Source organism: Perissodus microlepis, chromosome 9 (genome assembly GCF_051167445.1).
Source record: "Perissodus microlepis isolate ML-2025 ecotype Zambia chromosome 9, ASM5116744v1, whole genome shotgun sequence".
NCBI classification, from domain to species: domain Eukaryota; kingdom Metazoa; phylum Chordata; class Actinopteri; order Cichliformes; family Cichlidae; genus Perissodus; species Perissodus microlepis.
In genome coordinates this window covers 26,661,732-26,766,786 of record NC_140469.1, presented here as the reverse complement: position 1 = coordinate 26,766,786, position 105,055 = coordinate 26,661,732, and the positions used below count along the sequence as shown (strand labels likewise).

General features: G+C 39.9%; 1 protein-coding gene across 2 annotated transcripts; it reads left to right on the top strand.

Annotated features, from left to right (window-relative positions):
* The first annotated feature begins 35,721 nt into the window (after positions 1-35,721).
* On the top strand, positions 35,722-96,291 carry rnf152 (ring finger protein 152). Of its 2 annotated transcripts, XM_084939805.1 has the most exons (4): positions 35,722-36,221; positions 59,916-59,946; positions 73,237-73,314; positions 90,054-96,291. In XM_084939805.1, the coding sequence occupies exon 4, from the start codon at positions 90,196-90,198 to the stop codon at positions 90,826-90,828; it is 633 nt and encodes a 210-aa protein (XP_084795931.1). In that variant the 5' UTR covers positions 35,722-36,221; positions 59,916-59,946; positions 73,237-73,314; positions 90,054-90,195; the 3' UTR covers positions 90,829-96,291. The 2 variants fall into 2 exon arrangements, with proteins under 2 accessions (XP_084795931.1, XP_084795932.1); XM_084939806.1 differs by lacking the exon at positions 73,237-73,314.
* The last annotated feature ends 8,764 nt before the right edge of the window (positions 96,292-105,055 follow it).

Sequence of the window (105,055 nt, the reverse complement as noted above, 5' to 3'; positions counted from 1 at the left end):
ACCTGATTTAAGGTAAAATGACAAGAAAACAACCCTCCAAAGAGCAAGATGTAATATTTGTAATATTTCTTAACCTCAGAGGCAGGGATAATGGCACCAGTGAAGACAATGTGCCTGGTTTAAATTTTTTTCCATGTTTGGCATGGTCGAACATTTTAGTGGCGGATATTAGACAACAGGCCACTGCACACAGACTTGTAAAAAGCCCCCCATCGCTCCTACATGAGCTTGTTTTTCCCTGCAGGAAGCGGCAGGCAGGAAATGAAGGACCTGAAGGACTTTGCTTTTAGTGCCATTTACAGAGGGGAAAAAAGATTTCTGAGAAACTGTTAGGCAGAGCTTAACACTGATTGGTTCACCATTAAGCACCATTGATCAACAATGTAAGATTAACACAGCGAACAGCAATGTAAAAGCCATCAAGTTTCCCTCCATAGAAAGGTGGAGGAATGATAGCTTTTTCAGTTATCTTTTAATGAATTCAGAGAAATGTCTAAACATCACCCAAAGACATTTTCACATTTTGTCCTACAAAATAAAACATGTAAATGTCTCACTGGTGAATTTTGAAGCCCGATTGTTAAGAAGTAGCTGAGGTGTCACCTATGTGTGTAACTGCAAACCCCTTTGTAACCCTACGGTGATACAAAGGTCATAACATGATGTCCACGTCCCATGAAATGTACATATACGTCATGTTTATGCAGCCTGCAACTGTTGTGATTGGCCTGCTCAGTACTATTCAGTCCTCCTGTTTATGTCTAGCTACTTTTTGCAGTTTTTGCAAGAATAAGTGAGAGAAAAATAATCACAGGGTCAAAAAGGACCCCTCAGATGTCAGCAAATTCCTGCAGGGACATTGCCCAAAGTGGAGAATATACACAGTGGCAGAACTTGAAGGGCAGATATGGTTTGCCTCCAAGAATAAAGAATGGAGATCCAGGAGGGGAAAATATTCCAGGATTTTACATATTTCTGTTGTGCATGGAACCGCTGTGACAAGGTAAGACTGCATGCTTTACGTACAAGCTCGAATGCTGGCAGCGTCGTAGGCTTTACAAAGATTTACTGCAGAAATCTAAACCAACAGTCAGTCACACAAGACTAGAGAATGGTTGGTAATCCTATTCCAACCTCCAGCTGCTAGGGGAAAATGTGTATGTACCATTTAGCAAGTGGTTACTGAAGATTTCTTGCTGTTCAAGGGTAAATTAGTCACAAAGAGGGTGCCGCACCTGAAACTTGCTTGCCAGCTACTTGCAGAATGGTAGTGACACGACTAAGTTTCATTGCAAAAACTGTATGGAAAATCCAATTTTTGTCAAGGAATCAGGGTAATGCTTGAAACTGAAGTGCTCCCAAAAACATTACATCAGTTTGTGAGGCAGAGGGGCTCAGAGGCCTGACTAGGGGGATGTTCAAGTTTCTGCCAACTCAGTGTTGTAGTGGAAAGGAGCGAGCAGAAGCAAGACATCAAACACACAACAAACACATCAGTGTTTCCAGCATCTCTACAGTTATTTTTCTGTTTGTGTTGGTTTGGTATCAGGTTCTGGTTCATGCTTGGTGGATTTTTTTCCCCCATTCTCTCCTTCCGCTTAAAATTAGAGGCAGCTTTGCATCTCATTCCAATCACACTCTCGCACTTCAAACCATTGTTCATCTGTAGGATGTTGGGACCAACTGTGGCTGCAAATCTCCACCAGATTGTTACTTTCACTATGTTGGCAAATAGTCTCTTTCCTTTTCTCTTGTGCTCACAGTGTCACAGGCTCCTTGCTATAACTCTGTTCCTGGAAAATTGTAACTCACCTAAAAGACTTTCCTGCCTTGCCTCTTGGACAACCCTTCAAACCACCAAAGCCTCGAACGCCTCCACAAAGTCCTGCTCTCTCAGGAAATGCACCTGCGTGCTGACTCTCCACTGCTTCATTTCAGCCAACTCTGGAACGCAGCATGTCCTCTGACATACTCCATTGCCACCATGACCTTCTCGACAGAAGAACTCGGGTGGAGTTAACTCTCTTTCCCAACTCCCCACTGCCTACCAGTATTAACTGTGTCTCTCCCTTTCTACAGACCCTTCCTGACCATCAGAGTAACTGGTAGTTTCTTCCTGCTCAGTTCCTCAATTCTTTCTTCTAATATCCGGTAACAGTGAAATCGTGACACAGAAAGACAGAGCCGATTAGGAACTGAGAATTATCAGCAGACTTTGCTATTTCAATAAGATGCAATATCACAAGCTGTTAAGTGTATCTAGTAGAGTCCAAATATAAAAATAAGAACTTGGAAATGAACTGAATAGATCCCTTTTAATAAATGTCCTGTAATTTAATATCGTCATCCCTAAACAAACATATGGCAGTAACTGTAAAGATAAGCTGCTGCGTGAACCAAACCTGTCACTCGCTTTTCTCCAACACTTCAGCTCAGACTCACAAAACAGTGGGAGCCTTACACACTAAGATCTGCAGCCTTTATACTGTCAGACACCATAATGTCCTCTTTCAGCTGAGCTCTCTTTGTGCGTCTCCTGCGATAAGCGCCACTACATTTTCACCAAAGATGATGAGACTGAAGCACAGATGGCGCGAAAGCCTCCACCATGCTGTCTGCTAAGAGAAAAGAAACTTCTACTGTACTCTCCATTGCCGTTTTTGAACGATTCACGCTGTGCCGGTGCTTCCGCAATAACGCACACTCACTTTTCACAACCTAATTAAATCTGTGATGCTCAAACCCTGACTCATTTATCTCACAGATGCTTCTCTCAGCTGATGTTCTGATGTGAAGCTAAAATGAATGGTATCGTCACTAAATTTAACACTTTCCCTGTAAAATTAGCTTATCTTGCAAGTGTGATGAATGAACCTCGAGAGCGAGCAAAAATTTGATCCCCTGCCTGCTTGTTGGAGCCTGTTAACACAAGATATGGAGTTTTTTCCCCCCTTTCTTCTCCTGCTTTCCTGAGGCAGGCTGATATAATCCCTCGTGGATAGGAAACAGCTGACCCGGTCACTGATTTCTGGAGACCCTGCTGCGTGTCTATCATGGATTAGTGGAGTTGAATTTGAATCAGAGGTGGGGAGGAGATGCAGCCGATGGGCAGAGGCGCCGTCCAGGTGTGAAAGTGCACACATTTACCGTCATGGTTTGGTTCATCTCAAAATGCATGAAATTTCCTCCCTGGAGATCGTTCCATAACGAGGTCATTAGACCCCTGGACACAGCGGGAGGGAAAAACTCTGCAGTGGTGGATGCGGTTTGCTGGGCTGTTTCTATACACAGTGCATAATGTATTCACCCATTTCTGCCGGTATTAAAGCTGAAGGTCAGTTTTGTGAAATAAGAAGCAGTCGTCCTCAAAACTCAATTTCTGATTCATTTCAAGGCTGCGACAGGGGTGTTAATACAGCCTCCCAGATATTCAGAGGCCAGTTCATTTAGTACACTGCACAAGTACGCCTCTAACATTTAGCATCTCCTGGTAGGGATTTTCAGTCTCCTTGCAGCTCTGTTGAATAGTTATTTGTCACCCTGTAACTATTTAGAATCTTTATGAATATTTTGGACCTTGCTTTGCACGTCTTTGTAGTCATTCTGCATCTGTTTGTGCACATTGTTTTGCATCTGTTTGTAATGATCATTTGTAGTGACTGTGTGTCATTTTGCAGTTCTTATACTGTGTTTTTGCCTTTCTATCAATTTTTTTTATGTCTTGTTAGTTATTCTGTATGTTTTTGAGTCTCTGAGATTGTTTTGCATCTCTATTTAGCGATTTCATTTTTTAATAGCTGTTTTTTATTGTTATTCTACAATTGCAATGAATTTCAAACCCCTAAACCCGTATTTCATTCATAAAACAGGACGTAGAAACTGCACAATTTTAAGAAAAAAACATTGTCTGGTTTTTTAATTTGATGACTACAATTTCCAAAAAGCTGGGATAAGGCCATGTTGACCGTGTGGCCTCCTCTCTACTTTTTTAAAGTTATTTTTTAATTTTTAAAAATACTGTATTTGAATTCATTTTTTAAAATGTATTTAGTCTCTCTTCTTTTAACAACAGTCTACAAACATCAGGGAGATGAAGACACCAGTTGCTGGACTTCTGGGAGAGGAATGTTGACCCATTCTTGGCTGAGATAGGAGTTGCTCAACAGCCCTGGGTCTTCTTTGTTGTATTTTTTTGTTTCATGGTGCTCCAAATGTTTACAGCTGGTGAAAGGTCTGAGCTGCAGGCAGGCGAGTTCTACGAAGCCATGCTGTTATAATAGATGCGTCCTCCTCCTCTGTGCAGCATGAATGTCATTTTTTGTGTTTTTACTGTTATTTTGCATGTCTTCAAAATGTGATTTTGCATATCATTGCAGTCTTTTTTGTGTTTGTGTAAAGTTATTGTGATAGTTTTGGTAGTTTTTCTTGTTTTCCTAGTGTCTCTCTTATTGTGTTGAATCATTTTGTGTCCTTTTTTAGTCATTTTGCATCTTGGTGGTTACTTTGCGTATTTGTTTTTCTTGTGTCTTTGTAATAATATTGCTCTAATATAGCATCTCTTTCTAGTTATATAAAAAATTACAGTATAATAAGTTTAAAGCTAATAATACATTTTCACTTGCCATCAATTAACATTAAAACTGAAGCTCCTCTATCTTGTATCTGTTGTTGTAGTATTTCTTTGTGCCTTTTATCAGTTTTACACCTTTTTGTTTGTTTTCTGTCTCATTGGTCTGGTTTAAAATCCTTTTCTGTGTCTTATAATGAGGTCCCTTGACATATAAAAACCTCTGCACGATATGAGCTGTTTGGTGGGCTGGTTCTCTGTACACAGTGTATAATATATTCATCCATCTCCACTTAGCATTAGAACTGAAGGTCAGTTTTCTGAAATAAGAAGCAGTGGGCCTCAAAATTCAATTTCTGCTTCATTTCCAGGCTGAGATGTTAATACAGCCTCCGATATATTCAGAGGCCAGTTCACTTTATACTTTGCACACGGCCGCCTGCTGACATGTACTGTACCCACCAGCAGCTCTGCCAGATAGCGCTCGACTTGTACTGTATGTGCTGCCAAGTAAATTAGTGAGAGGTCATTGATCACCCACAGCCTGAGATATATGAGAGAATTAATTAGACACAGAGATCTGAAAGTGAGACAGACAGGCAGGAGGACAGGAAAGAGGAAATTTGGGTGAGAAAGTAGAGCGACACCGTGAGATTAACAGTGTCTGCAGAGTGAGATGCAGCGAAAAACACAAACCGAGTGGATTTACAGCTTTTTTTTCCTTTGAAGACATCCACAGCCAGACTCTTGGTGTTGTCCATCAAGCTGAGACAGTCATCCCCTCGAGTCTCTCCATGTAGCTCCTCAGGCACTCTATTATCTGAAGATTGTCCCACTCAGGGACAATCAGGACATCCTGTCTTACAAAGCTCAATCTGCATGACATGGAAAGGACAGCATGCTGCAGATACTGTCAGCATTGTGTCTTAATCCTGATCTGTGTGGGATTTATTCCTCTGAGACAGGTGGGGTGGTTTTTAGATTACATGCCCTTGTCATTGTCCTTCTTTTCTTCCTCTCCCTCCATCCTTAACTCTTGTTTCTGGTGTAAATGTGTGAGTTTTGTTGGGACCAGAGATCTTCCACAGACCTATCTTCCAATACGTATGTCTGATACACTCATCATCGTCCTCCACATGAAAGGATAGGCTTTTCCGTGAATCGTTAGGGCTCTGTTGTGGTTCAGCAGTCACCGTCCCAGCAGGCCTGAGTTTGTTTTCCTTCCTTTCTCCCTCTCGCTCTTTATCACCTCTCAGGCGTAGCAGTGGGCTGGTTCTGCAGATTTTTCTCCAGCTTTTCGTACCGCCAGCCGTCCCACCTGGTTGTTATTAGCTCATCAAGCCTGCAGTATTTAAAGACCATCTCAAGCCTCCACATTCTGCTAGATTGTTGCCTCCTCAGTTGTGACCTTGCTTTTTCTTTTTTCCCTGGTGACTTTCCTGGTGCTCTTATCTTCTGTGTTAAGCACATTAAGTTTACCTTTAATGAAATGCGTTGTACTGAATAAATAAAACTGCCATTGCCATAAACAGCTGGAAACTCCTCTATGAATTTTGTTCCTCAGTGAAGGGTTTTGGATAACTTCTGCAAACTTGACTCACCTGCTCTCACAAGCTGGTCTAATTCTGCTGGGGGAAGAAATACCTACCCATTACTCACCTGTTTGCCCACTCCCCCCTCACCTTTGGACTCCTCTGGCCTGCCTCCTTCCATCCCCACAATCTGCTAAAAAAATCTGACCTGATCTCTCACCTGTTTAGAAGTCCCAGGTCCTGTCCTTTTGAATCGAGACTGTAAATAAACAGTTTTTCTAGTTTGTAGAGTTGTGCTTTTGGATCCATATTTACAGGCATCATGACATCAGTATTTCTGCCTGTCTGGAAACCATTTTTGGAATCATATTCGCAGAAGGAAAAAGGAAACAACTTTGCCCAAAACCTCACCTCAGTAAAATGAATTGCTCCAGTATCGTCCTCCCTCATTTAAGTCATCCTGTTAAATATGACAGCCCTGGTCAGTGAATTAAGTATGTATAGCTTTCACCTCCTCACTGATAATAACTCTGATAAAATGAGTAGCCTGTACTTAGTCCCAGAATATAATGTCCAAGCTGCTGGTGTATGACCAAGATGCCATTTTCTAGCTGTATGTGATGCATACCAGCATCATTTTAACACTCTTTTTTAAAACCTGATCATGATCGTTATGACTTTTAGTGCCTAAACATAACCTAATACCAAGAGAACAGATATATTCCACCTTAATCTTTGCTACTTTCAGCTCAGTTTCAGTACTGGGAAATGCTGAGAGGGCCAGATGTGGTCAGGAGCTGGGCTGGAGATGGGTTGAGACCACTGATTTTGGCCAGATGTGGCCTAAATCCCACAACACATCTGACATCTGGCTCATATAAAGTGGACCAGTGTGCAAGCTGAGACAACCAAACTCAGCCCAGAGTCAAAATTTTTAGTTAAAGGCACATGCGGCCCAAAGAAAATGACTAATGATTACTAATGAGGTTTTTAGTCCCTAAATCTACAGCAAGCAAATGTACAATCAGTATCTGGCTGATACTTTCTATTAATATGCACCTTCAAGTTCCATAAAACCAAGGCGGATGGCTCTCATGGGTATTGTTATTGCTACAACTGGTGCGTCACAGATGCCAAAGGACACATAGTGTGTAATGCTGAGATGGTGAGATGCAGGCAATGATAAAATAACATTACGTGACACGCTGGGATGAGAACATGCTCAAATAACATCCTGTTTTTCAATCAACTCCTCCAATAACTCGAGTCTTTCTGGGGGAAGATGTTCTTTTTCTGCTTGCTTTTTTCTTTTCTGAAATTTAGTTTTTGTGCGAATAGGCAGGAAGTCAAAAATGTTTCTGCCAGTCTTATGGACGCCAACAGATACTTGGAAACCAATGCTTGTGCTGGCCAGTGAATGAACAAACAAGCAGTTTCTACTTGTTTTTGTTGGTGGCTCAAACTGAGTTTACTCTGGCATAAACAGCCCTCAGGAAGTTGGCATATTCTCACACTCACAAACTTTTACCTTACATCTGTTTTTACATACTTCCTGTCAGGTTTGGAAGCCTTTCCATTATCTCTTCATTGCAAAGAACCAAAACACTTAATGTTCACAATGATCCATCCTAAACCCAACAGTGCAGCAGAGAGCTTTATTCCAATAATTGTATTATTGTGGAGTCTTTACAATAAAATGTGCCTCGAGGTGACTGTTGTTATGAGTTGGTGCTATATAAAAAAACTGAATTCAATTCAATTCAGTCTTCAGAAGTGGATGTCCATACGCTCTTGATAAGCTTTTATTTTGGCTATGTCTCTTAAATGAAATCCTGACACTGCTCGTGGATTGCTGAACTCACACCCACAGTTCGAAGAACTCTTTTGACAACATGTGATAAATGGAGGGAATTTATATAATGTTCTAGTCTAACTAAGCACTCAAAGCACTTTTTAAAACAAGGTTCATTTAGCCAATCACAAACGCATTCATAGGGCTGGATTGGTAATCTGCCAGACCATACATTTACTCACTGGACTACCAATTCAAATCTCTTAATGCACCCAGCCCCTCTTTTACCTTTGCTGTGCAGTCGTGCATCTTGTAGAACAAAGTTTAGTGTGGACATAACTAAGAAGGAGGGATTAAGAAACGGGCAATTCAAGGATTCAAGCAAATTGAATAGCTACTTCGACCATGAGCCGCTGCTAATATCTATCTTTTAATTGTCACATGCTGCACTGCAACTAAGAAGTCCCAACGCAGCAACAACTGTGCCAGCCAGATTAAATAGGAAGACTGTTTCAACAATAATCTATAATCAAACAAATTGAAACAGAGCAGGCAAAATAAGTATCGAACACATGACTAGTTTTTTAAGTAAATGTGTTTCTGAAGGTGCTATTAACATAAAATTATCACCACATGTTTGTATCAACTCAGTCAATTCATACATACAAGGAAATCAAACCATAGTTGGAGATTATGTATCGGAATTTCAGGAGCGAGACCACGCCTCCAAACACGCTCCTTCCGGTTGTCATCTATATAGGCTCCCCCCAGTTCTGCAAGCTGTTCATTCTTGTTTACGTGCCCCACCCTCCTTCCGTCCTTGTTCTCAAGTCTTTAACTTCTTCACTCCTATTTAGCACATGGGGATCTGCCAGGCCCGGGAGCCGTCGCCAGTCCCCTTCGAGTTATAAACTACTCAAGGTTCCAGCGAGCAAAAAATTAATTAAAAAATTAATTTCACCATAAAACGGCCATGACCAGGTGTTCCCTGTAAGATTCCAGACAAAGGAGTAAAAAGAATTATCAGAAGAGTTGTCCAAGAGCCACAGAGCACTTGTGGAGAGCTCCAGCAAGACCCGAAATCAGCAGGTACAATTGTTTCAAAGAAAACAATAAGTAACGCACTCAGCATGGCCTGTATGCACACTCACCACACAAGACTCCATTGCTGAAGAAAGAAGCATGCTGAAGTGTGTTTAAAGAACATTTAGACAATATAAACCATGTTTGGAAGTCAAAAGGCACTGCATAAGTACCATAACGACAATGATGTTTGGCGGTAGGAACATCATAGTGTGGGGCTGTTTTTCAGTATACAGCCCTGGCACACTTCATATAATTGAAGGAAGGATGAATGGAAAAATGTACAGAGACATTCTTCATACAAATCTTCTGCCATTTACCAGGATGATGAAGATGAAACAAGGGCAAATGTTTCAGCAAGACTGTAATCCCAAAAATACAGCAAAGGAAACTTGCAATTGGATTCAGAGAAAGAAAATAAAGCCGCTATATTGGCCGAGCAGATCACCTGACCAGAATCCAATTTAAAATCCTTGGCAAGAACTAAAGCTCAGAGTTCATAGAAGAGGCCCACAGAACCTTCAGGATTTAAAGACTGTGTATGGAAGAATGGGTCAAAATCACACCTGAGCAGTGCATGGACTCGTTTCTCCATACAGGCCGTGTCCTGAATCTGACATGTATTAAGTACATGTCAGTAAGCCTGGTCAATACTTTTTCTCTGTTCTCATTATTACACAGAACTTAATTTATGGACATCTATGCTTTGATTTTTTTGCATGTGTGGATTGGATGGATTATTCTCAAAATCCTGTGAGAATTTCATGTCCATAGCACCTTTAGAAATCTTCAGGTATGTATATAATATATATATAAATCAGGGGGTTCAGTATCTTCGAGTTCATATGAAGCTGCATTTTAATGTCATTATATTTGGTTATAATGACATTAAAACTTGGGAAATCGATCCAGTAGTTAATTTTGATGTAAATGAGCTAGCTCCTAAAGTGGACATCTTGCAACAGCCTGAATTTTAACTCACCTATATATATTTTTTTTATTTTATTTATTTATTTTTTGGATGGCACCAACCACTCCTATAAGCACCAACAGCACCTGTTAGATGCCATGAGATGAAAATTGCATTGTTTTTCCTTAATTCTAACAAACAAACAGGATAAACTGCCAAACCTTTAACATCTTAAATGTCAGGAAAGAATTCCGACATGCCACGCTATTGGTAAATGAACCAAAAACACACCGTCAAACTGTCACAATCTTGGAAGAAGATCTTGGAAGATCTTCTGCTGAACCACAAACATGTTGGTTTGGGAAGAACTGGAGCACAGAGAGGGAGAAAACCAACCTATCAAGTCCTGAGCGTTTGCGTAAACTCCTTCAGGTGATGACTTCAAGAAGCTGTTTGAGAAAAATGAAGAGTTTGCAAAGCTGTTATCAAAGCAGGAGTCTGCTTTGAAGAATCTAAGACTGAAATATATTTTGCTTTGCTATACTTTTTTCTTGCTTCCCACACAAACCAAAATGTGTTGTTTCATCAATTTTGGTGGATTCCAGTAAACTTCTGTGTGAGGGTTGACACTGCACTCCGAAGCATCAAACTTGAAGAAAAAAAAAAAAAACTACAAACAAACTGATAATGAGTTAAATCTCTTTTATTCACCTTTTATCTTAATGTGGAAGAAGCTACATTTTCCAGCTTTTCCAGTGCTAATTTGCACCTCAGATTTACTTGGGCGGTGTTTGATCAGACCTTTACTGCAATAATCCCTGAAATTCATCTCAGCTTGGCTTCAAAGGCAAAAATGCTACAGGCTATTCTGCTGATTTAAACTGCATCAGAGAGCATGTATCTGAGAGGCAACACCAGCGTGGAATCTACAAGGACACAATTAAAGGGTTCATTTTAAATGCTTAAGAATAACGAGGCAAAGACTGGTTACTTTCATCTGTAATTCCCCTTAATCGAAGAGATTGGAAGCACAAGCTGATTCTCATTCCCCACATCATACTCAGGTACAGTAATTTATCTTTGTTTGTTAACAAAGAGGCAACAGGGTGTTCTGATGAGAAAGTAAACAAAATAGAAACATCTAGAATACAACATAAAATATGAAGTTATTTATGACTTAGAAGAATTGAGAAAATAATTGAAAACATGTAATATTTGCAGTTTAAAGGTCTATAATGCTCTGTGATTTGGTTCAGGCTCAGGCAGGGACAGCCATGTGTGTCACTCTTATGTTACAGTAAAATGTGAGTGTCCACTCTGAGTCAAAGCATGACAGAGACTGTGATGTAGAAGTTCACCCAACAAGGAAAAGACAGTCCTCTGTGATTTTAAATTGGTGTAAATTAGTGTTTTATTAGCAGCACTGTTGTGCTGTTACACGTGTCTTTCTGTGAACTATGTGAATTAAAAAAAACAAAAACAAAATCATTGTTACATAAGATAATTACCAAAAAGTCTTAGTTACAGTGCCTTAAAGTAAGAATCTGTTTGCTGTCCAACAGTCCAAGCAGCTCTATCATTACATAAAGAAATTAAACAAACTGTCACATCTGAGCACGTGGGAAAAAGTGATAATGTCCATTTAAGCTTATAAATGTGAATGATGACAAAATCATGCAGCTCCGGATACAAAATTCATTTGGGTTCTAATCTAATCAGACAAAAATAAAAATATTTTGAAATACAAATTTGCGCAAATATATAAACTAAAAATAATCCACATTGTTAAAAAACCATCCAACTTAGCCTGGCTCTGTCATAAAGTCATTCAGTGAACCTTAGTGATAGCCATTATCGACAAATAGAGAAAACTTGGAACAGTGGTGAACCTCCCCAAGAGTGCCCGGCCAACCAACATTACTCCATGAGCATATCAGCAAACATGTCAGGGGGGCAGAAAAGAACACAGACCAATATCTTAAGCACTGCAGGCCTCACTTGCCTCAGTTAAGGTCAGGATTTCTGATTCAACAATGGCAAAAACACCATCTATGGGAGAGATTCAAGGCGAAAACCAATGCCGACCAAAAAGAACACAAACACTCGCCTCGCGTTTGCCAACAAACATCCTGATGATCCACAACACATTTGCAAAAATATTCTGTGGACTGACAAGACAAAAGTTGAACTTTTTGGAAGGTTTAATAGCTTCCCCCCTCTAATAAATTAAATAATCATTTATAAGCTTATAAATAATTTGATCAATTTGAAACATTTAAGTGTGACAAATTTGTAAAAAAACAAACAAACAAACTAGGAAATTAGCAAGGGGGCAAACAGGACTATATACCACATGATTTCAACACTTCTGAATTTTTACCAGGTGATCTTTTTAGTGTAAAGCACACAGTTTGACAGAAAATTCATCTCAACAAAGATAACAAGGATGTATTACCTTGAATCATCACCTAATGTCAATGTGGCGCCAAAATACGAAAGTTAAGGCTTAAAAATGGGGAGATGTGACATCACAGCGGCTATCTCCAAGCCTATCTGTCCATGCTGTGAACCAGTATCAGTAAGGTCAGGGATGATCAAAGTCAGCAGGGTTTGTATGGTCCTCATAATAATTCATTGTAATCCATCCAGTTACTGATAGGGTATCAGTGACCGGATGAAGACTTACACTCTAAAAAATATTTTTGTTGCCTCAACTTAAAAAATTAAGGCAACAATTTCCACTCAGCTTTTTAAGTTACAAATTTTGCATATTATTAAGTAAATTCAGCAATTTTTACATTTGGCTAACTCAACTTGTTTAACAAACCAACATGATTTACCTTGATGTCCAAAAGCATAATTAAGTTTATGCAACCTAATATTAATTTAAAATTTCTGGTAAAATTAAATTGAGAAATTACATTAGTTGAGCTACACCAACTAACTTTTTTACATACATCCTACTCACAATTATCCATGCCAATTAGTTTAGGTTTCCATAGTAACTTTTCTAAAATCACACAAAGCCATTTTCACTTATTCCAATTGATTATTTTATTACAAAACATTTTCAAAGTAATACACTTCTGTGTCAATACAACATAAATGAAACATTACAGCAGCCCTTTAATTATAAATGACTAAGCAAAAAAAAAAAAAAGGTACTTCATGTACAAAGCTAAGATTATGTATTACAAACTTTTCTCAAAACTACACTCATCTAGGACTGCATACAAAAACATAAGAGGCACATCAGAATACTACACTCCAATTCACATTCGTTTCATGACAGAAGTTTGCACTTAAGAGACATTACCCGTGGACTGGCTTTAAGCCCATCAAGTTCCAGAAATACCTTCTGGAATACCTCTAGAGTGTTCTTTGCTTGTTTTGGGTAGCTCAGATTGAGAGCGTATATAAGCCCCATCATTAAGGCACATGCTCTGGGCACATCAAGGTCTTCCAGGACTGCTGTTCCTTCAATCACAATTTTAGCGACAGCTGGGAGAGACACTGCTGCACGTCTCGTGACTACAATCTTTACCACTTCTTCTGGGAACTGTTGTTCACCATCCTGGCAAGTAGGTAGTTTAAATGGAAACATGTCAGCATTTTATGTGCCATTTAAAAATGAAACACAAAAGAATGCGAGATTCACCTACCAGCTGTTCTCTGAAGAGATCCTCTTCCTTCTCTTTCAGATACACCTTCAGGCAACGGATTGCGACCGCTCTCTTCATTTCCACCGAACTCTGGAGAATAAAAAAAAGAAAAACAAAACTTAAACTTACAGTTTATTAGGTGAAAAGTCAAAACTGTTACATTTATGTGACTTGCGTTGTGCCAAATATTGATTTTAAATATGTTTTTAAAAGAATTAAAGATTTAATCTTTGTAACTTCAATTTAAACTGTTACACACTGGCCTGCTTTAAATGCCCACTTTGCTAGCAGTAGGATGAGGTGAGTAAATGTAACCTAAATTTCATCAACAGCACAATTGTGCTTTTGATGAATAGGACCTGAAGCAGAGGAAGAAATGAATTGTAACTGTAACAACTAATTCATCAATACACCAGCGAGGTACATTATATATACTTTCCAGTTTTAGTAGTAGGTGGGCGGAGATGTACCCTCTGTCTCTCATACTGGGCCTCCCCAGCCGGCGATTAATATCCAAGAATAATAGGAGATTGTACTGTGTTCTCACCTATGCGGCAAGGAAGAATATACTACTCCAATGGATTTATGAAAAAGCACCAACTATTAAAGGTTGGCAAAGAGTAGTGTTGGATCTAGTGCCATTGGAATATCTTACATGTGTACTGCACTCAAAAACAGATCAATTCTTTAAGGTGTGGGAACCATACTTGAACTATGTGGAACCTGATGTTTCTAATATTATGTTACAAGGATTCTCTTGAGTGTTCAAACTGCAACGTAATACTGGGACCACAGGCATTGTACTGTATTGTATTCTCTCTTTATTTATTTATTTATTTATTTTTTAGATGGAACTGAGCTGGTGTTCTGTGCTTAGTTATCAGTCTGTTTGTTTTTGTTTTGTTTATTTGTTTTTGTTTGTTTTTTATTTATTTATTTATTTTTGGTTCTGAATTGTACACTTTATTATGTTATGTAATTATGTACTATTTGTGAAAACAGAAAAACCAATAAAAAAAAAAAGAAAAAAAAAGTAATAGGTGGGCTAAATGTTTCTCAATTAAATTAGGCAATTCACCAATTTCTTCATCCTCTGCATTTGCTACATCTTCACACAATGGATTTTCCATTATGTTCCTCAAGAGGATCATCTCCTGCATTCAAACGACTGACACACCTCTGTATCAGCTCAGGCTTGAAGTCATCCAATGAGTGAGGAGTGTGTTTTCGGTTCCTATGAGAAGCATATGTTCAACATGTTCCATGAACATTTAAATGAGCAGTAACAATCCCAGTACAGGCAAGGCATAAACAGTCCACCATGGCTATGTCTAAGCCTGTAATGCTTTCAGAGCTCATTCCTTCTTGATGTTTCAAATTTGCAAATTTTGCAAGTCCAATGCATTTTGAAATTTACTGCAACCTTTTGTAATGCAAAGAATTATTGAAGCTTTTGAGTTAACAAGCTATTTTAAGTATAAAACCTTCTCTAAATCACTACAATGCAACACTGAAAAGATGAATCACAAAGACTGAACATAATCGAATTTTAAAATTTACATCTACAGACTGCAGTTTAAACTTGTAATAAGGTGTCAAATCCAAACGTGTAAGAGAAATTTCTTTTAAACTATTTAAATACCACTGTGGAAGGATGTTGAAACTCATTTTTACATGTTACACAAACTTAATATTTTCTGTTGTTGATTGATGACAAAGGTATTTTATTCAATATACTCAAACATTTAAGTTAAGGAGCTGTTTTTTAATTTTTGTGTTGCACTGACTTTTAACATTGTTTAGTCAACTCACTGAAACGTGCACATGTAGACAACTTACTTTGTTTTTAGCAGAAAAATGCTTTTTTGTTAAGTTTTACCGACAAACACAACGGATATTTTTGAGAGTGTACCAATGGCCAAATGCTTTGCAGCAAACTAAAGTTGACCTCTGGTGCATTTTTTCCTCTCAGCAAGCATAAACTGATTGTTGTTTCAGAGGCTCAAGGAGCAGCGGCCCCATCTCATCCTCTGTAAAGTGATTACTCTCATTCACAAACATCCATCCCTGCGCAAACACTCTGGGAAAGCAGGTCAGTGGGGACCTTTTTTACCTGGGATAAACTCAATCTCATGTCAGAGTATCCAATTATACAGCCTTGCCAGCCTCTTTCAGAACGAGGTCACCTTAACTCCTATCTCTTCCTCATTGAGTTGAGATTGAAAGGGGGGATTTGATTGGATGATAGCAGCCAAAGCAGAAGGTGTTGGCGGTGGGGTATATTGGTAAATTATCATCAACATACCCCGTCTATCTTTTTTAGAAGGAAATGCTTAGGGGAAGGTAAGGCCAAGGGAGTAAAGCCAGCTGGAGTGTGAAGCAAAATGGAGCAGTCAGGTGGTCAGTCGAGGGGTGAGTCAGCAGATGTCTTATCGCTTTTCAGCCTGTTTTGTGCAGTTGAGGGTTTGCTTGCTGGAAGGTTTGTGTGAATAAAGATAATACGGAAAGGCTTCAAATGTGTTGTGCCAGTAGTTAAAAAAAAAAAGGTTTATTTTATTATTTTCATTCTATTTTTTATAATAAACAAATTTTAATTCGAAGCACTAAATGCATAAAAAGTGTAACACTTGCAGTCAGAAGATGATCTGTGGCAGTGTCTCATAAAGGATCAAAGTGTTGCGTTTTTAAAGTTACGATTTAGTATGACGATGCTCTTTATCCTCATAACCATTTCTCATCTTCAGCTTAAGGTGAATGATGCAGTGGACAGTATAGTTGGGATGTTTGAAGTTTACATGGATGTCATGGGGATTTGGGGCTTTTAATGATTTCTTTGAATTGTTCTTTTTGCAGGCTGGAACGATTTCACAGCATACATATTAAATGACTTTAAAAAACAAGAACTGGGGGCATGAGTTTGAATTTATCTTGGATTTTCTCTATTTATACATTTAACTGTACACAGAGGGTTAAATGTATAAACACAGGGTTAGTCACACTTCCATCAGATAATTCTGGTAGCCATCAACAAGCTTCATCCATCTGTCCATCCATCCAGCCATCCAGTCAGCAGCCTAAGCAGAGAAGCCCAGACCTCCCACTCCCTGACCACCTCCTTGAACAATCATGGCGTTCCCATTCCAAAACCAGTTCTGATATGTGTTTTGGACCATTGTCCTGTTGGAATACCCGACTGTGTTCAAGTTTCAACCATCCAGCCCCACTGAGTGGAAAACAGCCTCAGAGCATAATGCTACCACCACTCCCCGTGACAGCTGGTTAAACGCTCTCATCAACACAGACCATTTTCAGTCCCAGCAGCTTCTCTGGGCAGGTCAGCGGCTACATGAAGACTCTCATCAGTAACATCAAACTATGTGATAAGAATCTTATTTTTGACCAGCACTGTATTATTTTATTATCATTATATTTAACTGAGCTGCTTTTGTGTAACAACATTTGGGATACATGTATATATATTTTATATTTTAAATTTAATTCTTCGGTTTTGAATTTTGAATTTCTCAAAGGTCATTCAATGTTGTTTCTTTCATCTTAAGCAATGTTTAAAAGTCAGCTTTTGAAACATTGCAAACTTTCATTTTCAGCCAGTAACTTGAACTGTTAGCACACACTTTTTTATACTGTATTGATCATTATAACTCACTTTTCACATCAGTGTCTCAGTCCTCACTGGCTCCAGCTAGTTCAGAACACAGTTGTCATGCATAGACCCAAAGATTACACTCATACATACAACTGATAGCTGTTTGAAAAGGTTTATTTGTAAAGGTGGAATGAGTAATCAGAGAGCCAGTATTTGACTCTAGAGGGAGCATTCACAGCTGGAGCAGGGCTGGAGTTTCTGCTGAACTGGAGAGTAGATGTTAACAGTGGGCAACTGGTATCATCTTGCAAAGTTTAATATGATTCTGATGCCTTAATTGCTGTTTTCTTGAATAGGTGATTCAGAGGGGCAGCAGGCAGGCAGACAGGGGGAATTCCAGTGAGGAAATAAGAGATTCAGTAGAGAGCAGGCAGGCAGGTGAGCTGCAGGTAAGTCCTTGGTTTTGTAGTTGCAGTGGCTGTTTGGCTCAAACTGGCTGTGCTCATTAAACTTCTTGAAGTTATGCAGGTCAGTGAACTTGGAAGCATAACACAGGCCTTGGGCAGACAACTGGAGAACAAATGAGAGCAGAGAATTACTGGATGAAACATATGAGAGCTGGAAAGTTAAAAAAAAGGAGGCCTATTTACCACTGTGATGGTGGAGTGTAGCAGCACCAGCCGGTTTTTAAATATCATGAGCTGATTAGTCAATGAACTACAGATGTGGGAGGAAAAAACACAGGAAAAGACAATTCCACCTGCAGGCTGACCTGCGAGGAAGCAGTGGCCCACATCTTCACCTGAGAGCAGCAAGTAACAAGATGGAAGAAAGCATGAGAGAGAAGACAGGGAAGAAAAAAAAAAGCCTGCCCGCCTCTAAGCTGGTGCTTGCATGTCTCTGCTGTTCTGAATGATTATTTTAAAGTCTTTGAGCCTTAAAACAGCTGCTTTTGTGATTCGGTGCTTCATAAATTGAACTGAATTAAGTTCTACAATTTTATTAATCTGTTTTATTAATTTTATTATCATCTGATCGGTGTATTCTGACTGTTCCATGCTCTTCTTTTAAATCCAGAGATGATTTTTAATTTGTAGCTCCTCAGCTTTAGAGCAGACTTCCTCGGCTCGTCAGTTTGACTGAATCTATGGTTTAAAACAAACCACAGCTGGTTTTCCAGTGTTTTTGGCTTCACTGCATCTGGATCTGTACGCCTCTTTGTAACTGTGTGCTGCACAGGTTAAGCTTTTATTATACAGTTATTATTAACTCACCCATCTAATGGGGGTGTGCATTAGTCAGAGCTCAGCCACACATGTCAGTAAGTGCTCCGTTTTCAAGGCTGTTTAGCTCCTTTGTGAAAGTTGTCTGATGATGTTATGAGAAAACTACGGCTCCGCCGCTGATAACAACATGAATGTGCACACACTGCCACAGCTTAGATCATAAAACAAGGAGCACCAGTGATTCACACAAGGTCAGCCTCGGCCCGCGGGCCCTGCTAACTGTAAATCACTCTTGATACCAGCAGCAGCCAAATGCTTAATATGTAAATGTCCTCATGACGGTGGCTGAACCTGGTGCCAAGCTCGCGGGGTGCTATCAGCCGAGGAAGCCCTGCGGTGGTTGGCAGGGAGCAGATGGGGGACGGAGTAGATCCCTCTGATGAGAGAAGTTCACTGATTACACTAATTTAACAGTATGAGCTTCAATTCAGTCTGCTGGATTTGTGGATGTCATACAAGCCCTCTATTCTTTTCTTTCTTTTCTTTTCTTTTTTCTCTGGCTTTGCCTCTGTCGTGCTGCTGACTTTCATGCTCTTTGATGTTACCAGCAGAACTTGAAATATGAGAGTCTCTGAGTGTATGGACACAGGTGCAGGATATCTATTTCTGCCCTCATGGGTACTATCTGCAAAAATGTACACCTCAGGACTAATTATTTTTTATCTTTGAGGGCCAAAAACCTACACGTGTATCCGATCAGGGTCAAAGTGGAGCCAATTTTCAGCCCAGAAGTCCACTTTTAATATAAACGAAGCCACAAATATAGTATGTAATCTACATTAAACAGTGTGGTAATATGCTGCATCTACTTTTAAATGAGCCCATTAGACCCATTAGACCTTGCTACATGTCCCATATTCCATCATTTAATATTTATGAACAAACACATAATGGGGAAAGGGTGAGAAAAAGTGTAATGAGGAATGAAATCATGAAAAATAATTGATGTACAATATAAATACCATTTTTGGAAATAGCTAGTGTATTTATCCAGAGAGAAAAGCTGAAAAATGGAAAATATGTTTTTAAATAATGGCTGGATTTTTATTGGTCTGTCACCTGAGCAGGTATAAAACTAAGATATTAAGTTAAAACAATTACCACAATAAAAGCTTCCAAAATATGTAAACAACGATAAAAAAATGAGCACCAAAACTGCACACTGAATAAAACAAGCATAAATATTAAAAAAACCCAACAACATTAATAATAATTTAAGATGTTTTCATCTGTGAGATCATTTTGGGAGGGTAATGGCTTGAAGTTCTTAATTGAAAAGGATAATTTAAGTGGAGCACCCTACTGCAAATAACTGCACAGACTCATTACAGTCAAATGCATTGAAGGTCATTAATGTTAATGTGCACTGATGAGACGATACAGTTGTGTCAATAATCTGCTGGGAAAATACATCATTTTTGTAGTTTAAATCAAATGATCAAGGTGTGATTGAAACACATATTTCCAGCTTAAACTTAAGAGGTTTTACCTCATTTTATAAATGAGGTAAAATCAAAATTAAACTTTGAGAGAGAAAGCAAAAAACAGAAGTCGGCAAATCAAAAAATCTGGTAAATTCTAGAAGAAGGAAGGAATGCACTGATCTGCTCAGCAACACCAAAAGACCTGATAGACCAAAGAAGACAACACAAGTGCATGATGATAGAATTATTTCCATGGTTAAGAAAACCTCCTCCACAGCATCTAACAAAGTCAAGAACAGCTTCAAGGATGTAGGTGTTCCACTGTGAAAGTCTACATGAAGAGATGCCTTAATTAGTTTCATTAATAGAAACACACTCAACAACAGAAAGGTCAGATTAGACTTCATCAGAACACAGCGAGAAGAGCTGGCACATAAATAAACAACATTTGAACAGATGAAACTATGATGAACTTGAACCAGAACAATGGGAAGAGAAAAGCATGGACAAGATGAGAAACAGCTCATGATATGATGAATTCTGCATCATCTGTCGGACATGACGTTATAGCACGTGCATGTATGGCTGCCAGTGGGTCATTAGTGATAAACAGGTTGCTAGGGTTTATTAAAAACTGCTGATGGAAGTAGAAGAAAGAACTGTGAAGTGTATAGCGGTATACTCTCTGCTCACATTCACAGAAAAGCTGCAATACTGATCCTACAGTGCTTCACGTCACCAAAGGATAATGACCGAAAAACAAACTGCAGAAAAGTCTTTTAAATTAAACAAATGAGATATTTTTCAATGGTCAAGTCAGTCAACTGATCTCAGCCTAATGAAGAAGGTTTTCAGTTACTGAAGACAAAAGTGAAGCCAAACAGACCCACAAACAACCAGCAGCTGCAGTAAAGGCCTAGAAGACAATCTGAAGGGAGGAAAGTCAGTATTTTGTTTTGTTCACGGGCTTCAGATTCCAGGCAGTCATTGACTGGCAAATCATTTTCATCCAAGCATTAAAAACAATCGCTATATTTAAAATTATGCCAGCTTTTCAAATTACATTTGAGCCTCTGAAAATGAGAGACTGTGTGCAGAAGTGGCTGAAATTCCTAAACACTTTATTTGGGATTAAAGCTGAAAGTCTGCACTTCAGTCACATGTTGATTGTTTGATTTAAAATCCAACAGTGATGTACCGAAGCAATACTACAAAATCTGTCAACAAAGATTTTTTTTTACAAAGTCTTAGAATCAGAGTTACAAGTGGATGCCAAGGCAAGTGGCAATGTGCTGCACTAAATATCTCAGTCATGTTTTCTATCACTTCTACGTTTTTGGAATTGAGTTAATTGAGTTAATTGGGTTATTTGACTAATAGTACGACTTGCTGTGTGGTGCAGATGATCCAAGATATCTGATGAGCCAAGAAAACAACATTATAGTGGCTTGAAAATGCAGCTACATCCACCTTTTATAGAGTCTGCCATTAAATCCAGATGTTCTTTCCAGCAGAAAGCCAATTTCCCAAATATAGAAATGTTACTTTACTTTTAAAGTAACATTTCTATATGTGTAATGTGAAGTATTATACTCAGGTTGCTGTGGAAATCATTTCTAGGCTGCTAAACTATCAGAGTGGAAATGATTGTACATTGGCATTCAAAAAGGCTGCTTCTGTCTCCTCGTCCTTCGTTCCCAGACTTTCCATCTGAACGCCTCGCAGCTTGTGACTCTGAACAAACTTCTTTGGACGGGCAAAGAGAGCAGCTGACAAACTGGTTGTCCTGGGAACGCCGCGTGCATGCTCACTTCCCACTCGACATACATTACACTTCCACTTGACATGTACTTTACATTACAAGAAACACACGGCGGGGAGGGGGGATGTGTGTGGGAGACAAGGACCAGGAGTTACTTTTCTGAGGATGTGGCTTGTCACAGCACATCACAGAGACAGCCGAGCTGCGAGCACAATAGGCAATTAGAAGCTCCCATGGAAGCAGAGGAGACATGATGTAGCTAATAAGGGAAAATAGAGGAAGGACTGGGTGTAGAAGAGGAGGGGGTGGTTGTTGTTGTTTGGATGTTGCATCCTTTGAAGAGTTTGATCCCGCCAGGAGGAGATTCACCTTAATTTACTTGTAGGAAACATCGGGAGCTTGAAGGGTTTGTGTTTGGGAAGTACACAGCAGCCACGCGCTCTGCTGTGATATCGCAAATTTCTCACAAACACGGCATCAGCCTGCATGCTTCCCTAAATTACTCCATTTATAGCCTGAAGTGGCAGCAGGTGTTTGATTCTTTGTGGTGTAAAAGTCGACAGGAGCGGTGAAAATCTCCGCCGAAGCTTTCCGCCTTTCATCTCAGCCGCCGTCCCGTTTAGAGATGGCAGCAGCTGACCTAATTTTCCAGGAATGTGGATGCTCTGTTTTTAAGCCCATCGATACCCTTTCAATTGGCTGGATGCACGCTGACATATCTGTGTTGTCACATTTGTACCTTGCTGTGGGAAACGCCTTATCCATCATGCAACAGCACTGGGGAGAGGTCTGACCCGCTTCCAAATTCATTTTGCAGGCGTACAAACATAAAGAGCTGCAACAGTCAGTTCAACAAGCACAGGTCCTCTGGAAGAACTGAAAGTAATTTATTTTATTGAAGAAAGCCTGACCAGAGAGCCAGATTGACGTAGATAAAATAAGTGACGTACCATATATTGAACAGCCAAACAGAAACATGACGCACAAAGTTTTGAAATGTGTTAAAATCCATAAACTCTTGTGGACATGATAAATTAGATTAATAGGAGATGGCATTAATGCACTGGGGCTGGAAACAGAAGAAGTTAAAGTTTTCTTCTTCAAACTTTTCCTGCATCTCCCTCTGTGGAGTCTGGGGATCTCTGAGCTGCTACACTGATGTGTGTCACAGCGCGGAACAGCAGGCCAAACATGCACAAAAACAGCCAATCAAGAACAACCAGACTGGCTGGTATTTCTACTGTTTGTTATCTTAATGCTGAACTGTTTGCATTTCTCAAAGCTTAGTCAGTTTGTCAGTTGTCATCGCATAAACTGCGAATGCACTGTGCAACTTTGTGCTCCAAATTCTCAGCAATGCTCTGGGCTTTTAGTGATGCTGGTGACTTCACCAATGCACACTCCGTCTTTCACCACAATCCAGATGGAGTAGTGCAGATTGTGATCGATCTGCAGTTTCTTCAAAACCTAGTGGAGCTTTTACTCCGAAGTTAGAAGTATTTATCTATTTGAATTGTTACCAAACCACAATTAGTCAAAGACACAGTTTGACATCTTTACGGTAACAAAGACAGTTAAGGCCTTTTCACACTGAGTGCTTTTGTGACAAAATTAGACAAAATTCAGATGCAAGCTTGTCGTGTATCATCCACAAACACACCAAAAATGTGCTGTTTTTTCAAAAACTTTGTCGTTAAAAAACTGAATTTCAAAATTTGTAATTGATAACTGTTAGAGTCAAATTGTTAAATGTTGCCATTACTGTACTTCAATAAGTCTTAGTTCAAACTATGTAATCAAAGACATTCCTTTGTTTCTGACCCCCTCCCCAGCCTGTTGAATGGTGAGGCGAGCTATAGTGTAACTGTAGGCACATCTTATGTGAGGGTTCTGCTTTCTTATTTATTTAGATGCGCTCACCTGTGCTTGTGTATGGTGAGACCGTTAGAGGGGTTAAGCCATATACAGGGTGGGGGAGATGACCCTTTTGTGATCAGCAGGAAGTCACATGAATGCACCCCCATTCTCACACACACACGCACGCACGTGCACATGCATACACATACACACACACTCACGTGCACATGCATACATATACACTCAATGCCTTAGGGTTTATGATGCACCATAGGAGTTTTTTTTTTACAATGGGTGTTGGTGTAAACTGTGTGTCACGGAAATAAAAGGCTGCTGTGGGGTGATGGTTCTTCAAAGTGGTCTGACACCGAGGGCAGAAGGGCTGCTCTGAGATCCTTCCCTTGCCAGCATGTGAAAACCAGTTGAGCTGTTCTGTCTTGCTTTGTTAACGGGAATAAGTCTGAACTAGCGGGCCTGTGGAAGCGCAGACCCAACAATAACAAACAATGATGAGCTGGTCACCGTGTTTCTAAACAGTAACTGAGAGTCTGGGTTCATCCAGTTCTCACGAGACGCCAGCAGCAGGGAGAATTTCACGGTTTCATCCAGGAGTTGAAGCTGTATCATGATCGCTTTCATGCATATTTCAGGATGTCAGAGGGGCAGCTTGAGCTCTTTTCTGCAGAGTTGGGACCACATCTGAGGACGCAGAGAAACTGATTGATCCGAAGCAGCGTCCAGCTGTGTGTCTGAAATAAAATAGTATTATTTCACTATTTCCATATCATTGTACATTCAGTACTGATGTGTGTTTTGATCTACGAGCATGCTTGTTGCCAGATCCAATGGTCTGATTGGTCCGATTGCATGCAAAAAATAGGAAAAACGCAAAACAAATCAAGCTAGGTTTGAAAGATCAAAATGCCACAAATTTGTCCTGCAAAATTATGCGATCGGTGAGAACAGTGAATACTTTTAATGCATAATATATTTGCACATTTTACACATCCGGTGTTTAAAGCTCTTTAGTCTGGAAATGTTTTGGAAACACAGTAAAAAAGTTTTTTTTACATGCCAGCTGTTGTGCATCACTTTTGGCTTCATGCTGCTGTTTGACAAAGATGAGCATAAATTCTGTGTAATAAACATTCAAGACTGTTACTCTGTCATAAGTGGTCTCCATCCCTCCAGTTGCTAAGTTTAAGTTATTTATGTTGGACCCCTCCTGGGGTAAAAGAGAGAAAATATAGAACAACAGCACAGGAAGTAAACACACTCACACACAAATAAATAAATCTATAAACAAACTCTCCACATCCAAATATAAATATAAGTTCATTTGCAAATGTTACGACTGTGTGCTGTATTGTAATATCTTTAGAACATATACAGGCAGATATTTTTGTCTTTGCTACTTAAAATCGTCCTAAAGCTTTCTCAATCTACAGAGTGCACAATACCTGCCACGTCCAATACCACGAAACCATCGAAACCTCATAAATTAACACCAAAAAGAAACATCTAGACTTCACAGGAACACCTGGTTAAATATTCTATAATTTATACAGAAGCTGTTGTTAAAAATCACAGATTTCTAACTTTGCCTCGGGATATCACATCTCCTCATCTCAGCCGCAGCTTTTCTGTACCTGCCATTCACTGCACATAAATAAGTCAATCATGCATAATCAAGTATTTGTTTTAGCTTCGCCATCAATTCAAAAACACTCGTCTCCTGGTTATTCTTTAAGCATCTAGACTTAAGGAAGGGGCATCATTGTGATTTTGAATCCACCGGTTGGCTGGGTGCCGTTTGTGTGGAGTTTGCATGTTCTTCCGGTGTGTTAAGAGTGGGCGAGAACAACCCACAGAATTAAAAATATAACCTTGAAGCACAGGAGGGGAAAAAACATGGGGATGATAAACAGACACTCTGAGACAGGAAAAAGGGAAAGCGTGGCTTTATATATCCAGACACAATGAGGAGAAACAGCTGAAACTAATAAGGGGTAACAAGAGCAGGAAAGCAAGACTAAATATAGGACAAAAGAAACAAAGACTATCAAAATAAAACAGGAAGTAACTAAACAGGGAAGCATCTAACAGAGACAGGAGACAAAACCCGAGGCAACAATAACTACAACTAAGAATCTAACATTATAAGACCAATAGTTAAACTAAGGATCAGACAGAGAATATTCAGTAATATTTAAAATTTCAAAGTTTAAAAAAGAAAAAGAGAACAAACAAAAACAAACAGTCTGCGTCTCAGAAGGAGGAAGATGACACTGTTCTCTTCACGTACTTTGGCTTCCTCCCACAGCTTTTTACGTTAATTGATTATTCTAAAGTGGCTGTAGAGCAGGAAAAAATGCATGGAAGAAAATATGAAAGGATCATGTATTCCTGTTGCCATTCAATAATGTGCACTAGAAGAAAATCATCTTTGTCTTGCCTCAAAGTTGCAATTACTTTAACCAGGTCAAAGAGTTATTTTGACTATTGATGCTGTGAATACTGTGGTGCTGTAGAGTGGATGTATGTGAAGAACGCTGAGGGAAGTTAAAAAAGAAAAAGCAAACCTTTCATAGCTCTTATAACAGAAATATATATTATATAACAATACAAATAAGTTGTTTGGCTTTTCTCTTTTATTGAGTTCTCAGTCTGGTAATTAAGATGTTACCGTTGTCCATTATTATTGTTATGTGTGTGTATCTATAACTATGGCCTGTATAAAGTTTCGTTTGTAATTTAGTTTTTTTGATACCAACCTCGCTGATGTATCTTGGTTTTCCACTTTTATCTTTTCATTTATTTGTTGGAAATAAACTAATCCATCTGAATGGCAGTCTAAAAGAAGCAGGAAAAGCTCGAAGAACGAGAGGTACACAAACAGAAATTAGAGACAGCAGCAGCAATGAACACAACACAGACAATAACAAAAGAGGGAACAGAACAAAAGCAGCCGATAAAACCACGAGAAACGAGAGACAGAAGCAATACAGAGGTGGTCGCTGACATTTATCAGCTATAATTGGTTTTAAGACTTAAAGGCAAAAAAGCAGATCTAACACAGTTGATGATGTTGATGTGAGTCAGACAGCGATAAAACCAACCAACATAGCATAATGTGGAATACTTATGCACAATAATCTGACTACTATAGCACCTAAGCAAATACTAACAATAGGTGTGTTTCCCCTGAACAAATAGAGTCTGAGCAGAAGAGCAGAATAGCTCTGGTTGCTTTCTCCTCCTACACTGATGGTACACCTTTTGTCAGCAACAACGCAACAGCTTCCCCATCAACAATGAACACTGACAGTCTGCCCAGGCACTCTGCAAAATGTATAGACTTAGACTGTAAAGACTGTAAAGAATTATTTGACCCGTCCTTAAGTTTTTGGTATTCATGGATGATGGCTAAGAAACACTGGGAGACACAAAATGCACATTTGAATGGAGGAAACAGGAAGAAGCTGAGAATTCAAGCTTTTGAAGCCCGATAAATAAGACAGTTACAATCCTGCTGACACAGATGACCATGTATGTACGATGGAATAGATCTGCTGATAATTTGTGTAGCATTATGAGTCCTCAGGAGAGGCTCTTGATGAGGCTGCAGCACTTCAGCACTGGAAAGGATATTCAGAGAAGGCCTGATGGTTGGAGAAATGTTCACAATAGATAATAATTCTTAAGATAAATACCGAATTGATCCTGCCCTGCTCTAGCCAACCTTAATTACCACACCAGATTGCTAGTTCTGGACAATTTAGCAGCAGCTTCGATAACACACAATTGCAATATTATTGCTCTTTCCATCAATATTGGAAGGGTTCAGCAGGAATCCCAGCCATCTGATTTTTTCTGCACATCCAAGAAGGAAATGTCAGATATTTCGAGCTATGCAAAGTGCAGCTGTTCTTATCTTAACGTGGTGAGGTCCCCAAAACAGAGCTGTGTAGGGTGACCAGATATAGGACTGCACAATATTTTTAGCCCTTGTCCTCCTGGCCCACATATTAAGACAATGCCCCACATTTTGATTGTCTCTGCTTTTCTAAAGTCAATACTGTAGGACAAGACAGTTTTCTAAGATCTGGCTTAGGTCTGGCTTAAAAAGAAATCCAGCTGCAAAAAAGAGGAAATTTCCAATGTGTGTGTGAAACAGGTTGAAGGTGATTCTCTGAGTAATTATTTCCTGCTCAAAATGACAAGTGCAAGAACAATAAATATCAGCTGAAATACCAATAAACAGCAGTTTGGGCTCTACTGATTCGGACTGAACTACAGTCAGGGTATAGTGTGGTATGACCTAAAGTCCCAAATCCAAAATGATTCAATTTCAGATGATGCAGAGAAAAGTGGCAGAATCCAGACAATGTTTAACACTGATGTAATGCTTTCAGAGAGAGGAGGAGCCATACCAGAGGCAGGGAGAGTAAAATCCAAATATTTATTCCAGGCTTAAGAGCAGATAAAAGATACAGAATGACTGGAAACCAGAGGATTGTGCTATAAAGCAGAATTTTGGGTTAACTTTTAGGATGAACTCTCGGCTTTCACTGTTACAATGATGGTTCACTTACTGGCGTAAGTTATGCGACAGATCTGGTTCAGAGCAGGTTGTTTTTGAGATAAGAAATGTGCAAGGACAAACCTACTGCCTACTGGCCTATTAATACTCTGGAAAATAGCATCATGAGTCCTGGAAGATGCTCAGATATCAGTGTGTTGACAATAAGAGGGTCTGAAGTCTTTGTCTTTCTCTAATGAGCATCAGTAACAAATATGATTCTTAGATGAATCTGTTTTCTTGTCTCATATCAAAGTTGCATGTAGTCCCACATGGTCAGGCTCCTGCCTTTAGCAAACATGCTGAGGGCCTCTTAACTGCTCCTATTTTAAAACCAAAGGTGATCCCAGTCTTTTAGGTTGTGGCTGCTAAACTTTGGAAGCGTCAGTCCGTCAGGTAGGCTAACCAGCCTGACGGATCGAGGAAGCCTGACGTAGTCTAATCGGTCTACCTGATAGACTGCGGGCTGATTCAATGGTTTGTTTTAAAACAGCTGAAAACTCAGTTTTAGAGGTTAATTTTCTCTTGATTTCCCCCCATTATTTTGGCTCTTGTGTGTATGGAAGTGTGTATGCAGGAATGAATGTTGAACCTGTAAACTTAATGTGAAGTTTTTAATCAAACTGTGAAGCACTTTGTGACTGTATGTTTTAAAACGTGCTCTACAAATAAAAGTATTATTATTGCAGGATTACGTCTATGTTTGAATTCTGTTTCTAGATTAATTCTTGCTTTCAGGCCATTAAACACCACTGCTGAAAGAGTATGAGCTAAACCGGTCCTGTGTCCATCTAAATATTACATTATAGAAATAATAATTACAGTATGACATTTATTCAGTGCACTCTCACATACACTCGAACACACACATGTGCTGCTTTCAGCCTATATTATGGCTTCAACCGTATTTTTCTAATATCATATTTTTATGTTTCTTATGTGAATCAGCTGCTCTGCTGCTGTCCATGGACATGCTAATATTTCTGATTGGATAAGGAAATGATAATTTGGGTGAGGTGAATTGCTTCATAGTGCAGGAATGCATGAGAAAATAAACTAATAATAAACAGAAAAAAATGGAAACTGAAAGCTGGAACGGTCAACTTGACAAAGTGCAAAGATAATCTGGCAAGTGGGAGGTGGACAACTGGTGTATGCACAAAGAAGGTGGTGCAGACACTGAACAAAGAGCAGTAAAACTGTCTGAAACTGAAGTAAAAGTGGCAGAAATGAAAAACTATTGCAAAATATTGCCAAAAATAACTTGAACAAAGACAATAAGAGACTAAACTTAAAAAAAAAAATGCCTTACAGGAGTGATATAAATGGTTTAAATTACGTTTTATGCAAACATAATTAAGAAATGTTGTTAATGTTTTCCAGATATGGTCAATCAATATGTTCAGGGAAGACACGAGCATCCAAGCTTGTATTGCAATATCCACTACACTACACTTTTGGTTGTTTGCTTTTACGGGTCCACAGTACATCATTTGTCTACATCTCACCCTATTCCTACCATCCTCATTTAGCACACCAACCCCCTACCCTGCATCTTGCTTCACTTCACTACATCCATGAATGTTCTGTGGTCTTCCTCTTATTTTCTTGCCTGGCAGCTCCATATTTACCACTCAGTCCAATATATGCACTCTTCCTTCTCTGCATGTCCAAGCACTAGCACTTTTTGGTTCTGGTAGAACCGAGTTAGAAAAAGGCAATTAGCTGCTTTTATTAAAGAAAAATCAGTGTTTGAAAATAGACCTCTTTTCCTTGACCAAAATGTTCTTTTTGTTTGTTTTTTTAAGCCACATACTAGAGTTTGTGGTGTGAGAGTCGAGTGCTTTGTACGCCCACTATCCACCCCCATCTCCTCCCTCTGACACTGATGTAGTTTGTAAATGCTTCTCCTCATTTATTTTAAATCAAAGCTGCTTCTGGATGTGATCCAGAAGGAATTATATGTCAGCTAAACTGGGAAAATAATTTATCTGCAATGAAATATTAGAGCCAGGACAAGTTAAGAAAAGGAAGAAAAACTGATCCATGTGTTGACCATAACCAGATATGATCAAGGGCAACAACAATCATTGCTAAATCTAGGACGTCAAGAATAGTTCGTCAGAATTTTGTGATGAAAACTTCTTAAAGTGCTCTTTCCCCACCTAGGATAGTAAAGGGCAAGACGTTGTTTGACATTTTTTCCGTTGTACATTTACAAACTTGTTTTTGATCACTGTTGATACCTAATAATCAAGTCTTGAAAGACTGAGCCTTGTATGATGGATATTATAAGCCTCAGCCACACGGGCCTAGAACCCCCTGCAACCTCCTGTTATAGGGAAAAAAATTTATATTTCCTGACCAGTTGGCGAGTGGTTGCTAGCAGTCACGAGGTGGATGTAGCTCCAGAGGTAGAGCAGGCCATCTACTAATTGGAAGGTTGGTGGTTTGATCCCTTGCTGATCCAGTCTGCATGCACATAGTCTTGGGCAAGATACTTACCCCAAGTTGCTTTCTAATCCATTTAGTGTGAATGTTAGAGAGCACATACACAGAAAAACCGCTTTTACGAATGAAGCAAGTTGTATAAAGCACTTTGAATGCTCAGAGGAGAAAAGTGCTATGTAAGAAGCAGTCCATTTACCAGATCACATGTAGTTGGCACCAAAGACGCTGATGTTTCTGCAAAAGTTGAGAAAAGAGCACAGCAGAAATGGAAAAGGTTCTCTTTCAAAGTAAAAACTGTACCTCACAACTGCAACCAACATTTTTCAAAATGCACAGTTTTACTGTGAAGCCAAATGCTCTATTTCCTGTTTATGTTGCACTTTGATAGGTAGAGTAGAATAGTTGGCGAGTGTTCGCTAACAACTTGATGTCTTGCATGCAAATGTGTGCAAATGACCAAAACAATGAAAGGAGGCTCTTGGTCCTGCACTGTATGCCTCATTGTGACCTAGCGACACCAACAACCTCCATCAACCATTAATACTTTGTGTTGATCATAGACCAGCCTCTAGATCTTTGTGGCTGGGATCTGATGTGTCATCTGTTAGTCAAGTCACGTCAGTCTTATCTTATCAGTCAAACTGGGCAGTTTAACCTCACGGACAGTCCAGGAACCTTAAGAGCTTTTTCTCTTTGCTTGTTAAGTGAAGATGTGTTGAATGTGTTTCTGTCCATGTGTCTCCTGCACTGGCTGAGGCTCTCAACTTTTAAACCTGATCCAGTGATTTGATTTCTTTTCCTGAATAGACAAGAACTCCCAAAACTTTTCAGTTGGCCTCTCCAGCTTTATTAGCACTATTCATGTGCAGTTTTTCTCTAAGCCAAGTTTACAGGTTAAGGAATCCTCCCGCAGCGGTTGCTCGCGTGTCCGGTGAGCTGCTGCAGGGCTATCGATCAAGAGAGATGAAGACTGAAGGTTGCATCCTGCCTGTCTGTGTGTTTATTTAGCCTACAGTAAGGAGGGGAGCGTGTCTACCGAATGCCAATTAAGCCAGTGATGGTCAGATCATTGTCACGCTGCGCTGATGACTGGCAGGTCTGACAAGCTGGCTGAGCCGTGCATGAGGTTCCTTTAATTAACTGCATGTGGGCGGACAGAGCGAATGTGCATGTCAATGGAGAGCAAGCTTCGTATATTTTTTGTAGAACAAAGGATAAGAAATTGGGGCAGCGTAAAGCTTCACTGCTCTCTGACAGAGTAAAGTGAACGCTTTTCTATAAGTTGGTCTCCTGAGGACAATTTTTTGGTTTCTGCCAAGCATTTTGTTTGTAAGTGCAAAGCAGAATGGACAGCATTTAAGTGAGGGTAAGCTAATGCTTAGCTTTGCTCTCCTGTGACAAGTGCACGTCTCTATCACAGGCTCACTCATGTATTTGAACCAGTGAGTCCCATGGGCTGCAGCCAGATTTAGGCACCAAAAAGTCAGCATTAGCATTTCAGATGTCCTATCTGTTTTCATTAACTCAATCTTGCATGAGAGTTCCCAAACTTCCCTGGAGCCCGAAGCTCTGTCAGACATTTGTGGGCTCCAGGGGGAGGTTGCCATTTCAGAGTCTTGATGCATCACAGATTCAAACTCCTTATCCTCCATAATTAAAGCAAATGTGTTAAAGGCTGCAGCAATACAGTAATCGAACTCTAGAGGGACCGAGGCTTAGGTCTGCATCACAGGTGGCTTCAAAGAAACTTAAGCACACACATTCACACATACAGTATATCTAAGATCTTTTTCAATGCATCCCAAGGCCCCCTTTTAATAATTTAACTGAGAGACTTCCCTGCATCTACCTCAGCTGTCTGCTTATGAGCTGCATTTGCCATTACTTTTAATTACTCATCACATTTAATCCTAATGTTCAATCTGATGCTGGTGAAATCACGTTTGAAGCAAATCAGAGCTCCTTCACTGGCAGAAAGTGGTTATAATACCCCCATAATACTCTCAGAGGATCAGACTTTAACAATTATGGTAGTTTTTGAATTTCCTGTGAGGGAATATGGCAATATTCTCATCTTCTGCAATCTATTATATTAAATAGAAACCTCTTTTACTCTCTTAGAGTGCCTTGTGTTGTGATTAGAAAAAGTTTTTACTGCATATTTGCTTTTATTTGACTGAGTAACAATTGGTTCAAATAAGGCAACTTTAGTGAGCAGAACCGCCTGCAAAATTATATATCTACAACAAACAGCATATATATATATATATATATATATATATATATAAACAACACCAGCAACAGTTAGGCTGTTTAGGTTAGCCTGAGGGTCGTTTAGCAACAATAGAGGTGTTTGGTGACCAGTGGGCCCCCACCTACTGCTTAATCTATCAGGCTCCTGCTAAGAAGCCAGTTGTTTTCATTTCCATTTGTATGGCTACTAAAATGTACTCCTTTTCCTATTTATAGGTCATTTGCATTCTCATCAGTATTAAATGGGGATAACAAAGGATTTTATAGGAAATGTCGTGTAGATGGGGGTGTAATTACAGGTACAGTAAAATCATCATTGGAGAAAGAAAGCAATGAAATTTGAGCTTATCCAAACCATAATCATAACCATAGTTTTACTGCATAGAATTAAGCAAACAGTGACAGAAAATAAAAGTGGGAAGGCAAAACTAAAACTTAAGTATAAACCTGGACTGAGACTCAAACATTCTGGGTAAAAAGTCTGACTTGAGCCTGCTTATACTCTGAGTGGATTACAAACAAGTAGAACAGGCCATCGTATCACTAACAGTCCATGTCCACAACAAAGTCCGCTGCCTGGAATGCATGTGTAGCTGGTGCACTGTAATGTTATTGGACAAATCTGCACAGTCACACAAACTTAGCAGGCATATGGATATCCCCACGAGCCTCGTGCTCACCGTCTAATGGCGAAATTGACATAACTTGAAAGTAAACTCAAAGCCAAATTCCACTTCCTTCCCTCCAATTATTTAAAAGAGACTTTTGTTATTCTTTTAAACTGCAACACACTGATCAGCCACAATATTAAAAGCACCCACCCAAAGCTATGATTATTACAGATCTATTGGTTATTGCTTGTGCATAACCATAACCATTCAATGCTCGCACTTTAGGCATGCTTGACTCGCTGCAGCCTTGTGTGGAGGTGTCACAACAGGAAACAAAGCAATTCTGAATGTTTCTTCATGGCTTTCTGCAGAATGTTTCATCTTTCCCAATTAGAAAAGAAAACGATCTCCCTCAGCATGATCTGGGAATCCTTATGCTCCCGAAGAGACCAACTTTCTTACAGGCTCTTGCCTCCAGCTTGCTTGCTCCAGTAGACATGGCATCAGAAGGACAGGCAGTGAACATATCCTGCCTATAATATGACAGAGCAGCCAATCCTTTGGGTCCTTGAGTTGTTGGGCTTCCAGGCTGGCACATCCCATGATGTGGTGGTGTAGAGTGTAGAGGACCCAATCTACAGAATGCGATAAAGTTGAACCATCTACCTACTCCAAAAAGGAAACACAAAGAGCAATCCTAGATTAAAACCACAAAGAAGAAGAAGAAGAAGTGGCAAAAAACAGACAAACAAGGAGCACAGGCTGGTAAAATAACAGACAATGCACTAAAGATGGAGGCAGGACTGTATTAATACATCTATATTGTTAGATTGGAAGCAGTAACTGAATGAAAACACAAGTAAAAGTGATGAAGATATTCAGACAGAGAGAAGTTAAATCTCAAAGCAAGGAGACACTAAAACAAAATGTAATTAAAAACAAATACGATGATTTGCAAATCTCATAAACACATTTGATAAATTTTTCTGAAAATACATTTTCAGAAAATTGTACATATCAATCGTACAGTTTTCTGAAAAACAGAAGGTCATTTTGAACAGCTGCTAGACGTAAATGGGCTTTGGCGCAGAGAACACAGCAGTGTTTGTTAGCATCCAATATTGATTTTCCACCTTGTCCCTTACACACAGAGATTTCTTCATATTCTCTCTGGATGACATTCAAAGTCTTGATTCAACAATTTGTAGATGGAGTTTTGCTGATTTTGTAAACCTCTGCCCATCTTTACTTCTGAGAAACTCTGCCTCTCAAAGATGCTCCTTTTAGACTCCGTCTGTAACTGACCACTTCCCATTTAACATAATTAGTTGCAAAATATTCCTCCAGCTGTTTATTTTAGTACCACTTACATTTCCAACCCTTTGCTTCCCCTGCTACAACATTTATGAGTTCTGATACCGCCATGAAATTCAAAATGAGCTAATATTTTAATGTATCAGTTTAAACATTTCATATGTTCTCTATGTTGTATTTTGTGAATAAAATAGGGGTTTATGATATTTGCAAACTGTTCCTTTTTTGGAACTGGTGTTTTTTGAACTAAAGCAGGACATGGAAAGAAACTAAACGTTCAAAGTGAAGCAGGAAGAAAGTAAAAGAGAAATACTGATCACACAGACAAGATGATTCAGGCGGGGAAACACTGAGGGAACTAAAAATACCACTTTGACCAAAACCTACAGTGCATGAAGAGAATTATCATGAAAAGGAATCAAGAATAAAAAAAAAATCATAATGACAAAAAAGAATCTGAACCACAAAACCCTAGGATCATGGATGCTCAGTCAAAACAGCCCTAGTGTTTAGGTGGGTGGTAGATCCATAGTTTGTAGTTTAATGTCAGCCACTACAGCTGGCAGTGTTTTTACAGTTGAGGTTCACTGGCTTATGACATTTCACAGCCGCCCTTATATGGCGTGACAACGTCCCGAGCTTCCTTGTTGTTGGAGGAGGCCGCCTGCTGGAGCTATACATGGAAATGGCACGCAAGTGAGCACAGCCTTTAGGAAGAAATGGATATAGGAGGAGATTTAGCTTGAAATTAATGACTGCGTGAATGGGCGATACTGGGCAGGCACTTAAAATGTAAAATGGAGGCCACTTAAAAAGTAGGACAACCAAGTTAAAGGAACTTGGGTAACCACGGGGGTTGTTAGGGCTTAAAAGGGGGCACAAATAAGTCTATGTGACTGGACTGGACTGGATGGGAGACCAGAGGTGAAACTGGGTCAAACATCGTGGGCTTTTGTGTATCTAGGGTTCGGATTAATTAATATAATAAGGCATGAAAGGAGCTGGGGGTGGTTGCGTGGGGTGTAGACATGCCCCAGCTTTTCTGAATGGCACTTGTCAAAAAGGACAGACTGTACCCCTCCTCCTCCTCCGGGCATCTGTTTCCACTTTAAAACCGCACATGCCTTTTGCAGAGCAGTTAGAGCCCCAGAGGAGCTCGGGAGTGCAGCAGGACCCGCATCACATCGCAGCGCAGCCTGTTTTACTCCGATACCTGCAGCCTGTGATGTATTTATTTATACACATTATTTTGTCTTCCCCTGACAGTGAGAGGGCGTATCCGCTTTGAGAAGGAGGCTGAGCGAGTACAGCGTGAGTGCAAGGAGTGGGAGGGCTGGTTGGAAACACGGGATGAAAACAGTGGAGAGCCACGCCGCCCACTAAACAAGCCGAAGCGCGTACCAACAATTTCGCAACCACCTCTTCTGCTGCTGCTGCTGCTGCTGGTGCCCTGCTTAAATCAACAGAGGAGCGGTGGAGAGCAGACATCCGCCGTCATACATCAGGCAGACAGAGGAACTAACAAAAGGTAAGCGCTGTGTCTCTCTTCCTCTTATCTCTTAAAATGGTGATTTGGTCAGTGAAGCCTGGTCTAAGGGGTTCGAAACACGGAAGAAACAAGTTATCATGAGGGAGAGGATTGCTTTGTTTTGTCGTGCAAAGGTAGGAGCAGCATCCCCGTTGTTTGGCTTTGTCTGCTCACTTTTGCGTGCGCATTGTGCTCGGTGATTCGCGCAACACGGAATACATGATAGTTACTTTATTTAGGTACTTATTTTAGGAAAATGAATATTTTAGCAGTGTGCACTTTTGCAAAAGCACAAGAAGTTCCTGTACGAGCGGATTTACCTTCCTCTTTGTTTCTTTATCGCACTTCCTTTGTGTTGTTATCAGGATCCCTGCGCCTTCATCAAACTGCCCTTACCAGTATGCACTTCGGTAATTGGGTCTGCTCAGCTTTATCTGCCCGCTGTGTTTACTGAGACTGCGAGCATTCATGTTTAAACGCTGATGTCCTCAAACACTGCCTGAATTTTATTCTGTAAATGGTTTTTAACAACCTACAATAAGTGAAGCGCCCCAGCTGTGCCACAGGCCATCCATGTTGTGCTTTACGCAGCGCTTGTTGTGCCTTTTCAGCAAGGATCATTTCATGAAACTGTGCACTCTGATTACCACTAATCTAAATGTAAACTTTGATCTAACCCAGTCTTAATCTTCCCTATGACATTGTCATTTATTTATTTATTTTTTCAGCTGCCAGACTTCATGCAGCGTTTAGGATGTTTGCGCTCCTACCTAATTTTGGGCTTTAGCTTAATTATCTGGAACTATTATCACAGTTTTATTTCCCTGTTGCGCAAATAATTAAACGTTTACTGCTTTATAACCTGTCCTCCCCCCCCCCTTTTTTTTTAACAACAACAACAACAAAAAAAATACACGCAGTTCAGTGTAATCAGTGTGTCAGGCACTTTCAGCAGGCGACAGTCTGTCAGCTTATCCAAAATGTGAGAATTTGGCTGCTAAATTTAATTATTTGAAAAATACCAAGAAGTTTGAACACCATTGTAAGGCAGTGAAGGATCCATTTCAAAGGGCCACAGGGTTGACAGTGAACTGTAGCCTTTTATATAAAGTTAAATTTAAAAAAGATGTGAAAAGAATCTGCATTGTCTAATAACCAGCAGGGTGTGACTCCTCTGGTTTCTAATCCATTGTTGAAATCTATGGGAAAACAGCCCCAGGCCTCTTGAGCCTGACTAACCACTTTCCTTTATGGGATTTACGTATTATTTAATATGATATGATGATTATTTATAAATTCTTGGTCACAAATTAGAGTAAAAAAGCAGAAGAACAGAAGGCATGCTTAAGAAGAGGGTTACTTTGTCATTAACAGGTCAGTGAGCGTACCGTTTCTTGTCATGCACTCGTCAATCTGGTTTCAAATTGCTAGGATGAATGCAAAAAAGCTTTGAAAACATGACTCCACAAACCAGTGCTCCAGGTCTGTTTGCAGTGTTGCTTACTATTCTTATCACTTATCATGTCAGTTGGTTGAGTTAGCACACTTTTAAATAAGTCTTATGTTTGCAGGCTAGCATTAGATTTATCAGATTGTTGAGTTGGCTCACTCCAAACAAGTTACATATTAGTTACTATAATAGCAAGTTGCTAACCTAAGTTAGCCACTTGAACTAGCATTATCTTAAAAGATCAGATATTAGCACTTAAATGTTAGCTTTGTCAGTGGTTTGCTATACAGGGTATATATATTAGTTTTATTAGCTACTCTAAATAGGCCACGTGTTAGTTTAGGTTGTTGAGTTAATGCTAATGCTAATTTGATTAAATATTAATGAAATAACAGTAGTTTTGGTAGATTGTTGGGTTGGTTCACGTTTATTAGATAACAGCTAGCATTAACTGATTCAGTTAAGCACATTTTTACCTGGTAGTTTCTACGTAAATAGTTGGAGTGGTTTAATTTTGTGTGCAAAAGTTCTCTTAATTCAGGCTTATTAAACAGTTGGTGCAGCTAGGTCCAGGGCCTTTTGCCTGGTTATACCTGCCAAACTGGCAGGATTTAATGTTAATGACATTAATTGAAATGAATTAACAGTGTTTATCAAATGCTGTTTAAATGAACAGGGTTTGCCGTTGGTGACTCATCAGGAGATGTTGCAGAGCAAGCAAGTAGGCATGGTACAGAAAAAACAGAATATCAGACTGAGTGCAGCAGGAGAAATGTTTAACTTTAAGAGTTCATTCAGTGCAGTCATCCTGCCTTACACTTATATTATTAAAAGACAAAATATCTCCCCAAGTTACAGTTTTCATCTATTGGCTCAAACTAGCTTTACATTGCTGCAGTTTTGTTTCTTCTTTGTCAACACCATCTAATTAGAAGTTGTTCCTCCAAACAAAAGCCACATGTATTCATAAGTTGCTTTTTTACTGGGAAGAGTTGTGGTAACCCGTCAACCTGCCTGAAAAGAAAGTTTGGCAGTGAGAGTCAAAACAAATCTGATTGTACTCTGTACTTGAAATGTGATGGATTTGACAAGCTTGGTCAAACAAACCAAACAAAAACAAACCAAAAAATGTACATGTTCTCCTCTCACAGATTTGGGCTTGCAGTAATTTAAAAGCTGCTGAGGTATTTCACAGAGACATTGCGGTCTTTGTTTTAGGCAAAAAGAAAAGTCTGGAGCTGCAGTTTAGGTGTATCACTTAATTCAAGGAACCAGACGTGCCAAATTTCATAGTGCTTTGTATGTGAGAAATAAACACACAGAGTGAAAATCTCATAAATCTTAGGAAGTAATGCAAATGGAATGTTTTGGTTTTTTTTTTTCTCCTCCGGTTATGTGGTCATACTAGATGGTCAAAAGTATATGGACAGGTTTTACGTATACTAGTTTGGACTAAAGGGAAGCCTTAAAGATGACTTGCTTTGCTCATTTACAGCTGTGCATTTTCATCCTTGTTTGTCACAGAGTGGCTTTTCACGCACACAGTTGAAATTAATCTATATTTGTCTTCCTCTGGTCCTTGTCGCAGCCCCCTTATAAGCCAACTTTCTTTTTAGTAACAAATCACAGCGATTTTAACAGACTTTCAAGGGAACAATGTAACATCTCTGCCCTACATTTCCATGCAGTCCTTGTTAGAAGTCCAGGTTATGCAGAGTCGCACACTTCAGAACCAGTGCGACTAAATCTCTGGGGTAATATGTCGCCTTATATCACCAACACTTACCAATATTTACTTGGCTTCATCCAGCAGCTGCCTGCCTTCTGCGAGCAGTCAGAGGGAATGAAGGTAAACACTGCCTTTAAGTTTGCTGAGGCAAGGATCCTTAGAAACATGCACAGCTTTCAGACTGTCCTCTGGAGAGCCTAACTCGTCCTGGCATCTTATTCCAGCTGCTTGTCTCTTTCTCTGCTCTTGGGTAGACGTTTGATATTTAACATCATAAAATGTTGCACGTTCATTCAGTGTCAGTTGAAACGGGGAGATTATTTTCAACCCTGCAGGTTAAGGTTTTTGTAACAGCTTGCTGGTACTGGGTTTTTGACTTCAGAATTATTTACGGCATAGATTTACCAATGCTCACTGAAAGATTCCTCACAGGTTTTTTATTCATATTTGCTAGAATAGCGCCACACAGTTTCTACACATCCGTGATGTGATATTCCCATTCCACCACATCCCAAAGATGCTCCTTTGGATTGAGGTCATGAGTGACCGTGGAGGTCACTGGAGGTCAAGTGAGGGTCGTCATACAGTGAACTCATTATCATGTCATGATGCTCAGCTTGTGCGGAGTCCAGAGCGTGCCTAGAGAATATCCTCCATGATCAGACTGAACCACTCATACAAGGAAGGATGGATCCATGTTTTCATGTCGTTTATATGAAATTCTGAACCTACCATCTGAATGTCGGAGCAGAAATCAAGACTCATCACACCAGGCAATGTTTATTTCAATTTTCTATTCTCCAACTTTGGTGAACTTGTGTGAACAGCAGCCTCAGATTCTTCTTAGCTGACAGGAGTGGTCTTCTGCTGCTGTAGCCCATCTGCTTCAAGGTTTGAGGTGCGCTCAGAGATGCTCTTCTGCAGGCTGTGGTCATAATGAGGTGTTATTTGAGTTACCATTGCTTTCTGTTATGTTCAGAGCTCTAGCATGAGTAAGATATTTTCATCCAATGAACTGTCACTCACTGGATATTTTCTCTTTTTCAAATCGGTCTCTGTAAACTCTAGAGATGGTTTTGTGTGAACGTCCCTGTACATCAGCAGACTCTGAAAAAACTCAGACCAAGAACCATGCAACATTCAAAGTCACATATATCAGTTTTCTTCCCCATTCTGCTGCTCAATTTGCTCTTCGACAGGTTATTTTGACCATGCATTGAATTGCTGCCACATGATTGGTTGATTAGACATTTGCATTAACAAACAGTTGAAGAGGTATGCATTCACAAAAATTCAACAAATTGCCTACGCATCAAACCATGAGCAAAGGCATGAGCATAACAACTGATCTTTGATCCTGTATAGCTCACAGGTGCCATGCAGCCCTGCCTTCTCGTGTAAATTTTAACATGCATAAATCACAAACTTGCTTTGCATTTTTTTTTTCTGCACCTACACTGATTGGTGAGCCACAGTTGGAGTTTGCAAAGATTCTTTAGTCTGACACATTTGAGTTGGTTAAATATGACAGGTAGTTCAAATTTGAGGCATTTGATATATCAACCTGATGCTAATGCAATATTAATAAACATCTTCCTTAACCAGATATTTTTCCCCCCTTGTTTCTGTTAGCTCTCTGGGGATCTTCAGTCCAGCGCTCTGTGCTCCCTCCATACATCATTTCTCTCTTTTTTTTTTTCTCTTTCCATTTTCCAAAAGTGCACTTCCGCTGTCTCCTCCATTAATTTCTCCTCTCCCAGGACGTTGGCAGGTCTGCTTCCACCTTTCCCTCTGCTTCATTTGCATCTTGGCTCCACACGGCTGCCCAAGTGTTTTCCGGGAGTCAGGTGGCTAATTGGTTCCCATCTGTTGGGAGAAGGCGGCCTTTACGGGATGGTGGGTAATTTGTGTCAGGAGTTTTACCATATTGATTGAGTTCTTTCCTTTTGTTTCCTTTATGCTGCCTGAGCTCTGTGTTGAGTTGCCTGTTTTCTGCTGCTCTGCCTTTCATAGAAGTGAAGACTGTTCTCCTGCAAGCTTTATTTTCACTTGTTTCTGAGGAGAAGTACATCAAGGCTTGTGCTTCAATTTTTGGCTGCTTCTGTGTGTTAATAGTTTCACAATCCTTATCTGCAGCATGAGTTTCTCTCTGTGTAAAGATAACTCTGAGAGGAGGAAGTGGTTGGATCTAGCATGGGCCCAGCAAACCAAAACAGGAAGTGGCAGGAAACACTGAAACGCTTGTTGAGACACACGCGAGAGCCATGAAAAGGACATTTTGTTTACTTCGGAGCTACCTGAAGTCGGGGACATAATTTCACACAGCAGCCCAGGAGACTGCTGGCTCTCTTCCATACAGCACTTTACTGCAGCAGTTTAACATTCAGTATTAACAGAGATGACTGTGTTTAGCCTCAGGGGGCTGCAAAGAACCAGCATGGTGAGGGGTGAGGGCGGGGGGAGGGGTGGCGGTGTCTGGGCTGAGTTGTGATTTGCCAGTGATGAGCCAGTGTGGGCGAGCGACAGACTGACTGCAGTGTTAAGTTGGAGCGTTGCAGATTCTGTGATAACTTACCAAATGATGGGGTGCCTGGCAAGGACGAGATGCTCTCTGGTTGTGCCCCAAAGCTGTTGATTTGGTGGATGCATGACTATTGGCATATTCTCCCTTAGTGGTGCAACGGATCAAAAATCTCACGGTTCGGATCGGATCACGTTTTTAAGTCACGGATCGGATCAATTTTCGGATCAGCAAAAAAAGAAAAAAGAAAAAAATGTAACATTTACTTATTGAAGTAGTTTTCTGCCTGTTAAAAACATTCAACTCAAGACTCATTCCACGCAATTATTAAAAAAAATTATGGTACAATATAAGGCAGTATAGGGCTTTGTATCTATCACTCAATTCAATTCAATTTTATTTATAAAGCGCCGAATCACAACAACAGTCGCCTCAAGGCGCTTTATATTGTAAGGTAGTCCCTACAATAATACATGCCGCTCATTATATCGCACTCTGCTGTGATATAATGAGCTGTCATGGTCACGTAGCTTTCCGTTGCCCTGGAGGTCCACCCATTTGTAGTAGTTAGAGCAATAGAAGATGCCTGGGACAGTTCAGCCATAACTTTAAACTTTTCCTGCTCATACATGCTTGGAACGATCTTGCCACTAAAGTGGACGCGCAATGGGATATCATAGCGTGGCTCAAGCACGTTCATCATGGTTTAAACCCCTTGTTTTGCACAACGGAATACGACCTCCCGTCTGCAGCTAAACACCCCAATAGCTTTTGTAATAGCTTTAGCCCGGTCAGACTGGGCAGCAAAGGGCTACTTAAATACCACAAACTCCTCTGCTCCTCCACTTGGACCGCTAGCGCTGGCCATAACTATCGCTTGACAGACCCACCACGCGCACCATACACATACTTTTTTTTCTTCTTTTTCAAATCTTCGGATCACGTGCGTGCCAAACTGTGGAGTGGGATCGGTTCGGATTACGGATCAACCGTGATCCGTTGCACCACTATTCTCCCTCACTATCATCGCCTCTCGGCTGTATTAACTTTGCTAACTTTGCATTTGATATGTATTTTTAGTTTTCATTCAAAGGTTTTATTGCAGACAAGTTGCAACATCTGGGCCACTTGATGCTGTGTTTGTAAGAATATCAAGCATGTTTGTCATATTCTATCTTTTGAAGTGTTTTTATTGCAATTATGTAACCAGTAATATAGTTTTGCTGTGTGGTGCAGTTAGTCTGCAAACTCCAAGCCCCCCCCAAAAAGCAGTCATTATGTAAGTGCAAAAAACTGTAGTTCCTTTAGTGGCCACTGGAGTCAATCCCAGTAGACTCCCATTTATACGAAAGTGGTTAAAGCTTAAAAATTAATGTGATTGATGCTTTGATTTAGGGCATGGGCAGCTGTAGCCAACCAGTGTGTTTGGCTGATGGAGTGTTTTTAAGAGTTGTAATATAATTTTCTGTGAGGTAGAGAACATCCAGTAAGTTTCAGTTTTAGCGAGTAAATTTCTAGTATTTTATTTATATCCTACTAATCCGCGTCTCTGTGTGTTACAACTATAAGTTTATAAATGCAGGTTGGCTGTGTTTGCTGATAACTTGGCGCTCCTCTTGTCCAAATATGGGCACATCTAGCTCCCAAAAACCCACATAGAAGCAGCCATGATGCAAACATTTAAGTACAACAAACAAAGTTTGCTGAGTAACTGGTTTCCTGTTCAGTATTCTGGAGTCATATGACTGCTAACCACATGATGTTGACTAACTTTAAGTTCCCAAACTATAATAAATACGACGTGTCTGGGAAGTATTGACAGGTGTCTCAATCTGGTAGATAAAAAAAAGAGACCGCAAACTGAAAAATGCCACCAGCTACAGGTTGAGATGGCAGTCGGTTTGTATTCTTCTGATACATCAGTCGCCTTCCTTCCCCACTTGTGAACATGTGTGCATCACATCCTGTCTCTGTAAACCTGCTAGAGTGAAGTTTTATGACATTTTATTAAAATTACAAAGGCACAATGATGAAATCCATGTTTTACCCCCTGAATGTGAGTTTTCATTGGAAAGTATGAGTTGCTATTGTTGTATAAAGACCTTTTTCACACTGCACATTCTGCGTCTTCATGTTATTAATGTAATGACTGAAAAAGCATTTGTGTGTTTGTGTTATTATTAAAAAAACTGAACAAGATTAAGTGTTTTCAGGAGACATTTGCATAACAAGAAGAGGGAAATAAACCCCTGCCACAAATTAGCTTCATTTAATGTGGATCTGAGTACCAAACAAGCGTTTAGGGAGAACTTTAAGGTTATAGAAAGATTTTAAGAGCCCACTCATTAAATATTCCTTGCTTAAATACCTTTAACTGTCTGTTTTTAATGGACCTAATTTGCAACTAAACAAACATTTGTGTCAGGTAATTTTCTTTTAGTCTCTTAGCTGATTGCTTTGAACGTATTTGGCACCTTTTTTATGATTTTGTTTTTATTCTCTGACAGAAAAATTAAAACATTTCCTCCTTTATTACTTATTTTGAAGTGTCCCTTTTGAGATTTCAGCAGTACTTTATGATCTACATTACCTTCATATAATGCTTAAGTATTAGATTACTGTATGTTTTCATCTCCTGCCGTTACCTCTGACTGTTCAGGACGAGCTCTCAATCACTCTGCATCTGTGTGTTTCTACTCATAAAGTTCATCACACCATCCTATCTGAGAGAGCCGCCGGTGATGAATCAATTTCAAGCTCTTTTTGAGAGCTTCCCGACACTCGGTGGGGTGCCAGTGTTGACCTTGTGTAATGAGGGAAGGTTTCCATATCTGCAAGTTATACAAGTTATAAAAAAAAAAAAAGTGAATAGCATGAGGAGATGGTGAATGGTGCACTGCTTGGGTAAATTTAATTTGCCATAAAAGAAAAAGGAAAGAGGAGAGAAATGATGAGCTGGCGTGTGGCAGTAGAGGGAAGATGAGAGAAGTAAGTGACATTGTTAGAGCACCACAAATTGAGACGCTTTCAGAGAATTGCACACATCAGTATGTTTTAATGCCGTTATCGTTTTTACTTTCCTGATATCAAGGATTTGATTGCTTGCACCAGGCTTGTGAGCTGATACCGCCGTGTTTCTCCTTCCCGCGGCCTGACAGTCGATTTGTTTAGCTGCTGTAATCTAAAATGACTTGCATGCATGCATAGACTCGTACATCCATCCTTAATGACACCATTTAATGCTTTTTTTTTTTTTTTTTCCCCTTTGGAGGAGTGCTGTGTACCTGTGGCCACGGATTCCTGAAAAGGATCCAATTTGATTCAATCACACTCTGTCCTGGTGTTCCTGTTGTTTGGTGGGTGTCTCTGCCAATGATGGATTCAGTTATTTCCATTCGCGGGATGCATTGTAAACGGTGACGAATGGTGCAGGCTAATGCATCATGTGTTGTCAAGGAGAATCATTTACCTTGCCTTCACAATCCATTAAGCCGATGAGAAGAAGAAAAGTTGGATGTGCAGCTGTGGTTTCTCTCTGACACTGACAGAAGATGGACTGAACGGGATCTGTGGATTCTGCAGTTTATATGTAATGCGCGTGCCATTGTGAACATTAAGTTCAGTGTATGAAATGCAGTTTGATGGCTGACGGTTCTTTACATTTAGTCTTTGCTGAAAATTGGCTCCAAAACAAATGTTGTGCTGACTCTACTTCAGCATCTGATCAGCTCGAATGTTGTGTAGACTTCCGTCTTGGACTCTAGCAAGGAAAAATATGTGTACAAAGTATCTGATATCCAAATCTCGCTTGTTGAGATTTGAGCCTGCAAAAACCTGAGCTGGAGACCATAACTTATGCTGTTGTTCCTGTTGGTAAGGTGAAGAGTGTGACAGGTACAGTACTGTGCAAAAATCTTAACCTGGACCTTGTCTGCTTTTTCACATATTGTAAGTCCAGGCCTTGTACTTGATCTTTTTCTGATGATGTTTCTTTTTAAACCGACATTGAAGGGTTTGCTAGATATCATACTGCTGTATTATCCATCCATCTAGAACATAGGTGTCAAACTCTGGCCCGCGGGCCAAATTTGGCCTGCAGCCTAATTACATTTGGCCCGCGAAGCCATACCAAATTACTATTAGAGCTGGCCTACTGGTATTATACAGCTAATATATATATTGTTTAGTATTAAGCTTTGCTTGTTCCATATTCAGTTTTCCAGCAAAACTTATTTGAGTCCATAAGAAAATATTCATTCTTATATCTGGAGGAAGATTTTTTTTTCAATAAATATTAATGTTAGCCCACGACTTTGTTCCAGTTTTGAATTTTGGCCCACTGTGTATTTGAGTTTGACACCCCTGATCTAGAAGCTTAAAAAAAAAAATCAATACATTTTTTTATACAACAGAAAAGAAATGAACATTGTGCTTATTCTTTTGTAATGGAAATGAAAGTGAAAGAAGAGCCCATTCTCACTCCCGGGGCGTAGCATAGCGACGTTTTGTCACGTCCCGTGGCGTTCCCGAGGAATGCAAAAGGTGACCTTCCGCGTTGTTATGGTCCGCGCCGGGTTATGGCTGAATTCCAGTGGAATGATGGTCCCGCGGTAATAGACGTTCCAGCCGTAACCTTATCCCTAACCGTAACCGTAACCTTATTCCTAACATTAACGAGACGTTAAATGATGTAAAATAGTGTTTTCCAAAGCGATTTGAAGAAAATGAACGAACATGTGTAGATTGAGTCCAAACGGTTCTCATGTGTTCTCCTTTTTCCAATGTCGTCATTTAGGAACGTGTTGGGTACCCGAAAACGTAATATGTTGACGATTTGTCACCTAGCGTAAAATGTTATGCTTTGGGAAAGAAAGATGGTGAGAGGTAAAGCATTCAAATGCAGCTTACTGTCACTAAGAATGAATTGTGGAGTTGTTGACTCAAGTGTTAAATGGATAACAATATATTCATTGAGACAAGTGCAGGGTGCCCATAATTAAACAAGTCATCATCAGCTTTCTCTATTGTGTTAGCCAAGGAGAGCCACTTTGTTTACATAATTATTAGAGAAGAGATAATTTGGCACTTGTGTTTGTTTAATGGTGGTCCGTTGACCCATACGGCTTGATCAGGCAAGCGCTGGACGACTAAACTGTGTCGACGGAGTTAACGATTGGGCTGACTTTTTCTACGGAGCTGCCATATTGTGACCACAGAAAGTGATTTTTATAGTGCTTGTTCACTATTTGAATACCCCCCTTGTAGTTCCTGGGGCAGGTCCACCTACTCAGCCATGCTTTTTTAATAAGTTGGTCTCCCACAGTGATTTAGCCACAGTGTCAGGCAGTAACTGAGTAAAATATTCATATCTGCTGCCCTTTCTCTGTGTACCCAGGTAGCGACCTAGTGAGCATTTGAGATGCTTATTTGAGGAATTATGCAGCGAATGCTTCATTTATATATAATGTGGGTGGCGGTGCATGTCACAAACTTTGGTAGTCGGGGTTGCTAATCAGCTGAGAAACAGTCAAGCTGGGCTTCTTCTCACTGATTTGACAAAGGGCTCAGGCCCAAATGACCTATTACCTACTGATTATTTGGTTATAATGCAATCAACTGCTGGCATTCATGTTGCAGATTAGCAGAGATATCTCACCCATGCCTTAATAGGCCTGAACTGTAGTAAAACCCAAACCATGTCAAAATCTTTAGGTTTAAATGTTTTAGGTGATTATTGTAAATGCATTTTAATTAGACACTATTAGGGATACTTCCAAAAAGGATTCTTTGCATAATAATCAGACATCCAAGGGCTGATTCAAAATATGGTCTGTAATTCTTCAGTTATTTTTAGGTCAATAGTGTCACTTTAGTGAAAACCATATAAAAGCAACTTCATATTCCAAAAAGACATCTATAGTAATATGACTCCTCAGTCTTGTAGTTTGATCAACTCAGCAAATATTTACTAGTTTTCCTCAGTTTCTCGGTCAAATGATAGCGATGGAGGCAGTTTCAGGCTTCACAGCGAAACTTTGCCTGCTAACGGTGACATCACCATGTGTGATGTCACTACATCCATCTTTTATGTACAGCTGGGGCCTCAAACTCTAGTCCTCCCCCTTAAATTTACTTGAGTACAGTTAGGGGTTGCCACTTAAGCATGCAGTCAGGTTCTATAGTCTTACTAATGACCTATTAATTTTATTCAGGTGTGTTGCAACAAAGACACATGGAAATGTTTAGGGCACAGCCCTCGAGGACTGGAGTTTGAGACCTCTGATGTACAGAATGTGGTCTCACACAAGATTTAAAGCCAGCACACATAATATTAGATCACACAGTATTTTTCTGCACTTCTTTTTATATTATTGAGGTACATATCAGCCCATGAGTTTTGTGTACCACTGTTGAATTTTATTCAAACTAGATGTCATCCATTTCAAAGTAACAGCAGCAAAAAATACAGAACTTCTTTTTTTTTGGTAGATGTTTTCTCCTTTTTTGCTCTTTTGCATTTAAATGCGAAGTATCCACATGTTCTTTGCAGAGCAGTCATTGTAGTGCTAAAAAAAGAGCGAAGGGCTAAAAGCAAGATACCATCGCAAGGGTTGAACTGATGTCAGTAAGGTGTTAATAAATGCATAATTAAGTTTTTAAGTGTGCAAAGCTCACTTTGCGGTGCTAATTGTTAATGGACTGAATTGAGGAGCTTTAATAAAACAAGGGTGTGTTGTGCGATTTGTGAAATGATCCAGATATGATTGATGAGCTGGACTGTAAATGGTCGATTTACGGTGAAAGACGTATGTCCTGAATGCTGGGATTTGCATGATGAGATGGCATCGGCTGGCGTCGGGGTTGGGATTTCAATGTCTGAGGCAGACGTTGGAGGATTGATGGATGTTTTGTATTGGAGACGTATGAGGCTGTGAAGCATTGTTGAGCTGTGAAAAATCTGGAGCGCACAACTCTCCACTGTGCAGCGAGTGATGTATCGAGAGCTGGCAAGACGCCCCTGGGAGTCGTTCATTGGGCAGTTCAGGCGACGTGACTCTACGCCTCACTTTTTGACCTTTTAATGAACTGCAACCAAAGGACTCGCGAGTTTATGCCCTGCTCGGCTCAGGTGTAACCACTGCTTGTCATGTGACCTGTTTTTCCATTTTTATTTAAAGCTTGACAGATTTCAACCATCCGTTCTCCGGTTGGGCTGAAGCCTCGGCTTGCTCGTCACGCAGCCGTGTGCTCAGCATCAGCTAGACACCTGACCCACTTTTCTTTTATTCCAACATCTGGGGCCGTCTGCCTCGATTTGACGCCTCACACATGCCTTCATTATTCATTACGTGTGACAGCTGCTCTTCATGAAGGCATCATGAGAGAAGAAGTATAAACAGCAGCAACATATGGTGCCTTAAATGATGTTACAGATGCTCTAAAAAGATAAATAATAAACAAACAGAGGGTTTATTTTTTCTCTTTATCTTTATCTCTTTGCACACACATCTTATTTGACCGGGGGACTGAATTAGAAAGCCATAACAGAAGCTAAAAATTAGGCTTCTGCAGTTGTTCTGTGTATTTTGTTTTTTCATATTCTGTGCCAGGTTCTGGCAAACTGAGGCCCGGGAGGTGAGTTGTTAATGTTGTTGTTGTCCCGGGAAATGTGCTTTATTTTTTTCAGGGTGACCTCTCCTTTTGAACCTTTTGGAGCTTTTTGGGGGACGTTCTGTGGAAATGGCTGCATGCTGTTTTGTGTCTGTAGGGTAGAGGAGTCACAACGCACTCCTGCTGTGATTGAGTTTTTATTTTTTTTTCCTCCTCTTTCTTTTTTGTACGTAGGACAAAACCCCAAAAGGCATGCAGCTTGATGGTGCAAAGGTAGGAGGAAGAGAAGATCAGTGATAACAGAAAGTTTAGAAGAAGGGCACATAAAAGGTAGATGAGCAGCAGGGGCGTGCATTTGATTTTTAATTATGCTTGAGACATAGCTCCAAGTCCATCAGCCCAACTCTTTGGTCCTGGGTTGCATAGCTTTGAACCATTCCTTGTTACTAGGATACCTGGTACCATATTTTGGAAGTTACTTCAAAGTTAATACTATGGTGACGAGCCTGCAGAGTAATAACCTGCTGTGTCTGTGAAGCTGAGAAAATATTCATACTAAACCTACAAAATATTTGACTTTAATAACCAGGTTTGAATTTAGTAAAATAAAAGTGTCTCGAGAGCTGTCATGATCAGTAGGATGGTCCGTAACAAAGGATAAGACTGATGCTGATAAACTGTAACTTCATGTGACAGCTCACCTGTCTAGCGTGAAGGAAAGTAACCTTCACAGTCTTGTTTAATGTTAGCTCCTGAGTGATTTTGCCCTCGATGTCCGCGTTCATCAGAATGTCAAGCCTGTATGCTAAATGTTTCACTCTCTTTGCAGCAAGCTTACCAATGTAAGGCTTAAGAAATGTTAATATATAAAATGCTATAGATTAACTTAAAAATATAGAGGTGGTTGGCACAGTTTAAAAGTGATTTTTGGCATTAATTCAGATGATTTCATAGGGTAAAATTGGGCATAATGAATACAAAGGCAACTGATGTAAGACAAAGTAGGAGACACTGTCCCTATTCCTGGAGACCTTGTGCATCGAAATCTTGCATATGCACTTTTTTTGTTTTGCAAAATTACCATTGGATTTATTAAATGTGCACACTGGCCTAGGGGTGGGCAATATATTGTATCTACTAGATGTGTTTGGGACTGCATGTAATTTATTCAGGGTTTTGTTTTTTTTTTTTTGTTTTTTTTTAATCCCACATGTTGCGAAGGCATCACTAACTCCCCCCGCCTAATCGGAAAATGTTCTGCCTGCCACACTGAGCTGAGCATACGTGTTTACCAGATAGGGAAAAAAAAATGGCAACAACAGCACTTTCAGATGAGCGAGGGAATGAGACTAACTGAAGAGGAGTCAGATGAGTTCAATGATCTGGCAGTGGTTTGGATTTCACAAGAAGAATGTTGAACAAAATGTAATAATTTTCAAGAAATGCCATAAAACAATTTTTGTTAAAGGTAAGAGTACCATGAATTTATTCTACCACCTGAAAAGTCATCCACTGCAAAATGAAGAATGCTTTAAACTCCGCATATCATCATCTCCCCCACACACCAAAGAAAATGTCAAACGTTTTTATTTTGAATTATTCTATTTTGTCTCTTAAAGTCTTACTTGGTGTACTTTTTGTTGCTTTAAACATTTTTTTTGTTAAATGTCTAGTGTTGACCACACAAAGAGACGCACTGTGACAATATTGTAATTTGAGAAAAACCTCTGTGTGCAGCTGATGGTTACAAAATGGTTAAAATAAAACCTTTAAACTCATTTTGATTTCTTTTTTATTCAAAGTAGGAAAAAATATTGAATTTTGGATTTGAATGAGCATGCCAGTGCAGTTTTGGGCATTATATGGTTGAGAATAACATTTGTTTTTGGAGGTTATTTGAACATATCATGATATATATCGTGTATTGTGGAGAAAAAAAATACACTGGCCTATTTTGCTCTTTAACCAACAGATTTCTATAATCTGCATACACTTTTCATACCATTTATACACAGACTCAACCCCATTTCCAAGCAGAGAAAGTGGTGACAGTGTTGTAAGAAAGTAGTTTGGACATCAAAGTTGATTTAAAAAAAAAAAAAGACTAATAGACAACAGCAGGTATTTTACTGCCCATGAAAACAGGAGAAAAAAATCGACAAGTCAACTCATCTACAAGAAATGGCTAAAATTGAGCTCAGCTACTGGATGAAAGATTGACTGTACAAATATTGTGTATTTTTCTGAGCCTTTTGAAACCATCAGTCACATTCTTTAATAATCAGATCATGTTGCTAAAATGTGTTGCACTTTCTGCTGTTGTAAGCACACTGTCCTAGATCAGTTTGCAGAGTGTGGCTAACGTTAGCAGTGCTAGGATCAGCTTTCTTTCCCTGTGCAGAATTGCTCCACATAGACATTGTTCCAACTGAGTGTTTAAATATCAGTAAAAATCTGATTCCATCATTTTAGTACTGCAGATCCGTGCTGGTTCATGCTTCTGCTATGTTTATTTTCCAACTCGCTGTCAATTTCCTCTCACAGAAAGATGGAGGGGAGCTTGTTTCTGTTGGATATCCCTTTGTTAGTCGCCAGTGGCATTATAAAAACTTAGAAGCAACAGTTTACTGGTGTAAAACATCCATTAAATATGAATATCTGGCTGACTAGTATTTAGCAATATTTAATCGTCTAGTTGACTAGCGAGCTTTAAAACAAACAGCAGCCATGTTTACATGGAAACAAGTAACCAGATCAAAAGCCTGACCAAAAAAAAGCTTAATGTAAACACACTAGTTGGAAGATTCTGACCTGATCACAATCGTTTGGAACGAAATTTCTGTCTGATTAAGGCAGGTGGTTTATACAAATCATTAATTAGATTGGGTTGCATGTAAAGATGCCTTTGTATGTTTGATGTGAAATTATTGTGGTTTTTCTGGGAAGTTAGACATTTGTATTGTACAATCACACATGTAATTTTATTGTATTGTAACTATTTGATGTATCTTCTGGGTCTAAAAGGTTAGGGCAATCCCGAAAAGCCATAAATCTGCTTGCTTTCTAATGACTAGCAGGTACAGCCACTGCAAAAGGTTATTTTGGTTTACAGAAATCTTGGGAAAAATGGTCCTTGGGCTCCACTGATCCCTGGCCTCAGTAAATGCCAAAGCAACGTGGTGTTCACTTTTTTAAAGCGGGATATGCTTTGCCATGTTACAGACAAGCTGCCAGCCTATGAGTGTCTAGTGTCCTTGGTTTCTCAGTCAGATCTATCAAACATGTTCAGATTGACGCTTTACAGCTGGATTTGCCAAGTGATGTGTGATATTGGGATAAAATAAGATTTCATGTTAAAATTTGTTTTCATTGGAGTTTTTTTTAAAAATCCACCATGTATGAGTGACTGAGCTTTGTGCCAGATGATGCCAGTCAGTCTTCCCTTCCATCCTTCATCATTAGTCCACTGCTCCACATTTTGAGTCAGGTCTTTCTGTGCTGCAGCTATTTAACGGTAATAAAGATGTACTGTCTTTGGATTCCCCAGTGCTCACTCTGTTCAGCTCTGCCAGCGAACCTGTCCTCGTAGCCAGATTTATATGCTTGGCAGCCATTCCTCGGATCATTGTTGGACATAAAACAAGCCATGGGTGGAGGGGTTGGAGGTGGAGAGGATGTTCAAATGAATAACTTTCATTTCTTTTCTTTCATTTTCACCCAGAAAGGAGTCATTCCTGAGATTAGATGTCACACATGTGATTGGTTTTGGTATTAATAGTCTAGTCTGTCATATATGCTGATATTATGTACTGCTTTTTATGCAGTCCACAACAGGAAGGGAACATTTATGAGAATTTCACACATGCTCTCCAGAAGACGACTAGCAAAGCAGTGAAAACCAGGGAGTCTGCAGCAGCATTCCCACACCGTCTTTTACTCTATCTCGCAAAAATCATCTACCTGGCCTCTAATGTGTCTTTACTGCTGCCAGGAAGCACTACAGTGACTTTAATCCCTCTTTTCCTTTTTTTTTTACCTGTTTTTAAGCCTGAGTCAGCGCTCAAACAGAATGACAAACTGGGCCCAGCCGCCTTCCCTTCTGCTACATTAGACGTCTCAGTGGCTGTGGATCACCATGGTGGGTGGCGAGGCTTTGCCCAGCACCTTGCCGATGGGGAGGTTGATGGTTGCATGTGGAGCAGCATGAAATGACCCTTTTGATGCACACACTTTAAACACACATACACATAGAGATTAGTGTGGCTGTGGGTCAAGATGTTATAGTTTTCTTGTTTTAAACATTTAAATATGCAGGTTTTAGTTGATTAAAAGCAAAATCCTGAAGCGTTGTTTTGATTCAAAGATTTTTGCAGATGTGTACAGAATATGTTCATTTTTATGAACATGTTAAGATCGCAATCAATTTATCTGAGTTAAATAGACAAGTATGCATTTTTGCAAGTCTTTAACGTTGACTCCTTAAGGTGGTAGAAAAGGTCCTTTTAAGGGTTTTGGTGGCTATTGTAGGGCTGTGCGATATGACAAAAATCCCATATACCAATATAAGACATATACATAGCCCCTCCTTTAGGAATAAGGTCCTCGATTTGTTTTGACTGGTCTTTCTGTCTCAACAGGGTCTCAACAGGATCTTCAGCTTTATTGTGAAAGGTTTATGTGGAAAATAAATAAGCGGACGGCGGAGCCACACGCTGGGTGTACCATCGTTGTTGCTAACGACAAAGCGTAAAAACAGACATTTGTCCGTCCGTAGTGTGGTTATTTTAAATATAAGAGAAAGGGGGAACTTTAAGAAATTAACATAGCTACTACAGTGACCGTCAAAGTGATGAAAAATTATAGCTGCAAACAGTTTATTTTGCGACACCATGAAACAAACAATAGCGTAATATGAAACGGTCAACGTCTTTATATCGTCATCCGATATATATCGTTATATCGAACAGCTCTGGGCTATTGGTAAAAAAAATAATGTAAGTTGCATGTTGTTGTTGTTTTTTTTAACATATGAATGCTATGCTTGTAGGTTTTGCATGTTCTTTTTTTTTTTTTTTTTTTTTTTTTTTTTTTCAAAGATGATTTTCTGTTTTGTAAATCTATATACACTCACCAACCACCTCATTAGGTGCATCTTGCTAGTACCTTGTTGGACTTCCCTTTTGCCTTGAGTGCTGCCTTAAATCTTCACAGGATAGATTGAACAAGTTGCTGGAAATGTTCCTTGGAGGTTTTGATACATGATAGCGTCACACAGTCACGCATGATGAAGATCTCCCATTGCACCACATTCCAAAGGTGCTCTATTGGATTGAGATCTGGTAACTGTGGAGGCCATTTGAGAATAGTGAACTCATTGTCATGTTCAAGAAACCAGTTTAAGATGATCTGCTCACAAATCACTGATTAAGTTATCTATGTTGGTGTTATTTTCAGCTTAATAAGGACACATCAGCTGGAAGTGGTATATTATTTATTTAGGTTCCCATCAAGGAAAAACTCGTGCCAGCGTGAAACGACTTAATCAAAGGTTCGTTAATGAATTTCCCTGAATCTTTCTAAAGGTCATGCTGGTGATCTGCAGCTGTGTGTGGCTCAACAGTAGGTTTGAAAGACAGGATGACAAGTCATTTAAAGAGCAGGAAAGAGTGGCTAAACATGATCGACCAGCTGCTTTGAAGGCAGTGGATCTATATTGTAGTCTTTTTTTTTTTTGTACAGCTTTTAAACATTCAGACAGTGTTGCTCTTGCTGCTGTGAGAGATGTGTATCATTTGTGCTTTCTGGGAAACATCGTGGTTTATTTGCTGCAAGTCTTTGATGAGCTGTAATAAATTATTATTTTTTTAACAGACAAATTGAACACTGTGTTTGAAGCGCACTTCAAATCCAGATCAAATCCAACTGGAGCCCATCAGTGGCTTTTAGGTAAAAAGGAAAAAAGTACTCCTATGCATATATTATTTTAAAAGCCTGTTGTATTGGAAGTAAACCAAATAATGAAAGCAGGCATGTCAAACGCATCAGGTGTCTCTTCTCTTTCGGCTCCAAACCCTCATTTGTCTTTGCCTTAATGGGACAGCCGATTGTTTTCCTCCTTGTGAGCATGTTTCCACACAATTTGAATTAATTGGATTGTAAATTGATCCTACTTTGGAGCCAAAACCCTGGAAGCCGTAGCTTTGGCTGCGTACAACGGTTTAATCTGAATACTAAATGTTATTAAAAGCCTCCCCTGCTTCGCCTGTGTAGGACAGTGTGTACCTGGTAATGAGAAAAAAGCCCAGAGGGCTTATTGCATTCATTGTGCAACAGCATGGTATAATTCAGTAATTAATTGCCTTAGTGCCTGCATGTTGCCGTAATGTTTTCAAGATAAACACTATGACGTAGTTCCCATTAAATGGCTCTTTTGGCTCATGCTAACTTTGCATTTACCACCTCTGCTTGGAAGTATCCCCAGACGGTGACCTCTTATGCAGGCAGCAAAATGGCCATCCCAGGCAGCTAATATATGTATTTACTTTGGATCTGTCAGAATGGCAAATATACACAAGGAATCATGTAAAAACCAGCTTTCTAGAAAGATAGTTTTTGGAACCTTTTTGTGACAACCAATTCAGAGGCATGTGGTACCTTTTACAGAAAGGCAATGAGAGCTCAGAAACACAGATAACTTTATTTAAAAAGAAAAAAAAACAACCATGTTAAGTTAAACTTTGTACATTTTGGCCAACCAAATGGTTTCACAGCTGCTAATCAAACAATTATATCAAGTTATTAAGTTGGTTATGTCATACAAGTTGGCTGAGGTGGTCAGTGAGAGAATGCTCATTTGTTACAACGATAAATGAAAGCAGTTGTTTACTTGCCAATGCTAGCTTTGTTTCACACAAAGCACAGAAGGTGACTGATCTGAGGGCAGGGAAAGCAGAGCCAGCAGTGGCTTAGCTAGCATGCTAATCTCCGACAGTCTCCCGTCACAGACCAGAGGTTTATCCACACTTCACATGTGCAATCAAGCTTTATTAATAGGAGATGGAGACAGACAAGTCTATGAGATTTTAGTAGTTCTGTAATCAAGTTTTCTTCCAGAAACAATATCCAACTGCAATCACAAGATGGCAGAGATCTAAAGGATAGATGCAATGAGAGGATGAGGGATGAGAGAAGCTTTATGACAGAATACTGTTTGAGATGAAAGAAGATTTCTTTCACTTAATTTAGGCCTATTTATTTAGAGTCCACTGCACAAGCACTTCCTGCCTTGCTTGCTCTGATAGAATGTCAACATTCAAATCTTTATAACACAGGTGGAGTTTGCAAAGTTAGCATAATCAGTGAAGTTATAATCGCACAGTATTGAAAAATCTAGGTTGAAATAAAGTTGCTATATACTTAAAACAGAGAATTTGGTGCTTTACTTTGTCTTTTTTATTGGTTGAATCAGCATTGTGTAAAACAGACTGTGTAATATATGGATGTCCACACCTCTACACCACACATCAGTTAAACATGTTTTGCAGTTTCACTGCTGCCATGTACATATCTCCTAGTTAGCTAAGCAACAGATGCATAAAATACTAGAATTCCAGCCAAAAACGGCCTCCAGTGGAATCACAGGTAGTATAAAAAGAGGGATGTTACCACTTTTTGATGAGAGGTGATTAGATAAGGAGTATATCCTGGTGACTGACACCATGGACTTTACTGACCTAGGGGTTGAGGACCATTTTCTCACAAACATCTATAGGGCCGAAGTCCTTTTGCAACCACAGTTATTGGCCCCTGGTAGCTTCACTTTAAAGACCTTTATACTATCTGTGGTCGGGAGACTAGTCATTGAAAGCAGCCAAGCAACAACTCCAGTATTGAAATGGATAAGCTATTAAAAACAAACCAAAAAACAACAACTCTATAGAGTTGTCCTAAAAAGAGAAGATAAAATAAGAGAGATTTATAGTGTTTTTCACTGTATCAATCTTTGTATTTATGACGATGTTTGTGCAAGTTTTCCCACGAATTAAGGAGGACATAAGGTACAGACACACAAATATTCATACATACATATACTACAATGATGATATGATACGATTATATGGAAGTAGAATAACTCGTCTACTAATCGGAAGGTTATTTGTTCGAACTCCCTCCAGTCTCCATGCCAATAATTCTTGGGCAAGAAATCAACCCCAAGCTGAATGTTTGTAAATGTTAGATAAAAAGAGCTTAAACATAGAAAAAAGTGCTTGGATGAATGGATGAATGTGGCATGTTGTACAAAGTTCTTTGAGTGCTCAGGTAGAGTCGAAAAGCGCTACATAACAACCTGTCCACTTAACCATTATAGTAGGATGTACTGTTTTTAAAGTTGGGCAGTCACCTGAGACTATTATGAAGGTGCCACATGTTTTATTATCTTAACATCCCTTAAAGACATTATTATCCTTGGTGAGCAGGTTGTTCCTGTGTACACTGTACATGTACTTATTAATATTCTGCTCCCAGTAGTAAGAGCTCAGTGTGATGTTTGCATTATACGAGGAGCTCATTGACCTTAATTTGCATGCATCCTTTGATTGATGGTATTTACCTGCCTTTTTATGAATGGCCTTTTTATAGCTGGTGCTCTCCATGAGAGCATGGATGAAGTGTGGCCTGAAAGATTTTTTCCCCCTTCTTTCTGTCTTGCACTTTTCTTAAGATCACATTTAGCTGTATAAAAAAGAACAATGAGAAAAAGGACTTAAATGTGTCTGGTCTGCTTTAGCTCATTTTCTATTCTTCTAAATTTTCTCTAAACCTTGTGTTTGTTCACTTTTGAAAGCTCTCTTTCCAAGAGAGTGAAGTTCTTCTATCAAAAACACATTTCATTTCATTTTAAACCCCTCCCCTCACAGACACACACGCAGCATCTTATTTTGCTCCACCGGTGGCAGAATTTTAATTCTCTCCTTGCAAAACCTCTTCGCCTATTGTGCTTCACTATTCAGAGTACAGCGCTGCTTCTTCTCATCTCGCCAGCTCTGCTTACACAGCCAAAGCTCGAAGGAGCGAAAGACGCTCCCCACAATGTAGATGACAGGATAAAGGGAGAAGGAGACGGAGAATGAATGAGGAAGGGGAGCGAAAAGAATGGAGAGAGTGATAGAACGAGAAGCGAAAAGGCCAGGGAGGGAGGAGAAGCCATGTCTCCTTTGTCTTGACATTTCTCTGCGTCACTCCTCTGGGAATGAACATCTCGATATAAATGTTCCACACATAAGATTGAGTGGGATAGGAGGAAGAGGAGGAGGGCTTGTTTGATGTGCATTAGTTATTACAGAGTCTGCGTATAATTTGGTTTGGGGTTGATGTAATTAAAGGGTTCGGGCCTCAGCAGTTTTCCTCAGACTAATTTGTTTAGGAAGTGCTGATTCCCCCACCGGCCGCCGGTGACGATAGAGCGACTCTGCTGCAGCTGTTGCTGGTGGTCATGGCAACAGGAGGGCCCACAGGTGTCCATATTGATATCTCTGTCGAGCTAGCTGCCTCCTCAGCGGGACTGCATTCACATTCAGCACTTTACAGCTGGTGCTGTTAATCCACAGAGTGGCTGGAAAGGACATCCACCAGCTAAATTCTCTAAGAGATGAGGTGGTATTTAGAGGGCGGTACTCATTTACACCTGGGAAAAGGTTATATCCCACTAATAAAATTATATTAACTGCTTATAAAACCTGAAAGGAAATCATGCTAATTAGTGAGCCTTAAGCCAGCACACTTGTCTGAATTGCTTTCCAGACGGTTAGCCGTGTAGCTCCTGAACAAGCAGCAGCAATTAGACCTGAACCTACCAGAAACTGCAGTTCCTCTAGTGGCCACTTGAGGCTGGCCCCAAAAGTGAGTCAATCCCCAGAGACTCCCAGGTTAAAATTTGGACATTTGGACAAAGCATGTTACAAAAAAAACAGTTTTTCGATAGTTTCCCTCTTCATGATCACTCTGATCTTGATGCTGGAGGTAGGGACGTGGTGTATTTGACTGACTGGTATCTGCCAGCTCACTAATCTGTGGACCTCTTTTAATGGATTATCTGACTGATTTTGTGGTTGGTTTGTGTGATACACACCATCCTAAATGTTTGTGCTTCAGTTTTGATGTGTGAAATTCTCATATTTTATTGGTCTGTTACTTAGCACTACTTTGCAGGTGTCCCTGTCTGTTCTTTGTACCTGTGCAATTCATAGTAGTTTACCTTCTCACACAAAGGGTGACAGCCTGGTGGCTATGTTGTCTTTTATATACAGTCTATGCTCCTGAAGCAGATTATATAAAAAAATGACACTATGATGATTTTTTTTTTTTTGTTTCTTTGTTTTTCAGAAAGAATAAACACAGGAGTCCAACGACGCTGGTGAGTGAAGTTTATTTAAGTAGAATTAGATTCGTGCCCTTGTGTTTTTAACTTTTAGTCATTGTTAATGAACATTTTGCATTTCAGATGTGAACTTATGATGTGTGAAATGGAGTGTGCTAAAAAAACATTTGAGAAACAGGGATGATTTCTGCTTATTTCATAGTAACCTTTAGGTTCTATTAATTTCACTGGACTACTTTTTATATTAAAAAGTATTTTATTTTATTCCCAATTCTTTCATTGACTTTCAGTGATGGTTCCCATTAGTTTTACAAGTGTACCTTTGGTTTTCATTATTATCTTTTTCTTGATGCACGCTCAATCATCCAGGTAAGTAAATCCTAAAACGTTGATTCTGTTCATCTGGACGTTTTCAGTGGAAGAAACGTTTTGTCGCTCATCCAAGCGACTTCTTCAGTTTCAGCTGACTGCAGGTTTCCCCAACCTTATAAACAGTACATTTGCAGAATGACTGAAACCAGCCCAATTAAAGAACAAAGGGCTGTGAGGTCAGTTTTTTTTATCATTAATATGGAAATTGTCCACTCAATTAATCACTGGCCATGAGGACCATTCACAGAGAGTTGGGGAATTTGTGATGGCAGTACTCAAAATAAACAAATAATAAATAAAATAAAAACATTTATTCACTGTGAAAAAGAATAAAAAAAAATCTCTCAATTTGGGTTTCATTATTACACTTTTAAACAGGCAAGTTGCAGTGAGATGATGCAACGCTTGCACAGCACATGGACATTGCATAGACTTGTCTGAATAACAAGTTTTAAAGGTTTTTCTACTTACATCAGTCTGTGCTGAATTTTGTAATATAATCTGCCATGCTACAAGCATGACACACCCACAGAGTAAAGGCAGGAGGGCCACCCCAAAGTAGATTTCCAAAGAGTCTGAGGGAGGGAGATTTGAAGAAACAGGAGACAGGAAAACAGCTCGTTTCTGACAGAAGATGAGATGATGAGCTGCACAAAGAGCTAAAAGTTCACTTTCAAAAAGAGTTCTCATCCAATATTGTGTCATGTACAAACTGCATGCTGGTACCTGATATGATTGCAAAAATGACTGATTGCACAAAAAGCTAATTTGTCTTTTTATGTTGTTTTTCTGTGGAAAAATCTAACGAGCTAATCAGCCTTAATCACAAAATGAGGCTGATGAGATGTGTCATTCATTTTTTGTTAACTACAACAACATGGGTTCCCTCCAAATAAAAATCTGGCATGTGTTACAGTACAAACACATCCTTGCTCGCAGGAAAGGATGAGTTGGATTTGAGAAGTTGTGAGTGCTGGCAGGGTTTTGGGTTTGTGCGAGTGTGATGCTTGTGGTTTTCTTTGATTTAAAGCCTCACAGTCTGGCGGGGACAGCTAAAGTAAGCGTGCTGTGTTCACGTGCACTTGATGTCACCTTGCAGGATTTCTCTGGGCATTAAAGTTGACTCATACTGGAGTCTGGAGCTGCGGGCATGTGAAGTTCAGCTACAGAGATGATGATGAGTCTCAATTCAGCCTGAAATGAAAATGCAACTTTTTGAGACGTGAACTCAGTTTTTCTGTGAAAGCATCTTCATACTCATACAACTACATGATTCTTACTAGACACTGTGGTTATATCTTAAAATTGCTGCCATTATTTCTTATAATTTTACCATTTTGCAGTAATAAGTTCTTCAGTTCTGCTATGGCAGACTGCAGCTTTTGGGATTGGTTTTCTCTGCGAGGTATTTGATGAAAGCAAAGCTTTTCCTACATCTCGAGGCCTAAACTCGGCAGGTTGAGAACCGATCCTGCTGCTCTGCTTCCTGCTGATGATAATCTGTCCACTCCTCGGGTGGCCTGAATGAAAGCAGGAGCTGGCTGACAGATCAAACAAACCACCTCCTTGCTTTCCTGCTTGATTTTCTGGGAAAATAAATAGTTTTCAGCTTTGCTGACAAAGAAAATCACAGGTGGAAAACAGTTGCTAACTATGTGCAGGTGGAGTTTTCATTTTGTGAGCTGCAGGTCTGATAATCACTGAATGTGTAAGTGGTACTGATAAATTCTCAAGTCCTCTCAGGAAATATTTAGATGGACTTGCTGTTTTTGAAATCCTGGAGGCATCCACGGATGTCCATACGTGGCCTCCCCTGATTGTGTTTACTTCGTGCTGGACCAGGCAGGTGTTTCATGTATAAATTATGCCCATTAGCTCTAACTAAATCGAACACTGGAAGCAAAGAATAAAAGATGTTTCCAGCCTTCTCTAATTCAAATGGCTTTGTAGATTTACTCTGTTCAGTCATGCATTTAGTGAATCTCCTCTCAGTGCAGAGAAAGCTGGCTCACCCGTAATAATCTTTTGTTGGCCAACTGTGTTTTTAAGGCCACCAAGCTGCTAACCATGAGTGCACCTTTAGTACTCATGGTTAATTCTCTTTTAATGCCATCTGGAGCAACCATGAGCTGAAATCTGTGTGAGTTTCACAATTAAAGTATGGAAACACCAGGTGATAGAAAAACATCATTAATAGTCCACAAGGATCCACTCCAGGAGAGTGGGGTTTAACTCCCAATGCTTATGCTTTTGTCTAATTTGTTGTTAGATTATTTTTGTGGTAAAGTAGACTTTGTTACAATGTTAATCACATTAAAAGCTCTATTTTCTGAGATACCAGCTGACAAGTCCAAACTCATGGAATATACTGCGTGCCTGCATCCCTGAAAAGAAATGCAGTGTTTCCCGCACAAAGAGTTTTTCAAATTTAAATGTAACAATAATAAGTTGTGATAATCCTAAAAACTAACTACACCCCACAATTCAACAGCTGTTAGAACTACCTTCAACAGGTCTCTTAAGATCTTGCCACATCATTTAAACCAGCTTAATATCTGGCTTTGACGGGATCATTGCAACACCTCAATTCTTGGTTGACTCAGTCACTGCAAAGTGTCCGGGTCCTGTGGCTGCAAAACGGGCCCAAATCATCACCCCTCAGCCACAGCGCTGACAGTTGGTGTGCGGTGTTTCAACTGACAGGATGTGGTTGGTGATGCTGTCCACTATCGCCCAACATCTTCACTCTGGTCTTGCCTGTCCAAAGGACATTGTTGAAGAAGTCTTTCTTTCTTACATGACTGTATTTTTGGCTGTGTGAAAAGAAATGCAGTGTTTCCTACACAGATTTTACATGGTATGACTCCACAGGTATATTTGGTGATGCATTTTAGGATTTATTTTTCCAAATTTTGATAACATGTCCCACAGTAGAGTTAAAAAGTTTAGTCGCTGCTAACCAGCAAGCCTTCGCTGTTCGTCTATTTTGCTACTGTAAGGAGGTCACACTGGAGATGCCATCAGCTGGCTCTCCAGTGAGTCTCGTGTCACATGGCTTGAGCCTTCACGGCCTGCTGCAACATGGTTGAAGTTTCAAATAATGAGGTAAGCCTATGTAGATGTAATCCCTAAAGCTCTGGCTTCACACATTTTTTTTTTTTTTTTTTTACATTTTTTTTATGATGTCAAGGACGGAATAGGATTTCTTTGGACTGTAAAGCATGCAAAGCTACTCTAGAGTCCAAGACGAATGAAAAATGAGCATAATAGGCCCCCATTTAAAACTTTTTTATGAATATAATTGTGTTGAAGTAGCTTCTTCACTCTAATCCTCTAATTGAACTGTATTAAAATGGCTTCACATATCTCTGTCCATGTAGTGACACTTAAATGCTCTTTAATATTACAGCACTTTAGCTTACAGTATAACATTTATGCTATCTTGTATCATACTGCCATAACAGTTGCTTTCAGATCATTTTTGTAGTGGAGTTCATATGAAGGGAATACGAAAGAATTCATGAGACTTTGTGCTTAACTGTGTGCGTGACAGCAAGTTCACATGGCTACGAATATGAGCTCCAGAAATATATATGACCCATATTCATGTCTTGTGGGACTGTCTTCACTCAGTTCATCCTCTGGTGATGTCTTCAAGCTTGATGTATGTCTTTCTTGCCGGCGTCTCATATCTCATTCGTGCTCGTTGTACTCTTTTTTTTTTTTTTTTTTTTTTTTATTCCCCCCCCCCCACATGCTGTCAGTGCGTCCCTTGGCCTGTTGATTGAAACATGCCCGCAGTCTGTCTGACGACATTCGATGCCAAGTGGCTGATTTATTTGCTCTGTAACACACCGATCCTCCTGCTGTGAAACCCCCCTCCACTCTGCTTCCATTTGAGGAATCTTGGAGTGGATGTGGTGCATTTCATCAGACATTGACTCTGTAAAACAGTTTTCCTCCTCGCTTCTGGCTGCTGAGCTGTCACTTGCTGAGATGGCATTGTGCTCTTCATTGACTGCACCTTTGTGTGTTTGCCTGGTCCTTTACAACCGTCTCATCGGATGTCATGGCCATTGATTAACTCGACAGGCCTCGTCAGAGCTTGTTATCCCGTCCATTTTCTTGCCAACTGCTCGAGTCATTAACATTTAGGTTACTGCGCAGAATGCCTCAGCAGGTGTTAATGTAGCTCATTTTCCTCACCAGCGTCCATCCACACCTGTGCTGCTGTCCGAGAACAGCGTGTGCTGTGCAAGTGTGATAAAGAAAAGCAGCACATCACAAACACTCTGAAGTCATCTTACAAAGGACGAAATTAATGATTGAGTCACTTTCTGATGCTTTGTTAATCAGCTGATTGCATTTGGGTTGCCAGGTTGTCGCAAATCCTCTTCAGTCAACTCTTAAAATAAACTGAATGACCAGCTGAAATCTGTCCATCCACTCAATCGTCCGTCCGTCCATCCATCCATCCATCCATCCATCCATCCATCCATCCATCCATCCATCCATCCACTCACTCACCCTCCCACTCACCCATCTATCCATTCATCCACAAATCCATCCGTCCATCCACTCACCCATCCGCCCACTCACCCACCCATCCATTCATTCATTCATCCACCAATCCGTCCGTTCATCCATCCACCCATCCATTCATCCATCCATCTAGTACTGATTTTCTGGGTTGTGGTCATGGCGGCAGTAGCTGGCAGAAAACTCCAGACCTCCCTCTCACCAACAGCCGCCTCCAGCTCGTCTACGGGAAAAACGTAATCTTTCTGGTTTGCCCTGGGTCTACCTCACAGCCTCTTCTTGCTACGATATGCCAGGGAATACACTGCTCATCCATCCATAACTACCCTATGACCACATAGATCGACCGGTAAATTGTCAGCAGCTCTCTTTACCACCGTCCCTGTAAACCATCCGTTTGTCAATCACCCACTCATGAACAAGACCCCGAGATGCTTAAACTCCTCCACTTCTATTAGAACTACATTATCTACTAATGTATTCAGACAAGGTCATGTCTGTTTTATACAGTTATTATATACTACACTGGGCTACAATTAAAATTACAAAATGCGCTTTAAATTTTAAACTGGGTCAAATTTTTCTGCACCCCCCCCCCCCCAAAAAAGAGAGAATATGTAGGACAAATTAGAGGATCTCATCCAGGCTGGTTTGTGATGGTTTCTCTTTGGTGGGAGCCACTGCAATGATGTCACAGTGGAGGAAGTGGTGCACTCAAACACAGGGAAATCTCTGTACATAATATTTACATATCACCTGACGTCTGCAGGCTAAAGGACGGTTCTCCTGGTTTCTCTTACCATGGAGGTGTTTCTTTAATACAAGCTACATGTTGTTGACCACTACAGCCACAGCTCTCTCTGTCAGCTGCAGGTCTTTCCGGAAACCAATTGTTTCCCCAGGTTGTCCACTGCCAAGCCCGAGAATTGGCTTTACAAAAGGAGCTCCATGACGCTGAACCAATTTCATCAGAGGCACCTTGAAAGCATGTGTGCACAGGTACCCTTTCACATGTTTGGCCTCAGGAGACACCACTGAAGGTCAAGCGTGTCAGCTGTGAATGTGCAATATGTGTGTTTGTGTGTGTCTGTGTGTTTTGTGTTTGACATTTGCCTTTTTTTTTCTTCTTTTTTTTCTTTTTTTTTTAATAGTAGCTCACTCAGCTGCGGGGCTCTTGTGTGTTGCACTGCTTTAAAGAGAGGGGTGATCTACAGGAGAGAGTGGTGTTGGAGGTGGAGGTAATCAGGGGTTTGTCAGCGGTCGTATCTGTGTGATGTCTGTACAGGTCAAAGGTGCGTCATTCAGCTCATGTGGATGTAGAGACAATGACACGAGCCTCTCTGCCTCTAGTTTTGTTCTTTGTCTTTCCCACTAACTACCCCCCACTCTCTGTTACATTGCAAAGGATTGTAATACAAGATGGATTAACCTCCCGTTAGGCCAGAATACAACAAGCAGCTGAGACTATTATAGATTTTTTTTTTTACTGCAGTAGAGGCTTTCATTATTTCCTTTTATCTCCTGAACAGTCATTCGCTTAAGAGTCCACATCTGAGTGTCTCCTATAATGGATGAAATTGCCATTTATTAAATGTGCCACAGTGCTTCGTCTGTCAGCTCCTAAAAACAAAACAGTCATCAATCTCAGACGTGCTCTTGGCAGAAGTTTGGTCCATTTTCAGCATCCTCTCCTACCATACGATGATACTTGAACTTTGCTGATATTTGAAAGATTAGCATCTTTCCTGTGCTAATATTTCATAGACTGGTACATGTGTAGTGCTTTCCCACAATATCTGGTAACTTAAAGTGCTTTTAACCAACTATTTATACACTCACACTCTGATTCATCAGGGGCAGTTCAGGGTTCAGTATCTTCCCCCAAGGATACTTTAACATACAGCAGTGCTCTGTGTTTGCAACATCATGACATATAATCTTTAGCTAGTTAGCTAACTGTTGTTGTTAGAAGAGTCTTTGTATTACTGCTGTATTTTTTTTCAGCTCCATTCTGAAGCTTGCATTTGCACTAAATTATGTTTACACACCTCTGCCAACTGTATCCTGACAATCAGTCATTAGTCACTCTGACATGTTTCTTTCTAGTAGTTATTGTGCAAATTAAGTGGTACTTAAATGAATCACAGGCAGCCACAGACCTGATCTGATCTAAAACACGTTCTTTAAGACTTTTACCACCAAGAAATGGTCAAAATCTCCCTTTTTGATTACTGGCATGAATTTAAAAAAACAACAACGCAGCCTTTGTTGGGTCCGTCCATGCCTTGTGCCAGAGTGCAGGATTAAACCACGACTTCAGATGACCTCGACATGCTCACAGATCAACACCACGATTCCCCAACATGCTCGGGTGTAACGAGCAACACCTGACACCACGACAACAACACACCGTCAGGCTTTAATCCTGTCAAATTGCCACCACTGGTCTGTTTTCTAAAGCCCTTTATCTGCCTCACCTGCCCATTCACTAACATGCATAAGCTCCCAGAGTCACTGTGCATCCTATATCCTCCCCACCAGGGCCCATTATCTTAAGTGAGTGCTGATAGGATGCGAGGGGTAATCCAAATGAGCAGCAAAAGTGTGTTTGAGATCTGACTCGTAATCTAGCTTGTATAAAAATTGCGTAAGTGATATGTTCTAAATTTCCCTCTATGTGTTTGTATAAACCAAACCTGTATATGTGAGAGCTGCGGGGCTTTGATGTTGCTACTCAGCTGTCCGACACATCGACTCCATGCTCTTTTTAAACACAGCAAACACAGCGAGCTTGCCAGTGAGGGATAAGGCATGTAGGAATATCAAAGCCTTTTTATTTGGCAACATCTGGGGACATTTTCTGGAGGCTGACTGCAACAGAAACTAATGAAAGCTGCCCTTAAAGTGGGAATTATGCACGTCAAGGTTCCTCTGGAGAGGAGTCTCTTTAGTGCTGGCAAGCTGTTTTACAGTCCCCATACTGAGGACTTATTTCTTATTTCAAAACCAGCCCCGTGTTTTCACTTCTACAGAAAAAGGAGAGGCTTCGAGGCTGAGCCGTTTTTTTTTCTTTTCATTTCATTTTCTTGATGTGTGTTGATGTGCGTAGTGCCGTAGTTCCCTGTCTGAGGTCGGAAACACCAAGACTATATATTTCCTTTCTGGTTGGCACAGGTTGCTGATTTAATGGGATCATAACAGATTCTCAGGTCTTGTTATCTCGGCCAGACATGTTCTAATATTTCATATATGTAAAGGTAATAACCTTGCATTCATTTCGCAGCTCGCTTTTACAGAAATGTGATACAATGTATGCCTTAGTCTATCAAATAAACTGTAAGGGTGCCAGAGTTCATCCCTGACAGTATCTGATAGTGTTTTTTCTTTTAGATACTTCTTCTTATCAGTTGCACCAAAAACACGATTCAGGACTTTCTGTCCAGGCTTCACAGCAACATCAAGGATCACTTGATGCTGCTGGAAAGTAGATGAGTGGAAAGAACAGCTTTCAGTTCTTCCCACTCGTTGAGATCAGCTGCAATCTTGTCATGGTCTCAGGGACTGTGAATATTTTTTTTTTTTGCTTCCCTCGGTCTTTTCTATGTCTGTGCCTTTGCCTTTCTCTTTACGCAGTTACTTTTCTGTCTGTGTCTCTTTTACTTCCTGTCTCTGTCTTCCCTCTGGTTAACTGTTCTCACGTCCTGTTATTTCTTTCCTTGCACTGGTATATGTCTTGTTCTCTAAGTGCACTTTGTAAACACAGTAACTGTCCACTTTGTTTGTTACACCTTGGTAGTACCAATTATGATCTCTTTTTGCTTTCTTAATTCTTCATTGCATAGATTCAACAAGCTGTTGTATGTATTCCTCCAAGATTTTGGTCCATATTGACACGATACTCTCACAGATTTGCAGATTTATTAGCAGCACATCTGTGATGAAAATATCTCATTCCACCACATCTCAAAGGTGCTACATTGGATTGAGATCTAGTGATTATGGAGGCCATTTGTGTATGTTGGATTCTTTGTAATGTTCTAGAAACCAGCTGCGTGACATGGTGTGTTATCCTGCTATGAGCAGCTATCAGCTGAAAGATGCTCAGTTGGTACCTGGGGACCTAAAGTGTCAAGAAAACACACTGCTGCTCCACCAACCGCCTGAAGTGTTGATACAAGGCGGAATGGATCTATACTTCCATGTTGTTTATCCTAAAAATGACCCTACCATCCAGGTGTTGCAGCAAAAATCGAGATTCATCAGACTAGGCAATATTTGTCTAGTCTTCTGCTGTCCAGTTTCGAATTGTAGCCTCTATGTCCTGTTCTTCCCAAGAGGAGAGGCACCCAACAGGAAACGGACTGTGGTCCTCTAGTGTAATGGCAAAAGAGGACCACATTGTGCTAAAATTGTGCTTCAAGGTTTGACATGTTGTGCATTCAGAGATGCTCTTCTGCATACCTTTGTTCAAATTAATGGTTATTTAAGTTACTGTTGCAGTCCTGTTAGCTTGACCCAGTCTGGTCACTTCCCTTTGACATCTGACATCAACAGGGTGTTTGCACCCTTTTTGTTTCTCGTACCTCAGATGGATTCTCATCTTTTGTTATGTCGTCTGGGTCCTTTCTCTCAGTACAATGATATATTTACAATCAGATGTCTTAGGTTGGAGCCATTACTTCCAGTAACAATACTTTGTAAAGATATATGCACTGATCATTTTCTCTTATTCTGAATGGCCATAAAATCTAAACTAACTAAACAGCCCCCAACAAAGCTGTTAGAGGACAAAGGGAAATCGGGGCTGCAAGGAAGATGAATTTAGAGAAATCAAAACAGGTTTTGGTGAATTAAACAGTACAAATGTGTAAAATTGACTTTTTATTAATAAAAATGAGTCTAAAAGGCCATAATGTCACCTTTTCCAAACAGAACTGAATGTTACCATTGATTAAAGGTGACACAGAAAGTTGTTATCTTTCCATTTATTTGTTGATAAGGCTCGTTAAAGAGATCAAGAGGTTACTGTATCGGTTTGCACTGCGTCCTGATGGATTTATTAGTAGTTGTCCTGACCTGTGACTCAGGAGCTACCTGCCAATCAGGGTATTGACTCGCTTTGTGTTTTCACCAGCTGAAGGTGTCCACGCTGACATCGGCCTCTGTGGAATATTTCTATCCTAGGCTGAGTGCCAAACATGTCCTCAGCCTCAACACAGTCTGTCTCACTAAAAGAGATGAACGGGGAAGGAGAGAGGCAACATCCCGGCCATTCCTCAAAGTCTAAACTGTGTTAGCAGGTGGCACAGCAGGCGGCGAATTTATGAAATACTGTTTAACTTGCTTTTCCCATTTTTATCTATAAACTGGCCACATAGTCCTTCAAAACAATAGCCTTTACTTTCCCTAATGTAGAATGTGTTTGAGGAGTTTTGTTTCATTTGCAGTTTTACAACACAGGCAGCTTTCCTTTGTCCTTCCAGAGACACCACAGCTGCTACTTAAAGATTTCTGCTCTCTGTTCTGGTGTTTCTTCTTTTCCTTGTTTTTAAGATTTCAATTTTCACTTGAAACAGAAGGATTAAATAGTCTTAATTGGTTTATACTCAAAGGATTTAGGATTATAATATAGAGTTACGTTATCTTGCCTGAAAGTCAATGTTATTGGGGGTGAAAACAGAGCTTTCTGAGACTGGTGCTTATTGAAAAATATCTTCAAGCACACAGAAACAAAAAGAGAGGTTTACCCTGACATATCTGGAGCCTACTTGCTATGAAGAACAATATTGAGTCGTAATTAAGGTTCAGAATGTGGAACGAAGGCCTTTGGTTCTTCTTTGATAATTAGAGATGGCAAAAAACTTTTCCTCTTGAAGATTTTCTCTTGAGGTAAGTGATGCCAGTGCACATCATTTGAGGTTGGAGTCTTAAGATAAGAGTTGTTGGGCTGTCAGTTTAAGAGCTTTGATAAGCCAGTTATGTTATGTGTGCTACCAAAAGTGACATTGTTGCTCACAGTGTCTAACTTTGCATTTTATAATCTGAGTTTATTCACTTTCTGGCTGAAAGTTTGGGAGACTAGAGCACAACAAACTAATGCCTTAGTCATACAGGCCTAAGCAGTGACCCCCTGGCAACCTCTGGGGGCGAGGAAAAAATGTGCATTCCCATTTCCAAGTGGTTGCTAACCTTGGCGCAGTTGCTTTAGACAATTTCAGTTAGGCTTGGTTGTCAATAGTTTGCATGGTACACACTGATTTGTCTGCAAACACTCACAAGCTACCCACTGTTTCCAATTTCCGGTTTGGATTGTACTTTTCTGATTCACTCCAGCCCGTTAGCCTTCAAAGTAAAAGCTTTGCCTTATTGTGGTAACTAACCCCTTTCAAAAGGTGTAAACTATATAAAGCAAACTTGCAAAAGGAATCAAACCATTCCAAGAGACTTCCTCAAAACTTAAAAAAATAAAAGGAACTTAAGGAAACAATAAAAAGATGCAAAACAAGAACATGTTACAAAAAAAATCATGAATCACTGACTATAAAGATGCAATCCAGCCCTGAAGAGATGCAGAACAACCACAAAGATGCAAAACAAAAATTATGAAAAATAATGAGATACAAAAAGACCTCACTTCAAGACTGACTAGAAAGAGATAAAAAAAAAAAGACTAAGAGATCATAATTAGAAACAAAATGGCCAATGGAAGAGCAGGGGGTCCTTTACATATCAGTACTCATGGTTCGCTCATATCAGTAGATAGGATTTTGCAGTACTTTTTTTTTTTTTTTTTTTTTTTTTTTTTGCAGTACCTTAAAACACTAACATTAAAGGTGATATTTACCACCATCCTCTCAGCACTTTACAGCTGGATTCAGAGCAGAGTTTCCTGTTGTTATTTCCCTCCATCCCACTCGACACATGCTGAATTTTACTGAGGGGAGAGCGAGAGAGGAAAGTGAGCCGAACTGGAAATCGCATTACACGTTTCCTCAAGGACTTGGAGGGAAAACAACCTGTTGTTGTTGCCAATGCCAGACAGAAAAACCCTCGAGCAAGTGTCAAAGTGGCACACGGTTCTTTTTCATCCTGTGTCAGAAAATATTCCAACTTGTTCACATGTGTAACCCCAACCTGACAGCTTTTTCAGAAGTAAGATTGGCAGGAAGTCATTTTTTTTTATGAAACGTGTATAAATGTTGTGTTGAAAGTAAAAGCATGAAAAGACAAAAACTGGGATGTTTTCCACATTTTCCCAAACCATCAGATATACTTTAATGCCTGTTTACAATATGGCTTACTGAGCTGTCATTGGTAAAGGACGCAGTTCATTTCTGACATCTGTCTTTGGACCAATTGCTTGGCAACAGCACATACTCCATCATCCTACGACTTCGTCATCTCAGGCCACTCAATCCTCCTCAAGGCTTTTCATGTTATTCACAATGATGTTCCTGTGTTTCATTGGCATGTTAAATCTTGATTTCATTAAATGGAAACTGGCTATTATGCATTTGCTTTAATGGCGGTTTGACACGATCGCAGCTAATGGGACGGGCGTTACTCTGAAAAAGGAAAATAATCCACCATTTAAATACAGCTTATTATAGGGAGGAAATTAATGCATGAAGGTTGAACTTACTGTTGGATAACACAGGATCTGTGGAGTGCCTCTTAGTAAAGAGTCGGGGACATTACACAGCCGATAATGGCATGTATGAGTGCTAATAATGAATGTAAAGATGAGTTTCACAAGTAGACATTTTCTTATCCGACACCTGTGATCTAATATATTTTTTCTTATTTTACTGTAAAGATGAGATTTGTGTTTGTGAAGTTGAGTTTGAAACCTGATTTTGTTTTTATGTTAATAATAATTAATGCTAAGCTGTACCCATCCATGATTAAACTTTTTTTAACATTGTGGATTGCTCCCTTTTTCAAAAAAAAGTTTAAATGTCTCTAGATCTTGATGAAGAGTGATTGGATAGCAAATCCATATTCAAACACTCAGCTGTGGTCATGAGCTTTAGTTAGAGACCAAAACAATAAAGTTTGTGTTTAGTGTGGCTGGGTTCAGCCCAGATTGAGGAACTTGTGGTCTAGATTTGGTGATCTGGACAGGATCCGTTGGTCATCTGAGCATGTCGGGGGGGAGGGGGCACCAGGGTTGGAACCAGTGATGTTATTAAGCCATAAATAGACATAAGTTATTTTTGGCAGTTCTTCAGCGATCAGTGGCCGATCCCCTCAAACTGTAGGTGTGAGATTCTTTAGCAAAATATGAAAGAAGTGGATCATCAGTTCACTCTCTTTTGAGGCTTTAACCCCTCAACTTCCTCAGGCCTCCATAGAGGCAGCTCTTCAATCGTGGCCAGTACTGACAGTTTGTCTTTTGTCCTTTTCCCCTAACAGCGATCCTTTTGGCCCTGATTCATTTGTGATTTGGGCACCACGACTGATCGGAATAAGTTGGAATCCGCTTCTGTCTGGGTGAGTTTGTACTGCCTGTCGAGAGACCCTAAAGACACTAGTTGGACTCTGGTTTGCCTTTATTTTCTCCGCATTAGGTCATGTCAGACATAAGTTACATACTTGAAATCACTAATTTTATGCTCTGCTCTTTACTATATTTAGTCTTTTGTTTATCTTTCATTCTCTTTTAGAATAAAAGACAGAAGGAACAACATGACAATCCTGCCCCTTTTAGAAATGATAGCTGATGTGTATGAGAGTGAATTTGACATTTCAGACATTGCAAATACAGACTATATTTGACCTGACCATAAAACTTGCTGTCCTACAGAAATTGTGTAGTATTTAGAAGGAAGTGCTGCATTTAATGAGAACAAGCATTAAAGTCAAACTATAGTTCATGAATTAAAGATTATGGAGGGCATAACAACGCCGTACTTACCGGCTTTAAGAAGCTTGTACCTGTAAGCATTAATTAGTGAACTATGGTTACCTGTAGTTTGTCATGTTTGTCTGTAAAATCTCATTAACTACCAGCTGAGTGGTCGTAAAATTTGGAAAACAAAAAAACAAAAGAGTGCAACACAAACTGGAAATGATGGTTCATCTCCAAAGTAAAAGTTGCTCCCTCTAAAACATGTTGGCACGCCTTTTGCTTTCATGGTGAACTTTCTTCATATGCGGTTTGCGTCGCACTTTTTCCCTACAGCTCAGAGAAGAGCAGGACAGTATTTGTAGACAACGTCACTTCCATTCAAGCTACAACTACAATTGCAACAATATGCTAGCAACCAACGCAATCACAGGGAGGCTTTTGAAAACCAGTTTGGGAATATAAATGTTTCTCTTGTGATTTTTGGTTGCCACAGGATCACGGACTGGTCTGGTGTGACTCAGTTTTAGCAAACACTCAGAACCAGTCAGGTAATACAAATTTTTCCCCTCACAACCGGTGGCTAACAGCTGGTTGAGGACTAATCTCTGGGCCTTTATTCTCTTCTCACATGACCAAAGGTAATTTCATTTGAATAGTGGTCACATGTCTGCAAAATACTTTTACCACTATTTTTTTTTTTTTTTTTTTGGCCACATATTTCTCCCATAGATTTCAATTTAGTGTCTTTCTCTAATCAGAATCATAAGAAAACTGTCCAAACTCTGCTGGTGTCATTATTCTACCAAATGAAAATTTCCATTTCCTTCATAATGATAAGGTAAACCTTGCTTATTGCAGCAATTACTGCTGAGTAAAACAAAAAGAAAATATTTGTTTACGTTCTGTGAAATAATTAAGTTGTCACAAAGCATTAAATTACACTGAAATACGCAGAATTAATCCTCAGGCCTTCTTCTGGTTTTCTTGTGCGTGTGGGAGTAGACGACGTTTGTTTGGGTTCGCCCATAATTAACGTGTCAAAGCGCCAGCGACGATATAGAGGTGTTAATGGTGACAAGGTGACATGTAAAGGTTTGAGGGCAGCTCTAAAAATATGCCGCTGTCACCTCATCAGTTCTCCCACCGCCGGTCGTTTCCCCGACGCCCTCGGAGCGAGTCTTTGACAAAACATCCACGATATGACAACCCGTGTCTCCTAACAACGTGCCACGGTTTCCAAACGCGCTTCAAACTGACTGACATACTCTTGAAAGCGTTAGCTGGCAGCGCTGCCGTCGATGGATGTGCGAGCCAAGGTGCAGGTTGAAGAGGAGGCGATACGTGATGACTCTCTAATCGACTGGTTCTTTTTTTTCTTCTTCTTTTTTTTCCCCCTGAATGTTTTCCTGCCGAGCTTCTAAAAGACACTCAAGCTTGGAGTTTTTAGAGCTTGTGCAGTGCAAATGGACGCACACATACATGAACACCTACACCAACACGCACACAAATTCCTGCTGTGCTGCTTCCTGATGTGCGAATGAGCTCATACTGAGGGATCAGGGGTCGAGGTGCATTATCTCAGGTACCAGAGAGTCTTATTTACCACTTCCTGTCAGGCTTAAAACCCACAAATCAGGGCACAAACACACAGAGACAGAGAAAAGCTCTTCTTCATACACCTGTGTTTATGGGTTGTTTTTTCTTTTTCTCTCAAATGTCTTCTCACAGCCTCACGGCCTGTCCTTAAATGCCATCACCTCGCCTGTGAACTCCGTTATTTAATAAGTGAATTGAAGTGTTTCATTCTGCAGCGAGATGTGCTCCATTTGAAGACCTGATGGTACAAAATGATTTCTGCCATGAGAGGGAAAAAAAGCACATTATGAGCTATGAGTCATCTGGAGACTGCATTAACCTCTGAAAGTTTTTCTTTGTGTTTGAAATATTATTCAAACTTTTTTTTTTTCTTCCAGGAAACAACATAAAATAATAACAGTGTCATTGTCCCACAGTTGATAATTTGTGTGATCCTCATTTACATAATTTCTGTAAGCAGATTAGCTTAATTAAAACTGTCAGTGCTGTTTTGAAGTTTAGCCAGAGCTGCTGCGCTTGCCTTTATCTCCAAGCTCCTGGATCTTTATTTGAATCTGCAGATGTAGATCGAGCCTCCGGCTGCTGTAGTCGCAGCGATGACCTTTTTCTGCTTTAAAAATTGCATGTTTTCTCAGGATAGAGATGCCTCTCATCAAAGAGCAGAGAGGAACATTGATTAGTTTTCCAGAGGGAGTTTTTTGGACTTACTGTGACCTCCATGAAAGTTGAAGGGATGCATCATGCTGTAGTCATAGGCAGTTTAAAGGATGGGCTGAAACGTGAAACCAATCCTGAAAGCGACTTAAACTGGGCTTCTTTTTAATGGCCAGCAGCAGTTGAGTCCTCTGCTCAATTGATCTGTTATTTCACTAAATTTTACAAGGTCAGTGTGCAAGTTTATAGTCTCATACATTAAAACGTGATGTACATATTCTGTTGTTGTAGTTAATAAACCAGGGAAAGCATCCAGTTTCATGTTGTTGACTGCAAAGATTGTCAACTCAAGTCTTCATAACCAGTCTGGGGCTTCAGTAGAAGTGTGCTTTCTGGTCTTATATTTATTGGAGAAAGCGATACATTTAAAAAAAGTTTTCAGTTTTAAGTTTATAAGGTTTAATTATCCATCTGTAATATAATGGACTCTGTAAGTCACTGTAAATCATCCTGGGATGAATTGTTGTTATGCTTTATAATTAAACTACAGTTGAAGCTGAAATGCAGCTGACATTAGTTTTGTCTAAATTCTAACTGGCTTTTATAGCTGATTTTAAGTTTGCAGTCAGACTTTGTTTTTGTACCTGGAGAGAGGTACTGGATGAAGTCGGTTCTCACCAGGTAACCTCCCAGCATTGCGGGAGTTGATGTGACGGACAGTGCTGCACAGGCAGACCCATGCTGGTGGAGGGGGTGGAGGGAATCCATCCAGCAGCTCTGCCAGCTCTGACTCTCTCTGGCTTCTCAAGCTGGAAATTGCCATAATGTATCCTGCAGTGGTTGGCTGCACAGGCCTCTTTCAGACGCTCCATCTGCTCTGCTGACACACATATACACAGTGCAACACTATCACATTATGTGTGATGCACAGAAAGAAACATGCAGATACAACAGTGTCAGCTAATGTGTGCACGTAATATATGCCTAAATATACAGAGAAAAACGGTACGATTACTAATGTGGACTCAGGTTTGGTTAAGCTGCTGTTGTAAAGAAGCATTAGGGAAGCAGTAGTTTGCACTTTGATCACAGCGAGAAGCTTAGAAACAAACTCAGCTTGGAGTCGTTCTTCCCAATTCTGGGGCAGAAATTCTTCTGTCTTCAGTAACTCGTTATCTTTGGTTCACCTTACCCTTTCTGAGTCAAGCACACAGCATCTCTACTTTCTTTTCTTCACCCTCTACTGTATCTGTCTTTACTGTTGAAAGCAGCACAGTAACCCAGCAGCTAGCTGGCATTACCCATCATGCCTTGTGACAGTGTGTGTGTCATTGTGTTTGGTCTGTTCAATAGGCTTAGCTGCAGATTTGTAATTCTTCTTTTGCATGAATGTTTATAATTTATATCATTTAGTGTAACAAGAAAAAAAAAAAAAAACTTCCCCATGTTCTTTTCAGTGATACTAGTGACCAATAATAAAATGTGCCCGTGACATTTTAAAAGCCACAGTTTATATCTTTTCTGTTCACCAGTACTCCAAAACCTAAAATCCCACATGTACTGATTCCAATTTTCAAGAGTAAGGGTGATGCAGAGCTGTAGCTACTACAGAGCAATAAAGCTGATGAGCCATGCCATGAAGCTATGGGAAAGAGTTGTTGAAGCTAAGTTAAGGGGAGAGGTGATGATCAGCGAGCAGCACTACTGTTTCCTTTGAGGGTGTTGATGGAGAAGTGTAGAGAGGTCAGAAGGAGTTTCATGGTGTTATTGTGGCTTTAGAGAAAGCATATGATAAACTACCAAGAGAGGAACTGTGGTACACCATAACGAAGCCAGGAGAGGCAGAGAGGTAAGCGAGGGTGGTGCAGGACGTGCATGAGGACAGCAAGACAGTTGTGATAGGAGTGACAGATGGGTTCAAGGTGGGGGTGGGATTACATCACAGATCTGAGCACTTTTTTGTTTGCAGTGGTGGTGGACAGACTGCTAGATGAGGCTGGCTGGGAGTCTCCGTGGACTATGATGTTTCCAGATAATATTGATCTGTAGTAAGGGTGGGGAGCAGGTGGAAGAGAGCCTGGAGAGGTGGAGGTATGCTGTAGAGAGAAGCGGAATGAGTGTCAGTAGAAGCTTGAAAGAATACACGTGTATGAATGAGAGGGAGACGGGTATAAGAAGCATAATAGAGTAAGGTGGATAAAATTGGCATACAAGAAACAGTGGAGAAGAGAGGCAAAGAACAGAGTGCCGGCAGGGTGGAGTGGGTGGAGATGAAAGAATGAAAGGGAACATTTACAAGATAAGTCCTGCAAGTAAGTCCTGCTATTATCTAAGATTCGGAGACTGTAGCATGGACAAGACAGGAGGCCAAACTGAAGATGATAAGATTTTTATTGTGATTTCCACTGAGTGGAATGGACAGGATAAACAAGAAGCACATCAGCTCAGGTTAAGCAGTTTAGAGACAAAGTTAGAGAGGAAAGAGTTTGGACAAGTGCGCAAGAGGGATAGTGGATGCATTGAACAAAGGATGTTGAAAATAGAGGTTCCTGGCAGGAGTAAAAGTGGAAGACCACAGAAAAGGTTTATGGATGTAGTGAAGGAGGACATGCAGACAGTTGTTAGGACAGGTGAGATGGAGGCAGATGTGGTGACCGCTAAAAGGAATAGCAAAAAGAAGATGAATGAAATTATACCACACAGGACTGTACAGAACATCACAACTTTTTAGGTGTGTCTCCCTTAACACTTGAACCTCTGCACTGTGCCCATTATGCACAGTGGGCCTCCATGCCCACTAGAATCAAAAACAGATCCTCATTCTGTACTCTACTCTTGAGCCCACACTCACATATGTACTGTAAAACGTAACGTCTCAAGGACAGCCTGTTCTTTGCCCTTCTCGCCTGTGCAGTTAACATGAAATGTGTATGAAAAATGGGCTGCAGTTTAACGAAATTGATGAGTTTTGGATTAAAACACACGCACATACGCGCGCACGCACACACACACAGCTGCTTGAGCCTTAACCCCAGCAGCTCCTGCTTGACCACTTCACCTTCAGTTAAATGTACTCTGGAGGAGAAGTGTTGAGACCCATCCAGACTCGTGATGTGTGGGAGAGAAAATCGACACAGCAGCTTTATGCAAACGCTGCCTCAGCACAATGCCTGCAGTCCTGACACACAGCAGAGGAGAGCACGTTTGATTTGGCATTTTTATTCGCACTGTAACATTTATGTTGTTGCAAAGAGCCTGCAGCTGAAAACATGAATGTTGATGGAAAGATTAAAAAAATTGGAATACATTAGTGACGATTAGCTGCAGTAAAACCAACACTTTATCCCCATTTGTCTGTCATGTCACGGAATACATTAAAGCGGTGATGTTGGCACTCTGGAGCTATGCTGGTCAGTTTATTTGACACTGAAGGTGACACAGGTGAAAAAAGCAAAGTGGGGTGGAGGTGAGAGATGAGTTCCTGCAGTGAGCTACATCAGCGTCTGTCTGTGTGTTATTAAAAGCAAATCTGGATGCAGTTGTGGATGAATAAGTCGGTTAACTGGATCAAACCGGTTTTTCACAGGTTGAATTGATCGTTTTTTAACAATGGTAGCAGGGCCACAGCACAGATTTCCACACTAATTTTCACACTAATCAGTAGTAACCTATTGCAGTGACCCTGGAGGCAACACTGCCATTTCATAAATGTTTGCCGGGGAGAACGCAGGTGCTTCAGCTCTTTGATGTTGGTTTGAGTTGTTTGTTCATGATAGAGGATCAGAAGCGAATTTATTGTTAGGAAGCTGCTGCAGAAATACGTTTTCAGCATATTTCTGCAGCAGAAATATGCTTATTTGAAACTCTTCAAATAGTGTCTTTTATCCTGTCTTCCTTCTCTCACCCCAACCGGTCGCAGCAGATGGCCGCCCCTCCCTGAGCCTGGTTCTGCCGGAGGTTTCTTCCTGTTAAAAGGGAGTTTTTCCTTCCCACTGTTGCCAAAGTGCTTGCTCATAGGGGGTCATATGATTGTTGGGTTTTTCTCTGTATCTATGAAGCGCCTTGAGGCGACTGTTGTTGTGATTTGGCGCTATATAAATAAAATTGAATTGAATTGAATTTTCCAGATTGTTCTGACTAAACTGATGAGTTACATTCACTGGCAATGTTATGAAGGACACCGGCACAACTCCTCATTGATGCAAATATGTGATTGGCAGCAATTTAGCAACCAGATGTGGTTGAGAAGTACTGGTGTGAGTATTTCAGCAACTGTTGATCTGCTGGGATTTTCCCACACAACTAAGGTTTTTAAAAAATGATCCACAAAAGAGAAAATATCCAGTGAGTGTTGTTTCTCTGGGTGAAAATGTTTTGTTGATGTCAGAGGTCAGCAGAGAATGGCCAGACTGCTTTGAGCGGATAGGAAGGCAACAGTAGCTCAAACAACCATTTATTACATCCAATGTATCCAGAAGAACATAAATGAATGCACAACAAATCAAAGCTTGAAGCTACAGCAGCAGAAAACCACACTGGATGGCACTCCTGTCAGCTAAGAACAGGAAACTGAGTCTATAATTCAAACAGGCTCACCCACACGGGACAGCAGAGGATTAAAGACACGCTGTCTGGTCTGTTGAGTCTCTGCTGCAACACGGTGGTAACATGATGGTAGGCTCAGAATGTGGCTTAAGTAACATGGAAGCATGAATCCATCCTGCCTTGTTTCAACAGTTCAGGCTGCTGCTGGTGATGGTGGTGTAATGGTGTGGAGGATATTTTCAGATTGTTTAAATTCTGGCCTCTTATCAGATTTATTATCTTCGTAAAGTCTGTCAAATTGTCAAAGACCTGATCTGGAAGCAGTGACATGTGAGAAAATCACAAGTCATGATCAGCTGTTCTCATAAAGATTATGACGGCCAAATGCAACAATTTATTGGACACCGTTGTGTTCAATATGACATTAATTAGCTTAATTTTCATTACGACTTGTACTGGGTGAGTGCTTTAATTTTCTCATTTTTAGACTTTTAGATACATGAACCCGTGTCCAGTCCTCCTGACAGTAATGTTTGTGGTTTTATTTGTTCTCATCTTCAAAGTAAAAAGAAAAATTAAAAATAGATCAGTTTCTGATTGCGGTCTAATTTTTTCCAACCTCAATCTGGGCAAATCTGGTTGAAAACCTGACAAAAACATTGAGCTGACAGCATTGATTTAATAGTTTTTTTTGTTTTTGTTTTTTTAAATGTCATTTTGTTAGTGTAGAAAAACACTTCAGTTCCTAAGAGATCTGGTTAGCAGTGACATAGGATCCTTTAGACACATGAACACAAAGTTTGTGTGTCAGTTTGTTAGTTGAAGCATCTTGTTGGCTCTTGTGGGTCGAGGTGTTGCTTTTGATTTAACCTCACCTGAGTTTTATTGTCTGTAGTATTTAAAAAAAAAAAAAAACAAAACAAAAAAAACCCCCAAATATGCCAAAACAAACTATCAACCCTTTCAGGAATTTCCTTTGTCTTCTGCTCTTTCGTCTCCCTCGAGCTCACACTGTAGATCATCAGCTCACTGACATTTCATGGGTGCAAACCGCCGGTTAGCAAAGCTGTCCCCAACGCTGCTTCCAGCTTCTTTATTATGTCGGCCATGTGGAGCTGTGGCTGTTGTGGTTATTTTTAACTCCTGTCTGCGAGAAGGAACACTTTTTCTGTCCTCCTCCTCGTTTGTGTGCGGAGGCCCCGTCGGGAGGGGTTGTTTTCTGTTGGTCATTCCCAGAGGACCACAGGCGCGATGGGCCTATGGAGGCTGCCGCTCGGTCACTCTGCATCGTTACATCATTCCCTCCTCCCACGCTGTAAACTTTCCTTCAAACAAACCGTCTCCAGGTGCGCTTCAGTCTCAGGTTGCTGTTGTTCAACGCTGCTCCTGTTGGACCTTTTGTGGATATTTCGTTGTTGTGTATCCACAGTATGTAGGTGTGACAGTAAGTGGGTCAGCCAGGTTGTCCTGGTTACAGCTCAGTTGAATCGATAAATCATATTAAGTCGCAGCCGCGTTTGGTCCTCCAGCTCCTTGCTGTTATTTCATGACCTCACAACGCTCCTCGAGAGCAGACGAGGACTTTTTTTTTTCTTACAGGCTGAGAAAATGATACCGTGTGGCTGATTTTCTATTATCATCCCTCTCCATTTTCAGGGAACAACAACAACAAAAACAACTAAAATCCAGACATGACAGATTGTGACGATGATGGTGACAGATTTTTGGAAAATGATGGCGATGGATTTTGAAAAATTAATCCAAAACATAAATAATCTGTGCTAATTATAGACACTGACTTTATTTAATCCCACAGTGGGGAAATTCACTCATTACCGCAAGGGACAGAATAAAATTAGAGATGTATTAGAAAAATAAAAATATTAAAAAATATAAATAAGAAAAATAGTGTTGCGTACGCAAAATACTATACTATGCACAGACGGTTATAATTTACAGAGAAATACACCGTGGTGGTGGTTGTTGTGTACATAAAGTGCATTGGGAATGATAATGATACACGTGTACTTTTATCCCGTGTGGGTAATTTACGTCTCTTTCTGTTTCTCAGAACTGCAACCAATTCTTTTCTATAATATTAAAACTAAAAAAAGACTTTAAAGAACTTTCTTTATTCACACAAATGTTAAAAAAAAATACAAAGTTACATTATCCTCACTTTGAGATAAAAGTATACAAATTCATGCCTTTAAATATCTAAATGGTGCTGCAGGCAATGTAAAAGATAGACAAAGCTTTCAGGTCTGCAAAGTTAAGCTAACAGAGGAAGTATGTTAAACCTGCACTCTGTTAAAGACCACTAGGGGGCAATACTTGTGGTTGCAAAAAGGTCTGTGGGAAAAGAGCCTTCTGCTGACCTCTGTGAACACTTTAAAGAGGAGTTTGTTGGCTCTGTCACAAACAGAGTTTGTGACTCTGTGCTGTATCCAATCCCGAGTCTCCCCTTCTGCCCACTCCCCGGTTGGACTATGCTCACACTCCGCTGAACGATCTGAGCGTGAGCACACATCAGTTCGTCTCTGCTTTTTCCATGGAAACACTCACTCTTGCAGTTACAATTGCAATTTGGTTTAAAGCTTTAAAGCTAGCTACACAATCTGAAGAACGACATTTTTATCACTAAAGAGAACAAAGAGAAGGACTAAATCGCACATCCTGACTGGACTAGACCAACGGATTGAGTCGTTTGGTACCGGGCCGCGAGAGTTGAGGCTCGGGTGTGAAATTGATAGTTTTCAGGGTTTTTATTGGTTTTTCGCTTTATTTTTTTAAATCATTTTTATAGTTAATTCAGTTTCCCTGGGTCTTTTCCTGTGTGTTATAAATAAATCTTTCTTTGGTACCGGTACTGGTTTTATTTTGTTGTATCTGCGATACCTTAAAAGCCGGTCTGTGAAAATATTGTCAGGCATAAACCAACCCGTGGTGCAAAAAAGGTTGGGGACCGCTGGGGTAGACCCAAAACCATCAGGGTAGATGCCAACTGCAGTCACCCCTTAGCCCAAGTGGGGCCAATGTCCTCCTAAGTCTTCTAGTTGTTGCAACCAGATGCACTTAACAGTGTTTGTACTTATGTATTAAAATTACAATTTTTTTTAGCCCTTCTCAGGCTTCATATCTTACACAGCTACAGAAAGAATGCTTTAATTAACATTTGAACTACACTCTGAACACAAACACACCAGAAGTCCATAATTACTACAGCAGTTCATGGCGGTCTGTTACTGTCTAACCCTTAAAAAACACAAACATTGTTTATATGTGGATCTGTAATGTGGCTTCAAGGTCTAAACACAGTATAACAACACAAGGAAATTAATGAAGCGTGGGAGTGTGTGGAAGTTTCTATAGTCAAAATATGTTATTATTCTTATAATTATTATTATATTATTAAATTAAACAATAGGGCTGCCACAAACGATTATTTTGATAGTCGACTAGTCACCGATTATTTTTGTGATTAGTCGACTAATCGGATCATGCATCCATTGAACGTAAAACGTACAGCTTATTGCACCAGCATGCATCTGCTCTTATATAACTATCATTAGCTTACAGCTTTAAGTGTTTAAGGTATGTGCTAACTAAAAATAAAGACAAGATGATAGTTTATTAAATTTTAATGAAGTTTGCAGATTGTTTCGGTGGAGTTTAGTAAACTGAGATGTCTGCTCCTTGCTATCTAAAATATAACAGGACACTGGAGTATATTCTCGAGCATCTCACACTTCTGATAATCAGCTGTCTGCTTGACATTTATTCAGCTGTGTAAAAACTATAACTTTAATCTCAGCCAAACCGATTTACTCAGGAACAAATAAAATACTGAAAAAAGTCAAACAATAACATTTTTAAGTTCTCTAAGTGACTTATATATATTTAACCTGAGTTAGTGAAAGATGGCGGTGGGTTTGAAAACGATTTGCCGGGAGTCTGGTGTTCTCACCGGCTCTAGTGAGCCTGTAACCCTGGCTAGCTAACGAGCTAGTGGGTAACAGACGTCTCCGAAAACATCGGAGCGCTTTTGAAAATATGTGGTGTCTTGATAAACTGAGCAGATATTTGAGGTTTACACAGCTACATTCTCGCCTGAAAATATGTTAAACGTTTATTTTGTGACCCAGAAAGAATAATAAGAGTAACATTAAAACTAACTAGCTGCCGCCATTGTTGGAAACTGAGCAGGGCCGCGCTATGAATTCTGGGACACAGTTTCTTCTTCTTCGGGGTTTAACGGCAGCTGGCATCCTTGTACATGCAGTGCTGCCATCTTCTGTTTCAGTCTGTTATTACACTCTTAAATCCTACTACTTATCCCTGCGTCTTTTGGGATCTTACAAAGCTTCAAACGACGTGTCGACTATTAAATTAGTCGTCGACGATTTTGATAGTCGACGTAATCGTGACTAGTCGACTAATCGTGGCAGCCCTATTAAACAAGTGTGTGAGCAAAAAGTAAAAGGCACCAGGGAAAACTAGTAAAGTTTAGTATAAATGCAATAAATAAGGCTCATTGTTTGCATTAATAGATCTAATGATTTATAGTAGATCTTATAAATGACTGCAGAAACCACCAACCACTGACCTTTCAGACACACTGTGGTTGGCCAGAACTGGACTCAAAAACCACAATAGTTACAGGTTGTGTCGATGCAACATTTCCTGAGAGTTAAATTTCCAGAGGGAGTGATGTCAGGTTACATCGTAGGCTTTGTGGGTGAGTGGGTTTGTGGTTATGACTTACTCAACTGTACAGCACAGGCTATTCATTCAAACCTGCTATCGTATTAGTCTTTTTGACAATTTGATTAAACTAAAACAAAGTGCACTTTTCTTATTTTACAAGTCTATGCTGTATTTTTATATCATGTGGCTTTATTTTCATCAATGGTGTTGACAAAATGCATAGAAAGGAAAAAGGCCAAAGGGAGGAGAGCAAAAAAGTCACTTGGAAAGTGAAAATCCTGAACTGATGTAAAGCAGAGGAGGAAAGGATTTGCAGTCAGGAGGGAAGAAAAGAGGGAGAGCGACTGGGTGTATGGGAATATTGAGCCACAAAGCATTTATGTCAGATCAAAGCTAATCCTTATCTTTGGGAGAAGGATTCAGTAATACCCAGGGCTGTCTTTCCCCCCCTCAAGGGCAGGTTTCTGTCTCCGTCTCTCTCTGCTCTTCTTGCTCACTTTTCCATGGAACTAGGGGAAATTTTCTGCACCTTTTCCCAGCTTTGACTCAGTGTGGAGAAACTGGGTCAGCTGGGGAGTGCAGAGTGAGGAGGAGGAGGAATTGAGGGTCTAGCCTCCAGACTCAGCTGGAGAGGGAGTTTTGCCTCAGGGGGTGCTGGTGCTGGTGCTGAAGGCAGGGGAGGGAGGCGGGGCGGCCGAGTGGATGATGGTGACAAACGCGAATAAGTGGACTACAGACACTAGAGATGCTCCACGACAGGACTCTCTTAAGATCTCATCATAACTTTCTGAAGGAAAGTGCAACATTGTACCAACATACTTATGGACTTGCCTAATAAAGCTGCGATATTATTATTTAGTCAAATGATCATTAATACATCACCTTCTGGGTCTTAGCCTCTGAAATGCCCAGCCTGATGCTTTCACGAACTCTGCAATTAAAACATTACATGTAATATATATCACATGTTCATGTGTTAGAGTTATTGGTCTTTTTCCAGCTTGCTTTGTATCCCTTTTTCTTAGTTCTGCTTTGGTTTCACTTTCTCGCTTTACAGACCAATTGGTGACCCCATGGTAACCTCCACATGTTGTTTTGCATGTAAAGCTTGCCGACTAGTTGCTGAGTGGTAGTGAAACTGAAAAAAGTGCAGAACATTCACCTTCAAAATATCTGCGCATGGAATTCACCATCTTCCATCAAATTGCTATGCTGGTGAATCCCTAAAAATTAAAGCTAAATAGAATCAGTAATCATATTCAGAAAAGAGGTTAACGGTCTTGCAAATCTGGGAAGGTTTTTGTTGCTTCTTTATTCTGGAAAGCGTTCGTTTAGGTGGCTCAGCCCTCTGATCAGGATTCCTCTCGCATGCGTCCCTAAGGAGGTGTTCTGGTTAGGGCAATTTGGAGGAAACCCCAGGGCGAACCTTGAATACACTGGAGGGATTAGGCTTCCCATCTGGCTATGCAGGATCCCCCAGGAAGAGCTGCAGGATGTGATTATGCATGAGGGTGCTTAGGCTACCCTTTTCTTACAGCATATATTGATGACTCAGTCAGTGAAATTATTTAAAACAGACCAGCCTGTCCTTTTTTTTTGTTTTGTTGTGGTTGTTATTTAACGCCACTCAAGGTCGAATGTGATCATCTGTTTTCACTCAAGTGAACCAAACTAAAAGAAGACTGAATATAGCGCTCCAAGCATGCTTAGTGTGAACTCCTTCTTATCTGTCACTGCTACATCAATGTCCCCACAGGGCCAGAGGATGAGTTTAATTGCCTAAGATCTTGTTTTTGATAACAGTGTAAGATGCGCAGTGTTGCAGGGCAATCAGTGGTCACCCTTTTCCCCATTTCTGTCAACACTTTATTTTGCCAACCCCCACCCACCCTTTTCGTCCTCGACGTCGGCCCACAGTCATGTCCGGACGGACGCCGACGGCGCTGAGATGGCAGCGTAGAGAAAGATAGATGTACCCTTCCCTCCTCAGCAGTTTTCACACTTGACAATCTGAGCGAGAAAATAAAATATAAAGTCGGCAGGGCCCTGTTTGGTATTCATTGTTTCCTTGGTGCTATTTTGACAGGGTTTAATCATCTGCAAAAGCAAACTATCACAGCTTCCGCATGGATTAACACGGTAGAGACGTGATTATGCAGGAGGAGGAGGAAGAAACTGTTTATGGAGTTTGTGGCCTGAAGGAGAAAAGAATTAGCCGTGGTTAACAAAGATACCGACGACGAGTCTTGTGAACTCGCCTCTTCTGCAGTCCACTGCCGGCTGATGTGCAGAGTGTCTGTTGCATATCACGACTCCTCATCCTTCATGATGCATTGTTGTATTTTGACCACTGCCCTTGTACCTTCCCTTCTTCTAGGCCTCTTATTTGTGCATAAGTCACATCTGTTCCTCTTGCTGACTCATGTTGCATTTAGTGATTTGACATGACTCTTACAGCATCTTTGCAAGTTCTGAAAGCTCCTCTAATACAAAGCAGCAGCCGCACAGTTTGAAGGTCCAATAAGAGCAGCAAACGATGGCATTTGGTTAATTCTCCCCGTGATTTTGTTTTTGCTGCAGTAGCAAGCAGATTGCACAAAACTAATTCGTTTTGTCAACATGAATGCAAAATCCAGAACAGGAGGTACTCATTAGCTGAACCACAATGCATGCATGGTTTACAGACAATTATGAGATAGGAGGTTGTTAATTTTTAACGGCGCGTGGCGCTGTCAAACCTCCTCAAATTCAGATCCAGCAGATTAATACTTTTAAATAGATTAAACAGACATTGAACATTTAGGAAGAAGTTGGATGTTTTTTATTTATTAGTTAAAGTTGCTTCGATATCTGAAATCATCGGAGCCAATCATATTTAAACATATTTTTAATTAATGGGACAGGAAGTTTTAAACAAGAAAAGTGAAAAGTCCAGTACAGTTCTGCATTACTTTGACCGAGAAACTGAAGCGTAAGCTGATATATAACCGCTTATTGGAGCATAATCACATTCAGCACAGGCATGTGGACGTTAAACCGCCATGAAAGATGGCTCTTAGCATTAGCAACACTAATCACATATAAAAGCAATATTTTAACTTCATCCATGAGATTATAATAAGTTTTGAGTGTCAAAAAGTCATATTTTTGCAAAACTGCTATTTCAAACCTATAGTCCCTATGAAGGTCACATAAAACCATTCAATACAGGCGCACAACAAAGCACTCATTATAAAATACATATTACTGTATTTAATACATATTAAAGCAATACATTTTAAATGCTAACATTTAGGTCATAACATGACATGATAAAGGCCTCTTGCCTTTGCTGTTATTATATCAGGGAAAGGTTCTTGTTTTCCCTGGTAACCAGTAGTTGTTAGGGAAAAAGTCATTCTGGACATTGCTGGGTAAAATTTGCAAAGAAAGTATTGCATCAAAAACCTCAGTGTTTGCTGTGGCTAATTGCCATGGTTGTTTGCAGTCTTTCATGTTTCTCCGAAAATACTAATTAAGCAAATACAATTTTTAAGTGTGTGTTTCACTAGTGCTTAGAGTAGCTGAATAGTGTTTGTAGACAAAAACGTGACTCAATCTTCGACTGCAGCCACACGCTAGAAATCAAAGCAATCAGAACGAGGTTTTCTTTTGCCAGCCAGTTGGGAAATACATATTTTTCCTTGGTGACAGACTGCATGCATATGGTTGTGTCCAGTCTCCAGTTCTTGGGCCTTATTCACTTGTTCTACATTATCACGTCACACGTCCCAAATTACAGACAAATCATTGTGGTTAGTGGTCAAATGTCTGCAAATCCTCAATATGGTGCTACATCGGAAACCTCATCGCAATTGCATTGGTCACTATCAGATTGCCAGTCACTGACCAGTCAGTCACTGACCAGTCTGTAGACCTGTGTGACTCTGGGACTGGTCTCTAAATTTTATGTTTAACAGGATCTCAGTTTTTCTAGTGTTGCAGTTTGCAGACAGTCTCTGAACAAAAAATCTTTGCCACTTTTGCAACAACTTAATTTTTATAAATACTGGTCTCATGTGTTTATGCTCTCAGTTATTAGTTTTAAAGTGGATGATAAAGCACTACATGCTTGACTGACAAGTTTCTAAAATATGAGTCTGCTGCACTCTCGCAGTCAGATCCACTTCTAACTTGTCATTAAAAAAAAACTTGATGTCAAACTCCAAAATGCCAAACATTCAAACCAATAGACACTATCAAGGTGACATGTCCATTTTTATATACAGCCTATGTTGCCATCACCGGTAACCACTTTCTAACTTCTGTACAGGTAAAAATAGCCAGCCTGCACACTCATATTTTACGACAATGAATTGATGTTTTATAAAAAAAAAAGATGGTGTCTGATGGAAATTTAACCTACTTCCTGTGCTGATTAAAGCTTGGGAACAAGTGAGTCAGTTGACCTTTTAGTTGCTGTTTCAAAAGGTCAAACACACACCGCTCAGCTCAGCAGCACGGTTTCTAAAAGCCGCAGTAACTGCAGGCAAAAGCACCGGTGCAGTCATGAAAGATTGGGTTTGGGCACAAAAAACAAGACTTTTCTGCATCAGAGAAATGGTAAATATTGGAGCCGATGTTTGAGTATTCAATGATGAGCAAGCTACCGAGAGATGAGTTTTTGGTGAAAAGACTTTAAGCAAACAGCAGCTGCACTGTGTCCTTTTTCTCTCCAGAGTCAGAAGTGTTGTAGTTCCTGCTGATGCTGCAGACTCTTGATATCAAATGATGAATATCAAAAAGAAGAGATCCTTAGTAGATAGTTCTGCAATGTGCGTACAAAACCTTGAATTCTTATTGATGTTGTTTTTTTTTCCTTTTTTTCTTTCTGTTGCAGATGAAGGGCCATGTTGCCCCCAAAGGGCCGTAATATCACTGTGAAGTCGTGAACGGAACCAGCTCTGCTTTCCCCCCTGCGTTTCTTCTAGAGCCAATTAAATTGTGTTTTCCCTCTTGTGAAAATACCTTTTTTCCTGGAAATGGAGACTCTTTCCCAGGATTCGATGCTCGAGTGTCAGATCTGCTTTAACTACTACAGCCCCCGACGGCGACCCAAACTCCTGGATTGCCGACACACATGCTGTTCGGTGTGTTTGACCCAAATGCGTAGCAGCCAGAAGGAGATCCGCTGCCCATGGTGTCGTGGCGTCACCAAGCTCCCCCCGGGCCTGTCCGTGTCTCACCTCCCGGATGACCCAGACATCATCACCGTCATCGCCATCCCTCACACCTCTGAGCACACGCCTGTCTTTATTCGCCTCCCCAGCAATGGCTGCTACATGCTTCCCATCGCTAAAGACCGGGCACTGGGCCTGCCAGGGGAGCTGGGATGTCGCTTCTTGCCTGGCAGTCAGCAGAAGGGGGTGACAGTGGTGACTGTGCCCGAGGAGCAGCCACTGGGTCTGGCTATGGGTCTAGACGGTGTAGGTTTGGAGGGAAGTGAGGGAGAGAGGAGGGTTACTGGTCCAGTGGGAGGAGCAGGAAAGGGCTCCACATGGTCTGGAGTGTGCACAGTGATCCTGGTGGCGTGTGTGCTGCTCTTCCTCCTGGGCATCGTGCTGCACAACATGTCCTGCATCTCCAAACGCTTCACTGTTATTTCCTGCGGCTGAGGGAGGCCGCTGCGGACCCCCTCAGGATTCCCTCCCACCAGCCCTGCCTCTCCTCAGGGTGGGACTCTGTTAAGGAGAGGGAACTAAACTCACATCGAGGGCATTAAAGGAAACTACAGTGCAGTGTAGAGAGACAGTGATGATGATGATAAAGAAGAAGAGGGCAGGAAGGAGAGCCACAAACTGGTCTAATGTTGTGGAGTTTTTTTAATCCTTGAAATGGAAATATGCATTTAAATCTTCACTCTCCTCTCATTGGACAGCACTCTGCTGGCGTTGAAACACCCACCTTTCTTCATTCCTTCCATTTTTCCTGAAAGAACGCTTTGGGAATCCCTCCAGATACGTTTCTGGCCCGCCGATTTGTTTTTGGCTGGAAGCTGTGCTGACACTCACACTCGCTGTGGTTGGATTGCCCGTTTAGTCTGTGGTTTGTAGAAATGCATCATCATAGAGTTGTTTAGATGAATGCCCGCTCCGAGTGCGATGTCTCCAGCTGGTGCTGCAGTACAGGGAGTCCGGACTTGGCCGCTCACCGTTCCCTGATGTTGCAGGAATTAACTGTGCAGGATTTTCTTCTGCCTCCTCCAGCCTGAATATTCTGGGGAGCTAAAATCAATTTTCTTTTTTTTTTTTGTCAAAACAACCTGTGCAGAACAAACTGTTGCTGTGATGATAGTTCCACATAGTTAGTAAAGGCTGCGTTGTCAAAAATATGGATTGTAATGTTCATACATACCAGCTGAAATACAAACACAGGTAGTACAGAGTCGTGTTATTAGGGCTTTAAGAAATAAACGATGTTAAATGAATTGATTGTCATTGGTTCCAGCCTCTCATATATCAGGTTTTTCTGTCTTATATTACTGTACGATAAATACTCTTGTACTTTGGCCTGTTGTTTGCACACAAAAACAATCTAAAGCTGTCACTTAGGATTGCCAATTAACTCATAATTGACAGAGACTTGGTATAAGCATTTTAATGAAGAAATTAAGACCTTGAATTGGTATTAATTTAAATGAAAATGATGAGCATTTGGAGGAATAATTTAGCTTCACTTCAGGCAATTGGATGAGAAGTTCAGCATCACCTTCTTATCTGTCTTGTAGCTAGAGAGAAGGGATATCTTTCCAAGAAAAACACGTTGCACTAGCTTGAGAGCATCAGAACTTCACTTTGAAGTTAGCTAGGCTAACGCTTTCCCCTTGTGTCCATGTAACTAGCTAGCAGGTTAGCTTTCAAAATAAAGCTCTAAAAAATAAAACATTTGAACATCAAGACGTGGCAATATAGAGCTTACCTGTGAGGATATATTTGTTAACTTTAAAGTTAACTTAATTTTAATAGTTAATGAATATTCAAAATTTTACATTTTTTCCCTCAAATTAGCTGATTAGCTAGCTTTCTACATCTCTGCCTGTTTAAAAATAAATAAATCACAACTTGATATTTTCTATTCATATTTTTTCTTCTTTTTTCATTTGTTCTTCTTTAAAAAAAATAATCAGAAAACATGTTTCTGTAATTCGAGAACTTTGGATGTATTAAAAAAGAAATCACATTTGTGAACTTTAAAGCAACCAAGGCTAGCTGGTTTCCCCGTTTGAGCTGAGCTCCAGCTGTGAATGGACAGATACAGTGATGCTGATCCTCTCATCAAATTCTCTGCAAGGAAGCCAACAAGCTCATAAAAATTTGAGAGTTTTCAAAATTGCAGCATTCTTCTGTTTTATTATTTTCAGTTTTTATGTTTTTGATGTTTATTCATGTGATTGAATTTGTTCATTTGCTTTTCATCCTGACCCGCCTCATACTGACTTCATCCTCTAAAGCCAGATCCTCCAGGCCTTCGCCAGCAGCCCACATGCCATCTTCCTCCACCTTCTCATCTTCCCCTTAATTCTGAAACTGCTTTGTATATGGGCTGAACTGTAAAACAACGAGTTTATGTATGTGAGTAACAAGTCAGGAGTGGGAGGCCGCTGTAAGGTTACTGTTAATGAGGGCTGTATTGATTTATCTGCTTTTGAATATTTCACTGCAGAGGTGGATGTTTCTGGACTCATTTTATTCCCACTTTTGTATGTTGAGGCAAGCATTTTGTCTGCTTACTGTAAATCAGTAGATGTACAGTACACATAAACAGGGTAAACGCTTTTGTACAGCAGTCTCATCATGTACAGAATGATTGTAATTGTCATTTTTGATCATTTCCTTTTTCTTTGACATATTTTAGCCTTTTTTGTGTGTTTGAGCTTAAATAAACATGAGTTATTCAGGGCGCTCAGATTTGTTTCACCACACCAATGATAAACATGAGAAAAATAATGTTTAATATAATACTCTAGGTTTATTTCAGACACCTAAACTATAAAATGACTTTTACCCTGAAAAACAAACTAGAAGAAATATTATTTGATTTATACTCAATATTTATTGGGTTGGATTCATATCAGCATGATTTTATCGACTGCCGCCAAAGTAAGAATTCCAAACTGTTCAAAGTAAATAAATTTGGAGATTAAATCAAACGTGCTTCAGATATTTTGCCTTTCAGCTCTGCGACACTCTCCTGAAAAGGCGTTCAGGGTGCAGAGGGGGCAGCTGTTTGTTCTGCAGATGCAGGGATAGATGGAGTTAAGTTCAGCCGAAATGGTTTGTGTCGTGCTGGTTGCTACGAAACAGCGCTGAAGGTCCTTTTGAAGTTGCTCAAAGTTGAAATATTTTCAGCTCCTAGCACTCTGTGTTCTATATGCTCTAAAGAACTTTCTAATTTCTCAACACTTGGGGTTGAAGTGTTTTGGGGGGATAGCTTTCTCCAAGATAAAAAAAGCTGGATTTTATTTATGCCTGTTAGTTGTAGTTAATGACTTATTATTGCTTAATAAACATTAATAAATTGTTATTCATTTCTTAAAATGTCATTATTGCCTTTAAATCATCAAAAAGATCCTCTAATGCAGCGGTCCCCAACCCCCGGGCCTCGGACCGGTACCGGTCCGTGAGTCGTTTGGTACCAGGCCGCGAGAGTTGAGGCTAGGTGTGAAATGTATAGTTTTCAGGGTTTTTATCGGTTTTCAGCGTTATTTTGTTATCGTTTTTATCATTTACTCGGTTTTCCTTGGTCTTTTCACGTGTGCTATGAATAAATTTTCTCTTTTTCGGTACCGGTACTAGTTTTATTTAGTTGTATTTATCCGCGACACCTTAAAGGCCAGTCCGTGAAAATATTGTCGGGCATAAACCGGTCCGTGGCGCAAAAAAGGTTGGGGACCGCTGCTCTAATGGACCTTGCAACCCAAAGCCATTATTACTGTTAACATTTGAAAACACCCATATCTCAGTGCCTAATGTAGAATCACAGCATTTCTACTGGGAACTTGAGTCAAAAATGTCAGTTTAAAGCATTACAAGTATGTCATGCACAGTTTTATTACCATAATGTGGCATGACTGCTACTTTTAATCCACAAGAGCAATGCTGAAGGGGGCAAGTGGAGGATGTGCTCTTAAAGACTAGCTTAACCCATATGGGTTTATTCAGCCATGCTTCATAAGGTCAAATATATCTGCTAAAGGTTTTTTTTGTATCTATGTCTCAGATATCTGTGGAGTCTTTGGGCTTAAAAGAGACAAAAACAAAAAAATATCCAACTTGGCCAACCTTAGAACTGGAGTTAGATAGTATTTTTGTAGCTGAAAGTTTTAGCCATCCATTTAAATGGCAGGTTTAATACCAATATCCACCCTAAGCCCTACAAGAACTGACCTCTCACAGTGTTCACCTGTCTGAGGAGTCCTTGAAAACTAAGGTTATTTTTAATTTCTTTAGAGCCAAGAACTTAAAGGACCAACTGGAGCATCTTATAGGCTTTTGTCTTAAAGAGTGAACAAAGGGAAAACATGGCTGCTTCTCCCATACTTGCTGTTTTTCAGTAACCTTATAGTTAACGTCATTGCACTTTGAACTGTGGGTAAATTTAAGCAAGACATATGTGCATTTTTTTTTCTGGTGCAGTTGGTGTAGGAACAATAACCAGTCTTCACAAGGCAAGCTAACAGAGGACTGTTACCAACTTTTATGATGAACTTTACATCAAAGTGCACAAACTACCATGTTGCTCTTTCAGTGATGTTGTTTGGTTGACACTGTTGATGCCAGGAATGTGCGTAATGCCCCTCAATATCCATGAATCTGTGATGTGGACATTTGGATTGAGCTGTAATTATGAGTTGGATAGGGTTGAAGAAGGTCATCAATCCAGCAGCAGGCCCAGTTTTGTGCATGGGGGCATTTTTAGAGCCCCGCATAATAACCTCAAGGAAGTTTACTCAAGTGCACGTTTCTAAGTAAACAGTCTGAAACAGACTCTATGAGGGTGGCATGAGGACCCGACATCTTTATTGGGAGCTGTGCTCACACCCTAGCACCGTTCACCTCAACCGTCATTCAGCTCGTTCACACTGAGCACATGTGACAAACGTGAAAGAGGAGATACCATGGTATGTTATTTCCTTAGGTTGCTTTTTTTTTTTTTTAGCAATTAAAGTTTATTCTGAAAAACACAAAACAGACCAACTTGAATTGATTGACAGATTGATTTATAAACAATCAATCTGAATAAATATCAAGCATCGATGATGGCATGCTAAGACCTGTAGCATGGTCCAGAACCAGTAGTAGGATTATAAATAAGACATCAGATCCAGCACCGGTCCATTGAGTGTTTGGTGACCATTAGCTTTTGATTTGCTACAAACCTCATAGCGCTAAATGTGATGCCTATATGTAATAGTTTCAGTATCCAGACTAAGAACATTAGTTTTAATCATAAACTATTAGTGATAAACTGGAAGAATATAAATTTAAAACGCCAAATAAAACCAATATAAACTGTGAAAATGTGCATTTGTGGTGTGGCCAAGATCTATGTTACGGTTTAGTGACGGGCCGCCATGAACAAGACTTCAAAAGCAGAAAAAACAGGTTAATGAAAAACAAGCTCATCTTTTTCTTTTATCCATCCATCATCAAGTTTTCATGTGATGTAAGCTAAAGACAGAGGATGAAATCCACCTGGAAGAAAGTCTTGTTCCTCCCATTATACTACCATTTCATCTTTTCATTCTCCCTCCACTGACTGAAAGAGAAACCAAATCACATCGCTGAATCTCCTTCTTATTCTCTGTGTTAATTGTTTTATTTCTGTTCCAATCAAAGTGTGCCCTGTACTTCCTGTTTTCTTTCTTTCTTTTTTTAAAAAAACAAACAAAAAACAAAGCAAAAACAGAAACTTAAGGACAGAAGTGTAGAGGGAGGCTTGTCATTTCTGTGCCTGTGTGTTTGTACAATGCCGTGAAGTTCCTGTTGTAGTTTCCTGTGTGTGTCAGCTCTGATGATGGCTGACAAAGCAAGCAGCAGCTGTTTTTAGTGAAATATTAAAGCAAACACTGAATCTAAGCAAGGACTCTGACTGTCTTTAATTGAACCTCCATTGCACCTATTTTCTGGTGATATATCAACTTTTTTATTAAAAGAAATTGAGCCATGTAAAAGATTTAAAACAAAAGCATATTCCCTGTTGCTTTATGTATTGGAAACCCATATGTCATGGTTGAGTAAACTCAGTGGAGAACAGACTCCCTTTTGTTTACCCTCAGGAACCTCTTTTCTTTTTTATTTATTGATATAGTGGCACCGTGGTAATTAAGGCTCCCCAGGGGCCAACTGCATCCAGCTTTGCTGCAGTAAAACACCTCTGCTTCTTACAGGCAGCAGCTGCTGCTAATGATGGCCACAATGTTCGTGGACTGCACAGTTACAGAGACTTTTGTAGAGTTTAAATGGTTCTAACAGGTTACACAAGCCCATGAAATTAAACAGTCCTTGGGGCTTAATTCTTGACCACTAGAGTAAATACTAATAGCATTTCATAAAGCTAGGACTGTCTCCACACCGGCTTTACACTGTTTTTTGGGGATTGCTGCTAAGGTCATATTCTAGAAACCTGGCTGACCTGGACTTCTTGTACAGGGGTATTTGTGCCTCACTTTGAGTGTCACAGGTTAGATCCCAATCATTGTGCATGACAACATGACCCAGGAGAGCAGTAGAAGCCAACCGCATGGATCTGACATCATTCGGACATGAGTCCTAATAGAAAGAGAAGTGAGTCAGCCGGAGAGGAAGAGCTGTCTAAGCCACAGGAACTAAGAGGCAGGCAAGAGGAGGTGCATGTGTTGTGGAAAAATAGGGCAACTACACTTGGTGGTTGGCAGCTGTTGGCCTGAAAGTGGAGCTTGAACTTCATTCATAACTTTGGTTACAGTCAAAAGTTCCAAAACACATAATAAAAATAGACAAAGCCCGAGGATGACCTGGAAGAAGACTTTACAGCTGAAAAACATCAGCCAAAATATTTTGGATTGATTTTCTGCAGTATTAGTTCAGTTTACAATCAAGACTATATTGGTCCTCCACTGAAATGCTGGATTCAGGTAGCATACAAATGTATAGGGGTTCACAAAAAATGCAATTTATTAAATCTGTCCGAGAAAGCAAAGGACACTTGTGTGCAAGTGCCACGTCATTCACATATTATGACCACCCTAATGTCTTTTGGTAAAATGAATATTATGTTACATTCAGTAAGATTTAAATTCACATACATTTATCACAAAATTGTTTATTGAGGTCATAGGAGATTATTTTCCCACTGGTTCCTGTATAATCAGACTTCGTTTTGGAACATGCCATTGGAACTGCTGGCCATTAGAAAAAATGCAGGATAAAGGGACTTTCTTAATGGTTTCAGTTTTCATGCCTGTTTGCTATATTTATCTTGTACATGTGGCCTAGAAGAGTAACACAAACAGTGCTGTGAGAATACCTGAGGTGTAAGGAGTTAAAAAAAATCCTAATGAAGCCAGAAATGAAAACAAGCATAGAAGCATTTCAGTCAAAACAGCGTCTAGACTAAAATTAGTCATGTGCAATCAAAACTGAGCTGTAACCTGTAGATTTAAATGGTTCTGTTTATTCTCATTAGATCCCTTCTGATGTAAAAGAGAAAACATACACAGACAAGGCAGGAGGTCATTTACACCCCAGAAAGAAAACAAATGAATATATCAAATTACAGACGCCCAGATGTGGATATAATTCTTTACAAAATTTTGCAGGTTTGTGCTGTTTCTTTAAATTCTACAACTTTTCTACCTTATGTATATTTCAAAGTGACAGTAACAGTACACAGGCAACTGTTTCTATCTTTGCAACTTAAAATAACTACATTCAAGCAAATGATGACACTCACCTCAAGATTTACCAAGTTAAGGAGTGTACATAAACAACCAGCACATTCAACACCTTGAAATCTGCATGGCATTACTGGAACTCCAAAAACCAAATTTCTAAGCCTTGCCAATTACCTTCTAATGTAACCGTCTAGACTACACAGGACATTTTCCAATCTGAGTTCGTTCTTAACTATTATAATATTAGAAATAAATATCAGAGTAGAGCTACAGCTCTGACTCATGTATCAATGCTGCTAAGATCATCTGATTTAAAAAAAAAAATTAAAACTAAACTAAAACTACTGTAAATGTGCTTCAACATATAATAAAAAGTCTGTAGTTTTAGTTAAGGTACTATTAAGTGCTTTGCTAGCCTGCGCCACTTTTTAATAACCTTTCGCATATAAAAACGAAATGTTTTAACAAGATAAACGCAATCTTCCACTATGATACAGAATTTCCAAATTTTTAAGAGCATTTTCACACCTGTAGTTCGTTTACTCTGGTCCGAATCAGTTGCTGAGTCTGTAAACTTGTAGCTTTTCCATGTGGTTTATCTCGTTTTCACAGCAAAAAATCCAAGTGAACAAAAATATGTCACTACAAACCACCTGAGAATGTTCAGTCTGCTCACTGGCCAGATCTGTTTGAGGCGGAGCAACAAAATGAGAAACTTGAGAATTTACATTCATTTCATGGCTGGTTTTTAGGCCTTACAGACCTTTGCGCATCTATATCTGTACCTCCCCTCATTGAGAATACAAAGCATACAAGACATTTTCTGTAGCTCACACTAAAGTAAGGCAATGTACACCTTGAAGTTGGTTTGGTTCAGGGTCAGATAATTTTAACACCATAAATGAACTGCTCTGGAACCGTACTGAATCCGGCTCCTCCATAAGGTCTTGGTACTGTTGTTTTGGTCTGCACCTGAGTGTGATTTTTGCATTCACACCTGCACCAATGAACTCGGGGGGACCCGAGTTAGATTTAAATGGGATTTTCATAATTCACCTCTTTCAGAAATTATAATGTTTGTATTAGTATTAATATTTTATTCTAGTTTTCAGTCAGCACTACTGCATCTAAAGTCTTCTCAAGCTCTGTTTATGACTCCACCAATACAACAGTGTCATCTGTGTCAGACAGTCAGATCTTATACTACAAATAGAAGTTAATTAAATTATGTACAGCAAACATGTGATCTAATGTTTAATAACCTGCCTTAAAACCTACTTGGTTGTCGCCAAGGAAACCCATTTAGTTAAATAAGAAGTCAAACATTTTTTAAATATGGAAGTAAATCCTTTTCTGATACAACTAAGGAGTGTAATTACTCTTTAGTTGTCTGTACAGATGTTAACTCCTTTACCACAATATAATGGAAATATAAGAAAAACATGCTAACATCTAATATCTCAATACTCTTAATTTAAACAGAAACATCGCCTAACTGATTAAAACATCCAGAAGTATGTTTTATACAATCTATAGGAATAGAAACATTAAGAATAGAATAAAATGTTGTCACCTTTCCATTGCTTCAAATCAAATCCATTTCCACTCTCCTAAATCTCTAATTACATTATTCTTGAATGAATGACTTTCATGGTCGTTGTAATGTTTTCTGGAGATGCTTCTTGTTCATGTTCTCACGGTCTCAAGGTAGCATCTCAGGGTGGATTACCACAGTAGATCGATAATTTGATTATACCCATGCATACAAGTGGTCTGTAATTTAGAGGCATGCCACATAAACTCTTCCCACGCAGCAAGAAAAACAGGCAGAAGGGTGTTGCTATTCAGACTGTGAAGCCAGTATCTTGTTTATGTAGAAAGTTAAAGCTTTTTACAGAAATTTCCCCGTTCATCATGTACCAACAGCTTCTGTAAATTTGCATAGCTGCTCTGTACCACAGATAAGATAGATGCTGTGTACACATATGACACAAGTTGCTCTTTAACCAAAATTAAGGTCTCTGTGCTACAATACAATTTTCTATGATCAACATTAGGCAGATGCAATTAATTTAAATAGGAGTCCTACTTATAGTCACCCTGGAAACACACCGGTTGTGGACATCACGTCTTTTACATGTTATTTTTCTCTTTTACATAATTTCTACAGTTTCAAATTAGACTTGAAGTGTTTTGAATCTGAGTCTTTTATTTTGGAAAATTTACCAGATTCTTGATGGTTTTCCCTGTGTCTCACTTCCAGCGTTCCTCATCTGCCCTTTTTAGCATGATGTAACTTTTGTAAAATATCAACTCAATATTTTTTTAAGTGTCACCATGGAGACCATTCCTGAAACGCCCTGCAGCACATCTGAAATTGCAAGCATTGTCTTGAGCGTTCAGTAGTCAGTGGTGCTTGGATTTGCACTTATAGGAATGCTGCCAAATTCAATATTTAAACAAAAAGTTTTGAGATGAATGCCAGGCAGATGCGATTTATCACAACAGGAGTCTCATTTAGGGTATTACACAGTTTGTTTTGTGTAAACATCTCCAAGATGACTGTGTTCATCCTTCATGCAACATAAAAATCGCCTGGAGTTTCAAAGGTGAAATGTTTAGTATCTGGGTCTTTTATTTATTTTTTTTAGCCTTTATTTGATAGGACAAAGTTAGGGAAGCAGCACTAAGATGGTTCAAACATGTGCAGGAGGGATAATGGATATATTGGACAAAAATGTTGAAGATAGAGCTGCCAGGCATGAGGAAAAGGGAAAGAATATTAATGGATATAGTGAAGGAGGACAAGCGGAGGATTGTGTGACAGAGGAGGGTGCTAGAGACAGGGTGATCTGCTCTGATGACCCCTAAAGAAAGCCGCCAAAAGAAGAAGAAAGATTTGGAAATGGTCTCGGGCAGACTCAGACCCAGGCCAGTGCAGGATCTTCAGTACATGAGCTGCCAGCTCAACTAGCAGTGCCTGGGCAGCATCTTTAATGTTGAAACTCAACCAGAGTCCAGGGTTTAATGTCTTGCTCTCCACATCTGCTCTGTGCAGCCTTCATAAAAATTGACCTGGAACTATTTTAAGCAAAGTGGATTATACAGCTGCTTCTATTACACAAAATACATATAAAGATACTTTATTTATGCCAAGACTTGTGAAAATCCTCTGTTACAGCAGTTAAAATATAATAAAGAAGTAGGATGCTATGTCTCTCCCTAAAGCTTATTCAGAATTATCCTCCCTTTAATTCAAACTACAATTCACAAAATGAACATTATGTTGTATTCAGTAAGACTCAAAACTATTGACTACTTTTGAACATAAACTCAGCAGAAAAGTCTTTACTGTGGTCATGGATCAAAAGAGGAGGAAGGTCATTTTCCCACAAACTCACAAACAAGATGAAATCTGACTGTATGGATCTGTCTGAGCAAGATTACGCAGAATGAACAAGCCAAATTTCATGGCTTAGTAGAGTTGTGAAACAATGCAAAAGGCGTATCCATTTAGTTTAGTTTCTGGATTGCTGTCTCTAAAATAGTAAAATAAGGGCCTGACCTTGGACCTTAGACGTTCTTTCTGAGATTGTTTTATTTGGACTTTTGAGGCCCAAAGTTGTCCCTTTATAATAGTTTCTTTTATTTTCTCCCCTTGACCACTGTGCCTTCTTTGAAAAGAGAAACAAGAAACACAGAAAACCAGTTACCCACCTCTCATTTTTGTCCCACTCCAGTACTCTCAATTTGTGACCAATTAGCCCCCCTACCCAGCATGGTACAATACTGTATTTTAAACCAGCTTGTTTACACTACTTTCGCTGCTCACCTCAAACCTGCACCTGAGCCTGGCTTTGCTGGAGGTTTCTTGCTGTTAAATTGAGGTTTTTCCTTCCCACTGTCGCTAAAATAGAATAGAATAGAATAGAATAGAATAGAACAATCCTTTAATTGTCCCACAAGGGGAAATTTGGTTACATTCTGGTTAAACTGTAGCTCATAGGGTTTCATTGACTGTTTGGGTTTTCTCTATATGGTTGTATGGTCTTTAAGTTACATTATAAAGTCTGTTGAACCAATTGTTGTGATTTGGTGCCATATAAAACTGAACTGGACTGTTAAATAGTATCTTACAAGACATCCATTGTGACAACTAAATATGCTATTTTTAAAGAGTCCAACCACCTTCCTAAACTTGTTTTTAAAAAATAAATTCTGCATTTATGTAATGGAATACATGATTTTATGCCTTTTCAGCCAAAAATAAACTTATCCTAAATGTAAACATAGAAACTGAATGCAATTTTACACAGCTATAAGCTGCATACCAGGATTAAACTAAAGATGAAATCCAAATGTAACTTGGTAAAGTTTGCTAATTCTCACCTGGATGGCTGCTCATTTACATTTTTTCTGAGTCAGAAGTGAGAAATTCTAGCTTCGTCATATCTCTGGCACACAGCGTTAAAGGTCTGTCACAGGGACTACTTTCCTGTATCACTGTATTATGTGAGCGCTCTCGAGGATATATCATGGATTCTTGGCATAAGCTTGCGAGACTGTCATCCGTTTAAGCCTGGCAGAAGATGAGACTTCTCTTCCTCACACTGGGGAAAGAGAAAAAAAAGTTATGGTTCCCATTTATAGGAGGCAGTGTTGGGTGACAGTGTGCAACAGAGTGAATAAAAGCAATATCAATTTTTCAGCGAACACTCTTACAGTATGTCAGGCAACTGGAAACTTAAATATTTGAAAGGATTAAGGGACAAAGTTCTGCGTTACCCAAGCAGAGGTGTACATCATGTGCATGTTTTAGGCCTGGAAGTTTGTTTTAAAAGACATGCAGAGGATAACGGGTGAACTTTTGAGTGACTGAAGTGCAAAATACAATGCATGATGGTTAGCATGCACCAGCAGAAACTCTGCTTTAAACAGTCCTAGTGAACATCTAATTAATTTTCATCATTCAAGTAAGGGATACTTTTTAATTTCATGTATATGTCACATAGATGTTAAGTGCTAAACAGCGCCTTGTTCCATGAAATTAACCTGGCTGTCAGACAAAGCCTTTTGGGCACTCTTTTAGGGTTACTAGTGACGATTTAACTGCAAATACCATCCAGTGTTGACAATAGAAAGAAGGATTTGTGGTTATCGCAGTAGACTGAGTTTTAATCCTAGGTTTTCAAGATTATGAAGGTGTTTTTGATGGGATACATTTTCATGGTAACCCCAGATAAGAGATCAACAGGTACAACTTATCGATTCTTTGTAAAATAGTGTTGCCATTCCTGGAAGAAACTCCCTCAGTGAGGAGATTTTAAGTGTTGTTTATAAAAGTCCATTTTTACTTTATTCTTCGGTTTGTTTGTACTGGCTGCAAGAAATAGAAATTGTTGTAGGCATTACTATAGTATATTATATAGTATAATATAGGCTATAATATTGATATATCCGCCTATTATTAGCCTTGCATCTATTGCATTAATTGAGGCTGTCGTTGTTTTTACGTGATGGAAGTTTATCTAATAGAAATAGCAGTTGGATTGGCTTGTGGTGTCCTGGACACCAAATATTGAGCCACTTCAGAAAAGGATCGCTCTCCGGTTGACTAGGATTTCAGTCACTAGGATTTCATCTTAGGATCAGGAGTTTTTCAAAGCAAGTAATCCAAACCATGCAGCAACATATTAACCTCGTGTTGTTCTCTTAGTTGAGGTCATTTACATCCAAAGTCATACCAGAGCTGTACATTTCATTTTTTAGATATTAGATAAAAGATGTTAAACTTAATTGTTACATTTGGGAGAAGGTGGGCTAAGTGAAAGCCTTGCTGCTCATTTAGTCTTTTCTTACAATGATAAAAATCATGACCCCAAAATACTTTTACCGTTAGCAGTTTTTCCTGAGCTTGTAAGCAATTTTCTTCTTTAGGATACACTAGAACACTTTTAAGCTGCCTGCTTTGATTGCCGTCTCGGGACACACAGTGCCTCTAATATCAAAGAAAAACAAACAGAATTTCAGAATTTTGGCATCAGATTGTTTCTGGTGTTCTGACTTCTGGGTTCTCTTACTCAGTTCAGATGAGGTTTAACTACGTTGTGGTTGGCCATCCTGTACACCACTTTTCATCTCTTTCTCATAAACATTCACACAATGGTGTGGAAAACTTTCTAATATTATAATTTAATCTTAATCCATGACATCAGCTGCTCTGGTGGCAATATAACCGTCCATGCTTCTGATTGGTCAGATACTGCTCAGCTAAATGGGGAAATCCTAGGTTGACTAGCTGATTTGATAACCACCTTTGCATGACCAGTTCTTAGAATAAGAATAAGAATAGAATAGAATAGAAATCCTGGGTATGTTAAATATGATTTGTTCATCTCGATTGTGTCAACATTTTTAAATTACTTTAACATATTGTAATGCTGTTAATGGTAATTTCTGTGCAGGCTTTTCTGCTGAATTCCTCTTTATTGGTTGCTGATAAAAGAGTCTTCTGGCAAGTTCAGATCTGAGCTTTCTTTCCTTCTTTACGCGGGAGAAGCTGCAGCCGACCTGACCCGACCCAGCTGAGGACGATCAAACAAATTGAAAAATGACAGGCTCAGAAAAATGACCCTCACTTCGCTGGCAAATACAGACGAGAGAAAATCAATTCTGTTGCTGATGAGATCGTTGCTTTGGCACGCGCAGGTGTGGGTAATGACAGGTTAATTAGTCTGCCTGTGTGGGGTAGTAGCAGAAACTGATGGCTGGTGGGTTTTTCAGGGTACAATGGCCCCTCATTTGCATTTTGACAGCATCCACAATGCAGGAGAGCCTCACCAATCAATCTCATGAAATTCATCTTTTTCTGGCCAGCTGAAGGCTTGATTGAGGACTCTTAATGGAGCAGTTTTAGATTTCTTTGGGCTTTGAATTTAATAATATTTATTTTTAAAGCAAACTTTGAA

Coding starts and splice junctions, on each gene's coding strand:
- rnf152 (XM_084939806.1), top strand. CDS start 90,196: ATGGAGACTCTTTCCCAGGATTCGATGCTCGAGTGTCAGATCTGCTTT.